Here is a 143,332-nt window from a genome sequence, read left to right as displayed (position 1 = left end):
ACAAACTTTGTGTGTGCTGTGTTCTTTGGGGTCCGTAGCTGGGGCAGAACAGGTTGATATGGGTTGCTGCCAGCGTCCTAGGTATCAACCAAGTACCTTCTTAAGATGTACGGTGTTCCAAGTAGCGCAGTTTTTTGCAGTTCCGCTGGTGTTATTGCAGGAAGCTGCAATATGAAGGCTATTGCTTAACGCATTGTAAGCCGCCCTGAGTCTCCGGAGAAGGGCGGCATAATAAATCAAAATTTAAAAAAAAATAAATTCTTGATGTATCTTATAAAATTCTTGGGCATGGTACCAAGTGCCCCGATGACAATGGGTATCACTGTTACATGTTTCATCCATAGCCGTGTAGTTTCGATGGCCAGGTCGCGAGATTTGAATGCTTGCCATTTGTTTGTTTGTTTGTATTCTGTCGTTGTTGTTGTTATTATTAATAATAATCATAATAATGTTGTAACTTCAAACAATCATTAAATGAACTGTTGTAAGTGGAGGACTTCCTGTATACTAGTCCCCCACTTATAACCGTTTGTTTAGTGTCTGTTTGAAAATACAACAGTACTGAAAAAAAGTGACTTATTTCCATTTTTCACATTTACCACTGTTGCAGCATCCCTGTGGCCACGTGATCAAAATTCAAACATTTGGCACCTGGTTCCTATTTATGACGGTTACAGGGTCACATGATCCCCTTTTGCAACCTTCTGAAAAGTCAATAGGGAAATCCAAATTCACTTAACAACCGTGTGACTGACTTAACAGCTGCAGTGATGTCACTTAACAACCGTGTCAAGAAAGGTCGTAAAATGGGGCAAAACTCACTTAAGAAATTTCTCACTGAGCAACATAAATTCTGGGCTCAGTTGTGGTCGCGAGTCGAGGACTACCTAGATTTTTGTCCCCCTATTTTGGGACTTTGTCCAAATTATATTTTAAGAAGAATTTTAATATATCTCAGAAGGTGCAAATTATTATTCTGAAATGGTATATAGGGTTTCCTGCCTAGGCAGGGGGTTGGACTAGAAGACCTCCAAGGTCCCTTCCAATTCTATTATTATTCTATTCTATTCTATTCTATTCTATTCTATTCTATTCTATTCTATTCTACTCTACTCTATTTTTTCTACTCTACTCTACTCTACTCTACTCTACTCTACTCTACTCTACTCTACTCTACTCTACTCTTATTCTATTCTATTCTATTCTATTCTATTCTATTCTATTCTATTCTATTCTATTCTATTCTATTCTATTCTTATTCCCATTCCTATTCAAATCCAGCGCTGGTTATCGTCCTCCCCTTCCTCCTCCCACCAGGCCCGGTTTCTCCTCCTCTCCTCTCCTCCTTAATTTCTCCTAAAATTAATCTGTTGGTTTTGGGTCCAACAGATTAATTTTAGGACTTTTGCAGGAACTGCTCTGGCTGCCAACCTGCTTCCGGGGCCAAGTCAAGGTGCTGGTTGGCACCTTCAAAGGCCTACATGGCTCGGGGCCAGGTTATTTGGAAGACTGTCTTCCCCCAGTCATCATCTACCTGAATCAACAGGATGGGAAGGCAGGGCAGGTTACGGGTCCCATCGATTAGGGATTATCACCTGGTGGGACCACAAAACAGGGGCCTTCTCGGTGGTGGCCCCTTCTTCATGAAGCATCAATCCCAGAGAGGCAGGATTGGCCCCAGTGGTGAAATTCAATTTTTTTTCCCTACCGGTTTTCTGTGGGTGTGGCGTGGCTTGGTGGGCGTGGCTTGGTGGGAGTGGCAGGGGAAGGATACTGCAAAATCTCCCTTCCCACCTCACTCCTGGGGGAAGGATATTGCAAAATCTCCATTCCCACCCCACTCTGGGGCCAGCCAGAGCTGGTATTTGCCGGTTCTCCAAACTACTCAAAATTTCCGCTACCGCTTCTTTAGAACCTGTCAGAACCTGCTGGATTACACCCGATTGGCCCCCCATCCTTCTACGTTTACGAAAGGCCCCGAAGACATCGTTTAAAGGGACTTATGGCCGTTTTTCACACTTACGACTGTTGCAGCACCTCCAAAATTCAAGTGCTTGGCAATTGACTCGTATTAATGACAGTCAGAGTTCCTGGGGTCCTGTGTGATCATCCCCTTTTGCGACCTTCTGGCGAGCAAAGTCAAGGGGGGAAGTCAGATTCACTTAGCAACCGGGTTACTAACTTAACAACTGTGGCGGTTCACTTAACAACTGTGACAAGAAAGGTTATAAAACAGGCCTGGGGACCCTGAAGGGAGATCAAGGGGTTGGTTTGATTGTGGTGTTGTGGTGAGTGGAGGTAGGATGGGATTATTATTTTTTTATGCCTAAGGAGATTCTCAGTCATCCAGGACATGGTTGTCCCAAATGTGCTTTTTTCAAGAGGCAACTGGATATTTTGGTTTTTCTTTGAAGATGTTTCCCTTCTCATCCAAGGAGCTTCTTCAGCTCTGACTGGATGGTGGGGAATGGAAGGATTGATACTCCTTGCAGACAGCTGGTCATTTGCATCCTTTTAGAGGGTCGTTGAGGCCACTTGGAGGTTTATCTGTGTCCTCGGGGTCACCTGAGTGATGCAAATGGGCGTGGAGCCTTCTTGGAACTGCTGAAAGGACTGTGTTGTACACTGAAGACAGATGATGCCGTATCCTTCCTCCTCTATTGAGGGAGGGCTGTTCAATTTTGACATAGATGGCCTCTTTGACCCCTCTTTCAAACCAACCGTCCTCTCTGTCCAAAATGTGGACTTTGCTATCTTCAAAAAAGTGACCTGTATCTTTTAAATGCTGAATCTCGTCCTGATGGGTTTGTTCTCCTATGTTGTGCCATGAGATTATGAAGTGGCTGTTTTGTTTCCCCAGTGTGAAGATCTGCACATGGCTCACTGCATTGTACTGCATATACCACGTTTCTCAGTTTGTGGATTTTTGATGCTGTAAACCACCCAGACTCACTCATGTGTGAGCTGGCCGGCTATATAAATTTGTCTCAAATATAAATGTTGTCAAATAGAATTTTTCCAATTTGCCCTGGAGCTCTTAAATTGTGTGGCCCCAAGCAGAGAGTCTCCGGTAACAGTATAGGGCAATTTTACTCCCCCAAAAACTTGGATACAGGTAATCCTCAATTTATGATCATTAACCGAGCCCAACATTTGTGTTGCTAAGCGAGACTGAAAAAGAGTAAGTTGGAAGAGATCCTGAACTTTGCAACAAGGTGGCCAACACAATAGCAGTAAGACTTATATACCACCCAATGTCATTCCAGCTACATTTCTTAATCCAAGCAATGGCAATAGCACTTAGACTTATATACGGCTTCACAGCCCTCCCTAAGCAGTTTACAGAGTCAGCCTCTTGCCCCCAAACAATCTGGGTCCTCATTTTTACAACCTTGGAAGGATGGAAGGCTGAGTCAACCTTGAGCTGGTTAGGATCGAACTGCCCGCAGTCGGCAGAATTAGCCTGCCATACAACAGCGCTGCGCCACCAGGGCTTTAGAGCAAAGAAGAAAACCTGATCCCACCCAATGCAGGGTCTTTTCCCTGAACATCCATCAGGTCTCACCTCTTCCAGCTGGCTGTGCACATGTTGGACGATCAAGTCGATAGCAACGGTATTTCCACTACCTAAAAGAAAAATAAGAGAGAGAGAGAGAGAGTTAATGTCACAGACGAAGGAGAAGATTTGTAGCTCAGGGTTGGAATGGGGGGGGGGATCCTTGGTGCTCTTGGTTGAGACCAAACCCCACTCCCTACTAGCCCTGATGACACTACCTAGTTGGGTAATGAAACGTCTGCCAGAAAACAACCCAGCTCAGAGAAGTGAATGTCAGTTTACTTCCTGTAATGACCTGGGAAATCCCCTAGAGGGCGCAAGCAGCCTACAGAACCTGGGTCAAAATTAAGAATTGGATTTTTCTCACACCAACTTCCTGCTTAACAAGCAGGCAACTATAGGTAGTTCTCAACATACAACAGTTCGTTTAGTGACCGTTCGAAGTTACGACGGCACTGAAAAAAGGGACTTCTCAACCGTTTTTCACACTTACGACTGTTGTAGCATCCCCGTGGCCCCGTGATCAAAATCCAGATGCTTGGAAATGAACTCATATTTGCGACGGGTTGCAACATCCCAGGGTCACGTGATCCCCTTTTGCGACCTCAAAGTCCATGGGGAAGCCGGACTCACTTAACAACCGTCTTACTAACTTAACAACTGCAGTGATTCACTTAACAACGGTGACAAGAAAAGTTGGAAAACTTGCTCAGCAGTAGAAATTTGGGACTGGATTGTGGTTCTAAGTCGAGGACTACCTCTACAGCTATTCCTCAACTTATGTCCATAATGGAGCCTGTCAATAACAGTCATAAGTCACGATGGCCGTAAAATGAAGCACCCTGATGGAAGACCCAATTTTATAATCATTTTTGCAGCGGGTGTTAAGCACAGGTTTGTGATCGTACAATGACCACCATGGTCGTTAAGCAACCACCCCCGTCATTAAACGAACTCATTTTTCACTATGGGCCGATTTTGCCAAAAGCTGGAAGTAAATGCCAGTTTTTGGCAAAAACATTGTAATGTATTTTGTAAATATACGAATGCAAACCTCAGGAAGTAAAAATTCTCTTCTATTGGAAGCAAGAAAACAAAATGGATGGGAAGCCCTTCCAAGGATTGTTTAATATAAATTGATTTGATGTAGAATTTTTTTTTTAAAAAAAAAATTACATCCCTGAAATTATGGCAAGGCTAATTTGCAAATTGCAGGACAGGCTGGAGTGGTCCGTTGGCAGCTGCCAGCACAACGCGGACAATAGAGCCTCCAGATTCAGTGGCACTCTACCTTAATGTCCCAGAAACCAAATCCTTTCAAGTATTATTTTTTGCTAGGTGTCTGGAACCGGATCCCCAACACTTTCAGCAAGAGAAAAGTCAGGGCAATTTGAGCAAGAAATCTAGCAAAGGGATCTCCAGGCCAGGAATCCAGCCAGGCCAGTGGCCAATAGAAAGAGGACGCCCACCTCGTGGGACCACAATGTCGGCCACTCGCATGGTGGGCTGGATATACTGGTCAAAGGCCGGCTTGACGAACTTGTTGTACTGCTTGATGACCCCGTCAATCTCTCGGCCTCGCTCACTGATGTCCCTGCGCAAACGTCGAACCAGACGGATGTCCGAATCGGTGTCCACAAATATTTTCATATCCAGAAGCTGCAGAGGAAAAAAAACAAGGGGAGTCAAGTGGCATTTGGGTCCTAAACAGATCCCTCTGGAGCAATGTCTTTCAACCTTGGCAACTTTTAACATAGAACTTCAACTCCCAGAATTCACAGTTGACCAGGGAATTCTGGGAGTTGAAGTCCGTGCATGTTAAACCTGCCAAGGTTGGAAGACACCACTTTAGGAAAGGCCAGGAGGTTTGGGTCGGGAGGGTCGGACTAGAAGTGGGCTCTGTTCCCTCGCCTCAGCCACAGAACTTCTGGCATAGTCACTTTGGGCCAGTTTCTCGCCGCCCCCCCCATGGACCAACCTCACAAGGCTGTTGTTATTTGGGAAATGAGGAAGAGGGAGTGCTAGACGAGCTATCTAGAGTTGCTGAACGGGAGAGGGGAAGGAGAAAGGGGAAGGAAAAGAGAAGGGAAGAAAGAAAGAAGAAAGAAAGAAAGAAAGAAAGAAAGAAAGAAAGAAAGAAAGAAAGAAAGAAAGAAAGAAAGAAAGAAAGAAAGAAAGAAAGAGGAAGGAACAAAAAAGGAAGGAAGGGGAAGTGGAGAAAGAAAGAAAAAGAAAAAGAGAAAGAAAAAAGAAAGAAAAAGAAAGAGATAAAGAAGGAAAGAAAAGAAAGAAAGAAAGAAGGAAGGAAGGAAGGAGGGAAGGAACGAAAGGGAAGTGGAGACAGAAAGTGAGAGAGAAAGAAAGAAAGAGAAAAAAAGAAAGAAAGAAAAAAGAAAGAAAGAGGAAGGAACAAAAAAGAAGGAAGGGAAAGTGGAGAAAGAAAGAAAGAAAGAAAGAAAGAAAGAAAGAAAGAAAGAAAGAAAGAAAGAAAGAAAGAGAAAGAAGGAAAAGAAAGAAGGAAAAGAAAGAAGGAAGGAAGGAAGGAAGGAAGGAAGGAAGAAAAAAGGAAGGAAGGGGAAGTGGAGAAAGAAAAGAAAGAGAGAGAGAGAGAAAGAAAGAAAGAAAGAAAGAAAGAAAGAAAGAAAGAAAGGAGGGAAAAAGGGAAAGGGAAAAAGGAAGGGGAAAAAAGGGAAAGGGAAAAAGGAAGGGGAAGTGAAGAGGAAGGGGAAGGAGAAGGAAGAGAGGGAGGGAGAGAGGGAGGAGGAGGAAGGGAATCTTCATTTTTTAAAATTTATTTTCAAAATTTATTTATTTTCAAGCCTTCTATCTTGAACCAATTGTAACCAACTTTGGGCAGGTAAAAGATAAAATGCAATGTACAACACCTCCTCTTCCCAAAAATACCCTAACTAGGGTCAAGAAAGAACTGGAAGCCAACCCCCACTCAAACTTAGATGTCCCAATTAGGGGGTGATAGTTCATAATTAATTTTCAACTATGCTGACCCCCAAATGGCAGGTAATTTCTGCCCCCCCCCCCGGGATTTCAGCTCCCTGATTTAGGGCCTCCAAGGGCTGTGTAAAGGCAACTTGTGGTCGGGGGCCTCATTAATACCCCCCCCCATCCTCACCCCCAGGAAAAAAGGCTGAAAACCCAGACTTACCTTCAGGAGGTCCTTATCGGCAAATGCCATAATCCCTTCAAATATAATCACGTTGGCTCCATAAAGCATTTTCTGGAAGCAAGAATTGTGCATGGAGACGGTCAAAGTTTGATTAAAACATGTTATTTGTTTGTTTGATTGATTGATTGATTTTTTTTGTTTTGAAATCCCGCCTTTATTACTTTATAGGCAAACATAGCTTGGATGTAAGAAAAGCACAAGACTGGTTTAATGTGGTTTGTTGAGAGATTAGGTTTAAAGTTGTTTTTATTAAGCTGGATCACTAGCTGTGATGGAATGTAGTCTGGATTCCCAGGAGGGAGGGGCTGCATTCCAGAGGAACAAGAGATAATTCAGGCCATATACTGTATTTTTCGGATTACAAGACGCACCGGAGTATAAGGCACACCAAGATTTCAAAGAGGTAAACAAGAGAAAAAAAGTTTTTGCCCTCCCTGGCCCCGAGGAGCACTCTGCAGGCCTCCCAAACCCTCTGTGCGTGCCGTTTTTGTGAAAAATGGGCCCACTTTTCACAAAAACGGGATGCGCAGAGGGTTTGGGAGGCCTGCAGAGTGCTCCTGGGGGCTGGGGAGGGCAAAAACGCCCCCATTTTTATGAAAAACGCCCTCATTTTCATGAAAAACGGGCCCGTTTTTGGCCACCCAACCCCCCCCCACATGTCACGTTTTTGTCCTCCCCAGCCCCCAGGAGCACTCTGCAGGCCTCCCAAACCCTCTGTAGGCCCCGTTTTTGCGGAAAATGGGCCGCGCGGGGCAGGGTTTCAGAAGGCCAAAAATGGCTATATTCAGTGAATAAGACGCACCAACATTTCCACCCCATTTTTTTTGGGGGGGGAGGAAGTGCGTCTTATACTCCGAAAAGTATGCTAGTTTGTGTGAGAGATAGAGGGTGAAAGCAGCTCCTCCCTGTTAGTTCCCACCGGAGTGTATGTTTTGTGGGGAGCCACCACAGAGAAGGCCCTTCGTGATCCTGCAAAATGGTCATCTCTCTTTAGGAGGTCCATTTGGGGGAGACCAAGAAGAAGGGTCTTCTCCATGGTGGCTCCCTCCCTGTGGAACATCATCCCTGTGCATCCCCCCCAGATTGAAATAGTTTTGCAAGGCCCCGAAGACGTGGTTTTGACAACGGGCCTGGGGATCCCAGAGTGGGATGGAGCCCACCAAGTGGCTCATTTGATGGTTGTCACCAAGAAGATGGGAGGTTGTTGCTTTTCTATTGTCCTTGTATTGGGCTTTCATCCTTGTAAGCCACCCAGTGTCACCGAGAGTGAGTTGGGCGGCCATATATATTTTCTTAAATAAACAAGAGAGCCAGTTTTGTCTAGTGGATAAGGCACCAGGCTAGAAAGTTGGAGACTGTGAGTTCTAGTCCCGTCTTAAGCATGAAATCCAGCTGGGTGACTTTGGCCAATCATCAGAAGAAGGGGAGTTCTAGTCCCGCCTCAGGCATGAAATCCAGCTGGATTTACTTTCACCAATCACCAAGCAGAGTTCGAATCCCACCTCAACCATGGAAAGCGGCTGGGTGACTTTGGCCAATCACCAGGTGACTGTGAGTTCTAGTCCCATTTTAGGCATGAAAGTCGGCTGGGTGACTTTCACCAGGTGATTGTGACTTCTAGTCCCGCTATAGGCATGAAATCCAGCTGGGTGACTTTGGCCAAACACCAGAAGAAGGGGAGTTCTAGTCCTGCTTTAGGCATGAAAGCCAGCTGGGCGACTTTGGCCAATCATTGGGAGACTAGGAGTTCTAGTTCTGCCCTAGGCACGGAAGCCAGCTGGGTGACTCCCTTTCAGGCCAAATGTCTCCCTTTCAGCTCAATTCACCTCACAGGGTTGTTGTTGTTTTAAAAATAAAATAAAATAAAATAAAATAAAATAAAATAAAATAAAATAAAATAAAAAAGATAAAATAATAAAATAAAATAAAATAAAATAAATAAAATAATAAAATAAAATAATAAAATAAAATAAAATAAAATAAAATAAAATAAAATAATAAAATAAAATAAAATAAAATAAAATAAAATAAAATAAAATAATAAAATAAAATAAAATAAAATAAAATAATAAAATAAAATAAAATAATAAAATAAAATAAAATAAAATAAAATAAAATAAAATAAAATAAATAAAATAAAATAAAATAAAATAAAATAAAATAAAATAAAATAAAATAAAATAAAATAAAATAAAATTGTATGCTGCCCAACTGCCAACACTCTGGGTGAATCACCACCATTCTTGAAACCAAGAATTCACAATAAAAGCAGCTGAGGGAAAAAGCTGGGAGGTTCTTCAGGCAAAGGAGTGACGTCATCCTAAAGGGGGTGGAGCTAAGGGGGAGGGGCTAAAACCAAGACACCCCCCCTCAGAAGCACAGCTCACCCATTCCTTCTTGCGGCTGTGGCTGGTGAAGTCATAAACGGGGATCTTGACGCTTTTCCCTTGCTTGAGCTTTTTGAGAGTGGCGATCATCAGGTCGAAATCAAAAGCATCCGGATGGTCAAAGTTGAAATCGTTGCTGGCGGCCAGTTCCTGCTGCTCTTTCGTCAGGATCTGTCCCCCCAAAAAACGAGATTTAGGGGAGAAGGGTGATGAACTGCCCTATACAGGTAGTCCTCGACTTACGACCACAATTGAGCCCAACACATGATATGGAATGGAATGGAATGGAATGGAATGGAATGGAATGGAATGGAATGGAATGGAATGGAAGAGTGGAGTGGAGTGGAGTGGAGTGGAGTGGAATGGAATAGAACGGAACAGAACAGAACAGAAAATATGGAATGGAATGGAGAATAGAATAGAATAGAATAGAATAGAATAGAATAGAATAGAATAGAATAGAATAGAATAGAATAGAATAGAGAGTGGAGTGGAGTGGAGTGGAGTGGAGTGGAGTAGAATAGAATAGAATAGAATAGAATAGAATAGAATAGAATAGAATAGAATAGAATAGAATAGAATAGAATAGAATAGAATAGAATAGAATAGAATATAGAGAGGAGTGGAGTGGAGTGGAGTGGAGTGGAATGGAATAGAATAGAATAGAATAGAATAGAATAGAATAGAATAGAATAGAATAGAATAGAATAGAATAGAATAGAATATAGAGTGGAGTGGAGTGGAGTGGAGTGGAGTGGAGTGGAGTGGAATGGAATGGAATAGAATAGAATAGAATAGAATAGAATAGAATAGAATAGAATAGAATAGAGAGAGGAGTGGAGTGGAGTGGAGTGGAGTGGAGTGGAGTGGAGTGGAGTGGAGTGGAATGGAATAGAATAGAATAGAATAGAATATAGAATGGAGTGGAGTGGAGTGGAGTGGAGTGGAGTGGAGTGGAATAGAATAGAATAGAATAGAATAGAATAGAATAGAATAGAATAGAATAGAATAGAATAGAATAGAATAGAATAGAATAGAATATAGAATGGAGTGGAGTGGAGTGGAGTGGAGTGGAGTGGAGTGAAATGGAATAAATGGAATAAATAGAATAGAATAGAATAGAATAGAATAGAATAGAATAGAATAGAATAGAATAGAATAGAATAGAATAGAATAGAATAGAATAAACAGAGTTGGAAGGGACCTTGGAGATCTTCTAGTCCGACCCCCTGCTTAGGCAGGAAACCCTACACCACTTCAGACAAATGGTTGTCCAATCTCTTCTTAAAAACCTCCGGTGTTGGAGCATTCACAACTTCTATCCTGTCACACCTGGTCCTTCTTTTCATTAAACTAGATATTACCCAATTCCAGCAAACATTCTTTGTATGTTTTAGCCTCCAGTCCCCTAATCCCCTTGTTTCCTCTTCTCTTCCTTCTTTCTTTACACCTTGACTCCTTGGTACCCACACCTGAGCTGTGGAAGGGGAGGATTCTCACGGCCGGCCCCTTCATCCTTCCTGCCTTCCTGGGTTCTCAACCCCCGGAGCATCTCTGTGGCTCTTCTCACCTTATAAAAGGAGTCCATGGAGAGCAACACCACCCATGGCACGTCCAACGCCTCGATGATCATCCTGGCCACCGTGGTCTTCCCGGAAGCGCTGCCCCCACCCAGACCTGGAGAGGAGCAAAGCCCAAGGCAGAATGTTGACGACAGTCTTGCAAGGTAGGCTCAGACCAAGAATGATTTCAAGCCCGCTGAAAAAGGGAGACTTTTCCAACCTGCAAAACCTCACCCTTGAATCTCTTGGCTGCCATTGCTTCAACTATGGCGACTTTATGACCTGCGGACTTCAATTCCCAGAATTCCTGAGCCGTGCCAGCCATGCTGGCTCAGGAATTCTGGGAGTTGAAGTCCGCAGCTTGCAAACTGGTTCATAGCCTCCCATCTCGGCTTTATTTAAAATGATTTTAAATTGGGGTTTTTAAAGTGGTTTAATATGGTTTTAATTGGAAGTTTTAATTTTGGCCAAAGATTGAATTGTTTTAATACGCTTTTAAATTTTGTCTTGTATGTTGTTTTATCATGGCTGTTCACCGCCCTGAGTCCTTTGGGAGAAGGGCGGCATACAAATATAATAAACTAACTAACTAACTAACTAACTAACTATTCATAGGGATCAGGGCCTAACCGCCTCCCAGGATGGATAAAAATTGATATAAATAAATAAATAAATAAATAAATAAATAAATAAATAAATAAATAAATAAATAAATAAATAATATCAGATTTATTTAATTAAGATTTTTTTTTATTTATTTAAATCAGATTTTCTTTTTATCGAATTTATTTTAATAAAATGCTTTTGGAGTAAAAATCGGTCTAAAGATAGTTTTCCATTTAAGATGAATTATAATAATTTAGTTCTTTCCAGCATGAAATGGAGCTTCGTTATGTAGCACGAGGCTGCATATTCTGCAATATTGGGACTGTCGGTGAGTCAACAGCGGGTCAGAGGAGGAGCCGCTGCGGGACAGAGATGACAGTTGCTCTTTAAAAATGATTTATTTATTTTATTTTATTTTATTTTTGAATTTGTATACCGGCCTTCTCCCTGAGGACTCAGGGCGGTGAACAGCCAGATAAAAATATCAGATACAAATATTAAAACACATTTAAAAATATATATAGATTTGGCCCCATTAATTAAAACGATAAGCAAAACAGAACAATTAAAAAAACCCTTAAAAAGAAATTAAGCCAGCCCGGCTTGTTGAAAAAAGAAAGTTTTAAGGGCACGGCGGAAGGCACTGAGGTCATGGATTCTCCTTATCTCCGGGGGCAACTGATTCCAGAGGGTAGGTGCCCCCACAGAGAAGGCCCTCCCCCTGGGGGTCACCAGCCTGCATTGTTTGGCTGATGGCAGCCCGAGGAGGCCCTCTCTGTGGGAGCGCACGGGTCGGTGGGAGGTCGTCGGTGGCAGCAGGCGGTCTCGAAGATAGCTAGGCCCTATGCCATGGAGCGCTTTAAAGGTGATAACCAACACCTTGAAGCGCACCCGGAAGACCACCGGGAGCCAGTGCAGTTCACGCAGGAGCGGTGTTACATGGGAGCGCCACGCTGCTCCCGTCACTACCCGCGCTGCTGCGTTCTGGACCAGTTGGAGCCTCCGGGTGCTCCTCAAGGGGAGCCCCATGTAGAGTTGATTTAAATCAAGCCTTTTTACTAGTGATTTAAATCAGGGGTCTCCAACCTTGGCAACTTTAAGACTTGTAGACTTCAACTCCCAGAATTCTGGGAGTTGAAGTCCACAAGTCTTAAAGTTACCAAGGTTGGAGACCCCTGATTCAAATCATTTTTTTTTTTTTTATTGCAAAAGTTTTACAATTACATTTTCACCCCTTTTTTCACCCCCCCACCACCCTCCCCAAACTTCCCCTCCTCCCTAACCCTCCCTAACCCTCCCCCCCCAGACTTCCCTATTACATACTCATAACTAATAACACTAATAAATAAACCTGAACCCATCCCTCCCCCTATATAATTTTTCCTCTTTGTCTCTTTACATTAAAATATTTCTAATACATTATTTTCAAATAAAAGCTATTTGATACTTTCTAGTTTGGTATTTGTTCTGAACATATTCTATCCACCTTTTCCATTCCCATTCATAAGTCTCTTGTGAACAATCTTTTAAATACGCTGAAATCTTCGCCATCTCTGCAAAACTGGCCATCTTCAAAGTCCATTCCTCGATAGTAGGCAAAGCTTCATTCTTCCAGTATTTACCTATCAACAATCTTGCTGCTGTTATCATATACAATATTAGTTTTGTTTCACCCCGTGTAAAACCCTTAACTATACCCAATAAAAACAATTGTGGAGAAAATTGAATTTTTTTCTTCAAAACATTCTGCATGACCCACCAAATTTTTATCCAAAAAGCCTTAACTTTCCTACAGGTCCACCATACTAAAGAGGACCAAAAAACTGGTATTATGTTGCATGAGGAAGAATTGGTTAGACATATAAGAGAGAAAGGTCCAATGCATATTAAAAGGCTTTATAATGTTTTGTTAGAAAGAGGTTCAGAAACGGAATTAGTTAAAGATTGTATGATTAAGTGGGCACAGAATTTTGAAGAACCAGTGATGCTGGAAACTTGGGAAAAAATTTGGGTTCAGAATGTTAAATTTACACAGTCGCAAAACCTGAGAGAAAATTTTTATAAAATGTTTTATAGATGGCATTTAGATCCTAAAAAGTTGTCATGTATGTACCCTAATGTTCAGCCAAAATGTTGGAGATGCGAATGTTTGGATGCTACGTATTATCATGTATGGTGGACCTGTAGGAAAGTTAAGGCTTTTTGGATAAAAATTTGGTGGGTCATGCAGAATGTTTTGAAGAAAAAAATTCAATTTTCTCCACAATTGTTTTTATTGGGTATAGTTAAGGGTTTTACACGGGGTGAAATAAAACTAATATTGTATCTGATTCAAATCATTGATTGAAATCAAATCCACCCTGCCGCCCTCCTGTCCCAAACTGCCCCCACCCTCCAATCCAACGCGGTACCCCTTACCGATAACAAATGCCTCTTTTGACTGTGTGCCATGTTCGTTGTACCAGGGGGGTCGGCCTGCAGTGTAGATGGTCCTTTTACTGGTACGTAGGAGGGGAGGCTCCGATTTGGATTGGCTGGTGGTGCGTTTCCGGGGGGATTTGGTTCCGACAATTGTGGGCAGCAGCCTGTCTAAGGTGTCTGCACTGTGGTTGCTACAAGGGAGGAAAGATAGAGAAATCAGTTCTTGGTTATCAGTAGACAGCATAACAGAGTAAAGGAGTTGGAAGGGACCTTGGAGGTCTTCTAGCCCAGCCCCCTACTCAAGCAGGAAATCCTATATCAGTGATATAGGGCACCTTTGTGCGCGTGCCTGAACCCCCCAAATGCAATGCAAGCATCGCCAGCCCATGCGCGTGCAATCTGTTGTGGCCTGTCAGCGGCTGATGCAGCTGGTGGCTGATTCCGACAGCGAGGAGGCTGGTGTGGTGCTGCGCCAGCAGCCTGTGCAGCTGGCACTCAAGTCGGACAATGAGGAGGCTGGAGAAGATGTGGTGCCAGAGGCGGGGATTCAGCCAGGGCCTTCAGAACCTCCAGAAGCTCCTTTAAGTGAAGAGGAAGAAGAGGAGGAGCCTCTTCTCGATGCACGGGCGCGCAGAGCTGCCAAAAGGCAGAAGTGGCTCCTCAGGAGGAGGTCTTCTCGAGAGTAAGGCTTGGGGCTAATTGGCCACTCCCTTATAGCCTATTTAAGGAGAAAGGCCGACTGAAGCAATTTGCAGGGAACAACTCCGTTCACATACCTTCATGTCTTGTCTTGCTTATCTTATCAGCTTCCTGCAAATTGCTTCTGGGCATTCTGCCAACCATAGTAAGCTTTCAGTTATTATTCTTTGAATTCTTGGCGGCTGTTAATGCAGTTGTTATAAAAAACTGGTTTATTTAGTAAACTAAGGTTTGAACGGACTTTGTGTGTGCTGTGTTCTTTGGGGTCCATAGCTGGGGAAGAACACAATCCCTGTGCTTGCGCTCCGCCCCCCTGCGCTTTGTTTTGGCTTCCAGGTTGGTGCAGGAGGCCTTCCAGGCCCAAAATGGGGTGCAGGGGGGGGACGTGCACACATGGATTCCCAAAATGCAATGCAAGCACCCCTCTCGCACGTGCCGCGCCCCCATGCTTGCGTTGCGCATCCCCTGCATGCAACCCGCTCCTTGCGCATTTGTGGCAGAGACCCGAAGTCCAGTTGGCTGGTGGGAGGCGCGTGCACATGCGCAGTGGAGCTGGGCTGGGGCGACAGCTGGCGTGCCCACAGAGAGGGCTCTGCATGTCACAGGTTCGCCATCACGGCCCTGTATCATTTCAGACAATCTCTTCTTAAAATCTTCCAGGAGGAGGAGAAGAAGAGGGGGAGAAGGAAGAAGAAAAGTAGGAGGAGGAAGAGGAGGAGGAGGAGGAGGAAAGGAAAAGGAAGAGATAGACAAGGACAAGAAGAGGTAGAGGAGGAGGAAGAAGAAAAAGAGAAAGAAGAGGAGGAGGAAGGAGGAGGAGGAGGAGGAGGAGATGGCCCACCTGGCACCACTCATAACTTCACTTCCCATCATCCCCAGTTGGCTGGAGCTGATGGAGCTTGCAAGCCACCAGGCTGAAGACAGCTCCCAAAATATCAGATTTGGGAGCCAATCAATGAAAGAACCAAGTTGTAGTCCACCTGCAGATCTCACAACCTCCACGACGGGTAGGATAAAAGGAAGAATCCTGCGCCCAGTGACGTTATCTGAGGCAAGGGCCTAAATGGCGGAGGTTGTGTCCCGATGCCCTCTTGGTGCCTCCTTGCCATTCGTATTTGCCCAGCGGGATTGTTGCTGTCAGAACTGGAGTTCAGCCAGGGTCAGTTGGCATGCCGCTGGGATTAAAGGCCCACAAGCCTTGTGTGGCAGCCATACGAGGGTGTCTCTCACGCACAACCATGACATAATTGTTGCCGCACAAATCATGACATTTGTGTGCTGAGGTCAGGACCTCAATTCCCTGCCCCCCCCCCTTATTTGCAGGTCCCTGCAGAGAAGGCCAGACGCCCTGCGAACACCTCTGACTTACCCTATCGCAGGGGTCTCCAAACTTGGCAACTTTAAGACTTGTGGACTTCAACTCCCAGAATCCCTCAGCCAGCAAAGCTGGCTGAGGGATTCTGGGAGTTGAAGTCCACAAGTCTTAAAGTTGCCAAGTTTGGAGACCCCTGCCCTATTGCAACACACATTTTACGCACTCTGTTCTGCTTTGCATCCTACAGGTAGTCCTTGACTTACGACCACAACTGAGCTCCCAAATTTCTGTTGCTAAGCAAGACAGCTGTTAAATGCCTCGCTTTATGATCTTCCCCGCCACAGCTGTTAAGTGAATCGTCACCATATAAAAACGAGATTCTAGAAAGCATGCAGTAGGGCCATGATGGAGAACCTGTGGCACGCGTAGCCATTTCAGTGGGCACACGAGCTCAGCTCCGGCGCGAAACAGGCTGTTTCCTGCCTCCGGAAGGCCTCAGGGGGTGGTAGGGAAGGCCCGTTTTTTGCTGTCCCCAGCCTCCAGAGCCTCTCTAGAAAGTTGGCAAACGGGCCGTTTTCGGCCTCTGGGGGGAGAGGAAGGCCGTTTTCACCCTCCCCAGACTCCCAGAGAGGCTCTGGAGGCTGGGGACAGCAAAAAACGGGCCTTCCGGTCCCACCGGAAGTTGGCAAACAGGCCATTTCTGGCCTCCGGAGGACCTCTGGGTGGATGGGGAAGGCCATTTTCGCCCTCCCCAAACTCCTAGAAAGGCTCTGGAGCCAAGTGAGAGAGAAAAACGGACCTACCAGGCCATCATGTGCCAGGAGCGGATGGGAGTGGGAGGGGTTGCGCGCGCATGTGCAGGGCGGGGCACATAGAATCGGGCGAATAGGTTGTTAAAAAATGCTTTTAAAAGTTAAAAAAAGGCTCTGACAATCGCACAGCTCAGCTGTGATCATCCGAGCCTTTTTTTTTTACTTTTTTAAAAAGCATTTTTTTTACAACCTATTCGCCCGAATAGCATTTTTAAAAGCAAAAAAGCAAAACCTTCTGCACATGTGCAGAGAGTATAAAACACATTACTTCCTGGTTAAAACTAGGAAGTAATGACAACTGGGCGGGTTGGCAGAGCCTCGCACCGTGAACGCTACCGGTTCTCCGAACTACCTGCCACGATCGCTACCGGATCCGGTCCGAACCGGGGAGCATTTCACCCCTGGATTGGAGTATTTGGGTTTGGCTAGTCTAGAGAAAAGGACTGGGGAGATGGGGGGCACATGATAGCAGTCTTCCAGTATTTGAGGGGCTGCCACAAAGAAGAGGGGGGGTATCAAATTATTTTCCAAACCACCAGAAAGCAGGACAAGAAGCAACGGATGTATTGTATTGTAAAAACGAAAAACATTTCAGTAAAAGCAAAACATTTTGTAAAAAATGTTTCCAGATAAAAACATTTCCTTTATCGATTGAAGATAAATTAAACTGTATCCTTGCAGGATTTCAAAGTCTAAGTGCACCTCTAATTCAAGAAATCAATCGGACATGAAAGAAAGAAAGAAAGAAAAAAGAGGTTTTAAAAGATTACCGTCCTCAAAATGGACTAAATTTTCCTTTTTATGATTAGTTACTTGCTGGGGATTTCTTAATAGCTACCTCTTACATAGAATTTGCATTGGTCGAGCCTTTCTTATTTTTTTTTTTTTAAATACATGTAATTTTATCTTTATTTCTGTTTTAAATAGTCTGCTTGCTGTTGGGTTATTAAAGACAGAAGAGCAATTTAAAACCAGGAAATGTTTTTTTTTTTTCTGGGTTGTTTTTAAGCGAGTTTGTTCTTATCTGTAGATTCCAGATGGAGACCCAAATAAAAAGGAAACCTCCACCCAGCTAAAATGAGATTAAGGCTGACCACAGGCTGGGTTCTCGCCAGCTGGCAGGATAAGAGATCAAAACAAGGTCACTGTGGAAATTTGAACCCAAAAGTCTTGCCTGCAAAATTTCCTGCCACAGAGGCTCGTCTACTTCAGAATTCAGAATAACAGAGTTGGAAGGGACCTTGGAGGTCTTCTAGTCCAGCCCCCTGCTAAAGAAGAAGACTGGACAAATCGTTGTCCAATCTCCTCTTAAAACCCTTCAGTGATGGAGCATTCACAACTTCTGGAGGCAAGTTGTTCCACTGATTAATTGTTCTGACTGTCAGGAAATTTCTCCTTATTTCTAGGTTGCTTCTCTCCTTGATGGGTTTCCATCTGTTGCTTCTTGTTCTGCCTTCAGGTGGTTTGGAGAATAGCTTGACTCCCTCTTCTTTGGGGCAGCCCCTGAGATATTGTGAGACTGCTATCATGTCTCCCTTGGTCCTTCTTTTCATTAAACTGGACATACTCAGTTCCTGCAACCGTTCTTCGTATCTTTTAGCCTCCAGTCCCCTCATCATCTTCGTTGCTCTTCTCTGCACTCTTTCTAGAGTCTCAACATCTTTTTTACATCGTGGCGACCAAAACTGGATGCAGGATTCCAAGTGTGGCCTTACCAAGGCCTTATAAAGTGGTATTAACACTTCACATCATCTTGATTCTATCCCTCTGTTGATGCAGCCTAGAATTGTGTTGATTTTTTTGGTAGCTGCAACACACTCCTGGCTCATATTTAACTGATTGTCCGCTAGGACTCCAAGTCCCCTCTCACGGTTACTGCTATTGAGCCAGGTACCACCTAGTCTACACCTGAACATTTGGTTTTTCTTGCCTAAGTCCATGCTTTTACATGTCTCACCTGTCAACTTGCAAAGCTTTCAAGTTGCCATGAGCAGGAGGGAGGGAGAACCGAAGTGAATTCCATACATTCTTTCTGGCCGCAATCAGAAGGAGGGTGTTAGGTTTCCCAGCCAGCCAAAGTGGTTAATTGGAGAATGTGACTTATGACATGGCCAGAGAGGAGGGTAGAGACAGGGTCATAGGGGAACGTAAATCTACGTAGGATCAGTCCTAACTGCATCCCAGTATTGCCGGAATGGTGCTCCTAATAAATGAATATATTTCCTTTGAAGTTTGGATCATGGCTCATGAATAAATTAGGGCATCTTTCGGAAACTTGACATCACCATTGAACTGCATCTTGCTGAATATTAGGGAAGCAAGAAAAAAATGATTCAGTTTGCATTTGAATTTTCAGTGCACAAAGCAAAATACCCAAAGCAAAATTAAGTTCTTCCAAATTCACTATTTCCTTTATTTTACAACACAATTAAAAAAAGAAAAAAAAATTACGGGAAATTTATTAACCATGAAAATGTGGATGACAATAGTGAAACAAATGAATTCTTTGAAGTGTTAATACCACTTTATACTTGGTAAGGGCACCCTTGGAATACTGCATCCAGTTTTGGTCACCATGGTGTTAAAAAAAAATTGGAGGCTCTAGAAAGAGTGCAGAGAAGAGCAACAAAGATGATTAGGGGACTGGAGGCTAAAACGTATGAAGAACGGTTGCTGGAATTGGGTATGTCTAATTTAATTAACATCATGAGAAAAGCGGAGCTAGAGGAATCACAAGTTGGAATTAAGATTGCTGGGAGAAATATCAACAATCTCAGATATGCAGATGATATCACTCTAATAGCAGAAAGTGAAGAGGAACTAAAGAGCCTCTTGATGGGGGTAAAGGAGGCGAGTGCAAAAGCTGGCTTGAAACTCAACATTAAGAAAACTAAGATCATGGCATCCAGCCCTTTCAATTCCTGGCAAATAGATGGGGAAGAAATGGAGGTAGTGACAGATTTTATTTTCCTGGGCTCCAAGATCACCGCAGATGGGGACTGCAGCCAAGAAATGAAAAGACGCTTGCTCCTGGGGAGGAAAGCCATGGCAAATCTAGACAGCATACTAAAAAGCAGAGACATCACCCTGCCAACAAAAGTGTGTATAGTCAAGGCGATGGTTTTCCCAGTTGCAATGTCTGGCTGTGAAAGTTGGACCATAAGAAAGGCTGAGCGCCAAAGAATGGAGGCCTTTGAACTCTGGTGCTGGAGAAGATTCCTGCGAGTCCCTTGGACTGGAAGGCGATCCAACCGGTCAGTCCTAGAGGAGATCAACCCTGACTGCTCTTTAGAAGGCCAGATCCTGAAGAGGAAACTCAAATACTTTGGTCACTTAATGAGAAGGAAGGAAGGACTCCCTGGAGAAGAGCCTAATGCTGGGAACGATTGAGGGCAAAAGAAGAAGGGGACGGCAGAGAACGAGGTGGCTGGATGGAGTCACTGGAGCAGTCGGCGTGAGCTTAAATGGACTCCAGAGGATGGTAGAGGACAGGAAGGCCTAGAGGAACGTTGTCCATGGAGTTGCGATGGATCAGACACGACTTCACAACTAACAACAACAACAAAAAGTTTAATAAAAAGAAGGACTAGGAGGGCCATGATAGTAGCGTTCCAATATTTGATAGGCGGCCACAAAGAAGAGGAGGTCAACTTATTCTCCAAAGCACCTGAAGGCAGGACAAGAAGCAATGAATGGAAACTAATCAAGGAGAGAAGCAACCTGGAACTAAGGAGAAATTTCCTGAGAGTGAGAACAATTATTCAGTGAAACAACTTGCCCCCAGAAGTTGTGGCTGTTCCAACACTGGAAGTTTTTAAGAAGATGTTGGATAACCATTCGTCTGCAGTGGTGTAGGGTTTCCTGCCTAAGCAGGGGGTTGGACTAGAAGACCTCCAAGGTCCCTTCCAACTCTATTTCGCTATATTCTTTGAAGGAAAATATTTGCAAAACCTGTGCTTGACAGGCCAAATCGCAATCACAAATGTAATTGCCAAAAGCGCGCCAGGGGAAATAGGCAACCAAAAAAAAAAAAAACCAGCTATGTTTTGAAATTTCTAAATTTCAGCAAACCAAACACAAAGGGGACAACTTGGGGAAAAATAATTGGGAAAATCTCGCCGTTCCCAACACAAATCAGAATCCCTTCTGGGGGGGGGGAAACGATCCAATGATTATTTTTATTTTTCATCTGCAAAGTATTTAGCAACCAGCAAAGTCCCCCAGCGAGAATTGGAGAGCGAAAGACAAACCCCCAAATGCTTTAAATTGTTCCACCACCAGTAAACAAACCGGCTGTTATTCCCAGAGTGACGTCAAAGAAGAGCAAATGATGCCACGAACAAATCGGTGCCCGGAACATTTGTGACTTATTTATGCACCAGATGCTTGCTTAGATTTTCAACGCAAGTGAATTTGCAAAGGGGACTTTGAGATTTCTGGCCTAGATCAATATCTACAGGTAATTTATGCAAACTGTTGTTGTGCCTGGTTTTTTTTTTTTTTAAAAATAGCTCTGATTTTTCCATTTGTGCGTAATTTATTATTTTATTTATTAGATTTTTTTAAAGCTCGCTTTTACTACTTCGTAAGTAGCTAGGGATGCGGTGGTTCAGTGGCTAAGACGCTGAGCTTGTCAATCGAAAGGTCGGCAGTTCAGCCGTTCGAATCCCTAGTGCTGTGTAACGGGGTGAGCTCCCGTGACTTGTCCCAGCTTCTGCCAACCTAGCAGTTCGAAAGCACTTAAAAAAATGCAAGTAGAAAAATAGGGAAACCTTTGGTGGGAAGGGAAAAGCGTTCCATGCGCTTTGGCGTTTAGTCATGCCAGCCACATGACCACGGAGATGTCTTCGGACAGCGCTGGCTCTTCGGCTTTGAAACGGAGATGAGCACCGCCCCCTAGAGTCAGGAATGACTAGCACATATGTGCGAGGGGAACCTTTACCTTTACCTTTAGGTAACTCAAGGCAGCAAATATACCTAATACTTCTTCCTCCTCTTTTTCCCACAATAATAATTCTGGGAGGTGGGTTGGACGGAGAGAGGGGGACTGGCCCAAAGTTATCCAGCTGGCTTTCGCACCTCAGGCAGGACTAGAACTCACTATCTCCTGGTGATCGATCCAAAGTCTTCCATATAGCTTTCATGCCTAAGGCAGGAGTAGAACTCACCATCTCCTGGTGATCGACCCGAAGTCCCCCATATAGCTTTCGTGCCTAAGGCAGGACTAGAACTCACTTTCTCCTGGTGATTCACCCAAAGTCACCTAGGCAGTTTACATGTCTCTAAAGTGGACTAGAACTCTCTGTCATCTGGTGATTGGCCCAAAGTCACCTAGCCACCTTTCATGCCTAAAGCGGGACTAGAACTCACCGTGTCCTGGTTTCTAGGCGATCACACTCCCCATTAGGTCAAATACGGGCCTGATACAAGTGTGCAACGGCCAAATTGAAGAAGATGCGTGCGTGTATACACACAAAGAGGAATAAACTCCTAAAAGATGCAAAATTGCATATAACGGGCAACTTTTATTTTAATCAGGCACATGCTATGTATGTATAAAAGATTTTCTTTCCTCAGCCTTTTTCGCCCAGTTCGGTTGGGACTCCGTGCCTAGCAAAATCCTGAATTTTGTGAAATTCCTGGGAAATCTGCAAGCTCAGCTGAAGGGCACCAGCTTGGAGAAGAGTAGCAAGCAAACGTCTGGCATGTCAGCGAGTATCTTAAGGATATATTTGTTTACAGCAGACTTGAGTTGGCTTAGAGATTCGGATGCCAAGTTTCTGTTCACAGGGTAAAGTTGCAGAAGAGAAGCGAAGGACCACTTCAGCAAAAAGACATCCAAAATAGTCTATGGAGATTCTCCGTCATCCAGGTCATGATTGTCCTCAAAGGTGATTTTTCAAGACTTGCTTTGTTTTTCTTTGAGGATGTTTCGCTTCTCCTCCAAGAAGTTTCTTCAGCTCTGACTGGTTGGTGGGGAATGGAAGGATTTATGTTCCTTACAGACAGCTGGTCATTTGTCTGTAGAGATTCTCAGTCATCCAAGGTCATGGTTGTCCCCAAAGATGCTTTTTCAGGAGGCAACTCGACTCTCTTGGTTTTTCTTTGAAGACCTTTTGCTTCTCATCCAAGAAGCTTCTTCAGCTTGGAATATCATCCCTTCAGATGAGCTGAAGAAGCTTCTTGGATGAGAAGCGAAATGTCTTCAAAGAAAAACCAGAAAGTCCAGTTGCCTCTTGACAAAAGCATCTTTGGAACATCCAAAATAGCTGACAAACCCACAACACCTTGCCCTACCGCAACTCACAGCCAACAGTTCTTCAGTGCGAGGTCCCTAAATCAGGAGTGGGCAACTGTGGCCCTTTTACAACCTGTGGACTTCAACTCCCAGAATTCCTGAGACAAGACAAGCTTTAATAAAAACTGCAAGAGTCTTCTCATTTGGCCGAAAACACCCCTCTGCAGGTACAGGCAGTCCTTGACTTATGACCACAATTGAGCCCAACTGAGTGAGAGTTAAGTGAATTTGGCCTCATTTCTGGCCACACCTGTTAAATGAATAACTCTGCAGTTATTAAGTTAGTGACAGGGTTGTTAAGTGAATCTGGCTGCCCCATTGACTTTGCTCGTCAGACTCCCGGGGACGCAGCAACCGTCATAAATATGAGTCAGCTGCCCAGGGTCTGAATTTTGATCGTGTGACCACAGGGGGGGGGGTTTGCAATGGTCGTAAAGGTGGAAAACGGTCATAAGTCTCTTTTTTCAGTGCCGTTGCAACTTTGAACGGTCACTAAACAAAATGTTGTAAGTTGAGGACTACCTATATTCCTCTACTCACAACCATTCATTTAGCGACCATTCGAAGTTATAATGGCACTAAAAAAAAAGTGACTTTTGAGCAGTCCTCGCACTTATGACCATCACAGCATCCCCGTGGTACTGTGATCAACATTCGGGCACTTGGCAACTGACTTCCGACAAGAAAGTCAAAGGGAGAAGCGAGATTCATTTAATGACCGCATGATACACTTAACAACTACAGCGATTCGCTTAACAACAGTGGCTAAAGGTCAGAAAAGTGGGCAAAAGTTACTCATTCACTGTCTCACTGAGTAACAGAAATTTGGGGCTCAATTGTGGTCGTAACTTGAAGGCTATTTATAATCCCTATGTCCGATGCAATGCAATGCAAATTTATTTTTTATTAAAATAAATTGAATAAATAAAATAAATAAACGCAGAAGCCAGAAAGAAATATTATTATAACTTGCCCCCAGCCCCTTTCTTACATCTTTAAAATCTACGAGTATTAACTTTCTGGTGCGCCCCAAAACTACGGCTCCATTCAACATTGTGCCGTAGGTAGATCCCCCCCAAAAAAGATTCAAGACCCCTGGTCTGATGTAACCCCAGATTTAAGCTAAACACCACAACCTATATCTCCTTTTGGGGAAGGTGGCGGAAATCTCCTACTCCACTTTTAAGATTTCCTGTTAAAAAAAAAAACACCCCCAAAACGCATGCATTTCCTTTAGAGAAAACCAGGAAAAAACAAGTTTAGAGAGAAGGAAAAAAACATATTGAGGTTCAGCAACGCTTCGGATGCACGATACTCACCCGCCACCGTCAGGTCCCAAAGCCCTAAAGCCGGAAATCCTGACCCCTGAATACCCCGGCGATTGGTTCATCTCGGTTAAATCCCAGAGAGGTGGGAAGGGACGGGGGTGTTTGGCAGAGAAAAAACTTCTTTGGGGTCGATTCAGGTTGTGGTCTGAACCCCGCCACCTTGAGGTCTCATCCTAACTTAGAAGCATTCGGGGCATTTTTAAACCGCCATCCTTTTCTCGTGGGGTGCAAATTTAGGGCCCAACCAGGAGACCCGAAGAGACCCGATGTTGTCACACCGAGGACGGAGGGAAAAAAGGAGCCAACGGAGCAGCGACCAAAGAACTGGATCAACCAGCGTGCCTAAGAGGATAGCTTTAACCTAGAGATTAGATTCATTACCTGATATATTAATAGCACAGGCTTTGCACAGAGAAAGGCAGCTCGGCTTCAAGTCCCTTATGGTGCAGCAGAGGCACAAAAAAATAAAATAAAAAGTCATCACCAAGGATAGGCGTAGTTGCTTCGGGCATGTAGACCCGATGTGAAGGCCGGAGGGGAAGGATACAGGGAGGGAAGAGGGTGGTTGGCATTGCAAACAGATCCCGCGGTTCTCCGGCGGCATCGTTTCTCCGAGGAGCGGCTGTTTGCAAGCCTCTTGGCAGAAGGGAGCACCATCTGCAAGAAGATAGGATGGGGACAGCCTGTTGTGTTGCCCAGCCAGCCAGGTGTTCAGGCTGGATTTGGCCATTTTTGTGCACCTCTGGAGTCCTTCCCTGGGATAGGCAGAGGCAGAGGCTGGGGTGGTGTTAAAAGATATCGTGGCGGGAGGTAATCTGTTCCAAGTCAAGTGGCAATTGGCCGATAGCGGTAGCTGACAGCACTTAGACTTATATAATGCTTCTCAGTGTTTTGCAGCCCTCTCTAAGCGGTTTACAGAGTCAGCCTATTTGCCCCCAACCATCTGGGTCCTCATTTTATCCACCTCGGAAGGACAATAGGCTGAGTCAGGATCAAACTCCTGGCAGTGGGCAGAGTCATCCTGCAATACTGCAGATAGATAGATAGATAGATAGATAGATAGATAGATAGATAGATAGATGGATGGATGGATGGATGGATGGATGGATGGATGGATGGATAGATAGATAGATAGATAGATAGATAGATAGATAGGCAGATGGATGGATGGATGGATGGACAGATGGACAGATAGATAGATAGGCAGATGGATGGATGGATGGATGGATGGATGGATGGATGGATGGATAGATAGATAGATAGATAGATAGATAGATAGATAGATAGATCTGCAGATAGACAGACAGGCAGGTAGGTAGGTAGGTAGATAGGCAGGCAGACAGAAAGACAGAAAGATGATAGATAGATAGATAGATAGATAGATAGATAGATAGATAGATGATAGATAGATAGATAGATAGATAGATAGATAGATAGATAGATGGATAGATAGACGGACGGACGGACGGACGAACGGACGGACAGACAGACAGACAGACAGACAGACAGATAGATCTGCAGATAGACAGACAGACAGACAGGCAGGCAGGTAGGTAGATAGGCAGGCAGGCAGACAGACAGACAGACAGACAGGCAGGCAGGCAGGCAGGCAGGCAGGCAGGCAGGCAGGCAGGCAGGCAGATAGGCCGGCAGGCAGGCAGGCAGACAGACAGATAAATAGATAGACACCGTAAATGAGAGAGAGAGAGAGAGAAAGAGGGAACAATAGCAATAGCACTTAGACTTATATACTGCTTTACAGTGCGCTTCATACAGTCAGCCTCTTGCCCCCAGCAATCTGGCTCCTCATTTTCCTGACCTCGGAAGGATGGAAGGCTGAGTCAACCTTGAGCCTGGTGAGACTCGAACTGCCAAACTGCAGGCAGCCGGCAATCAGCAGAATTAGCCTTAGGGTGATTTTGGTGATCCGATGGCGATTTTCTCAATGTCGATAGTGTTCCAGGGGTGTTCCAGAATGTTTTGGGATTGCAGGTTCTGTGTGTAGGGTAAGTGGCCAAAAAGGTCTATATTTCATTTTAATCCATGGAAGGCTCAAACTGCCCCCTAGTGGCAAATATGGGCAGTCCTTGATACGGTATACCAAAAGGGTTTTCATTACCGTTCGTTTAGTGACCATTTGAAGTTACAACGGCACTGGAAAAAGCAGCTTGCGGCCATTTTTCACACTTAGGGCTGTCTCAGCTGCCCCACGGTCACATGATCAACATTCATCCACTCGGCCACCGATCCATATTTATGGTGGTGCCATCTTTGCTTTCTTTTGCTACAGTTGGTTCCAGGTCTTCGCATTTTGCGATTTTTCACCAGTTCCTTCTCTTCTCTTCTGCTCTCTCCAGGTGCCGACACCTCCGCTATCCTGCCTTTTTTGTCCTGCTTATTGACAATTGTCGTGCGTGTTACTGTTGTGGCCCGTCAGCGGCCTGTGCAGCTAGTAGCTGATTCCGACAGCGAGGAGGCTGGTGTGGTGCTGCGCCAGGAGCCTGTGCAGCTGGCACTCGAGTCGGACAATGAGGAGGCTGGAGAAGATGTGGTGCCAGAGGCAGGGATTCAGCCAGGGCCTTCAGAACCTCCAGAAGCTCCCATAAGTGAAGAGGAAGAAGAGGAGGAGCCTCTTCTCGATGCACGAGCACGCAGAGCTGCCAAAAGGCAGGAGTGGATCCTCAGGAGGAGGTCTCCTCAAGAGTAAGGCTTGGGGCTAATTGGCCACTCCTTTACCCTATTTAAGGAGGAACCCCGACTGAAGCAATTTGTAGGGAACAACTTTAGTTCACTCTCCTTCGTGTCTTGATCTTAGTTCTCTGCAAATTGCTTCTGGGCTTTCTGCCAACCCTAGTAAGGTTACGATTATTTATTCTTTGAATTCTTGTAGGCTGTTAAGAAAGTTAATTAACAGCCTTTGTTTGAAAAAGACTGATTTAATTTAGGAAACTAAGGTCTGTACAGACTTTGTGTGTGCTGCGTTCTTTGGGGTCCGTAGCTTGGGCAGGACACCAGGTTACTAACTTAACGCATGCAGTGATTCAACTTAACAACTGTGATAAGAAAAGCCGTAACATACACATACATACATACCTGTGTATGGTTTGCCAATGGCACAGTGGCAGATAGGACAATGCTCCAGAGGGTTAACAAGGTGGTATTCAGCCACGTTTTTGAGGCCTTAACAATATCTGAATCCCACCGCTGGTTAACATCATTGCCCCCCAGAGGATCATTGGTTGCCCCCTCCCCTCTTTGGAAGAGCTTTATAGTTCCCGCTTCCTTAAGAAAGTTCAAAACATTCTTAAGGATCCATCTCATCCTGGGCACCCTCTTTTTTTTTTTTTTGAACTATTACCATCTGGCAGACGGTACAGGACAATAAACACAAGGACAAATAGGCTGAAAAACAGCTTCTATCCCAGAGCAGTAACTATATTGAATTCTACTGTACAGTGTGGGTGTCTGCAACCTGTGGTTCTGGAGCCGCATGTGGCTCTTTGGGCCCTCTGCTGTGGCTCCCTGTTGGATGATCCCACTGCTGGCTGGCCCCACCCCTCGCCCTCCCCTCCCAGTCACTCCTCACCTGGCCTGAGAAGGTAAGGGCGATGGCGGGGGATGGAGAAGCAGTCGGGGCAGAGACAGAGAGATACAGAGAGAGGGGAGGGAGAGAGAGACAGCGAGAGATACAGAGAGAGAGGGAGGGAGGGAGAGAGGGGAGGGAGGGAGGGAGAGATGTCAAAAGAGTTTTGTGGTTCCCGTTGTTTTTTAGCAACCAGTTCCCTGCCCTAATGACCGGCTGGGTAGGCGTGGCAAAGGGGGGTGTCATGTGACTGGTGAAAGTGAGTGATGTCGAGTTGGCCACGCCCACCGAGGTTTTGTGGCTCCCGGTGTTTTCTTTTCTGTGGGAAATGGGTCCAAATGGCTCTTTGAGTGTTTAAGGTTGCAGACCCCGGGTACAGCGAAACATTAATGCAGTATCAGGGGTTTTTCAATTCAATTGCATAGAATGCGACGGATGTGTGTTCTTGTTTTATTTTTATAGTTATAATGTACACTGAAGATGGCACTTAACGCCGTTGTACGAGGTGCAATGACAATAAAGTAAAGTAGAAGTATAAAATGGGCCACAAAACTCAACCAATGTCTCACTTAACAACAGAAATGTGTGGCTTCGAATTGTGGTCGCAAGTCGAGGACTGTCTTGTACTGGAGAAGTGGGGAAGGAAGAATGGCACTTATCTTTACAATTGCTAAATGAACCCCCCTCCCTTCCCTGGTATTTTGTGGGAGGAAACAAGCACAGGATTATAATACTTACAAACACTTACGAGACCACCTGCTGCAACCGATAACCTCCCACCAACCAATACGCTCTCACAGAGTAGGCCTACTCATAGTACCATCATTAAAACAATGTCGTCTAGTAGTTCCAAGGGAGAGAGCCTTCTCTGTGGGGGCACCTACTCTTTGGAACAAAATACCCCCTGGAATACGAATAATCCCAGATCTTCGCACTTTCCGACGTGCCCTGAAGACCTTTCTCTTTCAACAAGCAGGGCTAGCATAAACATCTAAATTCTATGCCAAGGTCTTAGCAGATACACCAAGTTGACTCAATTTATTATTTACTGTTTATAAAAAAAAAATATTATATGTATATGAAATCTTATTTTGTTCACCGCCCTGAGTCCTTCGGGAGAAGGGCGGTATAGAAATTCAATTAATAATAATAATAATAATAATAATAATAATAATAATAATAATAATAATAATAATAATAATAATAATAATAATAATCTATGCCAGTTTTTCTCCCCCCAATCTTGGCAACTTGAAGATGTGTGGCCTGTGTGCGAAAGCAACGACATGGCAACACAACCGAAGGGAAGAGAGGTTGATGAAAATCTTTTTTGAGGTTCTGGTTTTGGGACAAGTGGCAAAAAAAGTCTATATTTCATTTACGATTCACCTTTGCTTTCTAATCAGTGGAAGGATTAAACTGCCCCCTAGTGGCAGATACGGGCAGCCCCTGATACGGTATAGCAGAAGAGCCAGTGGTCTACTATAGAGGTAGTCCTCGACTTACAACAGTTCCTTTAGTGACCGTTCGAAGTTAGAATAGCACTGGCTCCTTTTTTTTTTTTTTTTTTAAATTTGATTTATATGCCGCCCTTCTCCGGAGACTCAGGGCGGCTTACAATGCGTTAAGCAATAGCCTTCATTCTTTTGTATATTTTATACAAAGTCAGCTTATTGCCCCCACAAACTGGGTCCTCATTTCACCTACCTTAGAAAGGATGGAAGGCTGAGTCAACCTTGAGCCTTGGAGAGATTCGAACCAGCAGAAATTGCAGGCAGCTGTGTTAATAACAGGGTGCACTAAACCCCTGTACTATCAAGGCTCTTTATGACGGTCACAAAGTCCCGGGGTCACGTGATCCCCTTTTGTGACCTTCTGACGAGGGGGGGAGGGGAAGCCGGATTCTACTTAATGACTGTGTTGCTAATTTAGGAACGGCAGTGATTCGCTTAACAACCGTGGCAAGAAAGGTCGTAAAATGGGGCAAAATTCCCTTAACAAATGTCTCGCTTAGCAACAGAAATGGTGGGCTCAATTGTGGTTGTAAGTCGAGGAGTTCCTGAATGATATGTGAGAAAGGCCTACAATAGGGGTGTCAAACTCGATTTCACTGAGGGCCGCATCAGGGTTTTGTTTGACCTCGGAGGGGCAGGGGCAGCAGTGAAATGCTCCCGGTTCAGACCGGATCGCCCGATCCGGTAGCGATGGCAGCGGGTGGTTCGGAGAAGTGGTAGCAAAAATCCCTGTGGCCCCCACCCACCATGCCCAGCTGAGCCTCACGATCATCAGAGGCTTTTTTTTTTAACTTTTAAAAGCATTTTTTCTCCAACCTCTTCTGACGAAAAAATGCTTTTAAAAGTTTAAAAAAAAAAAAAAGCCTCTGATGATCGCGCGGCTCAGCTGGGATCGTCAGAGGCTTTTCAAAGCATTTTTTCCTGCAACCTCTTGGCCGAAGAGGTGGTAAAAAATGCTTTGAAAAGTCTCTGACGATATCCCAGCTGAGTTGCCTGATCAGCAGAGGCTTTTCAAAGCATTAGAAAAAATGCTTTGAAAAGTTTAAAAAAAAAAAAAAGTTGGCCACGCCCACCCAGTCACATTACCCCCCCCACCAAGCCATGCCCACAGAACCCGTAGTAACACATTTACATTTCACCCCTGGCCGGGGGGCATGGCCAGCAGCGTGGGCATGGTGGGCATGACACGGTACTCTTGTCGGGGGCACCTGTGGTGGCCAAGTGCTAAGGCAGGACTTCCCTGAGAGCCTCCCTCCCTCTCATTATAATATTTCCTTTCCTTTCCTTTCCTTTCCTTTCCTTTCCTTTCCTTTCCTTTCCTTTCCTTTCCTTTCCTTCCCTTTTATTTTTCTCCCTTTCCTTTCCTTTCCTTTCCTTTCCTTTCCTTTCCTTTCCTTCTTTCCTTTCCTTTCCTTTCCTTCTTTCCTTTCCTTTCCTTCTTTCTCTTCCTTCCTTCCTTCCTTTCCTCCCTCCCTCCCTTTTCCTTCCCTCTCCATTCATTCTTCCTTCTTCCTTCCCCTCTTTCCTTCTTTTTCCTTCCTTGCTCTCTTCCCATCTTCCCTTCTTCTTTGTCTTTCCTCTTCCCCTTTCTCCTTTCCCGTCCCTTCTTGGATGCTCAAATGCAAAAGGGGAAACATTTCTCCTTTGGTTTGGTTTTTCGTCTGTTTTGCTAGCCCTCTGCCAGCCAAAACGGAGCCTGGGGGGGGGTGCTGCAGCCCTTCCCGTGCCCCATTTTCGGTCTGGACGGCCTCCTGCAGTCCTCTGTCCGGGGGGACCACGCAGAGGCCCCGCGGGTTGGTCCTTTGCTCTTTTCAGGTGGGCCCTGCGGATGACATCTAAGTACCCCACAGGCCTGATGCTGCCCACAGGCCTTGAGTTTGACACCGGTGTCCTAGAGCCGTGATGGTGAACCTATGGCACGCGTGCCACAAAGAGCCATATTGGTGGGCACGCGAGCATTGCCCTAGCTCAGCTCTGGCACGTGCCAGTCAGCTGATTTTCAGGCATTCTGGGCCCACCTGAAAGCTATTTTCGGCCTCCGGAGGGCCTCAAGGGGGGTGGGGAAGGGCGGTTTTTGCCCTCCCCAGGCTCCTAGAAAGGCTCTGCAGGCTGGGAAGAGCGAAAAATGGGCCTTCCAGTCTCACTGGAAGTCGGAAAATGGGCCATTTCCGGCCTCCAGAGGGCCTCCGGGGGGATGGGGAAGGCTGTTTTTGCCATCTCCAGGCTCCAAGTAAGCCTCTGGAGCCTGGGGAGGGCGAAAAAACGGGCCTACTGGGCCCACCGTGCCATCACGTGCCAAAAGCAGGAGGAGCGCAGGGGTGTCACGCGTGCCTGTGTGTGGGGAGTGGGGCGCACTGAATTATGGGTGTGGGCATGCATGGGTGTGACCCCCCCATGCTTCCCCACGCTTTTGGCACACGATGGCAAAAAAGTTAGCCGTCACTGGCCTAGAGAGATGGGGCAAAGAGAGGCTGTCAAGAGAATGATCGGGGAAGAGGACGCATAGCCCAGAGATGCACAAGGGGAGCAGGAGGAGATTCAGAAGGGACCCTCCTTGCTTTCTTGGACTATACAGGTAGTCCTCGGCTTATAACAGTTCACTTAGTGACCATTCAAAGTTATTAAGTTATTATTAGTTATCAAAACTAATAACCAGTTATAAAGAGAGCCAAGGTGGCACAGAGGTTAGAGTGCTGTACTGCAGCTACTTCAGCTGACTGCTAGTTCAGCAGATCAGCAGATCAAATCTCACCGGCTCAAGGTTGACTCAGCCTTCCGTCCTTCCGAGGTGGGTAAAATGAGGACCCAGATTGTTGGGGGCAGGATGCTATTTAGTATACTGTCGATTGTTGTAAGCCACCCAGAGTCCTCGGAGAGTGGGCGGCATAGAAATATGATTAATAAAATAAATAAATAAATAAAATAAAACTAATAATCAGTTATTAACAACAACTGAAGTATTCACTTAACAACTATGGCAAGAACAGTCGTAAAATTTATTTATTTATTTTATTTTATTTTGAATTTATATACCGCACCTTCTTCCGAGGGACTCAGGGTGGTGTACAGCCAGCTAAAAACATACAATACAAACATTAAAAACAATTAAAAGGATATATTAAATGGGGCCAAACCCGCTTAACAAACGTCTTGCTTAGCAACATCAATTTGGGCTCAGTTATGGTTGTAGGACAAGCTATAATCAAGAGATAGCCAAGAAGGCAAAATTTATTTCTGGTTGGAAACTATATACAGCACGGACCGAAATTTAACACTTCAGGAAAAAAAATTATATCTGCCTATTCCCATGAGTGCAAACACGTCTGTTCTACTTGCTTTGTTTTTCTGTAATTGTGGAAAAGAAATGCACTTTGTTCCATTAAGAGAGGCAGGCCACGGCTTGTATTAAGCTAATGCAGTGTGGCTAGGCATGGTAGGGAAGGCGTAAACCGGGGTTTCAAACTGTATTTTGCAGAATCTGGAAATTCCACAAAAACTTGACGAGGGCGAAAGGCAAATAACATCAATGAATATATATGGGTAGTTCTCGACTTACGACCACAACTGAACCCGACATTTCATGCCTAAGGCAAGACTAGAACTCACTGTCTCCTGGTGATTGGCCCAAAGTCATTCAGCCGGCTTTCATGGCTAAGGTAGGACTAGAATTCACTGTCTCCTGGTGATTGGCGCAAAGTCACCCAGTCAGCTTTTAAGCCTAAGGCGGGACTAGAATTCACTGCCTCCTGGTGTTTGACGCAGACACACAGTCAGCTTTTAAGCCTAAGGCAGGACTAGAATTCACTGCCTCCTGGTGATTGGCGCAAAGTCACCCAGTCAGCTTTTAAGCCTAAAGCGGGACTAGAATTCACTGCCTCCTGGTGTTTGACGCAAAGTCACCAGCTGGCTGTCATGCCAAAGGCAGGACTAGAATTCACTGTCTCCTGGTGATTGGTCCAAAGTCACTCAGCCGGCTTTTAAGCCTAAAGTGGGACTAGAATTCACTGCCTCCTGGTGTTTGACGCAAAGTCACCAGCTGGCTTTCATGCCAAAGGCAGAACTAGAATTCACAGTCTCCTGGTGATTGGTCCAAAGTCACTCAGCCAGCTTTTAAGCCTAAGGTGGGACTAGAATTTACTGTCTCCTGGTGATTGGCGCAAAGTCACCTTGCTGATGTTCCTGCCTAAGACAAGACTAGAATTCATCATATCCTGTTGATTGGCCCAAAGTCACCCAGTTGGCTTTCGTGCCTAATGCGGGACTAGAACTCACTGTCTCCTAATTTCTAGCCTCGTACCTTAACCACTAAAGCAAACTGGCTCCAAATTAGTAACTCAAATGAACAACGGACAAAGCTCAATAACTTTTCATTTTGATTTTGCACGTCGCACAAACACTGCTTGGTAGTTGATGGATCTCTTGTGTTGTGTAAACTTAAAAAAAAAAAGAATTAATTGAATGCTCAGTGAGTCATATAAACATTTGGAGCAGGTGACCGCAAATCCACGCTTCTGTTATGGTTGGAAGAGTTTGACTCAAAACCACAACTTCACACCTCTTTTTTTTTTTCCCGAAACAAACAAAATAAATATACAGGTAGTCCTCAAGGTATGACCACAACGGAGCCCAAAATTTACGTTGCTAAAGAAGGCAGTTGTTAACTGAGTTATGGCCCATTTTATGACCTTTTTTTTTTTTTGCCACCCTTGTTAAGTGAATCACGGCAGATTTGCTTTTTTCAGTGCCGTTGTAACTTTGAATGTTCACTAAACGAATGGTTGTAAATCAAGGATTACCCGTAAGCTAATTGAATAACTAAATCTAATAAAGAAATTGAATGAATGAATGAATGAATGAATGAGCTGCAACGATTGAGTGAAAACTGGTCATGTCACTTTTTCAGTGCCTTGGTAGCACAGTGGTTTAATGCACCCTGTTATTAACACAGCTGCCTGCAATTTCTGCAGGTTCGAATCTCACCAGGCTCAAGGTTGACTCAGCCTTCCATCCTTTCTAAGGTAGGTGAAATGAGGACACAGTTTGTGGGGGCAATAAGCTGACTTTGTATAAATATACAAAAGGATGAAGGCTATTGCTTAACGCATTGTAAGCCGCCCTGAGTCTCCGGAGAAGGGCGGCATATAAATCAAAGTAAAAAAAAAAAAACGGTCATTAACACATGTTGGTTGTAAATTGAGGACTACTTTTAAATTAACCTAATAAAGAAATCTAATAAAGAAATTGATTGATTGAGTGATTGAATGAATGATTGATTGAATGAATGATTGATTGAATGATTGATTGATTGAATGATTCATTGAATGATTGATTGCATGATTGATTGAATGATTCATTGAATTTTTTAAAAATTTGATTTATATGCCGCCCTTCTCCGGAGACTCAGGGCGGCTTACAGTGCGTTAAGCAATAGCCTTCATACTTTTGTATATTTATACAAAGTCAGCTTATTGTCCCCACAAACTGGGTCCTCATTTAACCTACCTTAGAAAGGATGGAAGGCTGAGTCAATCTTGAGCCTGGGGAGATTCGAACTTGCAGTAATTGCAGGCAGCTGGTGTTAATCACAATGCTATCAGTCTGCTGAGCCACCAGGCCCTTTGATTGAATGATTGATTGAATGATTGAATGATTGATTGAATGAATGAATGGGGATACAACAGGAATAATTCCACAAACAAGAACTCCACACCTCTCAGCCCCCTTCTGGACTTTTGTACCCAAAACACCTGAATTGACAAGACAACCACACACCCCCAAGAGACAACATGCCAAACTCTACACATTAACTATCTTAATCCTCTATTGTCTCACACCGATTTGCTGTTAAAAGTAAAGGCAGGCCAGCTGTGTCAGGCGCCAAACCCCAATTTCACTGTCCCCCCCCCTGCGTCAATGAGGCTTCTAGGCGATGAGGGATTAATAAAAGAGAGGAGGAACAGAAAAGCCCAGAACAGAACAAAAAAAACAGAGTTAGAGGGGGACCTTAGAGGCCTTCTAGTCCAACCCCCTGCCCAAGCAGGAGACCCTATATACCATTTTTGACAAATGGCACTCATACTCTAGTGACCCCGAGGACACAGATAAACCTCCAGGCAGCCTCAAGGACCCTCAGAAAGGATGCCAATAACCAGCTGTTTGCAAGGAGTAGAAATCCTTCCGTTCCCCACCAATCCAAGTCAGAGCTGAAGAAGCTTCTTGGAGGAGAAGCGAAACATCTTCAAAAGAAAAAACCAGAAAGTTTTGACAGTTGCCTCTTGACAAAAAAATCCCCATGACCGGGGATGCCTGAGCATCTCCATACAGACCTTCTTGACCACATGGGGGGGGGGGGTCCAATTCCTCTCGCAAACCTCCCCAGCGATGGAGCCCAAGCCCTTACACACTTCTGGTGGCAAGCCGTTCCGCTGGTTCTCCTCCTCCCAATCCTAGGGAAAATTCCTCCCTTGCTTCGTTTCTCAAGGTTGCTCCTCTCCTCTCCTCCATCGCTTTCCATCCCAACCCGGCTTCTCTCTTTGTCTTTTCCCCTTCGCTTCCCTAACGGCCCCCGAGGTAGAGCCTCCACCTCCAGGAGCAGTCTACCCTGCAAATCTGCCTTGAGCCCACCAGGAAAGGCGTTTTCTGGATTTTTCTTCCTTTTTCTTTTTTTTTTTTTTTATTTAAATTGCAGCATAAAAAAAAAAAAAAGGCGCCTCCGCTGCACCCCGGAGGAAGCAATGCGAGCAACAGGCGTCCCAAAGTGCCGCGCCCGTCCCGGAGTAAAGCGAGAGGATCTCGCACCCAGAGCCCCCGAAGGGGGAAGCCCCCCATTTCCCTCCGCCGCCGCCACCGCCCCCCAAAGCCCTTCGGGGTCTCTGACCTGCCGTCGCCTCTGCCCGCCCCGTCCGTGACTCCTTGCTCGGCGGCGGCCAGAGCTGCAGCCATCGTCGCCTCCGATCATCAGCTGTTGAGAGCCAGGCAGGCGAGAGGGAGGGGCGGAGCCGCGTTCCGCCGCGCGGCTTTCTGGGATGCGTAGTTCGCCCGCGGAAAGGAAAGCCCTTCTGGCCGACGCGGTGGACTACGCGGCCCAGGGACCTTCGCGGCCTCTGGCCTGACGGGAGTTGTAGTCTTGCAGTCCGGTTAGGAAAAGGCGGGTCGGAGCCAAGGAAAGGAAAGCGAAAGGAAGGCGGGCCCGTTCTCGCTTAACGACCGTGTCTCGCTTTGGCGGGATTGGGATGCCCAAAAAAGGCAAATAGCACGGAGTCCTCGATTTACAACTGTTTGTTTAGGGACGGGCGGGTCGGAGCCAAGGAAAGGAAAGGGAAAGGAAGGCGGGCCCGTTCCCGCTTAACAACCGTGTCTCGCTTTGGCAGGATTGGGACGCCCAAAAAAAGCAAATACCACGGAGTCCTCGATTTACAACGGTTTGTTTAGGGACGGGCAGATCAGAGCCAAGGAAGGGAAAGTGAAAGGAAGGCGGGCCCATTCCCGCTTAACGACCGTGTCTGGCTTTGGTGGGATTGGGATGCCCCAAAAAAAAGCAAATACCAGGAAGTCCTCAATTTACAACAGTTTGTTTAGGGACTGTTCAAGACTCCAGGCATTTGGTGTGCAGCTTCCCCAGCGTTTATCTTACCGTCGTCTAATATTTTCCCCCAAAATATCCATTTTTGACCCTCGTCTTAAATATAGATAATTCTCGACTAGCCCTTCGTGACGGGTAGTCCTCGACTTACATCAGTTCGTTTAGTGGCCGTTCAAAGATTCAATGGCACTGTACTCAGATGAAGCACGGAGTTGTAGTCTTGCAGTCCGGCTGGGGAAAGGCGGATCGGAGCCAAGGAAAGGAAAGTGAAAGGAAGGCGGATTGTTCCCGCTTAACGACCGTGTATGGCTTTGGCGGGATTGGGACGCCCAAAAAAAGCAAATAGCACGGAGTCCTCGATTTACAACGGTTTGTTTAGGGACCATTCAAGACTCCAGGCATTTGGTGCGCAGCTTCCCCAGCGTTTATTTTACCGTCGTCTAACACTTTTCCCTAGAATATCCATTTTTGACCCTCGTCTTAAATATAGATAGTTCTCGACTAGCCCTTCGTGATGGGTAGTCCTCGACTTACATCAGTTTGTTTAGTGACCGTTCAAAGATACAACGGCACTGTACTCAGATGAAGCGCTGAACGATTGATTATGTATTGTATGTTTGTTTGTTTATAAAATAAAATAAAATCTCAAAAAAAAAGATACAATGGCACTGAAACAAGTGATTTAGGTCCATTGTTCACAATTATGACTTTTGCAGCATCCCCATAATCATGTGATCAAAATTCAGACGCTTGGCAACTGTCTCATATTTATGACGGTTGCAGCATCCCGGGGTCAAGTGATCATCTTTTGCGACCTTCCGACAAGCAAAGTCAACGGGGAAGCCAGATTCACTTAACAACCCTGTTACTAACTTAACAACTGCAGTGATTCACTTAACAACTGTGGCAAGAAAGGTCGTAAAATGGGGCAAAACTCACTTAACAACTGTCTCGCTTAGCAACAGAAATTTGGGACTCAACTAGTCAAGGACTACCTATATAGTCAGACCTCTGTTCGGGACTCAAATCTTCTTCAAATCCCAAAACCGAAATTTGGGGCTCCATTGTGGTCGTAAGTCGAGGGGTTACCTGTAAGGAAAAAATGGCGGAGTGTCAAAAGAAGAGAGAATAAATCAGCCAAAGGGGCAAGGTTTTGCAATTTAGCCCACCTGTGCATTTTGAGATGTCAGGTGTGTTTCCTTCCACTGAAAATGGAAATCTTGCAAATTTGCAAAGTTTTGGCTTCCTTGCTTGCGAGGATTTCCATTGGACTTGTTGGCGGGAATAGGGATTTGCCACAATTAGAATAGAATAGAATAACAGAGTTGGAAGGGACCTTGGAGGTCTTCTAGTCCAACCCCCTGCCCAGGCAGGAAACCCTACACCACTTCAGACAAATGGTTATCCAACAACTTCTTAAAAATTTCCAGTGTTGGAGCATTCACAACTTCTGGAGGCAAGTTGTTCCACTGGTTAATTGTTCTCACTGCCAGAAAATTTCTCCTTAGTTCTAAGTTGCTTCTCTCCTTGATGAGTTTCCACCCATTGCTTCTTGTCCTGCCCTCAGGTGCTTTGGAGAATAGTTTGACTCCCTCTTCTTTGTGGCAGCCCCTGAGATATTGGAACACTGCTATCATGTCTCCCCTGGTCCTTCTTTTTATTAAATTAAACAAACCCAGTTCCTGCAACCATTCTTCATATATTTTATCCTTGAGTCCCCTAATCCTCTTTGTTGCTCTTCTCTGCACTCTTTCTAGAGTCTCAACATCTTTTTTACATCGTGGTGACCAAAACTGGATGCCATATTCCAAGTGTGGCCTTACCAAGGCCTTATAAAGTGGTATTAACACTTCACCTGATCTTTGATTGTATCCCTCTGTTTTGTGGCGTCCTGTGTTGGCAACGTGACAGCAACCAGTTGAAATCAATAAACCTCCTGTAATTTGGACATGTTGACATTTGGTTAGTCTTTCCGCCAAGTCACCCACTAACTTCCCTCTTAATCAAGATTCAGTGGCTGATTTCCAATAGTTCAGCAAGTTTCCAGCCTGGTTAGTCTTTGGATGGGAGACCACTAGGAAATTGAAGTGTGTTTGAATATTAGTAGCTCGGGTTGGTAATTAGGCTCTTGATTTTTTATTTTATTTTAATTTGATTTATATGCCACCCTTCTCCAGAGACTCAGGGCGGCTTACAATGCGTTAAGCAATAGCCTTCATCCTTTTGTATATTTATACAAAGTCAGCTTATTGCCCCCACAAACTGGGTCCTCAATTTACCTGCCTTAGAAAGGATGGAAGGCTGAGTCAACCTTGAGCCTGGTGAGATTCGAACTTACAGTAATTGCAGGCAGCTGGTCTTAATAACAGGGCGCTTTAGACCACTGTACTACCAAGGCTCTTGAGCTCTGAGCTTGCAAATGTTTCATCACCATTCAAGGAGACATCGTCAGAGCATTTTGAGTTGTCTATCACAAAACAGGTCTTAAAAAGGTATGTAAAGGTATTTAAAGACCTGTGTTCTGACAGAAGAGCACAACTCAAAATGCACTGATGATGTCTCCTCGAATGGTGATGAAATTTTGCAATCAAATTGGCCAAGCGCGGAGGGCAAACCAACAGCCTAACCACTAGGCAATTCCAGGGATGTTGGCTAGATTGGCACATATTGGGGGTGGGGGTGGGGGTGGGGGAGGGGGAGGGAGAACCCATCCCAGAAAAAGGGAGTGATAAACCATCTGGGTAGGAGTCCTGTTTCATCTCAGAAAGCATTTTTCTTTTAAAATGGTCATTTTCACCTGGTTTAAATTATTTTGCCCAGAAAGAGGTAAATGGAAGGAAAGAAAGGGGACTCTCAACAGGATTTAATTACTTTGATTTATTTATATTCTTTTATTGTTTTTATAAATAACTCAAAGCAGAGAACATACCCTAATCCTCCTTCTTCATTCTAGTTTCCTCACAACAACTACAACTCAGTGAGGTGGGTTGGACTGAGAGAGAGAGACTGGCCCAAAATCACTCAGCTGGCTTTCATGCCTAAGGTGGGACTAGAACTCACAGTCTCCTGGTGATTGACCCAAAGTCTCCCAGCCAGCTTTCATGTCTAAGATGAAACTAGAATTCACCGTCTCCTGGTGATTGGCCCAAAGTCTCCCAGCCGGCTTTCATGCCTAAAACAGAACTAGAATTCACAATGCTGTTGATTCTCTATATCCATGCGGTATTGGATCCTGCCACTTTCATACACAGGAATAAAAGCACTAATAAGCCCCTTAGCTTCTTTTTTATTTTAAAGGCAAACCAGTGTCTTTAACCGCTCTCTACCTGTGTGACTACAGCCTGTCACGATTCAAAGCTGAGCTAATGAATCTTGAGAATCAAAACGCCTAGAAAAGCAAAAGAAAAGAGATTTTTCAGTCTTGATTGCAGGAAACAAGAAAGTCACACATACACACTGCCCCGCCGCCAGTTTCTAAGCTGGGCACCCGGGCACCAACTGGCATAGCAAACTGAACAGATGGTAAAATCTGCCCCTGTGAACCACAAGTGTTTCACTCAAGCTGCAGAGCTGAAGAAGATTGCCTGCTTGTTGGCACGTGTCTTCCTGGCACGCCGGGGCAGCTGTCCAAGGGAGCCATTAATAGCATTGTGAGGGTCAATAGGGACTTTTTAAAGACAGCTGCCCTCAAATTTAGGGGGTCGGGATTGCAGGATCTATAAAAATAAGGGAATCTTCACTTCTCACCCAAGGCAGTCTGATGATTTTTTTCGTGGGGCTTGGGGTAGAAGAGGGATCTCTCAACTTGGCAACTTTTAAGATGTGTGGACTTCAACTCCTAGAATTCCCCCAACCAGATATAGGAATTGAAGTCCACACATCTTAAAAGTTGCCAAGTTTGGAGTCCCCTGGTGTAGAAAATAAGAGACGATTATTCTCCTAAATCATAAATATGAATCGGTTGCTAAGTGTCCATGGGGATGCTGCAACAGTCGTAAGTGGGGAAAACGGTCATAAGTCACTCTTGTTCAGTGCCGTTACTTCAAACTGTTCGCTAAACAGTCCCCGTTCAGTGAAGGGTACTTCAAACGGTCACTAAATGGTGAAAAGTGGTCCCTAAGTCACCTTTTTCAAAACTGTTATTTCAAACGGTCACTAATCGAATGGTTGTAAGTCGAGGACTACCTGTATTCTTTCCGTTACTTCAAACAGTCACTAAGCTCTGGCTGAATGGTGGAGGATGGAAACCTCCAAGGGGCCTCAACGATACAGGTAGTCCTTGAGTTACAACATTTCGTTTAATGACTGTTCAAAGTTACAATGGCACTGAAAAAAGTGACTTATAGCAATAGCACTTAGACATATATATATATATATATATATATATATTAATATAATTAATATAATATAATTAATATAATATAAATAATAATATATATATTATTAGTCCAATTTATATGCCGCCCTTCTCCGTAGACTCAGGGCGGTTTACAATGCATTATAGCAATAGCCTGCATACTTTCATGTATATACCTGCTTATTAGGGCTTTCGGGGGCCCCCCAAGCGGTGTTGTTCTATACAAAGTTTATTGCCCCCACAATCTGGCTCCTCATTTTACCAACCTCGGAAGGATGGAAGGCTGAGTCAACCTTGAGCCGGTCAGGATCAAACTGCCAAATTGCAGGCACTCAGCAGAAGTAGCCTGCAATACTGCACTCTAACCACTACGCCACCACAGCTTTTATGACTATTTTTCACATTTATGACCACTGCAGCATCCCCATCGTCATGGGACTTACATTCAGTTGTTTAACAACTGACTCATATTTATGACAGTTGCAGTATCCCGGGGGAGGGGGGGGCAGTCACGCAATCCCCTTTTGCGACCTTCTGACAAGCTACATCCATGGGGAAGGCAAATTCACTTAACAACTGTGTTACTCATTTCACCACTGCATGATTCACTTAACAGTGGCAAGAAAAGTCGTACAACAAAATCACTTAACGAATTTCTCACTTAGCAACATAAACCCTGGGCTTAATTGTGGCCGTAAATCAAGGACTGCCTGCATTTTAAAAAGCCTCTCTCTTATCCTTTTGATGCACACAGGAAGTCCTTGACATATGACCACAACTGGGGATCAGAATTTCTATTCCTAAGCAAACGGGTGGCTAAACGAGTCATAGCTGATTTTGTGACCTTTGTTAGCCTAGTCAAGTGATTCCAGCTTCTCCTGTTGGCTTTGTATGTGGGAAGCCATCCGGGAACATTGCAACTGGCAATCACATGACTCCGCAACCCTGCAACCATTGTAGAATAGAATAGAATAACAGAGTTGGAAGGGACCTTGGAGGTCTTCTAGTCCAACCCCCTGCTTAGGCAGGAAACTCTATACTATTTCAGACAAATGGTTACCCAACATCTTGTTAAAAACCTCCAGTGTTGGAGCATTCACAACCTCTGGAGGCAAGTCGTTCCACCGATTAATTGTTCTATCAGGAAGTTTCTCCTTAGTTCGAGGCTGCTTCTCTCCTTGATGAGTTTCCACCCGTTGCTTCTTGTCCTACCCTCAGGTGCTTTGGAGAAAAGCTTGACTCCCTCTTTTTGGGGGCAGCTCCTGAGATATTAGAAGATGCTATCATGTCCCCTAGTCCTTCTTTTCATTGGCAACTGGGAGTTGATAAATTAGTACTGTGACACCTCTCCTGCGCGAGCTGCATTGGCTTCCAGTGGACTTCCGGGTGCGCTTCAAGGTGTTGGTGACCACCTTTAAAGCGCTCCATGGCTTAGGGCCGGGGTACTTACGGGACCGCCTTCTGCCACCAATAGCCTCCCACCAGCCAGTTTGCTCCCACAGAGAGGGTCTCCTCAGGATGCCGTCAGCTAGACAATGCCGGCTGGCGACCCCCAGGAGAGCCTTCTCTGTGGTGGCACCTATCCTTTGGAACAATCTACCCCCAGAGATACGAGTGATCCCAGACCTCCGGACTTTTCGTCAGGCCCTAAAAACTCATCTCTTTCAGTTAGCCGGTCTCTCTTGATTTTATGGTTGGTTTTAAATTTTGATATGGATTTTAAATTGATAAATTTTAAACTATGGGCCAAATTTAATTATTTTAAATCTATTTTTAATCGTACTTTATGTATAAACGCTTTTATTTTGGCTGTTCACCGCCCTGAATCCGAAAGGAGAAGGGCGGTATAGAAATTCGAATAATAAATAAATAAATAAATAAATAAATAAATAAATAAATAAATAAATAAATAAATAAATAAATAAATAGTAACGTGGTTGTTAAGTGAATCCAGCTTCCCCATTGACTTTCTGGTTCGTCAGAAGGTCGCAAAAGAGGATCATCTGACCCCAGGATGCTGCCACCGTCATAAATATGAATCAGTTGCCAAGCATCTGAATTTTGATCACGTGACCACAGGGATGCTGCAACGGTCGTTAAGTGTGAAAAATGGTCATAAATCACTTGCCATTGTAACTTTAATTATGTATATTTAAAAATAAAGAGAAAGAACGGGAGGATAAAAGCTAAGAGTAAAGACAAAAGTCGATGCAGAAAGTTGTAAAATTGTATATTATCTGTTGTTAGTATTGTATTTTAATGCCTGGTGTATGTGTGTTTTTGTTTTTTGTTTTTGTCTCTTGATTTCTTTTGCTATTGTGTGTTTGGTTTTAAAATGTAAAATACTCAATAAAAATTATTTTTTTTTTAAAAAAAAAGATGCTATCATGTCCCCATAGTGACTAGTCCTTCTTTTCATTAAATGAGACATACCCAGGTCATGCCACTGTTCTTCATCTGTTTTAGCCTCCAGTCCCCTAATCTTCTTTGTTGCTCTTCTCTGCATTCTTTCTGGAGTCTCCACATCTTTTTTACATTGTGGCGACCAAAACTGGATGCAGTATTCCCAGTGTGGCCTTACCAAGGCCTTATAAAGTGATATTAACACTTCACCTGATCTTGATTCTGTTCCTCTGTTGATGTAGCCTAGAACTGTGTTGGCTTTTTTGGCAGCTGCTGCACACGGCTGGCTCATATCTAAATGGTTGTCCACTAGGACTCCAAGATCCCTCTCATGGTCACCACTATTGAGCCTGGTGCCATATCTACTGTACTTGTGCATTTTGTTTTTCTTGCCTAAATGTAGAACCTTCCTTTTTTCACCACTGTATTTCATTTTCCATTGAATTTCATTTCGTTTCATTGTAAATACATACCAGGTGCCAAGCGCCTGTATTTTGATTGCAGTACCATGGGGATGCTGTGAATGGTCGTAAGGGTGAGGACTGGTTGCGAGTCACTTTTTTTCAGTGATGTTGTTGTCAGCACTTCAACCTGCATTTACTCTAGTGCTGACATAAGAAGGAGAAGAGGGGGCAGCTGGCAAGAGGACGCTTGACTTCTCACCTACTTATTTTCCCTGAAGATATTATCCCCTAGGAGATGAGATGGGAGGGGGGAAATTCCTGGGAGCTGAAGTAGTAGATATGGGGAGAGTGATTTGGGAAGATGGCCAATGAGACACAGAGAATTGGGGAACGGAAAGGGAAGGTTTGGGGTCAGGAAGTCAGTGTTGGCTACGCCACGATCGGGGACATATTGTCGTGCTTAATAAATGAAAGATTTCATCAAAGACTATTTGTTTGGAAATGCAATTTATTTTATTTGAGACGACATCGAAACCTGACAGTTGTAATATCTAACTATCACTCCACGGATGGTTGTAAGTTAAGGACTACACACGTGTCCATTTGTGATAAATAAAGCAGGACTGAGAGGTAGGGAAGCATGAAACTAAATAGCCATTGCGCCCCCCCCCCCCCCGCACCCCATTTTGGCTTCCAGGTTGATGCAGGAAGCATTCCAAGCCCAAAACGCCTCCTGCACCAACCTGGAAGCCAAAACGGGGCATGTGGGGGCTGCGTGAGGTCCCCCGCACCCTGTTTTGGGCCTGGAAAGTCTCCTGCACCAACCTGCACCCCCCTGTGCACATGCCTCTCCCCCCGCGCATGTGCGGCAGAGACCTGAAGACCAGCTGGCTGGCGGGAGGTACATGCGCGATGGAGCTAGGCTGGTGTGCCCGCAGAGAGGGCTCTGCACGCATGGCATAGGTTCGCCATCACGGCTCTGTATCATTTCAGACAAATGGCTGTCCAGTCTCGTCTTAAAAACCTCTAGTGATGGAGCACCCATAATTTCTGGAGGCAAGCTGTTCCACTGGTTAATTGTCCTCACTTAGGAAGTTTCTCCTTAATTCCAGGTTGCTTCTCTCCTTGATTAGTTTCCATCCGTTGTTTCTTGTCCTGTCTTCAAGTGCTTTGGAAAATAATTTGACCCCCTCTTCTTTGTGGCAGCCCCTCAAATACTGGAATACTGCTCTCATGTCAATCCCTAGTCCTTCTTGTCTCTAGACCCGTGATGGCGAACCTATGGCACGCATGCCACAGGTGGCACACAGAGCCATATCTGTGGGCACGCGAGCGTTGCCCTAGCTCAGCTCCAGCGTGTATGTGCATGCTGGCCAGCTGATTTTTGGGCCTTCTAGACTCACCAGAAGTCGGGAAACGGGCTGTTTCCAGCCTCTGGAGGGCCTCTGGGGGGGTGGGGAAGGCTGTTTTCGTCCTCCCCAGTCTCCTAGAGAGGCTCTGGAGCCTGGAGAGGGTGAAAAATGGGCTTATCGGGCCCACTGTGCCATCACGTGCCAAAAGCGGGGGTTGTGCGCACATGCGCGGGGGGCATTGAATTATAGGTGTGGGCACATGCATGCATGACACCCCCACCCGCACTCCCCCCGCTTTTGGCACGCGACAGCAAAAAGGTTAGCCATCACTGCTCTAGACTAACCATACCCAGTTCCTGCAACCGTTCTTTATATGTTTTAGTCTCCAGGCCTTTAATCATCTTAGTTGCTCTTCTCTGCACCTTTTTCCAGAGTCTCAACATCTTTTTTGTAATGTGGTGACCAAAACTGGATGCAGGATTCCAGGTGGGGCCTTACTAAGGCTTTATAAAGTGGTACTGATACTTTACGTGTTTTTTTTTTAAATTTGATAAGTTCTGATTAAAAAGACAATAGATTGTCTGGTTTCTGCTTGAGGGGCCGAAGTGCTTTGAACATAATAAGAACCCAGATTAAAAAAAAAACCCCAAAGATATTTTTCAGTCCCTGTTTTTCCAGAAAAGACACTCAGGCCAAAGTACAAAAAAGTCAATAAACATTTATTTGATACAGCTGTGGGTTTTTCTTTTTTTAATACATACAGTACATAGATTTGTCCCATCAAGGGTTTCAGTGGTGCTGATATTAATATTTATTTATTACAGTACTCTAGCGGAGAATTTTTTTTCCCAATGATTACCAAAAAAGACAGATCATCACAAATCAGGAGTTTATAAGATAGTTTACATTTAAAACATTTTTTCTTTCTTTCTCTCTCTCTCTCTCTCTCTCTCCTTTTTTTGCAAATAAACACTTCTTAATATATATTTATATTTATATATATATTTATTTATATGATTACAAGTGATAGATTGAAAACCATTCTTTTTTTTTTTTAATTTTCCAAAATACACTTATGCATTAAATGTTGGCATTTGGGGAGAAACAAGACAGATAATTGGAGATGCCCTGGAATCAGTATCACACAGAAAGGAAGGAGGGAAGGAGATTTTGATGAAGAAAGAGGAAGGAAAGAAGAATGATCTAGGAAGAAAGGAAGGAAGGAAGGAAGGAAGGAAAGGAAGGAAAATATTGATGAAGAAGAAGGAAGTAGGGATGGAGAAGGGAGGGAAATATTGATGAAGAAAGAAGAATTATCTAGGAAGGAAGGAAAGAAGGAAGGAAGGAGGGAGAAGAGGGGAAGGAAGGAAGGAGGAAAGTAGGAAGTTACTGATGAAGGAAGAGGAAGGAAGAATTATTTTAGGAAGGAAAGAAGGAAGCAGGAAATAGGGAAGAAGTGAGGGAGGAAGACTTTGATGAGGGGGAAGGGGGAGACAAAGGGAAAGGGAAAGGAAGGGAAAGGAAAAGAAGGGGAGGGGAGGGAAGGAGGGAGGATGAATGGAAAGAAGGAAGGAAGGAAGGAGGGAAGGACGATCTTGATGAGGAAGGAAGGAAAGAAGGAAGATAGCAGACATGTATGCGAATCAATATTGAGAGACTTTTGCAGCCCCCTGGCCAGGCAGGTTTAAATAAACACTCTTGTACCAAAACCCAAATCCTGTTGAACTGTGATATCCTCTCCCTCTCCTCCCCAGGACCCTTCTCACTCTATTACAGGCACCCCCACCCTTATCTGATCCCGAGCTTTGAGTTCTCGATCAGAACAATTAGAGCATCCAAGAAGTGACACTGGGTCTACTGTGGAGCAGTAGCCAGAGAAACCTATAAGAAGACGGGAATTCGTTTCCCCGCCTTGAGTCATAACCCAGTGACACATCTTGGTGCCATCCTCTGCCTTCCGACCTGACATGTCCCCACGAAGGAGGTTGGGACTTTTTAGATTTCGCTAAGTGCTTCCTCATCTCAAAGTGTGTGTGTGTGTGTGTTTGTGGCGAGAACCAAACTCAACCCGTTCAGTTTGATTGACGCAAGAATATACTTTCGCACTCTGCACGTTGCCCAAATGGGATTTCTACCCTACGGACACGCCGACCCTGGGAAGAATTGGGCTGAAAGTCACCTAATTCCACCCGAAATCAGGGCTGCCCAACTAGATTCAAAAGAATCCCCCCAAGTTCACAAGTTCCATAGAGAAGCTGATTGTCAAAATACCTTAAAACCTTCATCTAGATACAAGAAGAGATTTCCATCATTCACTAAAGCAGGGGTCTCCAACCTTAGCAACTTTAAGACTTGTGGACTTCAACTCCCAGAGTTCCTCAGCCAGCTTTGCTGGCTGAGGAACTCTGGGAGTTGAAGTCCACAAGTCTTAAAGATGCCAAGGTTGGAGACCCCTGCACTAAAGGATGTTTCTGCAGCAATAGACGTTGAAATGTCTTAAGAGTAAGAAGTGAACATCTACGGTCGTAACTTGAAGAAATTTGGCTTTTAATCATGTTTATGGTAAGACTTCAGACACCAAGAAAGACACATGGTGTTTATTCAGATTTCTTTATTGTTCCTAGACAGAATCTTGCCAAACTAAAACCTGCTACCAACCCATAAGGCGTGTACTCTGGGAACTATTAAGGAGGAGCCATCTTTACCTTCTTTCTCTCACACAAACTACCTGGACTGAGTTGTCTCTTGCTTCTCTGGAATGCAGCCCCTCCCTCCTGGGAATCCGGAGAAGGAAGGAAGGAAGGAAGGAAGGAAGGAAGGAAGGAAGGAAGGAAGGAAGGAAGGAAGGAAGGAAGATCCCCAAATCAAGAAAGACACAATGTGATTCTTCCTAGTAGATTTCTTTATGGTTCCTCACCCATAGACAGTATCTTGCCAAACTAAAGCATGCTAACATCCCCATATAAAGCATGTACTCTGGGAACTATTAGGGAGGAGCCATCTTCACCCTCTTTCTCTCACACAAAATATCTGGACTGAGTTGTCTCTTGCTTCTCTGGAATTCCCTTCTGGGAATCCGGGGAAGGAAGGGGGGAAGGAAGGAAGGAAGGAAGGAGGGAAGGAGGGAGGGAGAAGGAAGGAAGGAAGGAAGGTAGGTAGGTAGGTAGGTAGGTAGGTAGTCAGTCCCCAAATCAAGAAAGACACAAAGTGATTCTTCCTAGATGATTTCTTTATGGTTCCTCACCCATAGACAGAATCTTGCCGAAGTAAAGCATCCTAACATCCCCATAAAGCATGTACTCTGGGAACTATTAGGGAGGAGCCATCTTCACCCTCTTTCTCTCACACAAACTATTTGGACTGAGTTGTCTTTCGCTTCTCTGGAATACAGCCCTTCCCTCCTGGGAATCCAGACTATATTCCATCACATTTATGTTTGCCTGCATGAGGTGTCTGCTTGTTTTTTTTTTTTTTTTTTTTTTTTTTTTATGATCAACATCTGCTGGAGAGCCACAGGGAGCCTAATCCATGTGACAAATTACTCATTCAATTTTCAACTCAAATTGAAAGAGTTTAATTCCAATAAGAGCTTTGGAAACATCTTATAAAAATAGAGCATTCTAAAGTTTCAGCAAGAATTCAATACTATTTTTAAAGACTCTACCTCGACTGATGATCACCATGCAAATTAATTCACTAACAGGACTGGGAATCACAACCACATACTGGGAAAAACAGTTGTGCAAATGCACTTGCTCTAATAAGCCAAGAACAGCCACATGTGTCTTTACACAGCTACTGTTTTCATAGAATAAATAGAAGAGAATATTGGCCAAGTGTGATTGGAGACACGAGGAATTCGTCGCTTTGTGACACGTTAAAAGGAATGTCACACTGACATGTGTTTATTCCTAATCAGCAACCAATCCATCCTCCCATCCAGGCGAAAAGTTTTAATAATTGTTATTTCTGCAGGAATAAAATTATGGATATATTGGTTTACCTCCAAGCTGATAAAAATAATGCCGCTAATCTTTTTTTCAAATGGGTTGACTAAAAGAAGAAGACAATAGCATTCGGGAAACAAGACGTTTCCAATAATTCGGAAAAATAAAGCAATCAAGCGAATGCAGCGTAATTAAATTTGCTTGTGAATTAGTACTTTTTCCAGATTTGTACAATAGTCTGAATTATCAGTTTCGGATTCCAAAGTCAGCGCAGCAAGAAAAGGATGGATCCTTCTGCAAATCCTTCAGTCTAAACGGTCTTTAAATTGCACAGAAGGCGGATATGCGACTCTGGAGGAAAATATAATGTTTCAGGGAGGTATTTGCGTTCCCCGGAGATCTCAACGCAGCCTTTGCCTTGGGACCTGGTTCAGTAGCATGAACCAAACACAAATACCGTATTTTTCGGAGTATAAGATGCACCTTTTTCCCCCCTAAAAGGGGGTGAAAATTTAGGTGCGTCTTATACACCAAATGTAGCCCCGCCCACCCACTGGCCCCCACCCTTTGGCCTCTGCCTCGCAACAGTTACCTCCTTGCAAGCAAACAGCAAGAAAAAACAGCTCTTTTCAGCTTCAGCACAGGCTAATTAGCACAAGTTGATTGGATCGCCCTCCCGACTCTCAGCTGATTTGCTCTCAGCTATTTTGCGCAGGGCTCTGCTGCTTGCTGCAAAGAGGTAAATTGCTGCAGCAGATTTTTTTTTTCCCTTGTGCTAATCAAGCTACGCTGAAAACGAAAATGAAAGTAAAGCAGGCTGTTTGCTGCAACTAGGCAAAATTGCTCAGAGGGAGAGGGAGATTTCTTTTTCTTCTTTTTCTCACCAAAAAAGGTAGGTGCGTTTTATACTCCGGTGTGTCTTATACTCCGAAAAATAGGTTAAAGTTGGACACCGCGCTAATATTGTTAATTTTGGAAGAAGTGATAACTGAATATGGAGAGGGACTGAAGATAGGAAAAAATTGGCAAATTGAACATGGCTCTACTAAAAGAGGAGCTGATGACCGAGGCGGGTAGATTGACTCTTCTTAATTCCTCTCTGGACAAGGAAAGGACTTGAGATCGCCCACAAGTGCTCCAGACAGCTACTCCTCATAAAGCAGCACCCCTCCATCATTTTAACGCTCTGAGAGACAAAGCAATAGCCATCTTTTTTGCTCAAACAACAATTGGGGCCAGTGGTGAAATTCAAATTTTTTTACTACCGGTTCTGTGGGCGTGGCTTGCTGGGCGTGATGTGGCTTGGTGGGCATGGCAGGGGAAGAATACTGCAAAATCTCCATTCCCACCCCACTCCAGGGGAAGGATACTGCAAAATCTCCATTCCCACCCCACTCTGGGGCCAGCCAGAAGTGGCATTTGCCGGTTCTCCAAACTATTCAAAATTTCCGCTATCGGTTCTCCAGAACCTGTCAGAACCTGCTGGATTTCACTCCTGATTGGGGCCTTCAAAAAGGAAACTTAAGTTTTCATATTTCCTTTTCGGATCATCTTTGGAAATTGCTTCCTGATTGTTTTTCAGCTATTAGAAACTTTTGGATTGACAGGTTTTACAGCACGGGTGAGATTCCCTTCAATCAATGCAAGTTTAAGGATTTAAAACAATAATCCTTTTTGGGATAAACAGCAAAAGGGGGATTAAAACATTGTTTTTTGGGAAAGTTATGCAAATGAACCAAGTCTCCCTTTGGATTTAAAATAAAATTTTGGAATTAATTAGAAGTATCTTCCCCGCGGGAAAACGATTTTGGTTTGAATTCTGTAAGGCGGAAAGCACAATCAATGGGGAAGCCAGATTCACTTTACAACCCGTTACTCACTTAACAATGGCAGCGATCCGCTTAACAAACCGTGACGAGAAAGATTGCACAATGGAGCGAAGCTCACTTAACAGCTATCTCGCTTAGCAACGGAAATTTTGGGCTCAATTGTGGTCAAGGATTACCTGCATATTTTTCCTTTGCACAGCTAGCACAAGTCACACACAGCCCAATCGAACTGGTTAATTCCACAGGCAGTTGCTAAAAAGATGCTTCCATCTCCTTAAGAGGCAGCAGTTGCCATGGTATCCTACAAATTATCCTCTGGAGAATATGCCATGCACCCGTGAAAACAGGCTGAATTTCAGGCAAATTAGTCACAAGACCTCAACAATTGCTATCAAGGTATTATTCGGTTGGACATGTTCATCTAAATCCGGGGTTGGCAACCTTAAACACTCGAAGAGCCACAAAGATCCTAACCGGAAACCCCGCGTTCAATTCTGGAGCTGACCGGAAGTCCAGTTCCCCCACCATAGTGTCTCCTCCTAGCATGGTATCCATTTTCCTCTACCTGTCCTAACCAAAAGCCCTATCAATTGTGGAGCCAACTAGCGATAGGGAGCCGCAGCAGAGGGATGGAAGAGCCACATGCGGCTCCAGAGCCGCGGGTTACTGACCCCTGATCTAAATTATTGTCTTTCAGCCTTTATCTGTTGTGGCTCCGTTACCTGAGCCTGTGTCATCGGCAGGAGAGGACTCCGAGAGTGAAGGAGAGGAGTTGGCAAGGCCTCCCTCTCCAGGACCCTCCTCTCTGGCAATGCCTTCGGTGTCCGCTAAAGGGCAAGAGATAGGGCCGGGGTCAAGCACGTCCATGCAGCCACAGGTGGACAGTGATGAGGGGAATGAGTCTTGGCTGGATCCTCGGCAGCGTCGCAGAGATAAGTGCGCGCAACAGAAGAAAAGGCGTGCCCGAGATTAGGCTGAATCACTGGACCACACCCCACAGGGTATATAAGGGGGTGAGGTGGCCATTCAGACTCTGTGACGGATAAAACTAACTACTATCGAGTCACATTGCATCTTTGGAAACAACATTATCGGCCTTGGATTTATTTTACAAACTGGACAATTCTTGACTGTGTGTATTTTGTTTAATGAGTAAAGTTCTTGCCAAGCAGCTACTGGGTTGCTGCCAAGCGTCTTATCAGAAGAATTGGTTGTCTGCCAGTTTATTTAACCCCCGGCTGTCTGTTTGTGTGCATGTATGAGACGGGGACAGAACATTATCTCCATCCTGAAGAGGTGGGTAATACTTATTTTGGGCACAAAGCAAGAGACAACTGTTATCTGCTAGTTATTTCATTCAAGAAGCAGAAGGACAACAGAGTTGGACGGGACCTTGGAGGTCTTCTAGTCCAACCCGCTGCTCAAGCAAGAACCCATATACCATTTCAGACAAATGGTTGTCCAATCTCTTCTTAAAAACCTCCAGTGTTGGTATCCGAGTGAAGTTTCTCTAACTTGGTGTCTTTCGTCTACAACCAGCACGAGGATTATGGGAGTTTATTTCAACATGTTTAGAGGACTGGAGAACATCTTATTACCACCTCCTTGAGCAGGGGGCTGGACTAGAAGACCTCCAAGGTCCTTTCCAACTCTTTATTATTCTGCTGTAGTCTAATTCAAGGGTCTCCAATTTGGCAACTTTAAGACTTATGGACTTCAGCACCCAGAATTCCCCAGTCAGCTATGCCGGGAAAATGTACAGCTAGTCCTTCACTCAACGACTGGTTGCTTAGTTATCAATCAAAGTTAGAATAACAGGATAACAGAGTTGGAAGAGACCTTCGAGGTTGTTCTGACCTAGGCTTCCTGAGTCAGTAAAAGAGACGAGTAGTCCCAAAAACTTCTTTTATTGCGACAGCTGTGAATTCTGTTCATTCACAGAGGAGTCCCAAATAGTTGTAAAGAGTCCTCCGGGATAAGGCTGATAATCACCCACCTTTATCTCCCTTGACACGCTGCCAAAAACCTAATTGGCAAAGCCACATAGAGTCCAGAATCAAACAGAGCTTCAGGCTTTAAACTGAACAGAATTAACAATGTTGCTTCCTGCAAAGGCCCACATGCCTTTGCTCCTCTTTTAAGTCTTATGGGAGGGGCCAATCATCTCCAGGCCTTACTCCAGAGTCGTCCCTTTTGTTTTAACTGTTCTTGCCTTCTAGCATGCGCGCACTGGGAACAGGCTCCCCCTATTCCTCTGCCTCGCTGAGGTCCGACTCTGGAGGCTCCGGAGGCAGCATGGACCTCCCAGATGGCCCTTTCTCTGCCTCCGACGCAGAGCCCTCGTCCAAGCCTTGTTCCACTGATTAATTGTTCTCACTGTCAGGAAATTTCTCCTTAGTTCTAAATTGCTTCTCTCCTTGTTCAATATCCATCCATTGCTCCAGTGGTGGGATTCAACCGGTGTAACAACTGGTTCACTGGGTGCGCGCGCGGTGCATTTGAAAAAAATTCTAAAACATGCCTTCTACTTCAGCCACGGTGAGGAAAACAGCTGATGCGCGGCAATCCGCTCTGCCCCGCCGATCAGCTGGGCTTCAAACACAGGAAAGTATAGCGCAGGGGTGGGCCCACCTGATCGTTGGAGCGAACCGGTTCGCTCACAGCTGATCGTCGGAGCTACCGGTACGCCAGAACCGGTGCGAACCGGCAGAATCTCACCTCTGCATTGCTCCTTGTTTTGCCTTCAGATGCTTTGGAGAATAGCTTGATCCCCTCTTCTCTGGGGCACTCCTTCAAATATTGGCAGACTGCTATCATGTCACCCCTAGTCCTTCTTTTCATTAAACTAGACATACCCAGTTCCTGCAACTGTTCTTCATATATTTTAGCCTCCAGTCCCCTAATCATCTTTGTTGCTCTTCTCTGCACTCTTTCTAGAGTCTCAACATCTTTTTTATATCGCGGCGACCAAGACAAGGGACACCCCAAAAGGTACTTATGACTGGTTCAAAAGTTTTGACTGAAGCACACACCACACCCATAATAACACGGTCATAATTTATAATGTTTGGGGGGGGCAGTTTCTGGCCTTTTTTTCACTGGTTTCTATCAAAATCGGCTCATAGGACTCATTTTTAAACTACTGAGTTTATTTTACAACCTCTGCATTTGCTTTACGACTGCTGTGCTTGCTTTACGACCGCTGTGTTTGCTTTACGACTACTGTGTTTGCTTAATCACCGCAAACAAGGTCGTAGAATCCAGTTGGTCACACGGGTGCTTCGACTTACGACCATCGTGACTAGAAATCCCAGGCTCCATTATGGCCATAAGGCGAGGACTTCTTCGAATCAAAGTTACCCCAAACCAAGTTTAGCAAATTGAGTATCTGCAGCTACAAAGTCCTGAATGGACCTGGGCTAAGCGTGTTGTGTGAAGGCAATCAGGCATTTTGCATTAAGTTAGGTAGAATGATTTGTCCCTATGCTTAAATTGTTTGAAGGATCAGGAAAATGGCTATTTTATTTTATTTTGATATCCTGTCGCTTCCCTGCAGGCGTATGAAGATTTCCTGCTTCCTCTCTGCATGGTGGAGAACAAGAACAATCTTTGTGCTTTTTGAAGAATCATTCAAACCACAGGCAGTAAATGCAGAAAATGACCCGTGACGGATTTTATGGCTTGGGTGTTGTTGCAATCAAGCAAATGCTAGAAATATCCCCGGTGTTTGCAACTTTCTAGGGACGGAGAGATGCCTTTGCCAGCATTTCCCTTTGCCACATAGTGAAAAACAAGGACGTTTTATTGATTCGGGAAAGAAAAATAATTTGGAGTATTTTAAAAGAAAATATAATGGACTGCAATTATTTCTATCTTGAAAAACACAAAGGACAATTTCACCCTCGCTTTGGATTGCCAGAAAACCAGAGCGCCTCTTAGTTGCTGCTAAAAGCTGTCAAATACACATAGGAATCATAAGGAATCTTTAGTGTGGATGAGAAAGAAGGGACCCATGAGGTCATCCAGTCTAACCCCCTACTCCACCATTCAATTCAAATGATGTCTATCCAACTCTAGCCAATCAATGTAAACCTTTGCTAAGTTTGCAAGGCTCCTGCCGCCCACATTTTTCTCTGTCCTTCTTGGTAGAGTCCCATATATGACTGACGCAGGATCTGGTCTTGGAACCCAAATTATTTGTTGAAAACATCCTGTTCTTTGACATATTTTGCCTCCAGAATCCTGCCTTCCTTTCTTGTCCTTTGACTATCAGCACAGCAATAAACTTGGAGATCCTCTTCTACCTTCCTATGTAGCCCTTCTGTCTTCTTTGATTCAGAGAAGATCTCTCTCAGAAGTCTGCTTTATATCCATCCCAGGAAGGAAGGAAGGAAGGAAGGAGGGAGGGAGGGAGGGAGGAAGGAACAAAGAAAGAGGGAAGGGAGGGTGGGCAGGGGGAAGGAAGTGAGGAAGGAAAAAAAGGAGGCAGTGATGAAGGCAGAGAAGAAAAAGGAGGAGGAGGAGGAAAAGCAAGGGAGAAAGGGAGTGAGCGAGTGAGGAAGGAAGGAGGGAAGGAAGGAAGGAAAAAAGAGGAGGCAGAGATGGAGGCGGAGAAGAAAAAGGAGGAGGAGGAGGAGAAGCAAGGAAGGAAGGGAGGATGGGAGGGAAGGAAGGAAGGAAAAAAGAGGAGGCGGAGATGGAGGCAGAGAAGAAAAAGGAGGAGGAGGAGGAGAAGCAAGGGAGAAAGGGAGGGTGGGAGGGAAGGAAGGAAGGAAAAAAGAGGAGGCGGAGATGGAGGCAGAGAAGAAAAAGGAGGAGGAGGAGAAGAAGCAAGGGAGAAAGGGAGTGAGTGAGTGAGGAAGGAAGGAAGGAAAAAAGAGGAGGCGGAGATGGAGGCAGAGAAGAAAAAGGAGAAGGAGGAGGAGAAGCAAGGGAGAAAGGGAGGAAGGGAGGGAGGGTGGGAGGGAAGGAAGAAAGGAAGGAAAAAAGAGGAAGTGGAGATGGAGGCAGAGAAGAAAAAGGAGGAGGAGGAGGAAAAGCAAGGGAGAAAGGGAGGGAGGGAAGAAAGGAAGGAAAAAAGAGGAAGTGGAGATGGAGGCAGAGAAGAAAAAGGAGGAGGAGGAGGAGGAGGAGGAGGAGGAGGAAGGGTAGGGAGATGGAAACAAAGGAAGAAAAGGGAAAGGAGAATGAAGGGAAGAGGGGAGGATGAGGAGGAAAAAAAAGACACAAACATATTCAGCATCAAAATCTTCACAACCCTTCTGGGCTCTGATACAGTGGAACTGCCTGCTACCGCTTGAGTTTCAAAGAACAAAGTGAGGTGCCTTTCCACGAAATTCCATTGCAGGTAGTCCTCGACTTACAACAGTTCATTTGGTGACTATTCAAAGTTACGTCGCTGAAAAAAGTGACCTCTGATTGTTTTTCACAGTTATGACAACTGCAGCATCCCGATGGTCACAGGATTAAAATGTGGATGCTTGGCAACTGGCATGTACTTATGACGGTTGCAGTGTCCCCGGGGTCACGCAATCCCTTTTGCGGTCTGCTGACAAGAAAAGTTAACGGGGGAAGCCAGATTCACTTAACAAACATGCCACTAACTGAACAACTGCAGTGATTCACTTACCGATGGTAGCAAGAACAGGTCGTAAAACGGGCAAAACTCTCTTAACAAATGTCTCACTTAGCAACCGAAATTTTGGGCTCCATTGTGGCCGGAAGTCGAGGACTACCTATACATACAATTATGGGTGTGTCCCCTCTTGTAAAGATCCACAAAGGTTACCGCCATCACAGTTTCTACCAGCCACAGAGTCGCCACGCATAACACAGGTTGCTTAACGTCGTAAGTCGAGGACTACCAGTATGTTTATTCAGGATTCAACAAGTTCAACTAAGACGGAGTTCTCAGTTGACAGAATAACAGCATTGGAAGGAACTCTGGAGGTCTTCTAGTCCTACCTCAAGCAGGAAACCTAAACCAGGTGCGGGCAATTGTGGCTCTTTTACAACCTATGGACTTCAACTCCCAGAATTCCTGAGCCAGCTTGGCTGTCTCAGGAATTCTGGGAGTTGAAGTCCACAGACAGCTTGGCTGTCTCAGGAATTCTGGGAGCTGAAGTCCACAGGTTGTAAAAGAGCCACATTTGCCCACCCCTGCCCTAAACCATTTCAGACAAATGATTGTCCAGTCTCTTCTTGAAAACCTCCAGTGTTGGAGCCCCCACAACTTCTGGAGGCAAGTCGTTCCACTGATTTAATTGTTCTCACTGTCAGGAAACGTCTCCTTAGTTAACATGGCCGAACGGAGAACCTGATGATGTGGCCTAGTTGGGTAATGAAACCTCGGCAAGAAAACAAGCAGGCTCAGAGAGCGCCAAGGACCCCCTCAAATGGAGAACCATCATTTATTTCACTGTTACACAAACACTACGATTGGAATTGACCCATTTTTGACCAGGGCTATCAAAACTGACCTAGAGAGGGGCCTGTGGTGGCCTGAGCAGTGCGCTCAGTGAAAACGGGCTCCCGAGCTCCGTTTTCGGTTGCGACGGCCTCCTGCAATCCTCTGCCAGTGAAAACGGAGCTCGGGAGGGCCGCGAACTTCATTTTTGCCGGCAGAGGCACCACGGGCCGGTCCTTCGCTATTTCCATGGCGGCCCCGCGTGCCAGATCTAAGCACCCTGCGTGCCAGATCCAGTCACCCGGGCCTTGATTTTGACACCGCTGCAATATGACCTATCCAATAAACATATTCTTTGAGGAAATTGCCTGCCTCCGAGTATTGTTTGCTACGGGTATGTTACTTGGAACCCCTGACGCAAAGTTCTTACAAGTATCCAAGGTTAGAGACCCGTCTTTTCAGAGGGAAGCCACATGGTGGCCTAAGACTGGCCCTCAGAAAAAGCTAAGGGCAGAGGCGTCATCACCAGGGAAGCTCCTGTTAAGTGGAAGGCTGGTCGTAATCAGGGATCGTTTTTCAACACGGGAGCATCTGCAAGGATCAAATCACGGGACGAGTCTGTCACTCGGACAGCCATCTTGCTTACACTTAGAAAATCGTGCCAGGGGGGTCTTCTACAGCAGGGGTCTCCAACCTTGGCAACTGTAAGACTTGTGGACTTCAACTCCCAGAATTCCTCAGTGTTGTGGCCCGTACGCGGCCTGTGCAGCTAGTAGCTGATTCCGACAGCGAGGAGGCTGGTGTGGTGCTGCGCCAGCAGCCTGTGCAGCTGGCACTCGAGTCGGACAATGAGGAGGCTGGAGAAGATGTGGTGCCAGAGGCAGGGATTCAGCCAGGGCCTTCAGAACCTCCAGAAGCTCCTTTAAGTGAAGAGGAGGAAGAAGAGGAGCTTTTTCTTGATGCACGGGCGTGCAGAGCTGCCAAAAGGCAGGAGTGGCTCCTCAGGAGGAGGTCTCCTCGAGAGTAAGGCTTGGGGCTAATTGGCCACTCCCTTAGCCTATTTAAGGAAGGACAACGACTGAGGCAATTTCTAGGGAACAACTTCGTTCACATTCCTTCGCGTCTCGATCTTAGTTCTCCTTATCAGTTTCCTGCAAATTGCTTCTGGGCATTCTGCCAACCATAGTAAGATTACGATTATTATTCTTTGGATTCTTGTAGGCTGTTAATGAAGTTAATTAACAGCCTTTGTTTGTAAAAGACTGATTTAATTTAGTAAACTAAGGTTTGTGTGCTGCGTTCTTTGGGGTCCGTAGCTGGGACTTCTGGCAGTTGAAGTCCACAAGTTTTACAGTTGCCGTTGTTGGAGACCCCTGTTTTAGAGGGACGTTTTGGCTTACAACTGACATGAACCCCACAACCAGAAGATACTTGCACCGAGACTTCTTTGCACCAGAGAGGAAAGTTCAGCACCGTTTGCTCGGCGCACACAGTGTTGGTGGAAAATTCGCTTATGGCTGTGACCCCCAGTCTATATGGCTAAACTTCATTGAAGGAGGAAGGCTGTATATCAAGCTAACGCTTCACGTGTACAAATACTCAACCAACAGTAGACACACAGGTAGTCCTCGAACTTGCAACAGTTCATTTAGTGACCGAAGTTCCAACGGCACCAAAAGGACTTGGGACCGCTTTTCACAGTTATGACCGTTGCAGCCTCCCCGTGGTCACTCCCCGTGGCAAGTGGTTCATATTTATGACGGTTACAATGTCCCGGAGTCATGTGATCCGTTTTTGTGACCTTCTGGCGAGCAAAGTCAATGGGGAAATCCAGATTCACTTAACAGCCGTGTTACTAGCTTAGCTCGAAGTTCAGATGCTTGATAGCTGACTCACAGTTATGACGGTTGCAGTGTCCCCGGGTCACCTTTTGCGACTTTCTGGCGACCAAAGTCCATGGGAAAGTCCGCTTCGCTTAACAACAATTTAACCACTGCGGAGATTCACTTAACAAACGTGGCAAGCAAAGTCGTAAAATGAGGCAAAACTCACTTAACACATTTTTCACTTAGCGACATACATTTTGGGCTCAGTTGTGGTCATAAATTGAGGACCACCTGTATTTGTAGCTCAGGGTTGAACTGTGGGGTCCTCAGTGCTCTCTGAGAGCTTGGTTTTCTTGCAGACGTTTCGTGACCCAACTGGGTAACTTCATCAATGCTAGAAGCGAATAGGAGTTTGGTCTTATTTTTATATACCAGTGGCTTGTTGGTGGGAGTGTTCCTTGATTCGGCTGTTGCTTACTTATTCATTCAGACAGACAACCTAACAGCAAACAACAGCCGAATCAAGGAACACCAACCCACCAACACTGACGGAGCAAGCCACTTGTATAAACCCCACTCCTTCAAGCACTGATGATGTTACCTACTTGGGTCATGAGATGTCTGCAAGAAAACAACCAAGCTCAGGGAGCACCAAGGACCTCACGAACTATTAAACCAGAGGTGGCATGGGATGGAAGGCAAAGATCAAAAGGCCGGGAGATGCAAGGTTCATTCTTGGCCAGTCAAATATTTATCCTCTCCCTTTGCTTCTCCCAGCCCAGCATCCTTAAAATGTATTTATCTATTTATTCAATTTATAAAGCTGCCCATCTCCCAGACACATTTGGGCAGCCCCTTTCAAGATTCCTAGCCACCGTGCATTTGCCATCCCAGCTGAACTGAAAAGCACCAGGTTTATTGAATAATTTTCTTATTAAAGATGTATACTGCGGGACTCCAAATGATTGTGGAGAGCGGAGGCTTTTCCCTCCAATCACCAGATTGGGACGTCTATATTCCTTCAATAACTTTTGGCAGAAGAAGTCAAGGCAGGCCACAACCTCTCGCTAAGAGCTATCCAGAAGTTGGCTTTGGTTGTGGTAGGTTAACTGTGCTTGGGTTCAAAAGAAGTACTTCCGTTCCAACCCTTTAAATCAGCTGCTTTATTTTCCTGGGTTAGTTGCTGCCCTAAGCAAGGAAAAGACGCAGCTGCTTTCAAGAGCAGGAGGCAAAATAACAGAAGAACAAGAATCGGAAAGGGACTTTGGAGGTCTTCTAGTCCAACCCCGTGCTTAAGGAGAAAACCCAAAGCATTTCAGACAAATGGTTGTCCAATCTCCAGTCTTAAAAAAATCTGAAGATGTTGGAGCAGCCACAAGTTCTGGAGGCAAATCATTCCACTGGTTAATTATTTTGTTGGGAAATTTAGTACTAGGTAGGTTTTCTCCTTGGTTAGTTTCCATCCGTTACTTCTTATTCTGCTTCCAAGGTGCTTTTGGAGAAAAGGTTGACCCCAGTGGTGAAATCTAAAATTTGTTACTACCGGTTCTATGGGCGTGGCTTGGTGGTGGTAGGGTAATGTGACTGGGTGGGCGTGGCCAATTTTTATTTTTATTTTTACTTTTAAAAGCATTTTTTCTACAACCTCTTCGGGGAAGAAGTTGTTAAAAAATGTTTTCAAAAGGCTATGACGATCCCAGCTGAGTTGCCTGATCGGCAGAGGCTTTTTTTTAAAAAAGCCTCTGCCGATCAGGCAACTCAGCTGGGATCGTCAGAGGCGTTTAAAAGAAAAAAAAGGGTTTTTTTCTTTTAAAAGCCTTTGACGATCCCAGCTGAGTCACGCGATCCTCAGAGGCTTTTTTTTTTTTTTACTTTTAAAAGCATTTTTTCGGCCGAAGAGGTAGAAAAAATGCTTTTAAAAATTAAAAAAAAAAGCCTCTGATGATCGTGCAGCTCAGCTGGGCATGGGGTGGGGGGGGGCAGGGATTTTTGCTACCAGTTCTCCGAACCACCTGCCGCCATTGCTACTGGATCGGGCGATCCGGTCCGAACCGGGAGCATTTCACCCCTGGCTGACCCCCCCTCTTCTTTGGGGCAGCCCCTCAGATATTGGAAGACTGCTAGAATGTAGCCCTTCATTTAATTAATTTAATTAAACTACTCAAATCCTGCAATCATTTTTCATGTTTTAGCCTCTGGTTGTCTAATGACGATGCTATATTTGCGTTCTAGCTCATCTTAAAATCCTTCTTGAAGATTGAACCCAAGCTCTGCATAGCCCTGCCACCTAAAACAGTTGTGTAGCGCCCGCAACAAAATTATCGTAAAGCCCTTACTAGGGTGAGTGATGCCACCATACTCTGCGCATGGAGATTCACATGGTAGAAAGGGCTAAGTAAGTGCCTATAGAACTAAGAGCCGCGGTGGCGCAGTGGTCAGAATGCAGTAGTGCAGGCTAATTCTGCCCGCTGCCAGGAGTTCGATCCTGACCAACTCAAAGTTGACTCAACCTTCCATCTTTCCGAGGTGGGTAAAATGAGGACCCAGATTATTAGGGGCAAGATTGCTGACTCTGTATACTGCTTAGAGAGGGCTGGAAAGCACTCTGAAGTGGTATATAAGTCTTAAGTGCTATTGTTATAGGGACAGGAATGGCTTTGCAAAGATTTGTGAAGTAGGGCACAAATATTCTGTTTTTCTCCCCAGTTTTTTTTTTTTTAATTTCCTCATAAATTTATTGTTATATGATCCAAAGTTCCCAGCATCGCCTGGTGTACATTTATTTATTTAGTTTTAGATCCTGCCCACTACGGATGGTCTCTAGGCGGGATATCAGGGTTGACAAAAGGAAAAAAGAAAGACAATTTGAAAACTGGATAAAATTAAAAAAAAAAGAAAAGATATTATTGAAAAATGGTTGATTTGCCAGAGCAAATTATCCAGAAAGGAAGTGGTTTGTCGTGTCCCAATTGGAATGCTTGGGTAAGTCCTCGGTTAACGACCGTTCGTTCAATGACCACTTGAAATTACAATGGCACTGAACGAGGGTCTCCACTGTTTCGTGAATGTGAGTCAAGCATTTGGCAGCCGGCGCGTAATTATGACATCACAGCACTTTGCAAAGTCAATGGGGAAGCCGGCAGGAAGTTGAAAATGGTGATCAGGCAACCATGGCACACTGTGACTACGTGGGATTCACTTAACAACGGCAACTGAAACGGTTGTCGTCGCCCTTTATAATTGTGTTGTTTAGTAACACAGTTGCCGGGTCCCAATGACAGGTAGTCCTCGACTTACAACGGTTCATTGAGTGACCGTTCAAAGTTACGACGGCACTGAAAAAAGTGGTTCAGGACCGTTTTTCACACTTACGACCGTTGCAGCACACACACACCCCCGGTCACGTGATCAAAATCTGGATGGTTAACAACTGTTTCACATTTATGACAGTTGAAGTCTCCTGGGCTCCTGTGATCAGCTTTTGCGACCTTCTTTCACACTTAATGACCGTCGCAGCATTCCCATGATCACGTGATCAAAATTCAGACGGTTAGCAACTGACACATACTTATGACCGTTGCTGTGTCCCAAGGTCACGTGATCCTCTTTTGCGACCTTCTGACAAGCCAAGTCAATAGGGAAGCCAGATTCACTTAACGGACAGGTTACTAACTTATCAACAGCAGTGATTCGCTTAACAACGGTGGCAAGAAAGGCCATAAAATGGGGCAAAGCTCATTTAACAAATGTCTCACTTAACAAGAGAAATTTTGGGCTCGATTGTGGTCGTAAGTCGAGGACTATCTGTAGTTAACCGAGGGATACCTGTATTTTATAGTCTAGCTGTGGTTTTGCCTGGATAATTTTTTTTTAATTTTAGCCAGCTCAAATATAAAACTATTTGCCACTTTGTGACATGCAGGTAAATGTCTCGGGGAGCTAAATTTAATGCTTTAGCAAAAAAAGCAAAGAGCGATTTAAGAAATGCCAGCCAGCTTTTTTTCTAGAAATTCCTATGTCTACATTTTGACGTCAGATAGTGCATACTGACAATGGTATGCGTGAAAGGTAGATCAAATTAAAGATAGGGCATTTAAATGCTCCCTTTGCAAATTTGGCATATTTGGAATAAATATGAGAACCAAAATTTTATTCTCATTTGAAAGTCACACGTTCTCAAACTTTGCCAAGCAGTTTGTTGTTTGTTTGTTTGTTTTCCTTTTTTTAAGGGAGAAGACTACACAACAATAACGGCATTCCTGAAATAATGTACAAAGACGCACTGGTCATAACTGCAACAACGGAGGATGCTAGGAAAAATGCAAAAAGTTTATGTTCGGAGTAACGTCCACTCAAGTGCATACCAATTTTAGTGCAAACTCGAAAGGGGTGGGGGTGGGGGGGAAATCTCAGCTTTAAGGAACTGGACAGATTTACACAAATGAAAAATATAGAGAAACGGCCAAATGCGTAAATTCACCCATCCCTGGCTTTGAATTAAATGAATTAAACGCTAGACATTAATTGACGGTAAGGATCAAGGACATTGCATTAATGTAATATACATCTCAGCAACTTATAACAAACTCCACAATCCCACACCACTGCGTTTCCAAGCACTACAGTCGGGTGTGTGGGTGTGGGTGTGTCCAAATTCGGCAACTTTAAGACCTGTGGACTTCAACTCCCAGAATTCCTCAGCCAGCATGGCTGGACTTCAACTCCCAGAATCCCTCAGCCAGCCATGCCGAGTTAAAAGTCCAGAGATCTTAAAATTACTAAGGTTGGGTACCTCTGCACTATGGGAAAATAAAATGACAGATTAATTAATTCATTCATTCGACTAATTTAGCCATATCTTTCTCCTTGGGATATTTTTAAGGGCATTCTCACCCCCTCCCCACAAATAACTGCTTTTCAAAGCAGAACTAAAAAAATAAAGAGTTTCACAGAAAGGCCCTAAATTTTCCACAATCCCTCTTTAAGAAAACTTCCCCAAACACCTCCTTGCCAAAAGTTCCTTTCTCCGATATTAGTTTTCCCTAAACTTTTCAATTTTTCCAAACTTTTTGTTATCCAAATTACAGGCAGGGCCATCAGTCTCTTGATTTAAAAACATAAAAACAAACAAACAAAAATTCAGAATCAGGATATTTCGTCACCATCATCAAAAACCCAACCCACCCACCCACCCCCGCCAACGGTTCATTGTCAAACAATCTCAGGTATTGTTTTTTTTAAAACACATTTCCTATCAAAATTATAAAAAGTAAGCTGGGTTTGCAAATCACAACCACAGTTATTTTGTTTTTCGTTCGCGGGAACTCCCAAACACGCCCTGTTTCCCTAAACACACGACTGCTACTGGAAAAGCAATCCACAAAAACAGAGAAGACGAAAAAAAAATGCTTTAACTTGGTTTCCCTATTGCACTTGGCTCTTTCCTTGCTCCTGCAGCATCTCTTTCGAAGAAACCGCCCCACTCCATCCCCACCTTTCGCCGTGGTACTCAACCGATCCGTGGACGTGGTCTGCCCCACGCGGGCCGGCATTATGTACAATCCAGGCGGGGTTTCGGATGGAAGAATCGCGCCGGAAGGTTGAGTCCGTCTCCGAAAATAAAACCCAATGTTTGTTTCAGTGTCTTAAAGTGGTTTGTCACTTATTATTTTTTTTTCTCTTAAAAAAAAAAGGAAGGAAGGAGCGGAATCGGGAGGGGCTCAGCCAACGAAGGAGCATCCTGCTCACCCATCACCCTGTAAACTAATCTGTAAAGAGGGTTTATTATTTTTTTATTTTTTATTTTCCTGACCCCTCGGCTTATTTTTCTGGCATTTTATTAACCCCGAATTTCTGGGCGTGGAAGGGTTTGTTACCTCTATCTTTTTCATCCAGGATGCAGTTTGCCACTGGCCACGACGTTGTGGCTTTCTTATGGTTAATATTTCCCAGGATGCTCTCTGTGTCTTTAGGGAAAAATTCGGAAGGCCTCTCCTTCGGCTTCCGGCCTCGTTTCTTGCCATCGGGGCTAGTCTTTCGTTCTTCGTTGCTGGGCGTCCTCTGTTCTTTACTTTTTTTTTTCTTGGAAGAATCAGTCGAGGTGTGGAACCAGTTCTGCGTTTCGGGGAGCAAAAGAAAGATTGGTGGGTACGTGTCGCCTGAATTCCCTCAAAGCTGGTTTAAATTGTGTTTGCACAATACAAGTAGTTGTCCACTTACAGCCGGGACTAGAACTCACAGTCTCCTGTTCATTGGCCCAAAGTCACCTAGCTGGCTTTCGTGCCTGAGGCAGGAATAGAACTCACAGAGCCCTGGTGATTGGCCCAACGTCATGCAGCTGTCGTTTATGCCTAATGAAGTACTAGAACTCATAATCTCCTGGTGATTGGTCCAAATTCCAGCCGCCTTTCCTGACTAAGGTAGGTCTAGAACTCACCATCTCCTGGTGATTGGCCCCCAAGTCATCCAGCTGCCTTTCATGACTAAGGCAGGACTAGAACTCACCATCTCCTGGTGATTGGCCCCCAAGTCATCCAGCTGCCTTTCATGACTAAGGCAGGACTAGAACTCACCATCTCCTGGTGATTGGCCCCCAAGTCATCCAGCTGCCTTTCATGACTAAGGCAGGACTAGAACTCACCATCTCCTGGTGATTGGACACTCACCATGGGCCACAGTGGCGCAGTGGTTAGAGTGCAGTACTGCAGGCTACCTCTGCTGACTGCCTGCAATTTGGCAGTTCAAATCCCACCAGGCTCAAGGTTGACTCAGCCTTCCATCCTTCCAAGGTGGGCCCCCAGATTGTTGGGGGCAAGAGGCTGACTCTGTAAACCACTTAGAGAGAGCTGTAAAGCACTGTAAAGCGGTATATAAGTCTAAATGCTTTTGCTAACTCCTGGTGATTGACCCAGAGTCACCCAGCTTCCTTTCATGACTAAGGCAGGACTAGAACTCACAGTCTCCTGCTTTCTAGCCTGGTGTTTTAACCGCTAAGAAGTAACTTTGCAGCAACAAACAACTCCCAAAAAGATGACACTTACCTCTGAGTGTGTCTTGATGATGTGGTATTTGACCCCACTTTCTGAGCTAAACTCCTTCTGACACAGAAGACAACGATATTTGCCCACCAAATGGCCTCCCTGTAAACCAAAAACCACCCATGTTAAATTTGGTAGAACCAACCTAGAACCAAGGAGAAATTTCCTGAAGTGAGAACAATTAACCAGTGGAACAACTTGCCTCCAGAAGCTGTGAATGCTCCAACACTGGAAGCTTTTAAGAAGAGAATGGATTTGTCTGAAATCGTACAAGGTTTCCTGCTTAAACAGGGGGTTGGACTAGAAGACCTCCAAGGTCCCTTCCCTTATTTTGTTATTCTGTTTTTCTCTTTATGATGACTGGATGGGATGGCCATTTCAGGCTGCAGGTAAGGGAGCCATGCAATTTCTTATTCTTATTTTGTAAAGAAGGCCTGACTCACAACCAATTGCTCAGTGAGTTGCTAACTTTGGTTATTATGCCCCCCCCCGCAAGGTGCAGGTAGTCCCTGACTTACAACCGTTCATTTAGTGACTGTTCAAAGTTACAACGGCACTGAAAAAAGTTACTTATTATGACAGTTTTTCCACACTTACAACCGTTGAAGCGTCCCCCATGGTCAAAATTCAGCCGCTTGGCAACTGACTCATCTTTATGACGGTTGCAGTGTCCCGGGGTCACGTGATCCCCTTTCGTGACCTTCTGACAAGCAAAGCCCATGGGAAAATCAGATTCACTGAACAATCGTGTGACTCATTTAACAACGGCAGTGATTCACTGCTGCAAGAAAGGTCGTTAAAATGGAACAAAATTCACTTAACAAATGCTTCACTTAGGCAACAAAAATTCGGGGCTCAATCGTGGTCGTAAGTCGAGGACTACCTGGTACGTACAACCTGGATTTGAATTTCTGATAGCCCCCCCCCCACCCCCCCACCCCTGCTCACCTGGTCACATTTTGTGTGCTTGCAAACCGGTCTTGCATTTATAGCAATGTTCAGCGTGCCGCAAATACATTTATAATGGACTTTTGTTGGGAACTGGCATTTTTGGAAGCACCGAGGGCCACGTGATGGTACAGTCTTCCGGTTTGGCGTTGCAGCGAGACAGTCAGGGAATTAGCGGGCTCCGACGAGCTCCGCGAAAACCCCGGCTGACGAACCGCTGCCGATGGATCTGCGGACCAGAACCGTCCTGTAGGGACGGGGAAGAAAGAGAGGCACCTCAGATAACCAAGAGGAACAGGCAAGTTCCTCGAAGGTCGGAGGGAACTCTCTGTGACTTGGCGGCGGGGGATGGCTGCCATGGCGGCTGCCTAGAAGCTGGGACAACCGGATTAAGTATAGAGAGAGGAGAGGAACGGAACGGAGTTTTTTGAAGCCAGGTGAGTGACAGCCAACCCAGGCTTCAAATAACAACAAGGGAAACATCCTTCAATTATAAGACCCCTAATGATGAAATACCGACTAAGGAGCATGGGGGCAAAGAAGATTTTGAAACGTAACTTTAAAAAGGTAAAAACCCGATAGAAAATTGATTTCTGAACAAACTATTTGGAAACTTTAAACAACTGGATATGGTCAAAGGATTGGAAAGAAATAATGAGATCCTTTTTTTCCCCTTTCTGTTTTAAATTTCAAGGGGGCGTCTTTTTGAGCAGAGCTGTGGCATTGGTGAACACTGGCATCACCTCAAATGTTGTCGCGTGTCACCTTTTGCCCATCCCTGGCCTACAGTCTGCGAAGGATTTGGCAGGCCAACCTCTGCATGCCAACAAAGAAATCGCCCATTCAATAGGGAAAGACTGACTATGGAGCTCCATTACCTTGTTACAGTTAGCCAGATGGGCTTTTAAGCCGGACACGCTGCAGTAAATGGCTGCACAGCACTGGAAGGGAAAAGAGAGAGGCTGAGTGGGGAACCTCTGTTTGGGATTCAAATCTTCCTCAAATCCCATCCAGGACCAATGGAAACTAGAATCGAGGTCTTCTGGCCATAAAGCCTAAAGCACTCACGTCATTTGGGCAATTGATGTGTCCTTTTTCTTTGACTTCATTCTTCCAGGCCTCCAGAAGCCGCGGGTTCAACTTGGGAAGTCCAGGCCGAGTGTAGTTTAGCTGCCAACATTCAACAATCACAACAGTCAGAATGCTATTTACAAGCGCGTGGAAAAACACGGCTAATATCTCCTGGATTTCCTGACAGGGTCGTTGTGAGGATAAATGAAGAGAAAACCCATGGAAGCCATCTTGGGCTCTTGGAGAAAAGGCAGGATGTAAATCTTAACTGACAAATAGAAAGTATGCCACAATCATCCTCAAGCCAAGCCTTCGACCCCCAAACACCCCAATTCTCTGATTCCCACCCCACCCCCACCCCCTGCCATCTTTGAGAAACTTCCAGGTGCTCCAGTCGCTCACTTGCTTTGTTTCGGGGACCAGATCGTCCTTCATCCGCCGCTTGGTCCAGTCCTTGGCCAGCTCGTCCTCAGCTATTTCCTGCAAGTGGAAGACGGCGACTTGGGCGGAGGTGCGCCGGATGCGGCCGCTGGGGGTCCTCTCGAAATCTTCCACGGGGCTGGGTTCGGGCTTCAGCTCCAGCTGCTCTGGGGGCTGAGGAGAGAAAAGCGGTCTGTGATGAAGGCAGATGCTGGAAGGGAGGAAGAGAAGGGAAAGAGAGGAGGAAGGGAGGAAGGAGGGGAGGAGGAGGAAGGGAGGAAGAGAGGGAGGGGAGAGGAGAAGGGGAGGAAGAAAAGGAGAATGAAGAGAGGAGGGAGGGAGGAAGGAAAGGAATGGAGAGAGAGAGGAAATGGAGACATAGCCAAGGAGAAGGAAAAGGAAAAGGGAGAATGAAAGGGGGAGGAACAGAAGGAAGGGAGGAAGGAAGGGAGGGAATGGGCAGAGAGAGAGAAATGGAGACAGAGAGAGAGAGACAGAGAGAGAGGGAGACAGAGGGAGGGAGGGAAGGAAGGAAAGAGGGAGGGAGGGAGACAGAGGGAGACAGACAGAGGGAGGGAGGGAAGGAAGGAAGGAAGGGAGAGGAAATGGAGACAGATAAGGAGAAGGAAAAGGGAGAATGAAGGGGGGAGGACAGAAGGAAGGGAGGGAATGGGCAGAGAGAGAGAAATGGAGGAAGGAAGGAAATGGAGACAATGGAGACAGATAAGGAGAAGGAAAAGGAAAAGGAAAAGGGAGAAAGAAGGAAGGAAGGAAGGAAAAGAGGGAGGGGTGGAATGGAGACAAGAGAGAGAGAGTGAGTGGAGAGAATGGAGACAGAGAGGAGAAGGAAATGGAGAATGAAGTGAAAGGAGGAGGAGGAGGAGGAGGAGGAAGAGAAGCAGATGGAAGGGAAGGAGGGGTAGGAAGGCAGATGGAGACGGAAAAGGTGAAGGAGAAGAGGGAGGAAGGAAGGAAACAAATTAAGACACGGTGGCAATTAAGGCCTTTTGATTGCTTTTTTACCTGAGAACTTTCAAAGGAGAAGAGGGAACTGGGAGGCCTTGGTGAAGGGCAGGTTACCCAATCCTAGTGATTTCTAGCTACTGCACGTGGCCTTCAACCCTCAAACATCGTCTCCCTTCAAAACTCATCGGTGGGTTTCCAGATTCGGAAAACGGCCCTAACATCACCTGGCTGCCTCTGACTGTCTTTAATGCATCGTTGCAAACAAATAGTTACCTTTGCTTGCAAGTCTCTTGGCAAAGAAAAGAGGAAAGACTGCCAGAGATAGATAAAAGTAAAAGTTGGCAGGTGTGTGTGTGTGTGTGTGTGTGTGTGTGTGTGTGAGAGAGAGAGAGAGAGAGAGAGAGAGGGAGGGAGGGAGGGAGGGAGGGAGGGAGGGAGGAAGGGAGAGGGGAAGAGGGATGGGGAGAGAGAGGGGAGAGAGGGAGGGGGGAGGGAGAGGGGAGGGAGAAAGGGAGGGAGAGGGAGAAAGGGGGAGGGAAAGAGGCAGAGGGAGGGGAGAGAGAAAGGGGGAGGGAAGAAGGGAGGGAGGGGGAGAAAGGGGGAGGGAGAGAGGGAGGGGAGAGAGGGAGAAGGAGAGAGGGAGAGGGAAGGGGAGAGAGAGAGAGAGGGAGGGAGGGAGGAAGAGAGAGAGGAAGCTGTGCCTACTGATTGCTGCACAGTAACTCAGTCTATTTATTATGGCCCAGCAAAGGATGGAGAACACACAAAAAAACACACACCCCTTGGAGTTCTACACTAAATTGTACAGTACAGGTCCTCCCCGAATCACAGTGATTTGTTTAGTGACCCTTCAAAGTTACAATGGCGCTGAAAAAAGTGACTCAGGACAGTTTTCACACTTAAGACCACTGCAGAATATCTGCAGTCACGTGATCAAAAATTCAGATGCTCGACCATCGACTCATATTTATGACGGTTGCAGCGTCCCAGGGTCATGGGATCCCCTTTTGCGACCTTCTGATGAGCAAAGTCAATGGGGAAGCCAGATTCACTTAACAACCGGGTTACTCACTTAACAAATGCAGTGATTCACTTAACAACTGCGGCAAGAAAGGTTGTACATTGGGAGGAAAACTCACTTAACAAATGTCTCTCTTAGCAACAGAAACTTTGGGCTCAATAGTGGCTGTAAGTTGAGGACTACCTGTAGAGAACTCCAAGCAATGCTATTGATGTGTTTGCACAAGGCACAAATAGTCTCAACGGCCAACACATCAATAGCGTCGCTTGGAGTTCTATATCGAATAGAATAATAGAGTTGGAAGGGACCTTGGAGGTCTTCTAGTCCAACCCCCTGCCTAGGCAGGAAACCCACTCCAGACAAATATTGTACAATTCAGAATTCTGATTCTGGGACACATGGATTCTTGCACTCACCCAACCGACCATATGGTTCACTTACCGAGTAGGATTCAATTAACAATTATGGCAAAAAAGTCGTAAAAATTAGGTCACATGATATCTCACATAATGACCACGCTGCTTGACAATGAAATTTAAGGTCCCCCCCATTGCGGTCGTAAGTCGAGGGCTACCCATAACACTTTTTAAATACAAGCACAGTGTCGGTGACAAGGAAAGCAGGCGGGAGGCTCAGGGGCTCACCGTTGCCGGATGCTCGGAGCGGATGTGGTAGTCATGCCCAGCTTTTGACTTGTAGGCCTTGCCACAGTGGGAGCAAGTGAAGACCGGCTTCTCCAGCTCCGACGGCTGCTTCCCGCATCGCTTCTGGTGATACTGGTACCCCATAAGACTGGAGAAGGTGGCCACGCAGCCCTGAAGCAAAATAAGACGAATCAGAGATCAGCAGGGAAGGAAGGATTTTCAAGGTACGGGGTCAACCATTTTTAAAACAACCTAACAGTGTTAGAAAAAAAAACAATAAGAAATAAAAGACATACAATATGCTGGAAATCAGCCAAACAATGGAAGGAGTTCTGGAGGAGACTATGCTAGAAATTAGCCAAATAAAATATGCTGGAAGTCAGCCAAACGATGGAGGGAGTATGGGAGAAGATTATGCTAGAAACTAGCCAAATACAATATGCTGGAAATCAGCTATAACGTGGGGAGATAGGGAGGAGATAATATTGGGAATAATCTCAAAAGAGTTGATAACTTGGGAAAGAATAAGTAATATGTTCTTGTGATAAAACTGTGTAATAAGTGGGATATTAAATTGGAAAGTTTAAGATACTGTGATTTGATAAAAAGGGTCAAATAATTAAGAGGTTGATAAAATTGTGTTTTATAAATTTTAACAAAATGGAGTTGTATTGAAATTGAACTTGATAATTCTGGTGATAAAATTGTAAGGTATATAATTAGAATAAGAGACTAGAATATTGTTAACAATTAATTGGATATTGATGAGATATAGATACAGAGATAATGAGTTAAAATTTAATTTGAAGCTAAAACTGTATTGATATATTAGATTTGTTTAGATGAAAATGTTAGAATTTTATGTTTAAATTTGTTTTTTTTTTCCTGTTTTAAACTTTTAAAAGATGTAATGTAAAAGTGGAATAGAGCGGGTTAAAAAAATGTAAGCATGTTAACCATTTATGACCGGATCGAAACTCTGTTCTTGAAAGTTATATTTTATGTTTATGTTTGGAAAAAAATAAAAAAATATTTACAAAAAAAAAAAAAAAGAAAAAAAGAAATAAAAGACATATAAAGATAAAAGAGATGATGGATAGATGATTTCTCTTTTTTGTTGTTGTTCTGATTTGCTTTTCCTTTTTTTTCTCTCTCTCTTTTCTTTTTTTTTTCTTTTCTTTTTTTTTTAGGTAGGTGACACGACCAGAAGTCAGGTAGGATAGAAAGAAAATGTTTTTCAGTAAAAGGTGACATGACTAAAAGTTAGAATAAGTGATAGAAATAAGAGAAGGGGGAATGTTAGTGTAGACACTTTTATATAATAAAATAAAAGTTAACAAGGGAAAACATGGAATAATTGAATAATGACAGATTGCAACTTATTATAATTGTGTAATCATTATTAGAAATACCATGTTTCCCTGAAAATGGAATAATTGAATAATGACAGATTGCAACTTATTATAATTGTGTAATCATTATTAGAAATACCGTGTTTCCCCGAAAATAAGACCCTGTCTTATATTTTTTTGAACCCCGAAATAAGCGCTTGGCCTTATTGCCATGCGCTCAAAAGCCTGATTGGGCTTATTATCAGGGGATGCCTTATTTTGGGGGGAACAGGGTATGTAAGTTGATTGAATGTAATAACTGTGATTAATTTTACTAGTTTTATTTGCGTTAGAATGTATGGCACTTAGGTGCCACACTGTTCACGCATTGATTTGATATGTTTGTAAAAAAAATATAAAAAATAAAAAACTTGGAAAAAAAAAAGAAATAAAAGAAATAACATAAAATAGTGGGGTTTGCTACAGCTGCAAACCTCACTCCTTTCTAGCCCTGGGAATGTTATCTAGTTGGGTAATGAAATGTCTGCAGGAAAACCACCAAACTCAGAGAGCACCAAGGACTTCATATTATCCCTCCTCCTCCTCCCTCCTTTCTCCTCCTCCTTTCTCCTCCTCCTCTTCCTCCTCCAATCTCATTCTCTTCTAGTTCTGATGATATTAACCTAGTTGGGTAATGAAACATCTACATGGGGCTCCCCCTGGGGTGCACCCGGAGGCTCCAGCTGGTCCAGAATGTGGCCGCGCGGGGGATTATGGGAGCGACGGGGCGCTCCCATGTGACACCTCTCCTGCGTGAGCTGCACTGGCTCCCGGTGGTCTTCCGGGTGCGCTTCAAGGTGTTGGTGACCACCTTTAAAGCGCTCCATGGCTTAGGGCCAGGGTATTTACGAGACCGTCTTCTGCCACCAATAGCTTCCCACTGGCTAGTACGCTCGCACAGAGGGGGACTCCTCAGGGTGCTGTCTGCCAGACAATGTCGGCTGGCGACCCCCAGGGGGAGAGCCTTCTCTGTGGCGGCGCCTGCCCTCTGGAACAACCTCCCCCCAGAGATACGCACAATACCAGACCTCCGGACTTTTCGTCGGGCCCTGAAAACTTATTTATTTCACCTAGCTGGGCTGACTTGATCCCACTGTTTTCGGTTAAATTGAATTGATTTTAATTGGGTTGTTTTAAATTGTGCCCAAAAATATTTAATTATTTTTTAAACTGTTTTTAAATTTTGGATGTTCTGTTTTATTTTGGCTGTTCACCGCACTGAGTCCTGTCGGAAAAGGGCGGTATACAAATTAAAACAAATAAATAAAATAAATAAAACCAAGCTCAGAGAGCACCAAGGACCCTAGAGTCCTCCTCTTCCTCTTCCTCCTCCTCTTCCACTCCACAAACCCGCTTCCCTCTAGCCCTGAGGATGTTACCTAGTAGGGCAATGAAACGTCTGAAAGAAAAGGACCAACCTCAGAGAGCACCGAGGACCCCACAACAGCCCTGAGCTACAAATAGTCCCGTCTATTGGTATAGGTGACCTTGTTATAAACATCCTAGCAGACAGCAAAATCAATACCTCATTTGGACATTTGAGTTTCCCCATCTGCTTTAGCATTTTCCTCAGCCTTTCCCTGTCTCCTAGTTCACTGAGAGGGACAGCAGCTTCCACAGGAGCAGTCTAGAAAAAAGAAATTGGGGGGGGGGGAAATTACCCACTCATATCAACTGTACATGTAGTCTTAGACTTTGGAAAAAGTGCAAAGAAGAGCAACTAAAATAATGAAGGGCCTGGAGACAAAAACACATGAAGAACGGTTGCAGGAACTTGTGGCTCCGTTACCGGAGCCTGTGTCATCGGCAGGAGAGGACTCCGAGAGTGAAGGAGAGGAGTTGGCAAGGCCTCCCTCTCCAAGACCCTCCTCTCTGGCAATGCCTTTGGTGTCCACCGAAGGGCAAAAGATAGGGCCAGGGCCAAGCACGTCCATGCAGCCACAGGTGGACAGTGATGAGGGGAATGAGTCTTGGCTGGATCCACGCCAGCGTCGCAGAGATAAGCGCGCGCAACAGAAGAAAAGGCATGCCCGAGATTAGGCTGAGTCACTGGACCACACCCCACAAGGTAGAAAAGGGAGCGTGGTGGCCAGTCAAACCTTGTGACGAACAAAGCTGAAAGCTTCCACGCCATTCTGCATTGCCGGACTTTTGCTATAGACTTTGCTGGATCATCTTTGGACTTGATTGACTCTGTAATTATTGAGCTGTTTCTTTTGATGTACCAGAAGCGGGGAGAAGTTATCTCTCCTCTTCGTAAGTAATAAACTCTTGGCAGGCAGCCACTAGGTTGTTGCCAAGTTCCGTTATCATAAGGAAAAGGATTTTGCCGCCTGGTTTGGTCTTTAACTCTTGAACGTCTGTTGGTGTGTGTGTGTGTGGGACGGGGACAGAACAGAACTGGGTATGGTTAGTCTAGAGAAAAGAAGGACTAGGGAGGACATTATAACAGTCTTCCAGTATTTGAGGGGCTGCCACGAAGAGGAGGGGGTCATCTTATTCTCCAAAGCGCCTGAAGGCAAGACAAGAAACAATGGATGGAAATTAATCAAGGAGAGAAGCAACCTGGAATTGAGGAGAAACTTCCTAACAGTGAGGACAATTAACCAGTGGAACAGCTTGCCACCAGAAGTTGTGGGTGCTTCATCACTGGAGGTTTTTAAGAAGAGACTGGACAGCCACTTGTCTGGAATGGTATAGGGTCTTCTGCTTGAGTTTGGGGGTTGGATTAGAAGACCCCCAATGTCCCTTCCAGCTCTATTCTGAATGACTACAGTTCATTTAGTCGTGAATGTTCAAAATTAAAACGGCACTGAAAAAAGTAACTTAGGACCAGTTTTCACACTTTTACAACTGTTGTAACATCCCCATGGTCATGTGATCAAAATTTGGATGCTTAGCAACTGATTCATATTTATGACGGTTGAAGAGTCCCGGGGTCACGTGATCTGCTTTTGCGACCGTCCGACAAGCAAAGTCAATGCGGAAGCCAGATTCACTTAACAACCCTGTTCCTAAGTTAACAAATGCAATGATTCACTTAACAACTGCAGCAAGAGAGGTTGTAAAATGGGGGCAAAACTCACTTAACAAATGCCTCACTTAGCAACATAAATATGGGGCTCAGTTGTGGTCATATGTCAAGGACTGTGTGTACCAGTTTGCAGCAACCTGCTCTAGAGTTGAAGACAGAACTGAGTTTGCTAATTTTGGCAATTTCTAGGCATGTGGACTTCAAATCCCAGAATTCCCCAGGAAGCTTGGCTACTCATGAGAGTTCTGGGAAATGAAGTCCAGTTACTCAGAGGTTGTCCCAGTTGAGAAATGTCGGATTGGAGCACTGATTCTCAATTCTGCAACTTTAAGATGTGTGGACTTCAATTCCCAGAATCCCCCAGCCAACTTGTTCCATCGATTAATCGTTCTCACTGTCAGGAAATTCCTCCTTATTTCCAGGTTGAGTCTCCTTCTGTTGAGCTTCCACCTGTTCTGTCCCCGTCTCACACACGCATACAAACAGTCAGCCAGGGGTTAAATAAAACTTGCAGACAATAAATTCCTTCGATAACAGGATTGGCAGCAACCCAGTAGCTGCTTGCCAAGAACTTTACTCACAGAGGGAGGTGTTCCTCCTCCGTCAGATACCAAAACAAATACACAAAGTCAAAGAATTGTCAAGTCCAGTCCGTATTAAATCCAAGGCAGGCAGATAACGTAGTTTCAGAGATACAATGCGACTCGCTAGTTGTTTAGTTTTGTCCGTCACAGAGCCTGAATGGCCACCACACCCCTTTTATCCCCTGTGGGGTGTGGTCCAGTGACTCAGCTTAATCTCTGGCACGCCTCCTTTTCTGTTGCATGCGCTTGTCTCTCCGACGCTGGTGTGGATCCAGCCAAGACTTATCTCCATCACTGTCCGACTGCGACTGCTCAGGAATACCTGGCTCCTGGCCAATCTCTTCTCCTTTGGGAGATACCTGAGGCATTGCCAGAGAGGGTCCTGGAGAGGGAGGCCCGGCCAACTCTCTCCACTTTCGGAGCCTTCTCCCTCCGATAAGACGGGCTCAGGGGTCGGAGTCACAACACCACCCATTACTTCTTGTCCTGCCCTCTACATGCACAATCTACATTGTACACAGATCTACACGCAAGAGGACCATACCTTGTTCACGTGCTCGGCCATCGTGTGATAATTCAGCCCTGCTTTGGACTTGAACTGTTTTTTACAGTGCTGGCATTTCAAGGCATCCTGCAGCTAAAAGAAAGGAGAAAAATACATTTCAGACAAAGAAATCTAGAGTGAATACGATTTGCCTTCCATCAATCTACACTTAGCAATAATTGTGTGGGATACGCAGTGGTGGGATTCAACCGGTTCGCACCACTTTGGCCGAACCGATTCTTAAATGGCTGGCTGGCCCCTCCCCTTCTGTTCCAGAAGTCCCCACACACCCCGTTTTGGTTCCCAGGTGTTCTGCCCCAGCTACGGACCCCAAAGAACGCAGCACACACAAAGTCTGTACAAACCTTAGTTTACTAAATTAAATCAGTCTTTTTCAAATAAAGGCTGTTAATTAACTTTCTTAACAGCCTACAAGAATCCAAAGAATAAATAATTGTAATCTTACTATGGTTGGCAGAAAGCCCAGAAGCAATTTGCAGAAAGCTGATAAGAGAACTAAGATCAGGACGTGAAGGAGAGTGAACGAAGTTGTTCCCTGCGAATTGCCTCAGTCGTCGTCCTTCCTTAAATAGGCTAAGGGAGTAGCCAATTAGCCCCAAGCCTTACTCTCGAGGAGACCTCCTCCTGAGGAACCACTCCTGCCTTTTGGCAGCTCTGCGCGCCCGTGCATCGAGAAAAGGCTCCTCCTCTTCTTCCTCTTCACTTATGGGAGCTTCTGGAGGTTCTGAAGGCCCTGGCTGAATCCCCACTTCTGGCACCACATCTTCTCCAGCCTCCTCACTGTCCGACTCGAGTGCCAGCTGCACAGGCTGCTGGCGCAGCACCACACCAGCCTCCTCGCTGTCGGAATCAGCTACTAGCTGCACAGGCCGCTGACGGGCCACAACACCAGGTAAGTGCAAGGAGGCTTACTAGGCCCAAAATGGGGCGCAGGGGGGGCGCCCCCTGCAGCCCATTTTTGCTCCCAAGGGGGTGCAGGAGGCCGAGTGCTGCCTGCCACACCCCCTGGCCACACCCACCATGGCCACACCCACCCAGCCAGTCATTAGGGCAGAGAACCGGTTGTTAAATTATTTAACAATCCCACCACTGGGGATACGTGGTTATGTTGTGCGTCTATTTTTTGCTTATCCTCTTGTACGTTTTATAACCCAACTACTCAAGAGTTGCTCAAAATGGTAATAGTTTTATGATCCCCACAAAATAAAATAAATACATCCACAGAGGATAAATGTAATTGATAAAACAAACCAAAACCAGATGCTGCAAATGTGTAGAGGCATTCCTCGGCATATGACCATAATGGAACCTGCCCATTACAACCATCTGTTGTGACCGTCGTAAATTGGGTTGGTCACAAGGCAGCATCTCAACAGGGCAAAAAATTAGAGGGGAAATTTAATATTGCTTGGATTTAACCACCATGGAATTGTCTGAATCATCTTTCTTCAGCACAACTGGTAGTCCCTGACTTACGGCCATTTGTTTCTTCAAAGTTGTGACGATACTGAAAAAAGTGACTTACAACCAGCCCTTAAGGACACTGTAGCGTCCCGATGATCGTGGGATCAAACAATGAATTTTCCGGTCCCAATTGCGGTCATAAATTGAAGCCTACCTATACATAGACTTATGACCACAATTGTGTCCAAAATTTTGTTGCTAAGCGAGACAGTTGTTAAGTGAATTTTGCCTCATTTTACAACTTGTTACGGCTGTTGTGTAAATCACCCGCTGTTGTTAAGTTAGTCACACGGTTGTTAAGTGAATCTGGCTTCCCTACTGACTTTGCTTGTTTGGAAGGTCGCAAAAGGGGATCATGTGACCCTGGGACACTGCGACCGTCATAAATACGAGCCAGATGCCAAGCGTCCGAATTTTAATTACGTGACCACTGGGATGCAGCAACGGTCGTAAGCGTGAAAAATGATCATGTTACTTTTATTCAGTGCTGTTGTAACTCTGAACAGGCACTAAATGAACTGTTGCAATCGGTGGAACAACTTGCCACCAGAAGTTGTAAATGCTCCAACACTGGAAGTTTTTAAGAAGAGGTTGGAGAACCAATTTGTCTGAAGTGGTGTAGGGTTTCCTGCCTAAGCAGGGGGTTGGACTAGAAGACCTCCAAGGTCCCTTCCAACTCTGTTATTCTACTCTATTCTACTCTATTCTACTCTATTCTACTCTATTCTAATCTACTCTACTCTACTCTACTCTATTCTAGTCTAGTCTAGTCTAGTCTGGTCTAGTCTAGTCTATTCCATTCTATTCCATCTTCATTCTATTCTGTTCTGTTCTACTCTAATTCTAATTCTAATTCTAATTCTATTCCATTCCATATTTTCTATTCTACTCTACTCTACTCTACTCCACTCCACTCCATTCTCCACTCCACTCTCCACTCCATCTATTCTGTTCTGTTCTGTTCTGTTTTGTTCTGTTCTAATTCTATTCCATTCCATTCCATATTTTCTACTGTACTCTACTCTACTCTACTCTACTCCACTCCACTCCACTCCACTCTCCATCTATTCTATTCTATTCTATTCTATTCTATTCTATTCTATTCTATTCTATTCTATTCTATTCTATTCTATTCTATTCTATTCTATTCTATTCTATTCCATTCCATTCCATTCCATTCCATTCCATTCCATTCCATCTTCATTCTGTTCTGTTCTGTTCTGTTCTAATTCTAATTCTAATTCTAATTCTAATTCTAATTCTAATTCTAATTCTAATTCTAATTCTAATTCTATTCCATATATTCTACTCTACTCTACTCTACTCTACTCTACTCCACTCCACTCCACTCCACTCCACTCCACTCCACTCCACTCCACTCCACTCCACTCTCCACTCCTCTCCTCTCCACTGCTTTTTAAGTCTAGGACTATCTGTATATTAAACTGCCCCAACCCAGCAATTGTGATGCCAGGGTCCCAGGGCCCTGGAATTCAGAATCAAGGGCCCGGGAGCAAATCCTGGTTTATCACAAAGGAACAGGACAAACATTGGCCTTGGCCCAGAGTTAGCCCATCCAAAGCATCCGCAGCTGAAGGGAGTGGGTTACGTTTCTCGCCATTTGAACGGGGAGCACGTGGCTTCCTACCTTTTGGCAGACTTCCATGTGCTTCTTGAGACCCAAGACCGTCTTCCGGGAGATCATGCCACAGGTCGGGCAAGAGACTTCTCCTTTCTCGTTGATTATCCGCTGCCACTGCTCCTCAGGGGTTGCTGGAGAAGAGAAAAAAAGGACAAACCATGAATGCTGGTCAGGCGTAACAGTGAGGCGGCTCTATTTTGGTTTAATCCCAGAACTACATTTTGGCTTCTCAGGAATAATATGCAGTAGAGGGTTGTTTTCATGTATTTATTTCCCTGTCTTTGTTGTTTTAATAAATCACTCAAGGTTGGGCTGAGGGAAAGAGTGACTGGCTCTAAGTCACCCTGCCTAAGGAAGGACTAGAACTCACAGTCTCCTGGTGATTGAGCTAAAGTCACTTAATCGGCTTTCATGCCTAAGGCAGGACTAGAACTCACTGTCTCCTGGTGACTGACCCAAAGTCACCCAGCCAGCTTTCATGCCTAAAGCAGGACTAGAACTCACAGTCTCCTGGTGATTGATCTAAAGTCACTTAATCGGCTTTCATGCCTAAGGCAGGACTAGAACTCACAGTCTCCTGGTGATTGATCTAAAGTCACTTAATCGGCTTTCATGCCTAAAGCAGGACTAGAACTCACAGTCTCCTGGTGATTGATCTAAAGTCACTTAATTGGCTTTCATGCCTAAGGCAGGACTAGAACTCACTGTCTCCTGGTGATTGGCCCAAAGTCACCCAGCCAGCTTTCATGCCTAAGGCAGGACTAGAACTCACAGTCTCCTGTTGATTGGCCCAAAGTCACTTAATTGGCTTTCATGCCTAAGGCAGGACTAGAACTCACAGTCTCCTGGTGATTGGCCCAAAGTCACTTAATCGGCTTTCATGCCTAAGGCAGGACTAGAACTCACTGTCTCTTGGTGATTGATCTAAAGTCACTTAATCGGCTTTCATGCCTAAGGCAGGACTAGAACTCACTGTCTCCTGGTGATTGGCCCAAAGTCACCCAGCCAGCTTTCATGCCTAAGGCAGGACTAGAACTCACAGTCTCCTGTTGATTGGCCCAAAGTCACTTAATTGGCTTTCATGCCTAAGGCAGGACTAGAACTCACAGTCTCCTGGTGTTTGATCCAAAGTCTCTTAATCGGCTTTCATGCCTAAGGCAGGACTAGAACTCACAGTCTCCTGGTGTTTGATCCAAAGTCACCCAGCTGGCTTTCATGCCTAAGGCAGGACTAGAACTCACAGTCTCCTGGTGATTGGCCCAAAGTCACTCAGCTGGCTTTTGTGCCTAAGGTGGGACTAGAACTCCCCAACTCCTGGTGACCATGGGAATGCTATAATGGTCATGTGTGAAAACTAGTCATAAGTCATTTTTTCAGTGCCACTGTAGCTTTGAACTGTCACTAAACGGACAGTTATAAGTTGAGGACTACCTCAAGTTCTTATTTAATTTAGAATATCAGAGTTCAAAGGGACCTTGTAGGTCATCTAGTCCAATCCTCTGTTCAAGGAGACTCCTAGTCCATTTCTGACAAGCGGCTCTGTCCTGTTTCTTCCTGAAAGCCTCCAGTGATGGAGCACACAAAAATTCTGGAAAAGGGGTGGGTTCTAAATTTTTTACTACCGGTTCTGTGGGCGTGGCTTATTTTGTGGGTGTGGCTTGATGGTCATGTGACAATTCTTTAGGATTTAGCAGAGGTACTGGTCTACCAAGCTTTTAACTACTTGCAGAGCTGTACCGGTCTACCCATTTGTTTTTGGAGGCACTGGTCTACCCATTTGTTCTTGGAGGCACTGGTCTACTCATTTCTTTTTGGAGGTACTGGTCTACCCATTTATTTTTGCAGCCACCAGTCTACTCATTTGTTTTTGGAGGCACTGATCTACTCATGTATTTTTGCAGGCACTGGTCTACCTATTTATTTTTGCAGGCACTGGTCTACTCATTTGTTTTTGGAGGCACCGGTCTACCACCACACTGCCTTTTAACACTGATCAGCTGTAGGGCGGCCCTTTGAAGCCCTACAGCAAGAGTTTAAACAGTTTTTTTTTCCTTCTAGACAATCAGCTGGGACTCAGGAGACAGCAATAGATTCGGGGTGGGGCCAAATAAAAGGTAAGAATAATGCTGGGGGTGGGGGCAGAACCGGTTCGGTGACATCATATCATCACCGCTACCGGCTCGGCGGAACCGGGCACAACTGGGAGGAACCCACAACTGTTCTGGAGGCAAAGTCATTCCACAGGTTAATTGTTCCAACTGTCAGAAAATTTCTCCTTATTTCTAGGTTAATGTAGCCAATAATCAAACTGTCTGGCTGGATTAGAAGTCACTTAAACAGCTGAAAATCAAAACAATCACTCCTGTAACACAACCCCCGCAAAGGAAAGAAAACCCTTGACACAATTCTGCTTTAAATCACAACGTTCTTGAAAAATACAATAATCAATAGCCGGCCAGCAGTTACAGAAATTACGAAGTAGCAACAATAAATATGAGGCTGGATTAATTCCCAATCCACGGATCAATGTAGGCTTGCCGAGTTGTTCGTGACATCAAGTTCAGATTCAAAACCTGGGGAAATGAATTGGCTAGATCCAGTTCTACAGAGGAATTATTGAGTCTGTCATCTGCACCTCTATAACTGTCTGGTTTGGTTCTGCAACCCAACAAGACAGACACAGACTTCAGAGGATCATTAGAACTGCAGAAAAAACAATGGCTACCAACCTGCCTTCCATGGAGGACCTGTATACTGCACGAGTCAAAAAGAGGGCTGGGAAAATATTTACAGACTCGTCACATCCTGGACATAAATTGTTTCAACTCCTACTCTCAAAACGATGCTATACAGCACTGCACACCAGAACAACTAGACACAAGAACAGTTTTTTCCCCGAACGCCATCACTCTGCTAAACAAATAATTCCCTCAATACTGTCAAACTATTCACTAAATCTGCATTACTATTAGTCTTCTCATCATTCCTATCACCCATCTCCTCCCACTTATAACTGTATGACTGTAATCTTGTTGCTGGTATCCTTATGATTTATATTGACTGTTTCCCTATGACTATCATTAAGTGTTGTACCTTATGATTCTTTGACGAACGTATCTTTTCTTTTATGTACTCCGAGACCGTATGCACCAAGACAAATTCCTTGTGTGTCCAATCACACTTGGCCAATAAAGAATTCTATTCTATTCTAGAAGAAGTTGCTGATGTGTATATTTGGAATATCCAGCTGTCTCCAGTCCAGCAAAAGATTTTCCAGAGAAATATGTTTTGGGCTGATCCCAGAGAAACATATTTTGCCTTTGAAAGGTCTGCGGATTATTTGCCAAAATATCAAAATGCAGGAAATGGGGTGGGGGGGAATCTGAAGGCCAACTAACTGTGGAACTTTCTGGTTTTCCAAGGAAGGGAAGGAAAAACAAAAGTTTTCAGTGGCAGACACAATTCATACTAAAGGTTATCCATACAGATGTCAGATTTAATTACTTTTATCCGTTTGGTGCCTGTTGAAAATCAGGTAGCAATTCTTTTTTTCTCCTTTGTATATAACACTTAAGTACTTTTTAAAGCTAGTCGAGCATCAAAATTTTTTAAAAAGTTGTTTTCTCCTTTTAGGGTTAAAAAAAATTGAAACAATACAGAGGATTTTCTTAATATAAAGTATGATAAAGATTAATGAGTTAACAGAAGCATATATTATTCCCCACAGCAAAGAGAAGCAGAGAAGGGTCAAATCGATTCTTTTATCCAAAGAAGAGAATTATATCTAACTTTGTTTCTGTTCTGAAATTGCTTCCAGATTTTGTGCTTGTAATGGAAAATATATATATATATATATATATATATATATATATATATATATATATATATATATATATATATATATATATATACTGTTTTTGTTTTTGTTAACTAGATAGGCTTATTGTTATAGAAATGGCTTGTATATACTCTCTATGGAGATTCATAGTCACCCAGTGAATCCCAAAGGTACTTTTTCAAGAGGCAACTGAACTTTCTGGTTTTTTCTTTGAAGACGTTTCACTTCTCATTCAAGAAGCTTCTTCAGCTCTGACTGAATGGTAGGGAAGGGAAGGATTGATACTCCTTGCAGACAGCTGGTCCATCTGCATCCTTTTAGAGAGATGTTGAGGCCGCTTGGAAGTTTATCTCAGAGTCACCTGAGTGGTGCATATGGGCGTGGAGCCTTCTTGGAACTGCTGAAAGGACTGTGTTGTAGACCAGAGATAGATGATATTGTGTCCCTCCCCCTCTATTGAGAGGGGGCTGTTCAATTTTGACACAGATGGCCTCTTTGACCCCTCTTTCAAACAAGCGGTGCTCCCTGTCCAAAATGTGGACAGAGTCTTCTCTGTCTTCAAAAGAGTGGCCTGTGTCTTTTAAATGCAGATGGACTGCTGAATCTCGTCCTGAAGGGTTTGTTCTCCTATGTTGTGCCTGTTGTGGCTCCGTTACCTGAGCCTGTGTCATCAGCAGGAGAGGACTCTGAGAGTGAAGGAGAGGAGTTGGCAAGGCCTCCCTCTCCAGGACCCTCCTCTCTGGCAATGCCTTTGGTGTCCGCCGAAGGGCAAGAGATAGGGCCGGGGCCAAGCACGTCCACGCAGCCACAGGTAGACAGTGATGAGGGAAATGAGTCTTGGCTGGATCCTCGGCAGCGTCGCAGAGATAAGCGCGCGCAACAGAAGAAAAGGAGGCGTGCCAGAGATTAAGCTGAGTCACTGGACCACACCCCACAGGGTATATAAGGGGGTGAGGTGGCCATTCAGACTCTGTGACGGACAAAACTAACTACTATCGAGTCACATTGCATCTTTGGAAACAACATTATCTGCCTTGGATTTATTTTACGAACTGGACTATTTTTGAACTGTGTGTATTTTGTTTATGAGTAAAGTTCTTGGCAAGCCGCTACTGGGTTGCTGCCAAGCCTCTTATCGGAAGAATTGGTTGTCTGCCAGTTTATTTAACCCCCGGCTGTCTGTTTGTGTGCGTGTGTGAGACGGGGACAGAACAGTGCCATGAGATTATGAAGTGGCTGTTTTGTTTCTCCAATGTGCAGATGTGCACACTGGGGGGAAAACAATTAAACAGTTTGCAAAACCTAAAACAGTGTTTTTCAAACTTGGCCCCTGTAAGATGAGTGGATTTCAACTCCCAGAATTCCACCCATCTTAAAGGGGTCAAGTTTGAAAAACATTTAGACTTAGAAGAACAAGGAAACTGCTGCAAAGAGAGAACCTGTCTCAATCTTACCTGTGGCTGAAGGACCTGTTGCTAAGGTGGTGGCCTCTTTTCTCGCATTGGATCCTGAAAGCTTTTTCTTATGGTCTTCGGTGTTACTGCCGAGGAGGGAAGCTTCCAACTTTTTTGCGCGATGGGCCTTAGCCTTGTCTTCTGCTTTTGCCAGCCCTGTTGAAAAGCAGAAATTAATTTTGGAACAGATAAGCTTTGGGCAGTCTCTGGCTTCGATAAGGGAGAATATTAGCTCAGGGTTGAAACGAGGGATCTTTGATGCTCTCCGAGCTTGTTTTCTTGTAGACGTTTCATTACTCAAGTAGGTAACATCATCAGTGCTAGAAGGGAGTGAGATTTGCAGACAGGAGGAGGAGGAGGAGGAGGAGGATGACTGTGGGGTCCTTGGTACTCTCTGAGCTTGGTTATTTTTTTTTTTGCAGAAGTTTTATAACCCAACTAGGGAACATCATCAGTGCTAAAAGGAACTGTGGGATGTGGAGAGGAGGAGGAGGAGGAGGAGAAGGAGGAGGAGGACTATGGGGTCCTTGGTGCTCTCTTCGTTTGGTGGTTTTCTTGTAGACATTTTATTACTCAAGTAGGTAACATCATCAGTGCTAGAAGGGAGTGAGGTTTGCGGACAGGAGGAGGAAGATGAGGAGGAGGAGGAGGAGGAGGAGGAGGAGGAGGAGGAGGAGGAGGAGGAGGAGGTGGAGGAGGACGATGACTGTGGAGGCCTTTGTGCTCTCTTAGCTTGGTGGTTTTCTTGCAGATCAAACTTGGTAACATCACCAATGCTGATGATATTACTTAGTTTGGTAATGAAAACGTCTACAAGAAAACCACCAAACTCAGAGAGAGCACCAAGGACTCCTCAGTCTCTGGCTTAGAAGAACCAGGTATGATATCTCCTAGGAAGGTCCCAGCAGGGCACATATGGGTGCAAACAGACCTCTAGTTCTCTATGGAAGAGAAAGGGCCCAATCCACTCCACTTTGTTTTTAAAATTTAAACCAAATTTAAAACAGAATGTGTCTGCTGCAAAGTCCAAAGCCCAGCATTCAGAATCTCTTGACTCCTGGGTCCAATACCAGCCCCTTAAGATGTTCTCCAGTAGGGCTCAACCAGTGGTGTCTTTATTTTTGATTTCCCAGCCTGGCTGACAGCAATGGGGATCTGCTGGTTGTCTCCTTTCCAGACATTAACCAGGGCCAACTCTAACTAACTTTTAGAGATCAGTCATAAGTCGAGGACTATTTTTAATAGGTCTTTACAGGTAAGGACCAGCATCTTAAACTGCACCTGGAAGGAAACTGGGGGGAGGGGGGCAGTCAGGGGTGAAATGCTCCCGGTTCGGACCGGATTGCCTGATCTGGTAGCGATGGGAGGCGGGTGGTTCGGAGAACCGGTAGCAAAAATCCCTGCCCCACCCACCATTGCCCAGCTGAGCCGTGCAATCATCAGAGGCTTTTTTTTTAATTTTTAAAAGCATTTTTTCTACAACCTTTTCGGCCGAAAAAAAATGCTTTTAAAAGTAAAAAAAAAAAAAAAAGCCTCTGATGATCGCACGGCTCAGCTGGGATCATCAGAGGCTTTTAAAAGCATTTTTTCTACAACCTAGAATGTTTTTAAAAGGAAAAAAAGCCTCTGCCTATCAGGCAAGTCAGCTGGGATCGTCAGAGGCTAAAAAAAAAAAAAAAAGCCTCTGCCGATCAGCAAGTCAGCTGGGAAGTCAACCTCTTCAGCCTAAGAGGCTGTAGAAAAAAAATGCTTTTAAAAGTAAAAAAAAAAAAAAAAAAAAAAAAAAAAAAGTTGGCCACACCCACTCAGCCATATTACCCTCCCACCAAGCCACGCCCACAGAACCGGTAGTAACAAATGTTACATTTCACCACTGGGGGCAGTGCACCCAAAAAGGCACCAAACACCGAGCACACTGCAAGATTCTGGACCAGTTGTAGCTTTCGGATAGTCTCCAAGGGCAGCCCCATGCACTGCACACTGCAGTTGTCCAGCTGGTGTGAGTGACCATGAGCAAGTCCACCCAGCCCAAGAAAGGGCACAATGCCAACATCAGAAATGGAGGAGAAGGAGAAGCAGCAGGTGCTGAAAAACTTTCTACCTGCCCTCATCTCCTTTTTCAGGCAATTTAACAAACAGAGACTGGTTACTAGTCCACATGAAGCATTTCTTGTGGTTCATGCGGACTAGTTTATTTTTTTTTTGCCAGAAAAATGGATGAAGAGGGAGAAATAACCCCCCACCTTGGCAGATAAAAGAATTCAAACATTTCTGTGTTGTTGAGTTACTATTGGATTGATTATTCATTCATTCATTCATTCATTCATTCATTCATTCATTCATTCATTCATTCATATTTGTATATCACCCTACTCCCGGAGGACTCAGGGCGGTGATCAGCCAAGATAAAAATACAAATAACATACAAAAGTTAAAAACTATTAAAAATAGATTAAATAATTTGGGCTCAAAAAACAAATTTAAAAACATCCAATTTATGTAAAACATTTAAAACCCAATTTAAAAGGGAAGTTAGCCCAGACCAGCCTGTTGGAATAAAAACATTTTTAGGGCGCGGCAGAAGGTGCGTAAGTCTTGGATCCTCCGTATCTCTGGGGGGAGCTCGTTCCAGATGGCAGGGAGTTGGGAAGTAACTGTTAGCTGGCCATTAGTAGGAACTACTCCTTCCCTACAGCCTCTCCCTCCATTATGGGAGAGGAAATGAAAACGGAGAAATCGTTTATTTTACCTTTTAATCCAAACGTTCCTGAGATCGATGGCTGCTCTCCAGTAAACTTCTTAGGCGTTTTCTGTTTCCTTCCTAACTCAAAAAGGAGAAAACAGAAATAAAACTTTGGTCAAACCCCTGGGTTGTTGATTCGCCCTTCTGCAATTAGCGCTTGGCTTTGCATAATTTATTCCTCAACTAATGGCCTTGAAAAGAGAGAACAAAATAACCGGGGATTAAATCTAATTATTAGATTCAATAAATCCGATTAGACTTCTCCTGATTTTTATCATGACCTCTCCGTTTTCTATTATTACTCTTTGCAGCTTTTCGTGTTTCTACTCTTTTTATAGTGACAAATTCCTTGTGTGTCTAACCAGACTTGGCCAAATAAGATTCTGTTCAAGATTCTGTTCTAGTTCTAGTTCTAGTTCTAGTTCTAGTTCTAGTCCTAATCCTAATCCTAATCCTAATCCTAATCCTAATCCTAATCCTAATCCTAATCTCACCAGGCTCAAGGCTGACTCAGCCTTCCATCCTTCCGAGGTAGGTAAAATGAGGACCCGGATTGTGGGGGCAATAAGCTGACTTTGTATAAAAAATAACACCGCTTAGGGGGGGCCGAAAGCCCTACAAAGCAGGTATATACAAAAGTATGAAGGCTATTGCTTAACGCATTGTAAGCCGCCCTGAGTCTCCGGAGAAATCGTACCAATAAATAAATAAATAAATGAATGAATGAATGAATGAATGAATGAATGAATGAATGAATAAATAAATTCTAAGTCTCAGTCTCAGTCTCAGTCTCAGTCTCATTCTAATTCTAGAGTTTCCTTGGGCTTGGATCGCATCTGGGTAGAAATTTGGCAAATCAATAAATAAAATAATAAATAAAATGGGACTCACAATCCTTACCTCACCCCCAGCCCAGAAATTTCTCCTTAGCCTTCTTGAGCTTCTGAGGTTTCGCTAGTCACTAACCATACAGGTTCCAAATTTGTTCTTTCCGAACATAAGGACTAGAAACTTAGCTTTAGAAAATAACAACACAAGAGAGAATGCCTCATTTTTTCAAGTTCCAGCATTTGGAACGTCCAAATGCTGGTGACCCAGGCAGGATAATTTCAAGAACGGGCCCAAAAATAAGGAAGATACTGCAGAATCTGCCACCAATGTTTACTTTTAAAATAAAGTATACAACCAGCCCTCGACTTACGACCATAATTGAGCCCCAAATGTTTGTTGCTAAGCAAAACAGATGTTAAGTGAGCTTTGCCCCATTTTACGACCTTTCTTGCCACCACGGTTAAGTGAATCACTGCAGTTGTTAAGTGAGTCACAGGGCTGTTACGCGAATCTGGCTTCCCCATTGACTTTGCTTGTCAGAAGGTCACAAAAGGGATGACTCCGGGATGCTGCGTCCGCCATAAATCTGAGCCAGTTGCCAAGCGTCCGAATTTTGATCACGTGACCCAGGGGTGGGTTCTAATTTTTTTTACTACCGGTTCTGTGGGCGTGGCTTATTTTGTGGGCATGGCTTGATGGTCATGTGACAATTCTTTAGGATTTAGCAGAGGTACTGGTCTACCAGGCTTTTAACTACTTGCAGAGCTGTACCGATCTACCCATTTATTTTTGCAGGCACTGGTCTACTCATTTGTTTTCTTTTAACACTGATCAGCTGTAGGGCAGCCCTTTGAAGCCCCAAGTTTAAACAGTTTTTTTCCCTCTAGCCATCAGCTGGGACTAAGGAGGCAGCAATAGATTGGGGATGGGGCCAAATAAAAGGTAAGAATAACGCGGGGGTGGGGGGTGGAGGGTAGGGGGGGTGGAGGGGGGGGGCAGAACCGGTTCGGTGACATCATATCGTCACCGCTACTGGCTCGGGAGAACCGGGCCGAACCGGGAGGAACCCACCACTGACCCTGGGGATACTGCAACGGTCGTAAGTGTGAAAAATGGTCATTTTTTTCAGCGCCGTTGTAAAACCTTAAACGGTCACTGAACGAATCATTGTAAGTCGAGGACTACCTGTAACAGCTTCAGCTAAAGTTAGGCAATTCTGTTTATGCAGCAATGTTGACCCAATTAGAATAGAATAGAATAACAGAGTTGGAAGGGACCTTGGAGGTCTTCTAGTCCAACCCCCTGCCCAGGTAGGAAACACCACTTCAGACAAATGGTTATCCAACATCTTCTTAAAAACCTCCAGTGTTGGAGCATTCACAACTTCTGGAGGCAAGTTGTTCCACTGATTAATTGTTCTCACTGTCAGGAATTTTCTCCTTAGTTCTAGGTTGCTTCTCTCCTTCTTTAGTTTCCACCCATTGCTTCTAGTCCTGCCCTCAGGTGCTTTGGAGAATAGCTTGATTCGTTGGTTCCATTCCCTCCCCTTCCTGCTTGCACCCAAACACATGAGCATGTCACTGCGTTTTCGTATTTACCAGATGAGCTCATATTTTGGGACTCTAAGACTTTCCGTAGCTTGCCAAGTCCTTATCTCTGATCCACTACGCATGTCCGCATTCTTTTCTTTCTACTTCTAACTTTCTTTGTTCTCCTGCCAAGAGAGGTCCGGCTGCAGAGAGGTGGCCGGCAGGAACCTTGCCAAAATGTAATTATTTAGACAGTGAGATGTTTTATTTTCCTTATAACAAATAAATTGAGTTTTTCTTAGAAAAAAATTATCTCCGGGTTTATTTTCTTGCAAAAGTATGCTTCAAGGAAAAGCCTCGATTCATCCTCTAAATCAGTGTTTCTCAACCTTGGAAGCTTGAAGATGGGTGGACTTCAACTCCCAGAATCCCCCAGCCAGCAGCGCTTCCAAGGTTGAGAAATACTGCTCTAAATCAAGGTGCGATTACCCAAAAAGCAGAATGGGATTAATTAGCACCCTGACAGAGCAAGCCAAACACGGCATAACCTTCCCATTTTAAACTCGGAGGAGGAGGAGGAGGAGGAGGAGGGAAGGGGCTGCCTCCACTCCCCCAAAAGTTTGAGAAACGCTGATCTAATCTTACTGTGCTTCATCCTTTCGGGGTCTTCCTCCTGCTTGAAGGCCTGTCTGCTGGCATGATGTTTGGAGCCGCGGGTGCCCGGCGTCTGGCCGAGCGGAGTGGCAGCCCCTTCCCCGCCTCCAGCTGCAGCCGTCTTCAAAGCCCTGATGCCTTGGCTCACGGCCGCGTGCTCTCCGTTCTCGGGGTGCTGCAAGGCGACCGCCTTCTCCACCTTCGATTGTTTGGGGTGAAGGGTGGGGGACATGGCGCGTTCGGCAGCTCTAGGGCAAAAGTCAGATTGAAGGAGAAGTCAAGCCGGGCAAGAATCAGGTGCAAAAGATCAGATCCACATTTTGTGTTCAATTTAAATTTACCAACAAAGAAATAAAGGGAGACTGGTATTCAGCCACTTCTATCAGGTTTGGGCAAACTGGTAGCGGCGGCTGCGGGAGGCTCCGCCCACCCGCCCAGACATCATCGCGTCCCATTTTTGATGCTCTGTGCATGCACGGAAAGCCCTGCGCGTGCATTTGCGAACCGGTAACGAAGATAAGTGAGCATAGCTATTTCAAGCATTTAAGCTCTCATCAGCTAGCCATGCCCTTCTGGGATTCGAACCCGGGCCGCTTGCATATTAGGCAGATGTATTAACCTCTAGGCCACGGGCTCTCCTCGCTTTGTCGGCTGTACCAGGGAGGAGATTAAGTGTTTTTCTGGGGAGACCAGTCCATCAGGGCAACCTGATCTACCCAAATATGGGACGGAGCATATCAGATCCACATGTGAAGATTCAATGAAGTCGCTTTATTGCTAAAAACCCACCAGCAGGAATCTTCCCAACTGTCAGCACCTAATTAGGGTTAGATAAAGGTGAACAGAATTCAAAACGGGGTTGAACTTAGTCTGCTTATGGCAACGTAATTATTCTAGGCCAATTCCTCTTTTGACTCCGTCCCCAGATTCTGCCACTCTTTCTCCTACAGCAGGGTTGGGCGACGATGGCCTCTTTACAACTTGCGGACTTCAACTCCCAGAATTCTACTGGTTCAGGAATTCTGGGAATTGAAGTCCACAAGCCTTAAAGGAGCTATCGTTGCCCACCTCTGTCCTAACAGCAACTTAGGTGAGGCGAAACTGCAGTGCCTCCTTAATACTTAGCTAATGGAGACCAGGTGCATCAGTAGGGGGTCAAAAAAGTCAAGATGGCAGCCGCGATAATGCAGCTGAATCTCAGATTCAGATGAATATTTTTTTGTTTGGCTGTGTTTGAGCCAAACCATTTTGTAAAAGTTAGGGCTGGAGCTATCAGGCACAAAAGACCAGGTCCCCATGAAGTTTCAATTAAACTGATTTATTGCTAAAAGCCTATGTACAGGAATCTTCTCAACTAAGGGTTAGCACCTGCCAGGAGATAGCTAAGGGTCAATGGAATTCAAGGAGAGTTGGATTTAATTCGCTTGTGGATACATATGTGTGGGAAGCTCTCCCCACCCCAAGAGAATGAAATACTTTGGGGAATATTAAAAGAGGCAGAATATTATATTTCCCCAAAGGAGAAATGGAGAAAAATCTTAATAAAGGCAGAAAGCAGCCCATCTTCTTGCCACAGCCTCAAGCAGAAGCCTCAAGTCTTTAGAGATGAATATTTTGTACCTATTAAGAAAAACTGGACCAATCTATTCATAAACAAAATGCCTTCAGCCACAAGCTCCCACAGAAGGCTGGAGCTGAGGGGATTAAGAATTTACATTCCCCCATCCAAATTCTAAGGACAGGACAGGACCTTTAGGACATAATAGGATCTACCCACCACCATTAGAATAGCAAAAGACACAAGGCTCACTATATTGCACAACCCCCTGGAGCATCTCAATCACCAAACCCCAGAATCCTACAAAAATCCATCCACTCACTCAGCCATTTTGTCAGCCACCCCAGAAACATGCTGCTGTCACTGAAGTTTCTGGAAAGTAAATAAACAGAGACCTTCTTTCCTTGTAGCCAGCCTCCATTTTATTTCCAGCATCTTTCTCCCAGCTTGGAACCGGACTGGGTTTTTCTGCCAACATATGGATGCTAGGCTGATGCCTTTTTTGACTCCACCCCCCCGGATTCTACCATGCCTTCTCCTACACCAAGGCTTGACTGCCGGTGATCATTCCAAATCTATGCGGTCAAGGGGAGGAGCTTCCCCTAGCCCCTCCTCTTGCTCTGGAGCCCTGGCCCCTACCTTTTCTTCCCTGCCCCCTTGCTGGTTGCCTTCTGCACTTTGTTTTCTGCTGGGGGGCTGGCTGCTGGCAACGGCCTGTCCAAATGGTTCCAGAGGCAATGCTTCTCCAGCTGGGTTTTTGACGTGAAGACGGCTTCACAGTACAGGCAGGGGAAGGTGCGTTTCTCGACAACGGCGCCCTGGAAGGAAGAGAGAAAAAGGGAAAGAAGGTAGTGGAAATAGAGCAAAAGAGGGGGAAAATGCAATGTATCTCTTTTTTTAAAGAAGATGTTGGATAATCATTTGTCCGAAGTGGTAAAGGGTTTCCTGCCTGGGCAGGGGGTTGGACTAGAAGACCTGCAAGATCCCTTCCAACTCTGTTATTCTCTCCTCTCCTCTCCTCTCCTCTCCTCTCCTCTCCTCTCCTCTCCTCTCCTCTCCTCTCCTCTCCTCCTCTCCTCTCCTCTCCCCTCCCCTCCCCTCCCCTCCCCTGCCCTCCATTCCATTCCATTCCATTCTATTCTTGGCTTCTGCAAAGGGGTCAAAATATGGCTATGCAACATTGTGTGAGGAACACAGAGGCCCAGACCTCCATGGGGTGGCCACGCTCCTCTCCCACATCCATTAGTAACTGTTAAGCTCCCCATGCCCCATCTTGGAATGTGTCACCATTTGATATTGTACAAAATTATTTTTATAATTTTAAAACTTTCTCATCTTGAATTAATTCTGATTGTAATGTTAATTTTATGGATTGCGTTGTATATTGCCCTCCCTGAGAGAAATGGGCAGTTAAGAAAATATGAAATATAAATAAAATAATAAAATAAATCCGATTTTAATGTTAATTTTATGGATTCTATCGTATACTGCCCACAGCCCCTCCCTGAGAAAAAGGGGCGGTTAAGAAAATAGGAAATATAAATAAAATATAAAGTAAAATAATAAAATAAAATAGAATAGTAAATAAAATAAAACATCCATCTTCTAGATTAGCTTCCCTTAACCTCGGTGACCTCAGGTGGACTTCAAGTCCCAGAATTCTTTTCTGCCGTCACTACTGCTGCTGCCGAGAATTCTGGGACTTGAAGTTTCTGTATGTAGAGGGCCGCCAGATTGGGGGTGGGGGGGAAGGAAGCTGTTGTAGACAAAACACAGGTTCTGCTGCCCAAACTTAAACTTAAATTGGCTAATGGTATAAGCCAACTTGGCTAATGGCATGAATTTTTCTAAGCTTAGTCTGCAACCCCTTGCATAAAAATAAAAAAGTTTTGAGACACCCATAGCATTCTACCTTACTTAAGGATGAGTTCATACAGCAAGTTAAACAGATGAGTTGAAAATCTAGCAGTAGTAGATCCCGGATCTGCGCACTTTCCGCCGTGCCCTCAAAACATTCCTGTTTCAGCAGGCCGGCCTGGCCTAACTTTCCCTTTATATTGCTTTTGATTTTGTTTTAAACTGGGATGTCTTGAATTATCTAGGACCAGAATGTTTAGTATATTTTAATTGGTTTTTTTAACGTTTATATTACATGTATTTTTATCTTTCGCTGTTCACCGCCCTGAGTCCCTCGGGAATAGGGCGGTATATAAATTTAATAGATAGATAGATAGATAGATAGATAGATAGATAGATAGATAGATAGATAGATAGATAAATAGTGCTAAGATTAACTAGCAGGCCAAAGCCACTGACCTTTCTTCCTCTGGCCTTTTTTTGCTCTGTCTAGACCAGTATTTTTCAATCTTGGCAATCTTTAACCTTTGTGGACTTCAACTCCCAGAATTCCCCAGTCAGCAATGTCTCTAGACCAATGTTTCTCAACCTTGGGTACTTGAAGACGGATGGACTTCAACTCCCAGAATTCCCCCACCAACATTACTGACTGGGGAACTCTGGGAGTTGAAGTCCACAAGGCATAAAGTGGCCAAGATTGAAAAACACGGGCCTAGATAGAGCAGAAAAGACCAGAGGAAGCGTCAGTGGCTTTGGCCTGCTAGCTAATCTTAGCACAGCTGGCTGGGGAATTCTGGGAATTGGAAGTCCACCCATTTTCAAATGGCCAAGGTTGAGAAAAGGCTGTGTGTCTCACCAACAACAGAAAACCTGGTCCCAATTGCAGTCATAAATCAAGGACCCCCTGTACACATCCACAGAGTTGCAATGAAGGTGGTCACTAAACGAGGACAGCAGGACTGACTTTCTTACCCCCTGACACCGCTGGAAGTGGTATTTCAGGCCATAGATGCTTGGGAATTCCAGCCAGCAGCCCAGGTTAGGACACTTCACCCTGGAGTGAGCCTTAAATTCATCCTTCCATTGATTCATCAGAGACAGCTGAGAGAGGAAAGTCCATAAAATGAGAAAAGAGAGAGACAAAAAATGGAATTCAAAATTCAAAATGAGGAGGCAACTGGAGAACAGAGACTCATGCAGAGATAGTTACATGAACTAAAATCTTGCAAGAAGCAGAATGACTATGCCCTAGGCCCGTGATGGTGAACCTGTGGCACGTGTACCACAGGTGGCATGCGCAGCCATATCTGTGGGAACACGAGAGTTGCCCTAGCTCAGCTTCAGCGCATGCCGGCCAGCTGATTTTCGAGCCTTCTGGGCCCACTGGAAGTTGGGAAACGGGCTGTTTCCGGACTCCGGAGGGCCTCCGGGGGGGTGGGTGAAGGCCCTTTTCACCCTCCCCAGGCTCCTAGAAAGGCTCTGGAGACTGGGGAGGGCGAAAAACGGGCCTACCAGAAAGGTTAGCCATCACTGCCCTAGGCCTAGCTCAATCGTCATAACTTTAAGATATTTGTGGACTTCAATTCCCAGAATTCCACATTTGGGCAAATTCTGAAGTTGCATTCCACACGTTAGAAGGGAATTCTGGGCTTGAAAGGTAAAGATTCCTGCTCTAGGAAACAGGAGGAGGTAACCCAAGAACAGAGACTCATGCAGAGATAGTTACACGAATTAAAATCTTGCACGAAGCAGAACGACTAAATCTTCACCCTAGCTCAACCTTTTTAAGACGCATAGACTTCAACTCCCAGAATTCTGGGTAAATTCTAGGAGTTGCAGTTCACACATGCTAGAAGGGAATTCTGGGAGTTGAAGTCCAAACATATTGGCAAAGGAATTCTGGGAATTGAAGTCCACAAGTCTTAAAATTGACAAGGTTAGAGACCCCTGTTCTAGAGGAAGCATCATGTTGCATCTTGTAAAAAGGTTAGAGACCCCTGCTCTAGAACAGTGTTTCTCAACCTTGACAACTTGAAGAGGTGCGGACTTCAACTCCCAGAATTCAACTCTGCTTTGCTGACTGAGGAATTGTGGGAGTTGAAGTCCACCCCTTTTCAAGTCGTCATGGTTGGGAAACCTTGCTCTAGAATTCTCTTTCCCTGGAACCAGTGAAAGTTCAAATGCAGAAGCAGGAAAAAATTCTGCTTTCTCCACCAGGAAGCAAATTAATGAAAGTGGATTAAAGAGAAGATTTTTTTCACCCAACGGCCAAAAGCTTTAAGCAATCCGAGAGCTCATCAGTAATCCATGAAATTAATCATCCTGCATGAATCTAAGCAGCGTGTTTCCTCTGCTGCGATTTAAAAGCAGCTGGAGTCCCGCAGCAGTGGTGCACCACAAGTTCCATCATCCTCATCCTGCCTGGAGGAAATGAGAATTGGCCCAAAGTCAACAGATGGCTTTCATGCTTAAAGCGGGAATAGAACTCACCGTCTCCTGGTGATTGGCCCAAAGTCACAAGCGGGCTTTCATGCCTAAGGTGGGGCTAGAACTCACCATCTCCTGGCGATTGGCCCAAAGTCACAAGCGGGCTTTCATGCCTAACGTGGGGCTAGAACTCACCATCTCCTGGCGATTGGCCCAAAGTCTCCCAGCTGGCTTTCATGCCTAAGGCGGGACTAGAACTCATCGTCTCCTGGTGATTGGCCCAAAGTCTCCCAGCTGGCTTTCATGCCTAAGGCGGGACTAGAACTCACCGTCTCCTGGTGATTGGCCCAAAGTCACAAGCGGGCTTTCATGCCTAAGGTGGGGCTAGAACTCACCATCTCCTGGCGATTGGCCCAAAGTCACAAGCGGGCTTTCATGCCTAAGGTGGGGCTAGAACTCACCATCTCCTGGCGATTGGCCCAAGGTCTCCCAGCTGGCTTTCATGCCTAAGGCGGGACTAGAACTCATCGTCTCCTGGTGATTGGCCCAAAGTCTCCCAGCTGGCTTTCATGCCTAAGGCGGGACTAGAACTCACCGTCTCCTGGTGATTGGCCCAAAGTCTCCCAGCTGGCTTTCATGCCTAAGGCGGGACTAGAACTCACCGTCTCCTGGTGATTGGCCCAAAGTCTCCCAGCTGGCTTTCATGCCTAAGGCGGGACTAGAACTCACCGTCTCCTGGTGATTGGCCCAAAGTCTCCCAGCTGGCTTTCATGCCTAAGGCGGGACTAGAACTCACCTTCTCCTGGTGATTGGCCCAAAGTCTCCCAGCCAGCTTTCATGCCTAAGGCGGGACTAGAACTCATCGTCTCCCGGTGATTGGCCCAAAGTCTCCCAGCTGGCTTTCATACCTAAGGCGGGACTAGAACTCACCATCTCCTGGTGATTGGCCCAAAGTCACAAGCGGGCTTTCATGTCTAAGGCGGGACTAGAACTCACCATCTCCTGGTGATTGGCCCAAAGTCACAAGCGGGCTTTCATGTCTAAGGCGGGACTAGAACTCATCATCTCCTGGTGATTGGCCCAAAGTCTCCCAACTGGCTTTCATGCCTAAGGCGGGACTAGAACTTACTGTCTCCTAGTGATTGGCCTGGAAGTCACCCAACCTGCTTTTGTGTCTGGAGGTTTGTAAGAAAAGATTCCACAACCATTTGACTGGGGTGGTATAAAGACCCCTGCCTGAAACAGAGGGTTGGACTAGAAGACCTCTTAGGTCCCTTTCAGCCCTATGATCCTATGTTCTAAGCAAAGAAACAAAACTCCCCATCTCCTGAGCCACCCTATGTTAAAAGGAATGCTCAGCAATTCAAGGCTGTTTTTTTCCCCCCCGTTGCCAGGAAAGACAAAAGAAAAATATAATTAAAACCTTACGGGAATATCTTTCAAGGCCTGATTTTCAGTCTTGGGCCTTCCTTTCCGTTTGCTTTCCGTTTTGTCGTTCATTGCATTTCCTGCCAAGAGAGGGAGAAAAGAAAAAACGAGACAGCCGTTGAAATCAACATCGCTTTCAATGCAAGAGGGTTAGTCTGGTTGTTGAATATTATAGGTGACAACTACAATGCCATTTGCATCACGGCAAGACGTGGCTGGAGAAGGCAACATTGTCTTGAGGTTCCACAAGAGGTCCCTGGCTTTTGATGATGATGATGATGATGATGATGATGAGGAGGAGGAGGAGGAGGAGGAGGAGGAGGAGGAGGAGGAGGAGGAAGATCTTGGGAGCCCTAGTGGACAACCACTTAAATATGAGCTAGCCTCGTGCTGCAGCTGCCAAAAAAACCAACTCAGTTCTAGGCTGCATCAACAGAGGAATAGAATCAAGATCATGTGAAGTGTTCATACTACTTTATAAGGCCTTGGTAAGGCCACACTTGGAATATTTGCACCCAGTTTTGGTCACCACAATGTTAAAAAAGATGTTGAGGCTCTAGAACAGGGGTCTCAAACTCAAGGGTGCTTATATGGGGTGCGGAGGAGCCATGCACAGCCCCCCACCCCGCACCCCATTTTCAGCCTGGACAGCCTCCCGCAGCACTCTGCCTGCCAAAACGGGGCTGTGGGAGGCCATCCCGGTCTCCATCTCCCCCACCCCTGGCCAGCCCACGGAAGAGAACTACAATGCTGATCCGGCCATTGAAGAAGTCGAGTTTGACACCCCTGCTGTAGAAAGAGTGCAGAGAAAAGCAACAAAGATTATTAAGAAACTGGAGGCTAAAGCATGCAAAGAACATGCATGAGCCTTGGTGGCACAGCAGACTAAAGTGCTGTTAAGTATCACCAGCTGCCTGCAATTATTGCAAGTTCAAATCTCACCAGGCTCAAGGTTGACTCAGCCTTCCATCCTTTCGAGGTAGGTGAAATGAGGACCTGGATTGTGGGGGCAATAAGCTGACTTTGTATAAAAAAAGAACACCGCTTGGGGGGGTGGGGGTGGGGGCGAAAGCCCTAATAAGCAGGTATATACAAAAGTATGAAGGCTATTGCTTAACGCATTGTAAGCCGCCCTGAGTCTCCGGAGAAGGGTGGCATATAAATCGAACAAATAAATGTACTGGAATTGGGTATGTCTAGTCTGATGAAAAGAAGGACTAGGAGTGACATGATAACAGTGTTCCAATATCTCAGGGGCTGCCCCAAAGAAGAGGGAGTCAAGCTATTCTCCAAAGCACCTGAAGGCAGGACAAGAAGCAATGGGTGGAAACTCATCAAGGAGAGAAGCAACCTAGAACTAAGGAGAAATTTCCTGACAGTTAAAACAATTAATCGGTGGAACAACTTGCCTCCAGAAGTTGTGAATGCTCTAACGCTGGAAGTGTTTAAGAAGATGTTGGATAACCACTTGTCTGAAGCGGTGTAGGGTTTCTTGCCTGAGTAGGAGGTTGGACTAAAAGACCTCCAAGGTCCCTCCCAACTCTGTTATTTTATTCTATTCTGTGGTGTTATCCATTCAGTCGTGTCTGACTCTTGCTGATTCTATGGCCCAGGTCTCTCCCCATCTTCTGATCTTGCGCTACAGGTAGTCCTCGACTCCAGGGCAGGGCAGCTGCAAATGTCCACCCCTGGCCCTTTGGTGGATTCAAAAGCAGACCTCCCTTGACCCCACTTGGAAAATCTAATACCTACCCAGGTTAGATTGTTCATAGGCCGGATGGACCTTCAGTTCCGCCTTTCTGCTTTCTCTTTCTGCGCCGGTCTTGCTGGACCCTGCAACCTTCTTTCCAACTCTGTAGGTATAGTGGTCGGCCATTGCTGAAAGAAAGAAGGAAGAGCATCAACTCAAGAATCTGGACATTCACACGAGGAAGTTTAGGTTTTTCGAACCTTCTGGGATGGAAGTCAAAGAGGTGGACCTTAACCCACTGCTGTTGCTTCAGAACTTCAGAACATTATTAGGAATAATTAACCCCAAAATAGACAAATCTTTACAATATCTAATACTTCATATATTAACGGCAGCAAGGATTACTGTCGCACAGGGATGGAAACAAAATTAAGTACCAGGAGAGGAAACAGTCATTCAAAAAAAATTCTACAATGTGCAGAAATGGATAAGATGACGCTGGATATTAAGGAGAAGGAAGAGCCAGAATATTATAGAGTGTGGAATAAACTATATGGTTCAGCATATAAATCGAACCAATAAATATGATTGGTTAGAAAAAAGAAATCAAAACAATAATTCGGAATGTTAATTTAACCAGGTTAAAACAAGGAAGTGTAAATTGCTGAATAGTGTCAACCGGATAATGATGGTTTTGTAAATAGATACTAATGTAAACGTAAGTACGTACGTAGATGAATGATTGAATAAGAATAGAGAATATATATCCGTGTTGATACAGTAAGCTGTAAAATAATATATGATGTAATATTATGTTTGTTACGTGTTTTTAATGTATTTTTGTTTTTTGTTGTATTTTTCTTTACTTTGTTTTTAAAACTTAAAAACTCAATAAAAATTATTTCAAAAAAAAAAAAAAAGAACTTTAGAACAGCTCTCCTGTATGAAGCCAAGCCTAGTCTTAGTCCAAAATTAGGTGTCTCATAATGACCAAACAGTTTTGGTCAACTCCTAAGCCAGGGGTGAAGATACGGGTTTCCCAATGTTGCCCTCTCTAAAGTGGCATCTTGGAGACCATCTGAACACCCAACCAAGAGAAGTTAGTGTGCCTTAGACAAGGGGTCTCCAAACTTGGCAACTTTAAGCCTGGCGGACTTCAACTCCCAGAATTCTGGGAGTTGAAGTCCTTCAGACTTGAAGTTGCCAAAGTTGGAGACCCCTGCCTTAAACAAAAAGGTCTTGGTAGGCTGGTCCCCAGTAATGCATCCTTTTGGAGAAGAGTTTAGCAACTTTTACGATGCGTGGATTTCAACTCCCAGAATTCCCCAGACAGCGTGGGGAATTCTGGGAGTTGAAGTCCAGCCATCTTAAAGATGCCGAGGTTGAGAAATGTGATGAAAACTGTGCATGAAAGTTACAAAGCCTACAAAATATAGGTAGCTCTCAACTTTCAACCACAACTGAGCTCAAAACATCTGTTGCTAACCGGGACAGTTGTTAAGTGAGTTTTGCTCCATTTTACGATCTTTCCTGCCACAGTTGTTAAGTGATTCACTGCAGTTGTTCAGTTAGTAACACGGTTGTTAAGTGAATCTGGGCTACCCCATTGACAGAAGGTTGCAAAAGGGGATCACATGCCCCCGGGATACCGCAATCGTCATAAATAAGGGTCAGTTGCCAAGTGTCCGAATTTTGATCATGTGACCTGCAACAGTCATTAAGTGTGAAAAATGGTCATATGTCACTTTTTCCAGTGCCGTTGTAACTTCAGTCAATAAATTAACTGTTGTAATTTGAAGACTACCTATATTCAATTCTGAGGAGTCCTTGGTGCTCTCTGAGCTTAGTTATTTTCTTGCAGACGTCTCACTACCAAAGTAGGTAACATCATCAGAGCTAAATAGAAGGAGAGCAAACCCCAATCCCTTATGGCACTGATGACGTTACCTAATTTAGGTAATAAAACATCTGCAAAAAAACCAACAACCAAGCTCAGAGAGCATCAAGGACCCGTCATTTCAACCCTGAGCTACAAATATTCTCCTTTATTAATATTCAATTCTAAATATGTTGACACAAGGCATCCTTTGCTACAAAGGAATACCAGTTTGCCACCGAAGAGACAACATTAGCTGCGTTTGCACAATACTCTTAACCTGGTTTCGGAATGGACTCATTTTCCAAAGTTGCACATTGAGCAATAAATTAGCCAGTCCAGTTTTGCACAAAATGTTAAGCCCTCAAAAAAAAAAAAAAAAAAAGGATCAAAAACAAATATATCTGGTACAAGCTGGCCTGAAATGACCTGTGTGAGCACAGCCTTCGTTTTTAAAGATCGAAAGATCAAAATAATTTTTAAAAAACAGTAATTAGGTCCCTGCCACCCAAAGACAAACGGTAAAATTATGCCAAAGCAACGACAATCTCGCAAGTCCTCAATTTAAAGATAAAGGACAAGGAAGACACAGAATGTTTCCTAACATGGGATTTGTTTTATCAAGGGTTAGATAATAGAGGTAGAAATTAGAAGATAAAAGATTATTACTATGTATGTTTAAGAAAATGATGAATGATTTTATAATATATAAATCAACAAAACTATTACTATTATTATGTATAAGTAAATTGACTCAGACAATACACTGTTCATTAAGCACAAAGAAAAATGCATAAATAAAAGTGTAAAAAAAAAAGTCCTCAATTTACAAACGTTCATTACAACATCGTGCAAACTTACACCGGCACTGAAAAAAAGTGATTTTTTTTCACTTTTCCTTGGGCTTACAACCGTCCTGGTTGTCCTTGGGCTTACAACCTTAGGCTTACAACCTTAGGCTTATAACCATTGTGGTATCCTTAGGGTCACATGATCCAAATTTGGGCACTTGGCAAATAAGAATGGAGAAGGAGTCCTCGACTTACAACAGTTCATTTAGTGACCATTTGAAGTTATAACGCCACTGAAAAAAAGTGACATGACCATTTTTCACAATTATGATCTTTGCAGCATCCCCCTGGACATGTGATCAAAATTCAGAGGCTGAGGAACTGACTCACATTTATGACGGTTGCAGTGGCCCGGGATCACGTGATCCTCTTTTGCGACCTTGACAAGCAAAGTCAACGAGGAAGCCGTATTCACTTAACAATCATGTGTCTAATTTAACTACGGCAAGAAAAGTTGTAAAATGGGGCAAACTCACTTAACAAATGCTTCAGTTGGCAAGAGACATTTTCGGTCGTAAGTCGAGGATTACCCATAAAACCCACGTTCACTGTCCAGAAGTCTCTCTCTTTAATTTTAATTTTAATTTTTTAAATTAATTTTAAATTAAATCTTTCCTGTTTCCAAATTCAACCCGGTCTTCCTAGGTATTTGGCCTAATATGTTCGGGGGCAAAAAGCCAGCCATCAGCTCAACGTTATTAATTAACCGCTAAGTGGCTGCAAATCTGGTGTCCGTTTAAACTCAGATGCTGGCAGAAATGGCCCATTTTCTGCTTTTTTCTTTCCCAGCAGAAAAAAAATCTAGATTCTGGGCCGGGGGTGTCAAACTCAAGGCCCACGGACTGAATCTGGCCCACGTGGTGCTTAGATCTAGCCCACGGGGATACCCGGGAAACAGCGGATGTTTCCATACCCATGGTGCCTCTGCCAGTGAAAACGGAGCTCGGGAGGGCCGCATGCCGCCTTCCCAAGCTCCGTTTTTGCTGGCAGAGGGCTGCAGGGGGTTGTCCCACCCATACGCGGCCCTCCCGAGCTCCGTTTTTGCTGGCAGAGGGTTGCAGGAGGCCGTCACAACCGCATACGGCCCTCCCAAGCTCCATTTTTCTTAGCAGAAAGTTGCAGGAGGCCATTGCAGCCGAAAATGGAGCTCAGAAGCACAGTTTTGCTGGCAGAGTGCTTGGGCCACCACAGGTGCTCCCTCTACCTGAGTGGCATCAAGCTGGCCATGCCTCCGCTGACTACCCCCCCCCCCGGGTCAAACCCAACCCTGATGCGGCCCTCAATGAAATCAAGTTCAACACTCCTGTTTTCCCCCATCTTCCCCAGGCTAAGCTCATTTGGTTCAATAAGCGCGGAAGCTAACAGATTGTGTGGAATAAGAAGCCCCCCTGCCCCCCCCGTTGGCTTTCTTCCACGCCGGAGGTAGATTAAAATGCTTTGGGGGATCCTGTGAGCAAGCAAACCCAGCAGCACAGCTAGTCCTTGACTTGGAACAATTCACTTAGCGACCATTCGAAGTTACTGACTATTGGGGGTGAATCTCTGCCCCCCACAGAGAGGGCTCGCAATCTGGGCGTCCTCCTGGACGCACGGCTGTCTTTAGAAGAGCATATGACGGCCGTGGCCAGGGGGGCTTTTTATCAGGTTCGCCTGATTCGCCAGTTGCAGCCCTTTCTGGACCGGGATGCCCTGCGTACGGTCACTCACGCCCTTGTTACCTCCCGGTTGGACTATTGTAATGCTCTCTACATGGGGCTCCCCTTGAAGAGCACTCGGAGGCTCCAACTGGTCCAGAATGCGGCCGCGCGGGTGGTTATGGGTGCAACTTGTTGCGCCCATGTGACACCCCTCCTGCGCGAGCTGCACTGGCTCCCAGTGGTCTTCCGGGTGCGATTCAAGGTGCTGGTTACCACCTTTAAAGCGCTCCATGGCATAGGACCCGGGTATCTTCGAGACCGTCTTCTGCCACCAATAGCCTCCCACCGGCCAGTCCGCTCCCACAGAGAGGGTCTCCTCAGGGTGCCATCGGCCAAGTTATGTCGGCTGGCGACACCCAGGGGGAGGGCCTTCTCTGTGGGAGCCCCAGCCCTGTGGAACGAACTGCCCCCGGAAATACGTAAGATCTCCGACCTCCGGGTGTTTCGCTGCGCACTGAAGACCCTGTTGTTCCGCCAGGCCGGGCTATCAACATAATAATTTTAAATTGGGGTATTTTAAATTTCTGGGATTTTAATTGGAGCCTAATCATTTAATGATTTTAAATTTTAATCGTTGTTTTGTTTTGTGTTTTTAAATAGGCTGTACACCGCCCTGAGTCCTTCGGGAGAAGGGCGGTATAGAAATAAAATTATTATTATTATTATTATTATTATTATTATTATTATTATTATTATTATTATTATTACAACGGCACTGAAAAAAGGGACTTATGACCATTTTTCCAGCGTTACGACTTTTGCAGCTTGCCCGTGATCGTGTGATCAAAATTCAGACGCTTGACAACTGACTCATATTTATGACGGTTGCAGTGTCCTGGGGTTACGTGATTCCCTCTTGCGACCTTCTGACAAGCAAAGTCAACGGGGAAGCCAGATTCACTTAACATCCGGGTTACTCGCTTATCAACTGCAGTGATTCACTTAACAATCGTGGCAAGCGAGGTCGTAAAATGGGTCAAAACTCACTTAACCACAGAAATTTTGGACTCCGTTATGGTCGTAAGGCGAGGACTTCCTGCAACAGACTTGGAAGGGACCAACTCAATGAGCCACACGCCAATCAGCTGAACTTTGATCACGTGACCATGGAGACGCTGCAATGGTCGTAAGTGTGGAAAACGGTCATAAGTCACCTTTTTCAGTCTCGTTATAACTTTGAACGGTCACTAAACGAACGGTTGTAAGTCGAGGACTACCGGTAATAAGGTTGTTCTAAATGAGAGAAGGGTGTTGTCACCAGCCATCTTCAGCTTGAAAATAACAGTCTGCCTTATGGGACGCTGGCAGGAGGGTCAAAAAAGTCAAAATGGCAGCCACAATCTTGTGATCAAAGCCCTCCCCCTTTCCCACACGAATGGAGGGGCTGTGATTGTGTGGTTGGGGCCTCTATTTTGAGTCTTTTGACTTCTACCCTGTGGCCCAGGCCTGGATAGTCCAGGATGGTATAAGGTCTCCTTGCCTTGAGTAGGGGGTTGGATTAGAAGACCTCCGAGGTCCCTTTCAGCTCTAGGATTCTAGATGGAATTCTACAGATTGGTGCATTTCCTTTTTTTTTTTTTTAATTTAAAACAAACTTTATTAAATTATCAAACAATTATAAAAACAATTAAAACAATAATAAGATATTCATATACATAGATCATATCATATATTTGACATTTCATTTCTATTCTTTTACATATCTATATATATTCTTCTTCTCTACACATTATATATTTCTTAACCTAGTCCCATATTCATTTTCCTGACGGTGAAGTCGTTGTTGGTATTTATATGAAGTAAGCATGGAAATACCCCCCCAATTATCAGTTCTCAATTTAAAATTCACTATTAAAGAAAGGTAAAATTTAGTACTCGTTAAGATTATCTATATGGTTTACTACGTATATCCTTATCCACTTTCTTTTCGCTTAATCCAATCGTACCACTTGTCCCATACCTTAAAATACCTTTGCATTTCCAATTTTGCACCAAACCTGGACAATTTAATGCATAACAGCGGCACTTAATTAAAAAAAATGTTTTTTTTTATTTTGTATAAAATAATGCATAATTGCCACTGCTCCACTCCTAGTTACTGTCTATTCCTGTTGCTATGCCAGTCAATCTTTATACGTGGCTTTAATTTTGGCACATTTCATCTGGCTTTTTATTAACTTAGCAAATTGTTCAGAACGATCAACGTAACCTGAAATGGTAACCGAGTGTAAATCAACAGAGTTTCTGAAGTGAAGCACACAAAGGTTTCCAGAGTAAATAACAGAATACTAAGCGATCTTCTTTAGCCTTATTTCACATGGGTTCCATTCACACAAACCCAGAAAATCTGACAGCTTGGCTTTAACCCATTTTCTCAGCTTCACTGATCAAATTGGTAACTGGCTGGAACAAATAATGGATGTGCAAATTGGCTAGTTTCACGGGAGGGAGGGAGGGAGGGAAGGAAGCAAGGAAGTGAAAAGGGAGGGAAGGAAGCAAGGAAGGAAAAAGAACCGAGGAAGGGCAGAATGGAGGAAAGGAAAAGAAAGGAAGGAAGGAAAAAGAAGGAAGGAAAAAAGGAAGGAAGAAGGGAAAGCAAGGAAGGGAAGGAAGGAGGGAAGGAGGGAAAAGGAGGGAGGGAGAAAGGAGGGAAGGAAGGATGGAAAGAAAAAGAAGGGAGGGAAGGAAGGAAGGAAAGCAAAGAAGGGAAGGAAGGAGGAAAGGAAGGGAGGGAGGGAAAAGAATGAATGAAGGGAGGGAGGGAGGAAGGAAGGAAAAAGGGAGGGAAGGAAGGAAAAAGGGAAAGCAAGGAAGGGAAGGAAGGAGGGAAGGAAGAAAGGGAGGGAGGGAGGGAAAAGGATGAATGGAGGGAGGGAGGGAGGAAGGAAGGAAAAAGAAGGGAGGGAAGGAAGGAAAAAGGGAAAGCAAGGAAGGGAAGGAAGGAGGGAAGGAAGAAAGGGAGGGAGGGAAAAGGATGAATGGAGGGAGAAAGGAGGGAAGGAAGGAAAGAAAAAGAAGGAAGGGAAGGAAGGAAGGAAGGAAAGCAAAGAAGGGAAGGAAGGAGGAAAGGGAGGGAGGGAAAAGAATGAATGAAGGGAGGGAGGAAGGAAGGAAGGAAAAAGAAGGGAGGGAAGGAAGGAAAAAGGAAGGAAGAAGGGAAAGCAAGGAAGGGAAGGAAGGAGGGAAGGAAGAAAGGGAGGGAGGGAGGGAAGGAAAAGGATAAATGGAGGGAGAAAGGAGGGAAGGAAGGAAAGAAAAAGAAGGGAGGGAAGGGAAAAAGAAGGAAGGCAGAAGGGAAAACAAGGAAGGGAAGGAAGGAGGAAAGGAAGGAAGAAAGGAAGGAAGGGAGGGAGGGAAAAGGATGAATGGAGGGAGAAAGGAGGGAAGGAAGGGAGAGAGGGAGGGAGGGAAGGAAGGAAGGAAGGAATCTAACTAACCTTAACTCTAATTAAGGTGAGTTTGTTGAGTGAGCACAGGTGCCATCTTCAACTGCTAGGGCAAACTGTGTTCTATGAACGCAACACACAAACAAGCTGAGTGAAGAAGTGTTTGTTTTTATTGTGCTCCAAATCCGTTTTTTCTCAACATAATTTTCTACCTTTCCATGGAGAATGCCAATTAAACCCTTTGATGAGGGGCTATGGGGGGGGGTGTATTTATTGGAAAATGCCCACTGCGACTTGAGAACCTGGGTGACATCCAAATCACTCCATGAGATCAGACTAGCTACCATCCACCCTAGATTTAACCGGGTTACTAGGTTTATCATTCTTTGCCAGACTTCTACGGAATCATTCAACAGGCAGCACAAGCACATTAAGCCATGAAGAATCCGAGCCAACTTAAAACCAAGTTTAAGGTTAACCAAAATTGCATAAAAGCAGCTGCTTTTTAACTGATCTTGGTAAATATGCTGGAGGAGTTGCCTGTTGCATCTCTGTAGGATTCCCCTTTTCTCCCTCCCAGCCCGAGTCTTAGAGCCCTAAGGTACCTGATCACACCCCACATACAACCTGCAGCACCCCGATAAAGCACTCCTTTCTATTTCTTTACTTTCAATCCTTAAACTGCCATTTTTTTTCCAGTCATAATTCAGCACTACGTCGGAAATTCGTAAATTAAGCCCTTCTTCAAACATAGACCAACTAATTTCAGAAAATTTTCGAACACAACCAATATTTTATGTATTTTTTTCATGTACAGGTAGCCCTCGAGTTACGACCACAATTGCGCCCAATGTTTTTATTCCTAAGTGAGACAATTCCTTAAGTGAGTTTTGCCCCATTTTATGGCCTTTCTTGCCACAGTTGTAGCGAGCCCCTGCAGTTGTTAAATTAGGAACACTGTTGTTAAGTGAATCTGGCCTCCCCATTGACTTCGCTGGCCAGACCCCAGGACGTTGCAACCATCCCGTCAGCCTTCCATCCTTTCTAAGATAGGTAAAATGAGGACCCAGATTGTGGGGGCAATAAGCTGACTTTGTATAAAAAATATACAAAAGTATGAAGGCTATTGCTTAACGCATTGAAAGCTGTCCTGAGTCTCCGGAGAAGGGCGGCATACAAATCAAATAAAAACAAAACCGTCATAAGTATGAGTCAGTTGCCAAGCGTCTGAATTTTAATCACGTGACCAATGTTTAATCACATACTGCAACGGTCGTAAGTGTGAAAAACGGCCATGAGTCACTTATTTCAGTGTTGTCTCTTCAAAGGGTCACTAAATGAGCGGTCATAAGTCGAGGACTGCCTGTACAGGCCGGCTGCCAAGTGGCCGAATTGTATCACGTGAACATGGGCCTGGTGCCACAGATGTAAATGCGAGGATTGGTTCCAAGTCCTTATTTCAGCGCTCCGTTAACTTTGAACGGTTGCTAAATGAATGGTTGTAAAATGAGGACTGTATGGACGCAACAAGAGGATGGATAACAATCCCACTGTTGTGAATTTTCCTCACAGATTTCGCCATCTAAGCTCTTTATTTAGATTATTTCCTTGAAAACTAAAAACAGCTGGGAAGTCAATTAGTTGCAGGGAGAAAATACCCCTGAATTAGAATTGTGAGGGAAATAAATCTCTCCCACAGGTAGTCCTCAACCTACGATCAATAACTGAGCCCAAAATTTATGTTGTTAAGTGAGAAATTTGAGAGAAAGTGAGCTTTGCCCCATTTTATGACTTTCCTTGCCACATTTGTTAAGTGAATCACCAAAGGCCTTAAATTAGTGACACAGTTGTTAAGTGAACCGGGCTTCCCCATTGTCTTTGTTTGTTGGAAGGTCACAAAAGAGGAATCGCATGACCCTGGGACACTGCGACCGTCATAAATATGAACCAGTTGTCGAGCATCCAAATATAAATCACATGTCCATGGGGATGTTGCAACAGTCAGTAAGTGTGAAAAATGGTCATAAGTCACTTTTTTCAGTGACGTAACTTTGAATGGTCACTAAACGAGCTGTTGTAAGTTGAGGACTAGCAGTATTTTATTGCCTATATCAGGTTTCTCCAACCTTGGCAGGGGAATTCTGGGAGTTGAAGTCCAGGAGTCTTAAAGTTGCCAAGGTTGGACTGGCAGGGGAATTCTGGGAGTTGAAGTCCAGGAGTCTTAAAGTTGCCAAGGTTAGACTGGCAGGGGAATTCTGGGAGTTGAAGTCCACGAGTCTTAAAGTTGCCAAGGTTAGACTGGCAGGAGAATTCTGGGAGTTGAAGTCCACGAGTTTTAAAGTTGCCAAGGTTAGACTGGCAGGGGAATTCTGGGAGTTGAAGTCCACGAGTCTTAAAGTTGCCAAGGTTAGACTGGCAGGGGAATTCTGGGAGTTGAAGTCCAGGAGTCTTAAAGTTGCCAAGGTTAGACTGGCAGGGGAATTCTGGGAGTTGAAGTCCATGAGTTTTAAAGTTGCCAAGGTTAGACTGGCAGGGGAATTCTGGGAGTTGAAGTCCAGGAGTCTTAAAGTTGCCAAGGTTAGAGACCCCTTCCCTACATTTTTACTGTTGTATTCCCCTCACCACAGCACTGACCAACATATTTACATTTCTCTTTCTGCACAACGAATGTTCAGCTTTATTAATTTCTCTACAGCAAACTTCTCCCACTTCAAAACTTGAAAGCTGTATTCCCTACGCCCACGGAACAAGGATTAAGGAAGGAGGATTAAGTGAAAACAGACACTTTTCCTCATCTTGCTGTTGCAGGCATTATGATTCATTATTTTTTTTTAAAGGAAGACAGGAGGGAGCAAGTAAGTAGTACTATTTGATTTTTTTTAAAAAAAGGTTCTTTTTAAATCCCACCTTTCTTATTTTTTTAAATAACTCAAGGGAGCAAATGTATTCAACATATATAATTTGCCTCCTGCTTTCACCATAACATTCCTGTGAGGTGGGCAGGGTTAAGGGAGAGAGATTGGCCCCAAATCACCTGCCTAAACTGCACTGGAACTCACCGTCTCCTGGTGATTGGCTCAAAATCACTCCGCTGGCTTTTATTACTAAGGTGGGACTAGAACTCACCGTCTCCTGGTGAATGGCCCATAGTCACCTAGAGGCTTTCATGCCTAAGGTGGGACTAGAACTCAGAGTTTCCTGGTGAATGGCCCAAAGTCACCCAGCTGGCTTTCATTACTAAGGTGGGACTAGAACTCACAGTCTCCTGGTGAATGGCCCAAAGTCACCCAGCTGGCTTTCATTACTAAGGTAGGACTAGAACTCACAGTCTCCTGGTTAATGGCCCAAAGTCACCCAGCTGGCTTTCGTTACTAAGGTGGGACTAGAACTCACAGTCTCCTGGTGACTGGCCCAAAGTCACCCAGCCAGCTTTCATTCCTAGGGCAGAACTAGAAATCACAATATCCTGCCAATTGGCTCCAAGTAATTCAGTTACCTTGCCATGCCTAAAGCAGAATTAGAACTCACAATCTCCGGCTTTCTAGCCTACTGCCTTAATCCCTACGGGGGAAGTCCTCAATTTACGACCATAATGGAGCCTGCCCACATGATCAATCATGATTTTACTTTCTTTTGGGCAGTCCTTAAGCAAATATCGCAATCCTTAAGCAAACAAATGGGGCTGTTTTGGGTCAAAACGACATAAAACACAGCTATGTGACCATTGGGACATGGCAAAGACATGGCAAAGACCAAAGTGCATTCACATGATCAGGGAAGGGGGAAGCGGCCATCCTTCTCAAAAGATGTTGAATCTCTCAGGGATTCCCCCAAAGAAGCGGGAGTCAAGCTATTCTCCAAAGCTCCTGAGGGCAGGACAAGAAGCAACGAATGGAAACGAATCAAGGAGAAAAGCAACTTAGAACCAAGGAGAAAGTTCCTGACCGTTAGAACAATTAATCAGTGGAACTACTTGCCTCCAGAAATTGTGAATGCTCCAACACTGGAAATTTTAAAGACGATATTGGATAACCATTTGTCTGAACTGGTATAGGGCCGTGATGGCGAGCCTATGGCACACGTGCCACAGGTGACACGCGTAGCTATATCGGTGGGCACGCAAGGTCAGCTCCAGTGCGCATGCGTGTGCTGGCCAGCTGATTTTCGGGCCTTCTGGGCCCACCAGAGGTAGGGAAACAGGCTGTTTCCTGCCTCCGGAGGACCTTGGGGGGTGCGTGGGGAAGGGCTGTTTTTCTATCTCTCCCGCCTCCAGAGTCTTTCTAGGAGTCTGGGGAGGGCGAAAACGGCCTTCCCCACCCCCCCGGGAGGCCCTCCAGAGGGCAAAAACAGCCCGTTTGCCAACTTCCGGTCTCACCGGAAATGGGACTTCCAGTCCCACTGGAAATTGGCAAACGGGCCCTTTTCGGCCTCTGGAGGGCCTCCAGAGGGCCTTGGGCGTGGAGGCTGTTTTTGCCCTCCCCAGACTCCTAGAAAGGCTCTGGAGGCCCAGGAGAGCAAAAAACAGGCCTACCGTGCCATCGCATGTCAGGAGCGGGGGGGAACCGGGGGGGGGCGGGCGTTAATGGCAAATGCAAATAGCACCAACCACCACCGTTTTAAGGGATGCTAAATGCTACCGTACCCAGCGGGTCGTTTCCTCAAAGCCCCTAACTTTAGCAATGGCCTCCTCACTCCTCACAGTGTCTTCAGTCCAGAGATCAGCCTTGCAAAGGATTTCTGGACAGATCCCCAGCAAACTGCAGGAATAATTTTCTTTTTAATTCACTTGGCCTGGGAAATGGAAAACAACACAGTGGCCTACCACCCACCGATTCCTGGAAGGACGGAAATGCAGAAAAATCAAACCATATAACCGTGATGGTGAACCTGTGGCACGCGTGCCAGAGGTGGCACGCAGACCCCTCTATGTGGGCACGCGTGCCGTCGACAGCTGCTTTTCTGGGTTCTGTTGCACGCATGCACGCAGTGACCAGCTGGTCTCTTCCGGGGTCTGGCATGCATATGTGCACCAGCCAGCTGGTTTTCGCGCATGTGCATAATGGAACCTGGAAGTGTAGCTGGCCGCCAAATGCATGTGCACCGGCCAGCTGCTCTTTTCCGGGCTCCGGTGTGCATCCGCGCTCCAGTTTCGGCACTCGGTGGCGAAAAGTTAAGCCATCACTGCCATATAAGGAAAGGTAGTCCTCAATTTACGACCACAATTGAGCCCAAAACTTCTGTTGCTAAGCAAGACAGTTGAAGGACCTGGGAGGGACCTTGGAGGTCATCTAATCTAACCCTTCTCTGGGGATATTCTGGTGGAGTCTGCCCTCGACAGATTGGGTCACCTGAGGTCACATCAGCGGCTATGCTTGCCTTTTGATTTCCCCTGCTATACAGTTATACGACCACAATCGAGCCCCAAATTTCTGTCGTTAACTCAGTTTCGCCCCATTTTACGCCCTTTCTGGCCGCAGTTGTTAAGGGAATCACGGCTATTGTTAAGTTTGTCGCATGGTCGTTAAGGGAACGTGGCTTCCTTGTTGACCTTGCTTGTCAGAAGGTTGCAAAAGGGGATCGGGACACTGAAACCGTCATAAATATGAATCAGTTGCCAAGTGTCCAAATTTTGATCATGTGACCATGGGAACGATGCGACAGTCGTAAGTGTGAAAAACGGTCATAAGTCACTTTTTTCAGTGCTGTTGTAACTTTGAACGGTCACTCAATGTTGGAAGTTGAGGACTACCTGTATTTTTCCAGGTTAGGTTTACCTATCACATTTCGGTGGTTAACTCTAAATCATATTTTACCCAGCCATCCATGCTGTAAACCAGTTGTGCTTGGATTCACACACCACTCCGAAACTTCAATCTAACTTAAACAAGCTAGATTCCTCCAAAGCCAGGCAAAAAACTAACCAAGGTTAACACCCAGCTTAGCATGCCGTCCAAATGTCTCTGCTAGACTCTCACTTGACAAACTTAAGCCGTGTTGTGTGAATCCTATTTAGGTGCGATTTTTAAGCCGCGGGCATGCATGCAAGCGTGCACACGAGCAAAGCACATGCACAGAAGGCCGCGCACATGCGTTCACGTTTTTGGTGCTGGGGTGAACCAGTTGTTAATTCATGTGCCGCCCACCTTTGGTGTGAATGCAGGCACAGAGTCACAAACTAGCTAAGCCCTTTTCAAACCCATCCAGTCCCCAGTTGTGTGAACTTAGGTCAGTGATGGCTAACCCTTTTGCCGTCGTGTGCCAAAAGCGGGGGGAATGCGTGTGGGGTCGCGCGTGTGTGCCCACACCCGTAATTCAATGCCCCCCCGTGCCCCCATGCATGCGCGCACGACGTCCCTCTGCTTTTCACACGCGACACCAAAAAGGTTAGCGGTGGGCCCAGAAAGCCTCTGGAGCCTGGGGAGGGTGAAAACGGCTTTTCCCACCTCCCCGGAGGCCGGAAACGGCACGTTTCCCGACTTCCGGTGGGGCTAGAAGACCCGAAAATCAGCTGGTCGGCGCGTGCATGCGCACTGGAGCTCAGCTAAGGGAACATTTGCGTGCCCACAGATATGGCTCCGTGTGCCACCTGTGGCACGCGTACCATAGGTTCGCCATCACGGCTCTAGAGCCTTTCTAGGAGCCTGGGGAGGGCGAAAACGGCCTTTCCCCCCTCTGGAGGCCCTCCGGAGGCTGGAAATGGACCATTTGCCAACTTCTGGAAGGCCCGAAAATCAGCTGGCCAGCGCGCACATGCCCGCCGGAACTGACCTAGGGCAATGCTCGCGTGCCCAACAATATGGCTTCACGTGCCACCTGTGGCATGCATGCCATAGGTTCACCATCATGGACCTAGGCCAATTCCTTTCCCATTTCCAAAATATAAAAGTGCTAGAAAGTTGGGGAGAAGGATGCCGACAGGTCTTTGACCTTGCTTGACCCCAAACATGACTTCCTGTCCCTTGAAAGTGTTGCCGGTACAGGTAGTCCTCGACTTACAGCAGTTCATTTAGTGACCATTCAAAGTTACGGCGGCATTGTAACAAGTGACTTACGACCGTTTTTCACACTTATGACCGTTGCAGCAATCCCTATGCCGCACGTGATCAAAATTCAGACGCTTGGCCACTGACTCCTATTTATGACGCTTGCAGTATCCTGGGGTCGTGTGATCATCCCCTTTGGTGGCCTTCTGACAAGCCAAGTCAACGGAGAAGTCAGATTCACTTCACAACAGTGCGACTCGCTTAACAACTGCAACGATTCACTTAGCACTGGTGGCAAGAAAGGTCGTAAACTGGGGCAAAAGTCCCTGAACAAATGTCTCGCTTAACAACAGAAATGTTGGGCTCAATTGTGGTCGTAAATTGAGGACTAACTGCATAACAGGGGGAAATGAAAAGATAGCACAGCCTTCAAAGTGACCTCAGGTCACCTAATCTGCCGAGGGCCAACTCCACCAGAGCTTGCATCAGAGTCGGGTCGGACTAGATGACCTCCAAGGTCCCTTCCAACTCTATGATCCCTGTCAAGAAGCTTTCAACCAAGGCCCACTCACAATTTCATGTGGCAGCCTTACCTACAATCAGGAAGCAACGCCCTATCCGGAGATACACGCACGTGCCAAATGTCATCTACAGATAGTCCTCAACTTATAACCGTTTAGCGACCATTCAGTTTACGACGGCACCGGGGGGGGGGGGGAAAGCAACCGATAACCAGTTTTCCCACTTAAAAAACCGTTGCGGCATCCCCGCGGTCACATGATTGCAAATCGTATATTTACGACGGCTGCCTTGTCCCGGAGGTCATGTGATTCACCATTCATAATCTTTCCATCCGGCAGAGTCCAATTGGGGGGGGTGGGGGGGGGAGAAACCAGATTTGCTTAACGGCCGTAGGATGCCCATAAGAATTGCAGCAATTCGCTTAACAACTCTGGCCAAACCCCCCAAAAAAAAGCATGGTTGTAAAATGAGACGCGGTGCGCTTAACTCCCTCGCTTACCAACGGAAATGTTGGGACTCTCCGTAGTCGTCGTAAATCGAGGCCTACCTCATAGCCACCTCTACCTGGGTGCCCCCCCAGCTCCTGCTCCCCCTGGGGGGCTACCCCAATATCCATGGCATCCCCAGGATATCCAGCACCCCCCCACCCTCATAATCCCAGGCTTCTCGGGGGAGGGGTGTCTTAATTCCTCCTCAAACTTTGCCAAGGACCCCCTCTGCCCTTGAGGGGCACCAGAGCCTGGTGGCTAGAGCCTTTCCCCTCCCCCACCCATGACCTCGAGGTGACCCCCTCAAAAAAGCCCACGCTCTGTTTCTGAGACCCCTCCGGCGACCCCCCCCTCAACGCACAGGTGAGCCGTGAGGAGGGGGCGACAGTCCCACCACTTGTCGCTTGGGCGGGTGGGCTGCTCCCCAGTGGGGGAGGAAAAAAGCCCCCCCCCTACATTTCCCTCAATCTGCTTCCTCTCCCCTTCCCCTCACTTTCGCTTTCTCCTTCCCCCTTTCCCTTTCTTTTTTTCTTTCTTTCTTTCTTTTTTTCCCTTTCCCCTTTTTGGGCCAAAGGGAAACGGAGGAGCCTTGGAACTGGGGAGGGGGACGAAGGGTGGGTGGGTGGCTGAGGAGGGGGAGAGACAGAAGACGACGCCGGGGGTTTGCATTTTAAAAAAAGGGGGGGAAACCCTCTCCCCATTAAAAAAAAAACCCAACCCCCCCCAAAAATTGCACCCTTGTCTTGCACAAACACCTCCCTTCCTTCCTCCTTTCCTTCCTTCCTTCCCTTCCCTCCTTCCTCCTTTCCTTTCTTTCTCTTTCCTTCCTTCCTTCTTTCCTCCTTTCCTTTCCTTCCCTTTCCTTTCTTCCTTCCTTCCTCCTTTCCTTCCTTCCTTCCCTTCCCTCCTTCCTCCTTCCCTTTCCTTCCCTTCCTTCCTCCTTTCCTTCCTTCCTTCCTCCTTTCCTTTCCTTCCCTTCCTTCCTTCCTCCTTTACTTTCCTTCCCTTTCCTTCCTCCCTTCCTCCTTTCCTTTCCTTCCTTCCTTCCTCCTTTCCTTCCTTCCTTCCCTTCCCTCCTTCCTCCTTCCCTTTCCTTCCCTTCCTTCCTCCTTTCCTTCCTTCCTTCCTCCTTTCCTTTCCTTCCCTTCCTTCCTTCCTCCTTTCCTTTCCTTCCCTTTCCTTCCTCCCTTCCTCCTTTCCTTTCCTTCCTTCCTTCCTCCTTTCCTTCCTTCCCTTCCCTCCTTCCTCCTTTCCTTTCCTTCCCTTTCCTTCCTTCTTTCCTCCTTTCCTTCCTTCCTTCCTTCCCTTCCCTCCTTCCTCCTTTCCTTTCTTTCCCTTTCCTTCCTTCCTTCCTTCCCTTCCCTCCTTCCTCCTTTCCTTTCCTTCCTTCCTTCCTTCCTTCCTTCCTTCCTTCCTTCCTTCCTTCCTCCTTTCCTTCCCTTCCTTCCTTCCTTCCTTCCCTTCCCTCCTTCCTCCTTTCCTTTCTTTCCCTTTCCTTCCTTCCTTCCTTCCTTCCCTTCCCTCCTTCCTCCTTTCCTTTCCTTCCTTCCTTCCTTCCTTCCTTCCTTCCTTCCCTTCCCTTCCCTTCCCTCCTTCCTCCTTTCCTTTCTTTCCCTTTCCTTCCTTCCTTCCTTCCTTCCTTCCCTCCCTCCCTCCCGCGCCAGCCCTCCCGCCTCGGCAGCTCCCCCACCTTCCCTCCCATTGCCCCCACACCCAAAACCCGACCCCGGTGTGTGTGGGGGGGGGAAGAGGGGGGGTGTCTTTCTCGCGGTGCAAAAAAAAAAAAGAAAAAAAACACGAGTGGGTGGGAGAAGCGCGTGGGGGGTGGGGGTGGGGGGGGGAGAGTTTGGGAGGCAACCCGGGCGGCCCGACTCGATCCTCCAAAGCAACCCCGGGAAATCAACGAAGCAAAATGGCGACTTTTTTTTTTCCTCTCTCTCTCTCTCCCTTTTTAATGCAGAAGGAAGGAGGGAAGGAAGGAGGGATGGCAGAGAAGGGAGGAAAGGAGGCCTCCGCGGGGAAAGAAAGAGCAAGCCGGGCAGGCAGGCAGGCAGGAGAGCCGGGCCGGGGGACGCTGGGGCGGTGGTGGTGGGGCCCGGGCTGCGGGTGGCCGAGCCGAGCCAAGGAGACTGGCCGGCCTCGCTTACCTCCGAGCGTGCGGCCAGCTCTCCTCCTCCTCCTCCTCCTCTTCCTCCTTCCCTTCTTCTTCTTCCACGCGCGGAGCCCCACGCGAGCCCAGCCAGCCCGCAGCCGCCGCGACGCGCCCGGCCAAAGCGCCGCCGGATCATGCGCGGAGACCCCCCCCTCCTCCTCCTCCTTTTCTCCTTTCCTTCTCTCCTCCTCCTCCTCCTCTCCTTCCTCCTTCCCTTCTTCCTTCTCCCCTTGACAGTTTCGGCAATTCTCGCGGGATTATTTTAATCGGCCGGCGGGGGGGGGATCATCGGGCCCTCCGGAGCGGGGGTGGGGGGTGGGAAGGGATCCCGCGGGGGAGGGGGCGGAGGAGGAGGAGGAGGAGGAAGGGAAGGGTCTCCCCCCCCTCCACGGACACACACACACGCACACACACGCCTTGGGGCGGGCGGGGGAGGGGGGAGAAGGAAGCGAGGCGCGTGGGAGAGAAGGGGGACTTGGGTCTTCGGGGAGCCTAACTCGGATCGGCAGCGCAGCGGGTTCCCACGACTGTTAGACGCGAGGTATAAGCCCCGAGGGTTGCTTTAGCCAGGGTTAGTCCGGTCTAAGGGTGAACTTGGGTTGGGCTTCCATAGCTTGGCTTGGGTTGCCTTGGGTTGGCTTGACCCTAGAGTCAACTTTTCCCCTTCCTTCCTTCCTTCCCTTCTTTCCTCCCTCCCTCCCTTCTTTCCTCCCTCCCTCCTTCCTTCTTTCCTTTCCTTCTTTCCTCCTTCCCTCCTTCCTTCCCTTCTTTCCTCCCTCCCTCCTTCCTTTCCTTCTTTCCTCCTTCCCTTTTTTCCTCCCTCCCTCCCTTCTTTCCTCCCTCCCTCCCTCCTTCCTTCATTCCTTTCCTTCTTTCCTCCTTCCCTTTTTTCCTCCCTCCCTCCCTCCCTCCTTCCTTCATTCCTTTCCTTCTTTCCTCCCTCCCTCCTTCCCTCCTCCTTTCCTCCCTCCTTCCTTCCCTCCTTCCTTCCCTTCTTTCCTCCCTCCCTCCTTCCCTCCTCCTTTTCTCCCTCCCTTCTTTCCTCCCTCCCTCCTTCCCTCCTCCTTTTCTCCCTCCCTTCTTCCCTCCCTCCCTCCTTCCCTCCTCCTTTCCTCCCTCCCTCCTTCCTTCCTTCCCTTCTTTCCTCCCTCCCTCCTTCCCTCCTCCTTTCCTCCCTCCCTCCCTCCTTCCTTCCCTGTCCTCCCTCCCTCCCTTCTTTCCTCCCTCCCTCCTTCCTTCCTTCCTTCTTTCCTCCCTCCCTCCTTCCGTCCTCCTTTCCTCCCTCCTTCCTTTCCTCCCTCCCTCCCTCCTTCCTTCCTTCCCTGTCCTCCCTCCCTCCCTCCTTTCCTCCCACCCTCCCTCCTTCCTTCCTTCCTTCCTTCCTCCCTCCCTTGGCTAAGTTGATGGTTATGGGCTTCTTGCACAAACCCAGATCGGGGTCAGTTCTGAGCAACCTGCTAAGCTTAAATCCACATAGTTAGTGGGTGACCCAGGTCAACTGAGGAAACCATGGGTGAGTTAAGCATGGAGAACTTTGCTGGATGAAGCCAAAGTCAAACTGGGCAGGTGGGACTTCTCAGAAGCCCCCAATTTCCAGTCCAGGGTTTCTCAATCTTAGCAGCTTGAAGATGTGGGGACTTCAAATCCCAGAATTCTCCACCCAGCCTTGGCCTCTTGAAGACACAGGAACTTCAACTCCCAGAATTCCCTAGTCAGCCTCGGCAGCTTGAAGATGCAAAGACTTCAATTCCCAGAATTCCTCAACCAGTATGAGGATTGGTCACAAAAGCCATGTTTTTCATTTGTCACTAAACAAATGGTTATAAGTCAAGGACTACTCATCTCTAGCTGAAAAGTGGGCAGCACTTTTCTCAGTTTGGCTTCCATAGTTGGACCAAACGTAGGTATCTGCTGCTAACCATTTTATTTATTGATTTATTGATCTATTTAGCACATAGCATCTACAGATGTCATGCAATCGCTGATAGTCCTCGACTTACAACCGGAATTGAACCCAAAATTTAGGTTGCTAAGTGAGTTTTGGCCCATTTTATGACTTCTTGCCACGTTTGTTAAGTGACTCACTGAAGTGGCTAAGTTAGTAACACGGTTGTTAAGTGAATCTGGCTTCCCTCGTGACTTTGCTTGTCAGAAGGTCCCAAAAGGGGATCATGTGACCCCGGGACACTGCAACCGTCATAAATATGAGTCAGTTGCCAAGCGTCTGAATTTCGATCACGTGACCATGGGGATGTTGCAACGGTCATAAGTATGAAAATCGGTCATAAGCCACTTTTTTCACTGCCGTTGTAACTAACCGTTCGTCACTAAACGTAACCAAACATTTGTCACTAAACAAACACATACATACAAATGCAAACACCGTATATGAGATAAATCAGGATAAAACCATCATAAAAATGGCTGTAATACGGCACCATAGAGTTGCAATAGGATGGAAGTTACCGTTCCTAACCACCATCCTAACCAGGATGACACCAAACCAGTGATGGGTTTCAATATTTTTTTACTACCAGTTCTGTGGGTGTGGCTTGGTGGGCGTGGCATGGCTTGGTGGGCGTGGCAGGGGAAGGATACTGCAAAATCTCCATTCCCACCCCATTCCACGGGAAGGATACTGCAAAATCCCCATTTCCTCCCGATCAGCTGGGACTCGGGAGGCAGAGAATAGATGTGGGAGGGGCCAGTCAGAATTTTTACTACCGGTTCTCCGAACTAATCAAAATGTCCGCTACGGGTTCGCCAGAACTGGTCAGAACCTGCTGAAACCCACCTCTGCAACCAAAGAGATGAAATCTGGGTCATGTTGTCCAGACACAAACTCTGCAAGGAATAAAACGGTGGCATTTTGCATTGTGAGCCTGGAATGCGTATTTTCACCCCTGGCTCTGCCTGGATGCACCCAAGGACCTTTGACCTATCATTTGGGATTTTCTGGGGGGGGAAAAAACCACAGGCAGAAACCCCCATGGAAAATTTCCAAAGATACGGAAGGAGACGGATCTGTTGGTTGAACCTGGTCTGAAGGTTTAATCCAGCAAAAAATTTAGTGGCCCAGGATGGTCGCTGGTCTTCTTTGTCTCAGCCAGAAGGATAAAACTTGAAAGGAACTAAACAGACACTGAATTCTAGGAATTCATCTGATTATGAAATGCAATTCAAGACAGGCAGCTTGGTCTAGTGGTTAAGGAACCGGGCTAGAAACTGGCTTTCATACCTGAGGTATGAAAGCCGGTTGGGTGACTTTGGGCCAATCATCAGGAGACTGTGAGTTCTAGTTCTGCCTTAGGCAGAACCAATTGGGTGACTTTGGGTCAATCACCAGGAGGCTGTGAGTTCTAGTCCCATTTTAGGTATTTTAGGTATGAAAGCCAGTTGGGTGACTTTGGGTCAATCACCAGGAGGCTGTGAGTTCTAGTCCCATTTTAGGTATGAAAGCCAATTGGGTGACTTTGGGTCAATCACCAGGAGACTGTGAGTTCTAGTCCCATTTTAGGCATGAAAGCCAATTGGGTGACTTTGGGTCAATCACCAGGTGACCGTGAGTTCTAGTTCCATTTTAGGCATGAAAGCCAATTGGGTGAATTTGGGTCAATCACCAGGAGACTGTGAATTCTAGTCCCGCCCTGGGCATGAAAGCCAATCGGGTGACTTTGGGTCAATCACCAGGAGACTGTGAGTTCTAGTTCTGCCTTAGGCATGAAAGCCAATCGGGTGACTTTGGGTCAATCACCAGGAGACTGTGAGTTCTAGTTCTGCCTTAGGCATGAAAGCCAATTGGGTAACTTTGGGTCAATCACCAGTAGGCTGTGAGTTCTAGTTCTGCCTTAGGCATGAAAGCCAATTGGGTGACTTTGGGTCAATCACCAGGAGGCTGTGAGTTCTAGTCCCATTTTAGGTATGAAAGCCAATTGGGTGACTTTGGGTCAATCACCAGGAGGCTGTGAGTTCTAGTCCCATTTTAGGTATGAAAGCCAATTGGGTGACTTTGGGTCAATCACCAGGAGGCTGTGAGTTCTAGTCCCATTTTAGGCATGAAAGCCAATTGGGTGACTTTGGGTCAATCACCAGGTGACCGTGAGTTCTAGTTCCATTTTAGGCATGAAAGCCAATTGGGTGAATTTGGGTCAATCACCAGGAGACTGTGAATTCTAGTCCCGCCCTGGGCATGAAAGCCAATCGGGTGACTTTGGGTCAATCACTAGGAGACTGTGAGTTCTAGTTCTGCCTTAGGCATGAAAGTCAATTGGGTGACTTTGGGTCAATTACTAGGAGACTGTGAGTTCTAGTTCTGCCTTAGGCATGAAAGTCAATTGGGTGACTTTGGGTCAATTACTAGGAGACTGTGAGTTCTAGTTCTGCCTTAGGCATGAAAGCCAATTGGGTAACTTTGGGTCAATCACCAAGAGACTATAAGTTCTAGTCCCACCCTGGACATGAAAGCCAATTGGGTGACTTTGGGTCAATTACTAGGAGACTTGTGAGTTCTAGTCTCACCTTAGGCCTGAAACCGGCTGGGTGACTTTGGACCAATATCACTCACTGTTTCTCAGCCCGGCCTGGCCGACCTCACAGGGTTGTTGTTGTGGGGGAAAATGAGAGGAGGAAGGAGATTTAGGTATGCTCGCTATCTTGAGTTACTCATAAAAATAATAAAGATGAGATAAAGATCCGATGAGTAGAGTAGAGTAGAGTAGAGTAGAGTAGAGTGGAGTGGAATGGAATGGAATAGAATAGAATAGAATAGAATAGAATAGAATAGAATAGAATAGAATAGAATAGAATAGAATAGAATAGGACAGAGCAGGAAGGGACCTTGTAGATTATCTAGTCCAACCCCCCGCCCAAGCAGGAGACCCTACACCAGTGGTGAAATCCAATTTTTTTTTTACTACTGGTTCTGTGGGTGTGGCTTGGTGGGCATGCCAGGGGAAGGATACTGCAAAATCCCCATTCCCTCCCCACTCTGGGGCCAGCCAGAGGTGGTATTTGCAGGTTCTCTGAACTACTCAAAATTTCCACTACCGGTTCTCCAGAACCTGCTGGATTTCACCCCTGGCCATACACCATTTCTGACCGATGGCAGTCCAATCTCTTCTTGAAAGCTTCCAGTGATGAAGCTCCCACAACTTCCGAAGGCAACTTATATTCTATGGGTTGATTGTTCTCACCGTCAGAAATTTCTCCTTATTTCTAGGTTGAATCTCTCCGTGATCAGTTTCCATCCATTCTTCCTTGCTTGGTCAATCAATCAATCAATCAATCAATCAGTGGGCAACCTGTAGCATTAATGTCCTGTTTCTTTTTCCTTGCACCGTCTTGAGGAGACATCTGGGGATCTTCTTAGCTTTAGAAAACTCTCTTGAACTTAATCCTTGGCTGGTTCCTTGGAACCGAATTGGAGCAACCTTCTTTTAAACTCAGTTGCTGAGAAAAAAAGGTGATTTGGGGGGGGGGGGGCTGTCTAATTACAAGCAGCCTTTCTCAGGTTGGGTCCAGTGGTGAAATGTAAAATTTGTTACTACCGGTTCTGTGGGCGTGGCTTGGTGGTGGTGGGGTGTGGCTTCGTGGTGGGGCGTGGCCAACTTTTTTTTTTTACTTTTAAAACCATTTTTTCTACAACCTCTTTGGCTGAAGAGGTTGTAAAAAAATGCCTTTAAAAGCCTCTGACGATCCCAGCTGACTTGCCTGATCGACAGGCTTTATTTTTTACTTTTAAAAGCATTTTTTTCGGCCGAAGAGGTTGTAGAAAAAATGCTTTTAAAAATTTTAAAAAAAAGCCTCTGATGATTGTGCGGCTCAGCTGGGCATGGGGGTGGGGAGGGATTTTTGCTACCGGTTCTCCAAACCACCCGCTGCCATTGCTACCGGTTCTCCAAACCACCCGCCGCCATTGCTACCGGATCGGGCGATCCGGTCCGAACCGAGAGCATTTCACCCCTAGTTGGGTCCATTTCATTTTCCACCACTTCCTCTGTGACCTAGAATGGCTGAATACAGCTAGTCCTCGATTTACAACCACAACTGAGCCCAAAATTTCAGTTGCTAAGTCAGACATTTGTAACCTGTCTCACTTAGCAACAGAAATTTGGGCTTCGATTTTGGTCATAAGTCGAGGACTAGTGTATTTCTCATTGTGTTGTTTTTCATTGTTTACTTTATTGTCCCATCGTCCTAACTTCTGTTCTCATCACACACTTTTCATGTCTTCCTCTGACTGTTGTAAGCCGCCTACTGTACAGAGAGTTCTCGACGTACAACAATTCATTTAGTGACTGCTCAAAGTTCCAGCGGCACTGAAAAATGGACTTACGACCATTTTTCATACTTACGACCGTTGCAGCAACCCCAGGGTCACGTGATGAAAATCCAGGCGCTTGGTAACTGGCTCATATTTATGACAGTCGCAGTGTCCCGGGGTCAAGTGATCTCTTTTTGCGCCCGTCGGACAAGCAAAGTCAACGGGGAAGCCAGATTCACTTAACAACCGTGTGACTCACTTAACAACTGAAGCGATTCACTTAACAACCGTAGCGAGAAAGATTGTAAAACGGGACGAAACTCCCTGAACAAACGTCTCGCTTAACAACAGAAATGTTGGGCTCAATTGTGGTCGTACGTCGAGGACTAACTGCATAACAGGGGGAAAATGAAAACATAGCGCAGCTTTCAAAGTGACCTCAGGTCACCTAATCTGCTGAGGGCCGACTCCACCAGAGCCTGCATCAGAGTCGGGTTGGACTAGATGACCTCCAAGGTCCCTTGGGGCCACACCACGCACTTTTATTTTTTATTTATTTATTTATTTCAAATTTATATACCGTACCTTCTCCCGAGGGACTCAGGGCGGTGTACAGCCAGATAAAAACATACAATACAAACATTAAAAACAATTAAAAATATATATATTAATTTGGCCCCAGTTTAAAATGACAAACCAATTAAAAATATTTAAAAATATATTAAAGCTGAACAAATGTCTTGCTTTAGCAACAACATAAACGTTGGGCCCAATTTCGGTCGTAACTGGAGGACTGCCTCTAGTCCACCCCTGGCCAGATAGGCGGCAAATAAAATTAAGAAATCAATAAATAGTAAATAAATTGGGAACGCTGTGGCTGGGAATAACAGGACCAAACGGCAGCGGAGGGAAGGAAGCGGATGCGAGAAGGAAAAACGGTTTTTTCCCCCCATGGCTTTTGAGCAGCTGGGAAAGCAGAGGGTGGGGGAATTCAGGGCAGCCCACGTGCCATTTCTTCCTGGCTTTTAAGAATATTGTAATCCTGCCTTTGCAAGGAATGTGTGTGTGTGTGTGTGTGTCTGTGTGTGTTTGTGTATTTGCGTGTGTGTATGCCTGTCTGTGAGAGGTCCCCCCCCCCCAACCCTTCCTGGCCATGTTCCCACAAGCTGAACCAATGCTTAGAGTGGCATTTCAACAACACGATCTATTTTGCTATTTTTAAATCATATTATTTTGTGTGTGTGTGTGTGTGTGTGTTTTGATCGCATGGCTTGATGTGCCAACCCAGCCCCATTGGTTAGATTCTGGCTTAACGCAAACCCTGAAAATTTACTTTACTCAGTAACAAGGAAGACATTGCCTGCGAGTGACTTAAAAGCTGAGACAGGGATTATGTGTTTAAACTATTTATCTGGGTATGTGTGTTTGTTTGTTTTTTTGCTTTGCCATCAGAATTTTGCGCAAATCCAGGGCATTGTGTTTGAGCAAGTAAATCCCAGGTAACAAACTATGGCTTAATGCAGGACATGAATGCAGAGATACGTCCTAAATCTACTGTCCTTAGCCATCATGGAAATGACAGATTAACAGAATTGGAAGGGACCTTGTAGGTCATCTAGTCCAACCCCCCACTCAAGCAGGAGACCCTACAGCATTTCTGACCGATGGCAGTCCAGTCTCTTCTTGAAAGCCTCCGGGGATGAAGCTCCCACAGCTTCTGAAGACAACTTCTGTTCCATCGGTTGAATTCTTTCATTTTTCGAGCGTACCGTTTTGAGAACGGCATCGCATGGTTTATAAAGCACGGTTCGTGGCTTGGCGTTTTGCAGAAACACGGCTAAATGTGGCTTTGTTGACGAACAAAGGCAAGGTTTCTCAACCTCCAGCCGTTTTAAGATGGGTGGACTTCAACTCCCAGGATTCCTCAACCCCCATGAGGGAATTCTGGGAGTCGAAGTCCACAGGTCTTAAGAGTTGGCAAGGATAGACACCACAGCTGCAGGGATGAAATCCAGCAGGTTCTGACAGGTTCTGGAGAACCGGCAGCGGAAATTTTTAAGTAGTTCGGAGAACCGGCAAATACCACCTCTGGCTGGCCCCAGAGTGGGGTGGGAATGGAGATTTTGCAATATCCTTCTCCCAGGAGTGGGGAGGAAATGGGGATTTTGCAGTCTCCTTCCCCTGAAGTGGGGTGGGAATGGAGATTTTGCAGTCTCCTTCCCCCAGGAGTGGGGAGGGAATGGGGATTTTGCAGTATCCTTCCCCCGCCACATCCACCAAGCCACACCACGCCCACCAAGCCACGCCCACAGAACCGGTAGTAAAAAAATTTGAATTTCACCACTGCCCTGTTGTATGTCTCACCTGCTGGATTCTTCACAGGGGAGCGCCGGAAACCGGAAGAGCAGTTCCCCGGGGCGCATGCATGTGCCGGGAAGCTGAGCTTCTGGTTTCCGGCCGGTCACTTGGTCTTCCGGTTTCTGGAGCACATGCATGTGTGAAGACTAGCCGGCCGGTGCACATGCACAAACCGGAAACCGGAAGCTCAGCTTCCCGGCGTGTCCATGTGTGCCAGGGAGCTGCTCTTCTAATTTCCGGAGCTCCCCCGCGTGCGAAGACCAGCTGGTTATCTAATCTCTTCTTAAAAACTTCCAGTGTTGGAGCATTCACAACTTCCGGAGGCAAGTAGTTCCACTGGTTAATTGTTCTAACTGTCAGAAAATTTCTCCTTAGTTCTAAGTTGCTTCTCTCCTTGATTAGTTTCCACCCATTGCTTCTTGTCAGGGCTGGGCCACCAATAGATGGCAGCAGTGAGATCCAGAAAATCCTTTGGATTCCTCTGGCATCTTCACTAACTACTGTATGAAAAAAGTAAGGGTAGTCCTCAGCGTACGACAGTTCAGTTAGTGACCGTTCAAAGTTACGATGGCACTGAAAAAAGTGACTTATGACCATTATGCTGACTGCAAACCGCTTACAGAGGGCTGTAAAAGCACTGTGAAGCAGTATATAAGTCTAAGTACTATTGCTGTTGCTATTTTTCACACTTACGACCATTTCAGCATCCCCATGGTCATGTGATCAAAATTCAGACACTTGGGAACTGACTCATACTTACGACAGTCACAGTGTCCCGGGGTGACGTAATCCCCTTCTGCGACCTTCTGACAAGCAAAGTCCCATCAAAACTTTTCTATTTCAGCAGGCTGGCCTGGCCTAACCTCTCTTTTAAATTGTTTTTTTTTTTTTTAATTTTTAAATTTTAAACTTGTCTTATGAATTTGGAGTGTTTTAAATTTCGTTTTCCAGGCCAATTATTTAATTGTATTTTAATGGTTTTTTAACATTTATATTATATGTATTTTATTCAGCTGTTCACCGCCCTGAGTCCTTCGGGAGTAGGGCGGTATACAAATTCAATAAATAATAATAATAATAATAAATAATAATAAAGTCAATGGGGAAGCCGGATTCGCTTAACGACCAGGTTACTAGCTTAACATCTGCAGTGATTCACTTAACAACTGTGGCAAGCAAGGTCGTAAAATGAGTCAAAATTCACTTAACAAATGTGTCACTTAGCAACCGAAACATTGGGCTCAATTGTGGTCTTAAGTCGAGGACTGTATTACCCTATATTATAGGTAGTCCTTGACTTATAACCATTTGTTTAGCAACTGTTCAAAGTTACAGTGGCACCAAAAACTGTTTTTTTATTATAACTGGTCCTCACACTTACGACCATTGGAACATCCACACAGTCACATGATCAGAATTTGAGCACCTGGCCACTGGCATGTACAGGCGGTCCCCAACGAGCTGAACTTTTTGACACGTGAGGTAAGCCAACTCAAAGCAGCAAAGTTAAAGGCTCGGTACCCGTCGGATGCTAAGAATTTAGATGCATGCATCAATTTCCTTTTATTTATAGAAGTGCCAAGGTCTCTTTAAAAGCCAAGACTAAGATTGGAAAATGAGCTGTATCTTCCCTTGATCGCTCCTTAACACTTTATTCATTAGACTTGAAGTCCTTCTTAATTGGCTGATAATACAGGTGAATTGTTTTAATTGAAAAGCACTGAGACAAAACTAATTCCTTCTATTAAAAGGCTGGCTTGGATCTCAGTCCTTTTTTTATGAAGTCTGGTTTTTTTTTTTCCTCCCCTTCCTTTCTTCATCTTCACAGAAAGCTCTCTCTTTCGACCTCGCCTGACAACCTTCAGGAGTGTGAAAGAAATTTCATTTTTAAGAAGAAAAACGCTGCGTTGATAGATAGAATAACTTTATTGTCACTTTGAATGTACACTAATCGGCATGCGTTAAAATGAAATTTCGTTGCATACAGCTCTCGAAGGGCTCCATCTCTAATATACACTACGTAAAGATGACAAAATAAAATAAATAAATACAAAATTATGCATATATCCGCATATATTATATGACACAGAGAAACAATACAATCTAATCTGGATGTACATGGCGAGAAAAACAAATCTTGCGACTTTACCAGACGGATGGCCTAGGGAACAAAAGCTGTTGCAGAATCTGGTAGTCCTGCTAGATATACTTTGAAACCTCCTCCCAGAGGGGATCAAGAATAACAGAGCGTAAAGTGGGTGTGTGGGGTCTCTAACAATGCTTTGAGCTCTAAATACATAGAGTTTATAAGCAGCATCCTGAATAACAGGAAGCAAGCTTCCTATAATCTTCTCCACTGTCCTCACCACTCTCTGTAGGGACTTTCTATCTGAGGCACTGCTGCTACCAAACCAAACAGGGATGCAGCTTTCAATCGTGCCTCTCTAAAAAGTGGCCAGGACAGAAGTAGAAAGATGGTTTTCATTAACAGTAAGCAATGTCCTTGAATAGCTCAAAATAACTTTGCCATTTTCTGTGCAAACGGACAAGCGTCTGAACATAAACACAGCTAGTCCTGGAATGACAACCGTAATGGAGGTCGCCCATCCTGGTTGCAAAATGGATCATCATGTAACCAATCCGGTTTTACAACCGTTTTGATGGCAATTGTTAAAAGCGAATGCCACAGTCATTACATCAACTCATGGTTTGGTACGAGCACAGTTTTGCTTAAAAAAAAAGAAAGAAATAAAAACAGCAAAAAAAAAGTCGTAAAATGCAGTCAATGAGATCCGGAGACCCTGCAAAGCACTTGAAGTTTGGTCACATAAATGTGGGGAGTGGGGTTTCCAATGCTCAAAAGTTCGAATCTGGGTCATAAGTAGCCCCCAAGTAAGTTCATAGTAACTTGGAATGGTCATAAGCAAAGGACTAGGTGGCTCAGTGGCTAAGACACTGAGCTTATCGATCAGAAAGGTCGGCAGTTCGGCAGTTCGAATCCCAGGTACAGCTCTCCTGCGTGAGCAGAGGGTTGGACTAGATGACCTTTAAGGTCCCTTCTAACTCTGTTACTGTTAAAGACTATGAGTATTGTATTTGTATTTTTATATTTTGGTAGTCTTTTATTTATATAATTTTATCTCTTAATATTGTAAGTCACCCAGAGTTACCCTGTGGTAAGATGGGCAACCACTGAATTTAATAAATAAATACAATTAGTTCTCAACTTTTAACAGTTCGTTTAGTGACTGTTTGAATTTACAGTGGCACTGATAAAAGTGACGTGACCGTTTTTCACACTTACGACCATTGCGGCATCCCCATGGTCACCTGATCAAAATTCAGATGCTTGGCAACTGACTCATAGTTATGACGGTTGCAGTATCCCGGGGTCATGTGATCACGTTTTGCGACCATCTGACAAGCAAAGTCAACGGGGAAGCCAGATTCACTTAACAACCGGGTTACTAACTTAACAACCGCAGTGATTCACTTAACAGCTATGGCAAGAAAGGTCCTAAAATGGAGTAAAATTGATTTAACAAATGTCTCGCTTAGCAAGAAAAAGGTTGGGCTCAAGTGTGATCGTAAGGTGAGGACTATCTGTAAATAAATGTTGTGACCCGTCAGTGGCCTCTGAAGCTAGTAGCTGATTCTGACAGCGAGGAGGCTGGTGTGGTGCTGCGCCAGCAGCCTGTGCAGCTGGCACTCGAGTCGGACAGTGAGGAGGCTGGAGAAGATGTGGTGCCAGAGGCAGGGATTCAGCCAGGGCCTTCAGAACCTCCAGAAGCTCCCTTAAGTGAAGAGGAAGAAGAGGAGGAGCCTCTTCTTGATGCACGAATGCACAGAGCTGCCAAAAGGCAGGAGTGGCTCCTCAGGAGGAGGTCTCCTCGAGAGTAAGGTTTGGGGCTAATGGGCCACTCCCCTAGCCTATTTAAAGAAGGACTAGACTGAAGCAATTTGCAGGAAGCAACTTCGTTCATATTCCTTTGCGTCTTGATTACAGAAACATCTGATCAGCTCTTGCTCCTTTCTTGTCAGTTTTCCTGCAAATTGCTTCTGGGCATTCTGCCAACCACAGTAAGATTAAGGTTACCTGAAATATTGTGCCTCAGAATTGAGTTATTATTCTTTGGATTCTTGTCGGCTGTTAATGAAGTTAAATTAACAGCCCTTGTTCAGAAAAAACTCATTAGTAGTCCTTAATTAGTAAACTAAGGTCTGTATGGACTTTGTGTGTGCTGCGTTCTTTGGGGTCCGTAGCTGGGGCAGAACAATAAATAAATTTGTTAGAAATATAGAGAATGCTAGTTGTTTTTCACCTTCCCACCTCACCTGGTTGTGTGTTTATGTTCCATCAAGACGCTGGTGACTCATAGAGATCGCCTAGACCAGGTTTGGGTAATTATGGCGCTTTTACAATCTGTGGACTTCAACTCCCAGAATTCCTGAATCAACCATGCTGGCTCAAGAATTCTGGGAGTTGAAGTCCACAGGTCATAAAGAGGCCATCGTTCAGGGCAGTGATGGGTTTCTATTGGTTCACCCCAGTTTAGGTGAACTGGTAGCGGCGGTGGCAGGAAGCTCCGCCCACCTGCCCGGATGCCATCACGGATGCTCTGAGCATATGCAGAAGTGCCACGTGCGAGTGAAGCAAACACGCGCGTGCGCTCACGGTCCTGAACCAGTAGTGAAGGTAAGTGAAAATCACTACTGGTTCAGGGCAGTGGTGGGTTCCTCCCGGTTCGGCCAAGCAGGTAGCGGTGACAATATGACATCACTGAACCGGTTCTCTTTGTTCGGGAGCTGGGCCCTCCCGCCCCGCCCGCATTATTCTTACCTTTTATTTGGCCCTACCCCCAATTTATTCGTTGTCTCCCAAGTTCCCAGCTGATGGCTAGAAGGAAAAAACTGTTTAAACTCTTGCCGCAGGGCTTCAAAGGGCCGCCCTACAGCTGATCAGTGTTAAAAGGCAGTGTGGTGGTAGACCGGTGCCTCCAAAAACAAATGAGTAGACCAGTACAGCTCTGCAAGCAGTTAAAAGCCTGGTAGACCAGTACCTCTGCTAAATCCTAAAGATTGTCACATGACCATCAAGCCATGCCCACAAAATAAGCCACGCCCACAGAACCTGTAGTAAAAAATGTTAGAACCCACCTCTGGTTTAGGGGTGTCAAACTCACGGCATCATGTTGTCGTCACGTGACGTATCGCGACTTTTATCCCCTTTGGTAAAATAGGGTTGAGCTTGGCCAGCGCATGACGCATCCTGCCCGCGGGCTGCAAGTTTGGCAGCCTTGCCATAGTTGCTCAACCCTGATCTAGGCTGACCTTCTTCAGAACAACCTTGGCCTCTTCTTGGTCTTTGACAGTGTTGCTTGCTCACTTTCTGAAGTTTAAAAATGCGATGCAAGAAATTGATAGCTCGCAGGTCGTGGGCGAGTAATGAGAAATTTCTGCAGCTACACTCACTCCTGCCAGCAGGGTGCCAAGAATATTGCACTGAATATTGTTAGAAGAGCCATTCACCCTGATTTGCAAAATTGCTCTGCCCACTTCATGGTGCATAAATTGCTTACCGTTATAAAAAAAAAAAAAGAGGTCTATTTTTTCCCCACTTTCTGAAAAATAATTAAATTATTGACCCACGTAGCGGCTGCTGTATAGTAACTGAATCTTGCATTTGGGGTGAATATTCTTGGTGGCTGGTTCCTGAAAAAAAGAAGGAAGAACAGGAGTGGAGGGAAATTGTTTCTAAAGGATATTTCATTTCTGTAATCCTCAGAGCTCTAATGGAAGCCAAAATGGGATCAGATGTGCAACTTTCAATCCATGTTGGAGACTCCTTCAAAATTTCAGGTTAACGAACAGAAACATATCAACAATAAAGAGTTTGGTGTAGTAGTTAAGAGGCTGGCCAAGAAACCAGGAGAGCGTGAGTATTGGTCCCATCTTAGATATCAAAGCTGGCTAAGTGAGTTTGGGCCAATCACCAGGAGACTGAGAGTTCTAGTTCCGCCGTAGGCATGAAAGATAGCTGGGTGAGTTTGAGCCAATCACCAGGAGACTGAGAGTTCTAGTTCCGCCTTAGGCATGAAAAATAGCTGGATGAGTTTGAGCCAATCACCAGGAGACTGAGAGTTCTAGTTCCGCCTTAGGCATGAAAGATAGCTGGGTGAGTTTGAGCCAATCACCAGGAGACTGAGAGTTCTAGTTCCGCCTTAGGCATGAAAGATAGCTGGGTGGGTTTGAGCCAATAACAGGAGACTGAGAGTTCTAGTTCCGCCTTAGGCATGAAAGATAGCTGGGTGAGTTTGAGCCAATCACCAGGAGACTTGAGAGTTCTAGTTCCGCCTTAGGGATGAAAGATAGCTGGGTGAGTTTGAGCCAATAACAGGAGAGTGAGAGTTCTAGTTCCGCCTTAGGCATGAAAAATAGCTGGATGAGTTTCGGCCAATCACCAGGAGACTGAGAGTTCTAGTTCCGCCTTAGGCATGAAAAATAGCTGGATGAGTTTCGGCCAATCACCAGAAGAATTCTAGTTCCGCCTTAGGAATGAAAGATAGCTGGGTGACTTTGAGCCAATCACCAGGAGACTGAGAGTTCTAATTCCACCTTAGGCATGAAAGATAGCTTGGGAAGTTTGGGCTAATCACCAGGAGACTGAGAGTTGTAGTTCCGCCTCTGGCTTTCTGAGAATTCTAGTCCCACCTTAGGCATGAAAACTAGCTGGGTAACTTTGGGCCAATCACCAGGAGACAGTGAGTTCTAGTCCCACTTTAGGCATTGAAAACCGGCTGGGTGAATTTGGGCCAGTCACTTTTTCTCAGCCCAATTTATTTATTTATTTATTATTTATTATTCAAATTTCTATACCGCCCTTCTCCGTTCGGACTCAGGGCGGTGAACAGCCAAAATAAAAACATCTATACATAACATTACAGTTAAAAATAGAGTTAAAATAATTTATAAATTTGGCCCGTAATTTAAAACTTGTCAATTTAAAATCAATATTAAAATTTTAAAACTAACCCTAAAATCAAGACAGACCGGCTAACTGAAAAAAATAAGTTTTTAGGGCCTGACAAAAAGTTCGGAGGTCGGAGATCACTCGTATCTCTGGGGGTAGATTGTTCCATAGGGTAGGTGCCACCACAGAGAAGGCTCTCCTCCTGGGGGTCGCCAGCCGGCATTGTCTGGCCGACGGCACCCTGAGGAGGCCCTCTCTGTGGGAGCAAACCGGCCGGTGGGAGGCTATTGGTGGCAGAAGGTGGTCCCGTAAGTACCCTGGCCCTAAGCCATGGAGCGCTTTAAAGGTGATCACCAACACCTTGAAGCGCACCCGGAAGTCCACCGGAAGCCAATGCAGCTCGCGCAGGAGAGGAGTCACATGGGAGCACCCCGTTGCTCCCATAATCCCCCGCGCAGCCGCATTCTGCACCAGTTGGAGCCTCCGGGTGTACCCCAAGGGGAGCCCCATGTAGAGAGCGTTACAATAGTCCAGACGAGACTTTACTTCACAGGGTTGTTGTTGTGGGGGAAATAGGAGGAAAAAAGGAGTATTAGGTATGTTCACCACCTTGGAATTACTTACAGAGTAATAAAGGCGAGATATAAGTCTAAGAAATAAATCTGGAAGATCAAAAGTCCCCACTGGTTCCTTGGGAGCGAACAAGGCCAGCTTTGCCGCTGGTTTTTCATCTCAGTGACAGACCGACTTGGCACTCATGATGTGGAAAAATGCTCGGTGCTTCGACTGTCCAAGATGCGGCTGAATCCCCCTCAGAGGTGTCCGCAGTGCTCAGAAATGATGACCACGAGTCAAGAAAGCGCCAAGGGCTTTTCACGCCTGGAAGGAGCCCTTTGTGCGTTTAATAAGTTCCAGGCCAAGTTTTCTGCCCCATAAATCTTAATTAGACAGCAGCCTTTTTCTCTCCCACTTAAGAACGGCTGGTGGTTGATTCATGGCCACGGCTAAGCCGTTGTCGAAGGGGGCATCCAGCGGCCCAAGGCTAAAACACCATTGATCTCAATAGCTCAGGGGTGATTCATCTCCAGGAGGAAGACAGACGGTTCGTTTTCCAACAATTATCCACAGAGCCTGCGGGGGTAGGTTAACCTCTGCACCTCCATCCCATAATAAGTCATCCTTCCGCTTTCAGTAGTGCATGCTTTGGTGGGCGAATGGCCATAGGGTGGGAACGGAGTTATTGGAGGTCAGTAATGTGGAAAACCCACTCAAAAGTGTGTAAGATTTTTTTTAACTTGGAAACCACTTATGGACTTTCTGCTCGAGTAAGAAAAAAATTGATTTTGGGTGTTGTTATTAGATAGAATTGTTGTTATAGAATGGCTAGCATATAGCTGGTCCCCAATTTACAACAATTGAGGCCAACATTTCTGTTGCTAAGCGAGATAGTTGTTAAGCGAAGCTGTGCTGACTGGGGAATTCTGGGAGTTGAAGTCCACAAATCTTAAAAGTGGCCAAGGATGGAAATCCTTGGCCTAAAAAGAGAGATGCAGTTGCTGGAACTCCATCCGATGTAGCACGGAGAATCATTTTCATTGCAGTAAACTTTCCATGCCCTCTTCTTGAAAGCCTCCAGTGATGAAGCTCCCACAACTTCCGAAGACAACTTCTGTTCCATGGGTTGATTGTTCTCATTGTCAGAAAATTTCTCCTTATTTCCAGGTTTAATCTCTCCTTGTTCAGTTTCCATCCATTATTCCTTGTTTGGCCTACAGGTGCGTTAGAGAATAGCTTTACCCCTTTCTCTCTGTGGCAGCCCCTCAAATATTGGAAGATGCTATCATGTCTCCCCTGGTCCTTCTCTTCACCAGACTAGCCAGGCCCAGTTCCTGCAACCGTTCATTGTATGTTTTAGCCTCCAGTCCCCTCATCATCCTGGTTGTTCTTCTCTGCACTTTTTCTAGCGTCTCAACATCGTTTTTATAGTGTGGTGACCAACACTGGATGCAGTACTCTAGGTGTGGTCTTACTAGGGCTTTATAGAGTGGTATTAGTACCTCCCTTGATCTTAATTGTATCCCTCTATTAATGCAATTTAGGATTGTGTTGGCTTTTTTGGCTGCCCCCGAACACTGCTAGCTCCTATTTAGCTGGTTGTCCACTGAGACTCCAAGATTCCTCTCACAGTTCCTGCTATTAAGCCTGGTTTCACCCAGTCTATATGTGTACTTTTGCTTTTTCTTGACTAAGTGTAGGACTTTACTTTTCTCTACATTGAATTTCATTTTGTTAGATAGGGCCCAGGGTTCGAGTCTGTCAAGATCCATCTGGATCTTGAGCCTATCTTCTAGGGCCGTGATGGCGAACCTATGGCACGCGTGTCACAGGTGATACACGGAGCCATGTCTCCTGGCACGCCAGCTCAGCTCCAGTGCTAGGAATCTCTGGGGACAGCAAAAAAGTCACTTCCTGTCCAACCGGATGTTGGGAAATGGGCCATTTCGGGCCTCCGGAGGGCCTCCAAAGGGGTGGGGAAGGCTGTTTTCGCCCTCCCCAGATGCATAGAGAGGATCTGGAGCCAGGTGAGAAAGAAAAATGGGCCTACTAGGCCATCACGTGCCAGGAGCGGGAGGGAGGGGGGTCATGCTCACATCCGCGGAGTGGGACGCATAGAATTATGGGTGTGGGCACATGCATGCGCGAACCTCCCCTGCCCCCCCCTTCCTGGCACGCGATGGCAAAAAGGTTAGCCATCACTGTTTTAGGGTGTTGGCTATTCCTGTCAGCTTAGTATCATCTGCAAATTAAGTTCCCCTTCTATTCCCTGATCTAAGTCGTTTATGAAGATATTGAAGAGTACTGGGCCAAAGACGGAACCTTCAAGGCCCTCTAAGTCAGTCTTGATAGTCCTGGTCATAAATGGAACAATTCCAATCATTGTGTCTGTGTAACAGTTACACAGCTACCACCAATAGCCTCCCACCGGCCAGTACGCTCCCATAGAGAGGGGCTCCTCCGGGTGCCGTCGGCCAAACAATGTCGGCTGGCGGCCCCCAGGGGGAGAGCCTTCTCTGTGGGGGCACCTACGATCTGGAACGAGCTCCCCCCAGAGATACGGAGGATCCCGGATCTTCGCACCTTCCGTCGCGCACTTAAAACGTTTTTATTTCATCAAAGTGGCCTGGCCTAAATCATCTCCTCTTTTAAATTTAAATTTTAAACGTAAATTTTTAATCTGTTTAATTATGGGGTATTTTAAAATTCAGCCTAAATTATTTAATTTATTTTAATTTATTTTAGATTTTGTATTTCCTGTGTTTTATCTTCTGGCTGTTCACCGCCCTGAGTCCTTCGGGAGAAGGGCGGTATAGAAATTTAATAAAATAAATAAAAATAAATAAATAACAGTTAAACAAAAATGAAATTTCTCCATTTGACCATGTTAACTAAGAAGAAATTTCCTGACTGCGAGAACAATTAATCAGGGGAACAACTTGCCTCCAGAAGTTGTGAATGCTCCAACACTGGAAGTTTTTAAGAAGATGTTGGATAACCATTTGTCTGAAGTGGTGTACGGCTTCCTGCCTAGGCAAGGGGTTGGACTAGAAGACCTCCAAGATCCCTTCCAATTCTGTTATTCTATTCTATTCCTGTTTCTAATGACCGCTTAATCAATATAGCAAAATAAGTCATGAAATGGGGCAAAATTCCCTTGACTGCCTCGCTTAGCAACGGAACTTTTAAGCTCCCTGGTGGTTGTTAAATCAAGGACTCCCTGTAGCAGATTCTCCAGCCTGGCAAAGCTTGAAAACACCTGGTATATAGTCTTCTTTCCCACCTCTCCAGTCCAAAAAGAAGGAGGTTGAACACAAAACTGGCATCTGTTTTTTTAAAAAATTAAGTCATTTCTTTAAAAAGAGAAAATGAAGAAGCACAAAAAAGGAAGAAAAGAAAAAAATAATTGCTGTAAGGATATAATACTGTATCAGGGAATGAACAAAGAAATGGTAAAAATTAGTGCTCAGCGATGAATGAATAACCATTAAAAAAACCCCAAAATTGATGAAATCATTGTTAACGGCAAGGAAAGGATTTTAAATAGCTTTCTGAATCTCTGAGCAAAGTCTCCACTCTTTTATTTAAAGACCCCATTACAAAAGTAGAAGAAAAAAGGACACGGTGGGATCCTGGAAGCCAATTTGTCGGATTTAGAGTCCGCTTGACTTAGTTGTTTCTGGGTCAGTGGATGGACTTCACCTCCCTTTTCTTTCTCTTCCTTTCTTCTTTCTCCTTTTTTCTCTTTCTTCTTTCTCCCTCACCCTTTCTTTTTCTTTCTTGTTTCTTCTTTCTCTCCTTTCTCCTTCCCTTCTTTCTCCTTTCTGCTTCTTTCTTCTCCTTTCTTCTTTCTCCCTCACCCTTTCTTCTTTTCTTTCTCCCTCCCTTCTTTCTTCTCCTTTCTTTCTTTCCTTTCTTCTTTCTCCCTCACCCTTCCTTTTTTCTCATTTCTTCTTCTTTCTCTCCTTTTTCCCTCCCTTATTTCTCCTTTCTGCTTCTCTTTCTTCTCCTTTCTCCCTCACCCTTTCTTCTTCTTTCTCTTTCTCCCTCCCTTCTTTCTTTCTTTCTTTCCTTTCTTCTTTCTCTCACCCTTTCTTTTTCTTTCTCATTTCTTCTTCCTTTCTCCCTCCCTTCTTTCTTCTTTCTGCTTCTTTCTTCTCCTTTCTTTTTTTCTTCCTCACCCTTTCTTTTTCTTTCTCGTTTCTTCTTTCTCTCCTTTCCGTTCTTTCTCCTTTTTTCTTCTCCTTTCTGCTCCTTTCTCTTTCTTCTCCTTTCTTCTTTCTCCCTCACCCTTTCTTCTTTCTCCTTCTTCCCTTTTCTTCTGTCTCCTCCTTTTTTCTTCTCTTTCTCCTCCTCGTTTCTTCTTTCTCCTTCTCATCTTTTCTCCTCCTCCCTGCTCCTCCTCATCCCGCAGCCTCCCTCCCAGTAGCAGCGCTGGTTGGACGGGTTGGAAAGGATTGCCAATGCAACCTTTTCCTCTTTATCCATCTTTGGGCTTAGACCCCTACATTTACCCTAAGGGGGAAAAAAAAGTACATAGGTGGATAACCCAAGAGAGGGGTGGGGGGAGGAGGGAAAAAAAATCCCAAATGCAGAAATCTAGCAGCAATTGGCACCAAACTGGGCTCCTTCCCTTCCTTGCAAAAAAACCCCAAAAAACCTCCCCACTCCGCCGCGCGGGCTGGGTTCTAATGGCCCCGCCCCTCCCTTTCTGGACCTTCCCCCCTTCGTCTCTTCTGCTCTTTCGGCCGCTCTAGCCTCTGCTTTCGGTCTCTCTCGGTGCTCTGGCTTCTTCGGCTGCGCTCGTCTGCGGATCCGGCCGATTACTCGTCCTTCCCCAGATGCTCAGCATCTACGATAGGATAGGATAGAAATAAGGAATAAGGAATAAGAATAGAATAAGGCTAAGCCTAAAACAGAATGGAATGGAATGGAATGGAATGGAATGGAATGGAATGGAATGGAATAACAGAGGTGGAAGGGACCTTGGAGGTCTTCTAGTCCAACCCCCTGCTCAGGCAGGAAACCCTACACCATTTTAGACAAATGGTTATCTAAAGTCTTCTTAAAAATTTCCAGTGTTGGAACATTCGCAACTTCTGGAGGCCAGTTGTTTCACTGATTAATTGTTCTAACTGTCAGGAAATTTCTCCTTAGTTCTCAGTTGCTTCTCTCCTTGATGAGTTTCCACCCGTTGCTTCTTGTCCTGCCCTCAGGTGCTTTGGAGAATAGCTTGACTCCCTCTTCTTTGGGGCAGCCCCTGAGATATTGGAAGACTGCTATCATGTCACCCCTAGTCCTTCTTTTCATCAAAGTAGACATACCCAGTTCCTGCAACCGTTCTTCATATGTTTTAGCCTCCAGTCCCCTAATCTTCTTTGTTTATTTATTTATTTATTTATTAGATTTTTATACCACCCCCTCTCCCGAAGGACTCGGGGCGGTGAACAGCCAAAATTAAAAAAACATACAATATAAACATTAAAATACGTTTAAAACAGAATTAAATCCAAAATGGCTCCCCAATTTAAAACGCCTTACCCATGACCCTATAAATAAGACGAATTTAAAATTTAAAATTTCCACATTTAAAAAGGGGGAAGATTTAGGCCAGGCCAGCTTGATAAAATAGAAAAGTCTTAAGCGTGCGGCGGAAGGTGCACAGATCCGGGATCCTCCGTATCTCCAGGGGGAGCTCGTTCCAAATCGTAGGTGCCCCCACAGAGAAGGCTCTCCCCCTAGGGGCCGCCAGTCGACATTGTTTGGCCGACAGCACCCGGAGGAGCCCCTCTCTATGGGAGCGTACTGGCCGGTGGGAGGCTATTGGTGGTAGCAGGCGGTCCCGTAAATAACCAGGTCCTAAGCCATGGAGCGCTTTAAAGATGATAACCAGAACCTTGAAGCGCACTCGGAAGACCACCGGGAGCCAGTGCAGCTCGCGCAGGAGAGGTGTTACATGGGAACTCCATGTCACTCCCATCACCACCCGCGCGGCCGCATTCTGCGCCAGTTGGAGCCTCTGAGTGCACCTCAAGGGGAGCCCCATGTAGAGAGCGTTGTAGTAGTCAATGCTTTGTTGCTCTTCTCTGCACTCTTTCTAGAGTCTCCACATCTTTTTTACATCGTAGCGACCAAAACTGAATGCAGGATTCCAAGTGTGGTCTTACCAAGGCATTATAAAGTGGTATCAGCACTTCACGTGATCTCGATTTTATCCCTGTGTTGATGCAGCCCAGAACTGTGTTGGTTTTTTAGCAGCTGCTGCACACGGCTGGCTCCTATTTAAATGATTGTCCGTTAGGACTCCAAGATCCCTCTCACAGTTACTACTATTGAGCAAGGTACCACCTGTGCATTTTGCTTTTCTTCCCTGAATGTAGAACCTTCCTTTTTTCACTGTTGAATTTCATTTTGTTAGATAGCGCCCAATGTTCAAGTCTGTCAAGATCCTTCTGTATCTTGAGCCTATTTTCTGGAGTGTTGGCTATTCCTGCCAGCTTGGTGTCATCTGCAAATTTGATGAGTTCCCCATCTATCCCCTTGTCCAATTTTGTGAGTGCCCTCACAATCTCATCTCAGCACACCTCTAAAGCAAAACCCCAACCCATATTTTTTTCCCCCTTTTCCCTGCCACTGGTGTTTAAATCACGGATGAGAATCAAGATGTCAGTGGTGCCCGAACAGAAAAGAGCAATTAATTTGTCAATTTATCAGCGGCAAAGAAGCATTTGCATTCTGTGTGGGTCTTACGGTCCTCCTCCTTCCCCTGCAGCATAATTATCAAATTAAAATTAAAGGGCTTTCGAGGGAATCTTAAATTGCTTCTCTTCCTGGTCATCGGGGTTTTTTTTAAGCTTCTTTTTGGAGAAATGGGTACCAAATGAAAAAGGGGTTTTACATCCTGAAGCTGTGCACCAGATGGGCGAAAATGCAGATTTTAATGCAACTAAGGATGACTTAAGATAGTCTCTCTGCTGGGTGATGGCAACGCTGTGGATATGTGCCAGAAAAAACAGTTTGCCAGCTAATATTTTGCAAATAATGAGTTTCATGCAGGGAAAGCCTTAAGATGTGCCTTATTTTAGAACGAATCTCTGCTTTGGTTCTAGCTTCTTATCCTGCATTGTTGTGTAGGAAGAAATATCCTTCTGGGTTCTGCTCCAAGTGGAGAAAAAGACACTGGAAACATGGAGATTGCTTGGAAAGATGGTTTAATGGTGGACTGGATCACATGGCTTGAGTTCCTGAATAGAAAAGGGGACGAGACGCAGTGAGTCCCCAAGTTTTATGCCCTCTCTGGCTTTGAACTTCCTGGAGCCCAGAAAGAGTATCCTGATTGGTTGTCAGACTCCCAGGGGGTGGGGGTCTTAGCTAGCCTTGCTGGCTGATGTAATCTTCCCAGGTGCCATGTGGTGAGTTTCTGTCCTAGATGGGCCCCATTGTGTTGCAGATGATGGTCCTTTGACAAAGATTGAGTTTCTGCCTCTGGCCCATTGACAAAGGGTGGGGGCAGGAAGATGGGAGCTGCTTTGTCTTTAAAACATGCTTCTCCATTTCTCATCCAGGGAAATATAATATTCTGCCTTTTTTAATATTTCCCAAAATATTTCAGTCTTCTAGGAAAGGGGTGGGTGCTAACTTCCTACAGTTGTGCTGCTGCTTTGAAAAGGTTTTAGACCAAGTTTATTGATTTTCTGTTACCAGTTTCAAAACAATCTGGTAAATATAAACATGTAAATATTAACAAGGACAATAAGAAATCATTAAACCCTGCGCTGTTGTTTACATATACAGTATGTTACAGAAGTGAGTACACCCGTTCACATTTTGTAAGTATATCTTTTCATGTGACAACACTGAAGAAATGACACTTGGCTACAATGTAAAGTAGTGCGTATACAGCTTGTAAAACAGGGTACAGCCCAGTGGTGGGTTCCTCCAGGTTCGGTCCTGTTCGGGCGAGCTGATAGCGGTGATGATATGACGTCACTGAACCGGTTCTCCCCTCCCACCCCCACGTTATTCTTACCTTTTATTTGGTCCCACCCCCAATCTATTGCTGCCTCCTGAGTCCCAGCTGATGGCTAGAGGGAAAAAAAACTGTTTAAACTCTTGCCGCGGGGCTTCAAAGGGCCGCCCTACAGCTGATCAGTGTTAAAAGCAAACAAATGAGTCGGGTCGTAAGTGCGAGGACTGGTCGCAAGTGCGAGGACCTTCCAGAAATGACTCTGACCAGCTACCCACGCCCACCCAGTCACATGACCTCCAAGCCACACCCACAAAATAAGCCACGCCCACTGAACCGGTAGTAAAAAAATTTAGAACCCACCCCTGGGACAGCCCCTCAAAATAACGCAACACGCAGCTAGTCATGTCTAAACTGCTGGCAACTGCTGGGTAAAGGGGATGGACTGGCCAAGCTTGTCTCCAGACCTAAACCCTATCGAGCATCTGGAAAGGGAAGGTGGAGGTGTGCAAGGTCTCTAACATCCACCAGGTTTGTGACGTCACCGTGGAGGAGTGGAAGAGGACTCCAGTGGCAACCTGTGAAGCTCTGGTGAGCTCTATGCCCAACAGGGTTAAGGCAATGCTGGAAAATAACGGTGGCCACACAAAATATTGACACTTTGGGCCCCATTTGGATATTATCACTTAGGGGTGTACCAGGGGTGACATCTGAACTGGTTTACTACCGGTTCGCTGGCTCTGCATGGGCGCTGCATGCCAAACATGCGCAGTGTGCACCACGCACCAAATGTGCAGTGCGCACCACGCAGTGCGCACCACGTACCATGACGCAGTGCACGCCAAAAAGAGGCATGGGGTAAGTAGAACAACGCGCGGGTGTGATCAGCTGTGCCGCGCGATCTTCGGAGTCTTTTTTTTAACCTTTTAAAAGCATTTTTTGCAATCTATTCATCCGAATAAGTTGTAAAAAAAATGCTTTTAAAAGTTAAAAAAAAAAGGCTCTGATGATCGCACGCCACAGCTGTGATTGTTGGAGCCTTTTTTTTTTACCTTTTAAAAGCATTTTTTTACAACCTATTTGGCCGAATAGGTTGTAA

At 45.4% G+C, this 143,332-nt stretch overlaps 2 protein-coding genes across 4 annotated transcripts in view; both read right to left on the bottom strand.

The window, feature by feature from the left end:
* The window catches only part of UCKL1 (uridine-cytidine kinase 1 like 1), a 58,100-nt gene extending 33,596 nt beyond the window's left edge, over positions 1–24,504 (bottom strand). For 2 of the 3 annotated variants that reach the window (XM_070941819.1, XM_070941817.1), the window contains exons 1-7: positions 24,160–24,502; positions 13,714–13,907; positions 10,698–10,804; positions 9,128–9,298; positions 6,720–6,791; positions 5,026–5,215; positions 3,566–3,627 (exon numbers count right to left, since the gene is read on the bottom strand). In XM_070941819.1, coding sequence (XP_070797920.1) covers positions 3,566–3,627; positions 5,026–5,215; positions 6,720–6,791; positions 9,128–9,298; positions 10,698–10,804; positions 13,714–13,907; positions 24,160–24,230 — 867 coding nt within the window. In that variant the 5' untranslated portion in view covers positions 24,231–24,502. Of the gene's footprint in view, positions 1–3,565; positions 3,628–5,025; positions 5,216–6,719; positions 6,792–9,127; positions 9,299–10,697; positions 10,805–13,713; positions 13,908–24,159 lie in introns of all 3 variants that reach the window. The other variant, XM_070941820.1, reaches the window with a different exon arrangement.
* Positions 24,505–64,587: 40,083 nt separating this feature from the next.
* On the bottom strand, positions 64,588–118,155 carry ZNF512B (zinc finger protein 512B). Its single transcript, XM_070940154.1, has 17 exons — positions 118,118–118,155; positions 100,230–100,355; positions 98,478–98,557; positions 95,595–95,723; positions 93,405–93,583; positions 91,199–91,455; positions 88,200–88,271; positions 85,451–85,606; positions 80,165–80,289; positions 77,032–77,124; positions 74,395–74,496; positions 71,479–71,649; positions 68,830–69,021; positions 68,425–68,526; positions 68,235–68,297; positions 66,412–66,510; positions 64,588–65,485 (listed from the first exon to the last, which is right to left on the bottom strand). The coding sequence occupies exons 2-17, from the start codon at positions 100,351–100,353 to the stop codon at positions 65,192–65,194; spliced, it is 2,238 nt and encodes a 745-aa protein (XP_070796255.1). The 5' UTR covers positions 100,354–100,355; positions 118,118–118,155; the 3' UTR covers positions 64,588–65,191.
* Positions 118,156–143,332: the final 25,177 nt, after the last annotated feature.

Source organism: Pituophis catenifer, unplaced genomic scaffold, assembly GCF_029215685.1.
Source record: "Pituophis catenifer annectens isolate HBS135680 unplaced genomic scaffold, rPitCat1.0.hap2 SCAF_3, whole genome shotgun sequence".
Classification (NCBI taxonomy): Eukaryota; Metazoa; Chordata; class Lepidosauria; order Squamata; family Colubridae; genus Pituophis; species Pituophis catenifer.
This window is presented reverse-complemented; position numbering and strand designations above follow the sequence as displayed.

Excerpts from the sequence above, each read along its gene's own strand:
- ZNF512B (XM_070940154.1), bottom strand. The coding sequence starts at position 100,353 with ATGGCCGACCACTATACCTACAGAGTTGGAAAGAAGGTTGCAGGGTCC. Across the intron at positions 98,558-100,229 it reads CTATGAACAATCTAACCTGG|GAAATGCAATGAACGACAAA; the intron begins GTAGGTATTAGA and ends CTCTCTTGGCAG. Across the intron at positions 71,650-74,394 it reads AACTCAAATGTCCAAATGAG|GGCTGCGTGGCCACCTTCTC; the intron begins GTATTGATTTTG and ends ATTTTGCTTCAG.